Source organism: Conger conger, chromosome 10, assembly GCF_963514075.1.
Source record: "Conger conger chromosome 10, fConCon1.1, whole genome shotgun sequence".
NCBI lineage: Eukaryota > Metazoa > Chordata > Actinopteri > Anguilliformes > Congridae > Conger > Conger conger.
Window position 1 is genome coordinate 8,303,642 of NC_083769.1, and position 144,179 is coordinate 8,447,820.

A 144,179-nucleotide genomic window follows, 5' to 3' on the forward strand; every position below is an offset into this window, starting at 1 on the left:
TCAATAGTGCTGTATACAACTGTCTCAGTGTATTCATCATACACATGCTCAGGGTCCTCTTCATCCTGAGGGAGACATGTTGGAGCCAATAGAACACTTTTACACTTTTACGCTTTTACAATTAGTGTTTCTTTTAAGTTTGAGCAAATTTATAAGTACTTGCTCATAATATAGCCATCCACTGTATACAATACCTGTATAACCTAGTATTTAAGTGTGCCTGAACCAAATTTTTTTTCTTCCCAGTTGGTGGTTTGCCTTTTATAATCAGGCTCATAATTCTTTTCCCAGATTTTTCTGTCCCTTTTGATGCGTGCTTCTATATTTTTCTTCCCATTATAAATGTATGCATACAATAATAAGGGTTTAGAAATAACATGCTACTTACCAGTACACTGTCTACAGAGATGGACAAGCCCGCTGGATTTAAGGGAATAGAAAGACAGTAAACCAGGGTTAAATTATGCAATAGGTCCCTAATCCTTTATTAAAGCACTTGGTGGTGTGACCAGGCTTCTTTCAACAAACTGAAATACGGGGGTTGAATGTAATTTTTTTAACTTATTAACTGTCAGTGCAAGCACACAAGTTTCTGCCTAAGCACCCAGTGCTTGAGTAAAATGTCGGATGGTTTCGATCAGTAACGTTGTCCAAACTGTGTATGGCGGTTGGTCTTACCAAGTGACTTTGAAACTGATCTTCTGAGTATGGCTGCAAGAGCAGCCATAATTAGACACGCTAACACGCCCAGAGCTGCACCAACCACAACAAGGCTGTCTGCAACAGGAAGTTCAGGAAGTTCAATCTTTTTTGAATATCCATGACACATGCAGAAGCAATTCACACATTCAATTTTGCAAAAATATTTTTAGATTTTAGATTTAAGATAAATAACATTAAAAGGGCTTTGCCCATTTCAGTGCTATAATTTGGATTATTTCTGCAATGATTCTGCAATAATCCAATAATCTATGCCAAAGTATTTTTATCAGACATATTTAACCCTGTAATGTGCATCATCATTTGATTTGTCAGTGAGACTGTGGCAGTTTCCATTGAGTAATCTGTAAAAGAAGGCAGTAGTAGATCACTTATTGAATGTTACAATCAAGAAATGATGGATCCACATAGAGATGACACTTTTCAGTGTGTTGCGCTCAGCAGTGAACTGGGGTACTGAAGGCAGTCATGTATTCCTAACTCTAAAGTATCAGCACATATTACAATTACCAATCAGTGCCTCTTTTTGACTTATGCGCATAACTCATGGCTGTTATAGAGCGGATACAGTAGAATTATTATGGCATGCACATACAAAGAAAGAATGGAAAGGCGAGGTTTGGGTAAATTATACCTTTACTGACAGTCACTTTTACTTTGACCATCCAGTCCGTGCCCCATGTATCTATTCCACAGTAATAGATGCCTGCGTCCTGTAGACTCAGTTTTATGATGGTCAAACTGAAAAAGTGCCCGTGGGAATTGTCATTCAGGAGGAATCTTCCAGCGAGTTCACTGACATCCGACATATCACTTCTGATAAGAACATCCCTTCTCCCACATGGATGACGGCAGACATACTTTGGTAGATGCAGATAATCATCTGGATATGGACACTTGATGTTTAAATCTCCACCTTCAGTTCCATGTGCTCCAAGTTCATCGCCCATTGCTGTCCAGTGAACTTAATGCACCGGCAAAAACATAAACATAAAAAAAACAAAAGAAGTACAATTTTTTTTTACGATTTTAAAAGTTAATTCAGCTGTGTTATCAAACACAAAACAAACACAAAACATCTGGCCAAATGTTTTACAAATGCTTTATATGTTATGTCATTTTATTATGTACAGTAAATTCATACTGTGTTGGCTGCTACCTTGGCCAGGTGTGTTTTGAAAAAGTGATTCCGGATCTCAATGCAGCTTCCTGCTTAATAAATAATAAATCTAATAAATGTTTTCATCACACAATGAGTTCAGAAAGGTCAGAAATTACCGATATGAGTTTGCTAAACTGTGTTTGTGCAGAAATACATGAGCTCTTCTAATTAATCAGGAGTCAAACTGTCATAAAATATTGATTGAATCTAATGATTGTGTGTGTACAATACATGTACTTTCATGTAAGTATTAATAAAGTCACTGAACCAGTCATTTTCAGTGAAGCAAAATGATGTGTGGAAAATGTACTTTGCTGCAAAAACTATACACATTTCCTTAACAATCTCTTAAAATACAAAGTAGTACTTCAATAAAAAAACATATATAGGCTAAAAAAGAATTACAATTGGTTTCAGGTCAAGTTGATGAATGTAAAATACCTAGGACAATCACAAGCAATGCAAATCACATCATGGCAGCATGCAACACCAGCCTATAAAGCTACAAAGGGAGACGTTTCTGCAAAAGGGATATGCAGTTGCCATCATGCCTCATTCCTGCCCAGTGTCTGTTCCATTCTGGAAAAAACAAAAAACTTTGCTTGAGGAAAGGACTTACTTGCTAGGAGAGAGAGGATCTGCAGAGGGAATATCATCACAAACCCAGTTCAAACTGACATCACAGCAGGCTCGTTCAACATACTATAGATATGGCTCAAGAGAAGATCACACCTGCTGCACTAGGCGACTGTTTCTCACTCAGTCCAGTTTTCAGCCTTATGAAGAGATCACATTTACCGACCCTGTGAAAGCTCTGGTCACAACAGAAATGTGGGGTGGTTTAGGGAAGGAAACTACATAGACAATAGCACCGCAAATTTCCGTGACAGATACAAAAGGAGCCGCCACATCTAAGACTCAAGGGCCCGTGCCTCCCCTAAAATCTGATTGGCCACCCCAGTGCCACCCCGCACATAGCCAGCCTGCTTTTACCATGTTACCATTTTTACCAAGACTGTCTTTCCTGTTTTGCTGCCTTCCAAATGTGCATCAAAAGCGTGCATGTCAGAAGCACCAATCTGATTCACACGTTATTGGCTGTTACGACAGTAAATCTGTTTTTACGTAGACACCATCTTTTCCGCTTGCAATACTGCCAGATGTGCTGCAAAAAAGCTAGAATCACCGGGACATGACAGGACAGTTTGCAAGCTTGTATGGTGCAGTTTGTAGGCCTCTAAACTGTATTTTGCTCTTGTCAGTGTGACAGTTTGAAATATTGAATTGTAACATTATGGTTGAAATATCATTTGAATGTCATAGTGTTAAACTAGTTAGCTAGCTGACTAAATTGAAGACTACTGACTAGCTAGCCAACAAACCTTAGTCTCAACAAGAAATAAATTACTTGAATGCTGTTGTTTCTTTAATATATGGCCCCCTTGTGTACAACTAGTTAAGTCAAATTGCGAACTTATCTAGTTAGTTGAAATCATTTTTTTTACATAATATTGTATTGATGCAAGACAAAAAAAATCATTACTATAGTTTCCAAAAGCTCTTGTAAATGTTACATTGTGTTCTCTGTATTAACTCAGAAGAAGACTAACATGAAGTGACTTCATAAGTAACATGCTTCAGAGCTGGTGAGAATATGATTTTGGACAAAGCAACAATCTATATTATCATCATTTTAATGAATTTAATGAATCATTTTAATCATATGAAGTTAATTTGTTCGAGCACAAACCGCAAGTTCTTGAACAGGCTTAGTTACAGGTCAGAGCATTATTTATTGTAATAGATCATCATGATGGTAATTTACATTCTTGCTTTGTCCAAAATCATATTCTCACCAGCTCTGATACATGTTACTTATCCAGTCACTTCATGTTAGTCTTCTTCTCAGATTGAACCCAGGGTTTGTATCATGCATTTCTGTTTGGTGGTTTGCTCAGAGCTTTTTTCTGCTGAAAAGCCTTACCTTTTGTAAGTGAGCACAGAGAAGGGTCTTGATGACAAAAGAGGCTCATAGCATATTTATTTGTCACTGTTAATGTCATCCTTTACATTAGCTTATAAGTAGCCTATAGCCTATTCATTTATGTTTAGTCTTAGTAAACTAGTAATGCATAGTTTTTTTCACACGTTATTTATGTTTATTTATTCAAAATAAAAAATAAACATTAATAACCACCAAAAATGTTCTGCGTGTGCAAAGCCAGGAGATATGGTGGCCCCCCCAGACAACCCTTGGACCCCCCTTGGCCACCCCAGGAAAAAAAAATCCTAGAACCGCCCCTGCCGGTGGGAGCTGGTGGAGTGGCTGCCCGGGGAAGATCCAGGAGGGTGGCAGGGGGCTTCTGGGGGGGCTTCAGGGGGGGCTGGACGTGATTGCCCAGACTGGAGTGGAGGTTCCGGCCGGGTAGTGGGCCTTGGGGTCTTCCTCCTCGAAGCCCTCATCCTCCACATCCACATCCAGGTGGAGAATGTCGCAGCCTCGTCTGCATGGAGCATCAGGGTCCGAGCTGCTGTCCTGCGGCACCCTGCCTGTCTGCGAGTACAGGCACTCAACGCTCAAAGTGAGCCAATAAACAAACTCCATCAACGCTCGTGCCAAAATGCACGTCAAAGTTGACGCCAAGATAAGGCGCTATGCACTAGTGCACTCGCCAGGCTTGTGTTAGGGAAAAATGCCCTTTTTAACATTTCACAGGTGAGCATCGTTTGAATCAGACATAGTAAGACTTACATTACATTACATTACATTAATGGCATTTGGCAGACGCTCTTATCCAGAGCGACGTACAACAAAGTGCATACCCATAACCAGGGATAAGTGCGCTAGAGGCCCTAGAGGGAAGTACAATTTAAACTGCTACCTGCACAACAAAGATAAGGACGAGGGCCAATTTTTTATTTTTATTTTTTTATTATTATTATTATTATTATTTAAACAAACAAACAACACAAAAGTGTGAACAAACCCTTGAACTACCCAAACTAACAATACTGATACACAGAAAGTAAACACAACAACAACAACATGGAGCAGTCAGATGGTCCATGTTAGAATAGAGATCAAGCAGTGAGAGGTGGAGGTGGAGGTGGTCCGTGGAATGGCAGATGACGAGCACTCCTTCAGAGAGGTGGCCTTGTTTCTCATCTTAGAGGTGGGGGGTCCTGGTAGGTGTCTTTCATTGCAGTTCAGGATTTTTTCAACATGCAGCTTGTCTGTTCATTTCATTCACAAAATGGATCAAAACTGCCAAACCACTGCAGACATGTCTCAAAAGCACCAGCTGTTCTGCCCCCGCTTCAGTGTGTGTGTGGCGCGATTTAGCCTGCTACATCAGCTCGGCAGATAGCTAACAGTTTCCCCAAGATAAAGAATGAAGCAGCTTGGATTCTTTCCAAACTTTACTCAGGAAGCACTGTACAACTAGACAGATGAAGGAATACATCTTTCAGTTTTTTATACAGACGTTGTTCAAGAACAATATTGTATATTGTCTGTTTAAAACGTATAGCAACAAATGCGTTAGCTCCGGGCTAACTTATATCAGAAATTCCATTACGATACTAGCGGTTAGAATATATGCTCAAAATACACATTTCGAACGAACTTGGGTTCATTAACAAAGGTTTTCATTACTAGTATTCTTAATACTCAATGTCAAGATAACTGTATGAGTTCGTACTTACAGGCAAACGTGTTTTCTGGCCAACCGAATCAAAAGAGAAAAATATGTGACCGTTTACTTCACCATGTATCATCAAACTACCGCAAGACTGAAAGTACAAATTAAACAGTTACCTTAGGAGTCACCACTAGAGGTCTCCCTTTCCCCAGATAAACATCAGAACATCACACCAGCATACAGTGCTCTTGTGCTAACTGTGAAAAGTTAAAAGTATCAAAAGATTTTCAATTGTAAAAAAAAACCTGAAACAGACCCACAGTATGTTGTAATTATATATATATTTTATTACAGTATTCTGATTTTGTTCAATGATTCCACTCTCTTCTACTGTTTCCAATATTCCCTTTATTTAGAACCACAAGTACCGTAAGTATTTTTTCCTACTACAGTGAAGTATTGTAAAAACAACTAAACTGCTATCTTTTGTGTGGCCAATCTAAACAAATGTTCCTATAGTATTTCATGAAAAGTTAGGAATTTGAACCAATGAGTTGAGAAGTGGGAGGCACAGATGGTGCAGTGCCGCCTCACAGCAAGGAGGTCCTGGGCTCGAATCCCCGTCGGCCGGGGCCTCTCTGTGTGGAGTTTGCATGTTCTCCCCGTGTCTGCGTGGGTTTCCTCCAGGTACAGTGCATCCGGAAAGTATTCCCACATTCTATTCTAAAATGGAATAAATTCATTTTTTTCCTCAAAATTCTACACACAACACCCCATAATGACAACATGAAAGAAGTTTTTTTGAAATTTTTGCAAATTTATAAAAAATTAAAAACGAAGAAATTACATGTACATATGCAGGTGTGTGAGTGAATGGTGTGTGTGCCCTGCGATGGACTGGCGACCTGTCCAGGGTGTATTCCTGCCTTTCGCCCAATGTATGCTGGGATAGGCTCCAGCCCCCCTGTGACCCTGTTCAGGATAAGCGGGTTAAGATAATGGATGGATGGATGGATATGCAGGTGTGTGAGTGAATGGTGTGTGTGCCCTGCGATGGACTGGCGACCTGGATGGATGGATGGAGTTGAGAAGTACAAGATGTCTTCAAAGATATGAATGCACAATGCATGTTTTGAACAGGTGAACGGGTTGTGTTACTAGTGCTCACCATTTTGAGTGTTGAGCGTAACCTTGTGAGATTAGGGCTGAAGTGATTGTAAAAAACTGTAATCAGACCAGTATCAGTTCAACCTCTACTCCCAGAGTGATCCTATAGGGCGGAAGTTACAAGAGTGTATCACATAAAATCTCATTGGCTGACGAGATGTTTTCCAGATTCCACATTACATTAGATTGGCTAACAAGTGCTTATAAAATAACCATGCTTAAATAAACATAACTTTGTGCACGTCTCAATCTAAGTGAAAAACTTGTCTTGTATTCTTCCTGGTTAATGGCACCTGACCAATTTACTCCTGCTGTTCTCTCGAGAATGCTCCATGCCAACTCTCAGGAATTGGCAGGTGCCCAACAAAGAATTTCAAAAGATCTGAAAGTGTATTCTTCATGGTAAATGGTTGGCATTTATATAGTGCCTTTATCCAAAGCGTTGTGCAATTGACACTCACACACTGACAATTGGCTGCCATGCAAGGCGCCGACCAGCTCGTCAGGAGCATTTAGGGGTTAGGTGTCTTGCTCAGGGACACTTCGACACAGCCCGGGAGGGGGATCGAACTGGCAACCCTCCGAATGCCAGGCGACTGCTCTTACTGCCTGAGCCATGTCGCCCCATTCACAGGACGGGACAGGTGTGTGCAGTGGGTGGCGCTGTTGCCTCGCAGCAAGAAGATCCTGGGTTTGACTCCCAGCCCTGGCCTTTCTGTGCGGAGTTTGCGTGGTCTCCCCGTGTCCGTGTGGATTTACTCCAGTTTCCTCTCGCAGTCCAAGACGTGCAGGTTAGGTTAATTGGAGAGATTAAATAGGTAGGCTATTTGTGTTTGCAGTGTTTGAGTGAATGGTGTATGGATTGGTGGCCTGTCCAGGGTGTATTCTCACCCAACGCTTGCTTGGATAGGCTCCAGCCCCACCGCGCCCCACCCTCCACTGCAGGTTAGATGATGGATGGATGGATTTATACCTTCTGACCTCTTTGCGAGGCCGACCTCGGCGCTGTGACTGCTAGGGAAGTCACAGAGCTGCAGCTGGGCACAGGGCAGCAGCTGCACGGAGGCAGCGATGGAAGGATGGATGACGGGACGAGGCTACGAAGCCTGCATTACTGTTTTCCATCTCAACCAAACCTGCCATTCCCATTTGAAGGAGATCCGTCAGCTCCCAACCCCAGCTCCTCTTCGTATTGTACATAATTTCAACCAGCAGAGGGAGACAGATACTGTAATTGTAAAAAAGACATATAATTTGACGAGAGTAAAGCTGATATTGTCAGTGGAACAAATTAAACTAACAGGGCGGTTGACTTTAGCACGTGACAGAGGACAGACTTCACCTGCATGTTTCTGCCAGAGGGCAGCCAAAAGCCATGCTTACGAGATCACAAGCCTTCAGCGTCAGTGTGCTGGGTTTTCTTTTCACCTTTGTGCCAAAAGGGTTCTCCAGTGTCTGAGAGCGTTATTGTTCCTGCCCTGACATTAGCTCTGGTTATGAAAGTGTTCCTCTCATTATCTTGAGGGGAAGTGGAAACAATCGGGAAGCTTCGCAATAGGAAGGAGCTCCAAGCTCACGCCAGCCTGCCTGACCCCTCGGTCTCTTCCCCTGAAAGGCTTTTTTTTCCACTGAGGCTCTTAATGAATGGAGGCAAGTCTCTGGCGTGTCACTCAGTGAGGGCGACCAGGCCAGAACGTGGGGCCCCCGGCGGGCGAGGTTAGCGCAGAACAACAGCCACAGAGACACTCGTTGGGTGTGTGTTTGTGTCGCTTCAGGAATGTCGCTACGTCCCTTCCCTATTTTCCGGACCAGACTGCACCGAGAGACCGTCGGACTGTTTGACACTCAGCTCCTTTTCAATTATGACACCCACACCGGGCAAGCAATGAGTCAGTGAGTTCAATTTCGAAGTGAGTTCTAAAGACTGAGTTCGAAGATGACGAGAAAGCAATAAGGTCGGTGGTTAACCACAAGTTGAGTCATTGCTGAAATGGTCAGAGAAGATGCAGGGATGGAATTAATGAAGAAGATGGTTGCAACGTGATCACTGTTTTGAGAGGTAGTAAAAAATGGGTTCAGGCACACTTAAATACTAGGTTATATAGGTATTGGCAATGGATGGCTTTATTATGAGCTCAAACGTAAAAGAAACACTAATTGCTATGAATTTTTACCTTTGATACATTTTTAATCCAGAGGCAGTTCATCTCCCAGATTCCAGTCGAGAAGTTCTGGAGAGTTACTGGCTCTGCTGGTTTTTGAGTGAGGCCAGTGTAATTAACCGCTTTAAAAACTCAATTACCCATAAGCACTGACTAACAGAGCACCAGTACCATTTTTTTTTACATTTTTTACATTTACATTTACATTTTACATTTACAGAATTTAGGATCCCTGATACATTTTGATAGCAGTTATGCCGTCTTCTCAATTATGAGCAGGGCATACCACATACTCATACACCCCAGAATTAGACACTTTTAAAGGTACTAATTATAATTAATTAACATGACGTGGAACAGATCTGTTGTGAACGGTGCCCTAGACCGTGTAAAAGTGTTCTATTGGCTCCAACTTGTCTCCCTCAGGATGAAGAGGACCCTGAGCATGTGTATGATGAATACACTGAGACAGTTGTATACAGCACTATTGGTCTGCCCCAGGAGGATTCTGAGCAGGCGTACTGCACGGTGCAGTTCTCGGACCTTCCATCGAATGAGAATGACCTGTACTCACTGGTGATGTCTCATTGAGGGAAGATTGCCTCCCGGCCTGTGTATGTTAGTGTTTCAGGTGTTTCAGTCATTGAATGGCTAGAAGGTCCACATGTCTGGTGTCCAATACAAAATTGTGGTATGGACCCACCCAATTTTGTGGGTGGTCTGTGGCAAAACAATTCCTGGGCCTGGGTTGTCTGTGCTGAATTTTGTTAAAATGATTTTGGTTTAATTGCTCATTTTCTAAACAGCTGTATTATGTATGTGTTGGACCACAGTGAAATGATGAAAAGGCACATAGTCTGCTTGCGATCACTGAGACACTCCACTCTGCCAAAGCCAAATCCCTCTCCTCTGTCCTCATCTCCCTCGACCTGTCGGCCGCCTTCGATACAGTCAACCGTGAGACTCTGCTCTCATTGCTGACTGGGATGGGTGTCACAGGATCTGCACTGGCATGGTTTTCCTCCTACCTCCCTGGTCGCTCCTACCAGGTGACTTGGAGGGGCTCAGTCTCTGACCCTCACTCCCTACAAACTGGAGTCCTGCATGGTTCAGTTCTTGGTCCTCTCCTCTTCTCACTACACACCATGTCTCTTGGTTCTGTTATCTCTTCCCATGGCTTTTCTTACCATTCTTATGCTGACACCCAACTCTTTCTTTCCTCCCCCCCTATACCCAGGTCACCACACAGATCTCTGCCTGCTTGGCTGATATCTCTGCGTGGATGACTTCCCACCATCTGAAGCTTAACCTTGCCAAGACTGAGTTTCTCTCCAGTCTCCCAGCTTGTGCCATCAAGCCCCTCCAGCTGGTCCAGAATGCTGCAGCCCGCCTGATCACCAGTCAGCCCAGGTCGGCTCATGTCACCCCACTCCTCATTGGCCTCCACTGGCTTCCTATTGCCGTACGCATCCGATTCAAGGCCCTACTGTTGGCATTTCAGGCTGCTAAGGGGACTGCCCCACCATACATCCAATCCTTAATCACTCCCTACTCCCCAGCTAGATAACTCCGGTCTGCCAGCACTGGTCACCTTATGGTTCCCTCACTATGAGCAGCTGGCAGTCAAGCTGCACGTTCACGCCTGTTTTCCATTCTGGTTCCTCAGTGGTGGAATGACTTGCCTACCACTGTCAGGACAGCAGGATCCCTCCCCCTATTTCGACGCAGACTGAAAACACACCTTTTCAGACTGTACCTTAGTCCTCCCTCCTGATCCCCCCCCCCCTTTCCAATATGCCTTTTGTCTATCCCAAAAAAAGAAAAAGAAAAAAGCACTTACAATGACTGTGTATTTTACTAAGTTATGGATGTGATGCTTTAGCTTGTGTAAGAACCTATGCACTTGTAACTCACTTTGGATTAAAAGCGTCTGCCAAATGACTAAAATGTAAATGTAAATGTAAAGTTATTTCATCCATATCAATTGCATTTTTGGAAATTGAGCGAAGCCAATCGTCATTTGTTGTTGCAGCAGAATATTATTACATATACAATTATATACAATTTCTGTAGCCTATAGAATATGTTTTACATTATGTAATGTGAAATGTGCATATTATTTAGGCTACTGAACAGAAACATGAATAAAGACATTAATGGATTCATCAGGTGATTATGAATTGGCAAAAATACACTAAATGTGATTGGTGCTTAATTATGATTTTACCAATAGGGTATTTTATTTTTAAGAAAGACCTGAGTGATTCCATTTGAGTCGTAAATTAATGTGAAGAATGAATGAATGAAATATCATATTGGAATTGTTTTGGGTTTTGTAGAGGGAGATCAGTCTGTTATGTTTCTGAGTCTGTCTGTTAGTTTATTTGTTAAATTCTTGTAATTTATTATTTTTCATTATCATACCTGCCTTTCTGTTTATCATCCTTCACTGTTCATTGCATTTCGTCATTCCCTGTTATGTCTGTGTCATGATGTTTTCGAGGCATAGTCACCCCCTGTCTGCGTGCTGCACTATTCGGGTCGTTTCAGAGATTTCCGGGTGTCAACGATTCCTTCCCAGTCTCGCCTTTCCTTACTTCCTGCTTTTCTCGCTAGTTAATGTTGTATAGCACTATTCTTACTAACAACTACTAATTTCGATATTGTACAGTACTAATTATATGAATACACTGAATGAATAAACTAACAGTCACTTAATTTGGGTAGTTTAGATTTAATCGTGTTACTAACTCACTAACGTTATCTGTCTGCTCTGTAACTCTGCCTGTCTGTTCTATCACTGACTACTTGCTTAGTTTCAGCAAAGTGTTTGCACCTGTCTCTCACTATCACTACGTCTCCTAACTCTACACAATTGTCTTCTCCTTAATCCAGAGCCGCGTTTTTGTTTCCCCCTTATTGTTTCATTACCCCATTATGTTCTTGACCTGTTGTTTATTTGTTCAGCCCTCCTCACTCCCGTGCTCTGACTAGTATGTCACTTCCCCTCATGTATTTAAGCCCCAGTCTCTGCTTGATACCTTGTCAGAACGTTGATCAATTTTCATTGTCATTGTCACCAAGTTTGCCTTACCCTTCTGTTTTGTTTGCCTTTTGATTATTTGGTTATTTTGACTTTTTCCTCCGCCTTCATTGACTTCGTTTTTGCCTAGCCCTTTTTTGTACTTTTTGTACCATTCTTTTGCATCTCGATTCTGGCATTGTTTGAACTCTTATAAGCTGGCTTGAAATTGGACTGAATAAAGACAAAGGTTTTTGCATACTCCCTGGTCTGCGTCTGGGTCCTCTGAACGGTACCTCACACAGTCAGCCTCCACACCACAGCCAGTCAGGCCCCAGTCAGCCTCACAGACAGGCCCACAGAGAGCCTCCATGCAGTGCAGAGATTGAGGCAGAAGAAGCCCATGCCCTGATAAACAAATCATTTCAAATTCACACATCAGCTCCCTCTCTCCGAGTGAAGCTTACCAGAGCATTGTTGTCTCTTGACATGGACAGGGAAGAGTCCAAGGGCATAGGTTTGATTTTGACATTGGTAGGGACACAAATGGGGGAGGTTCGCAGGGGCTGTAACCCCCAGTGGAAGCTGAGGCATTTTGCATAGCCTTCTGCCCATCATCAGAGCCTTAATTTATAGATAATTATGGTGGCCAACACACTCATTAAGAGACACACAGACACAGGGGTGTAGCACATTAATTAATCCTTTACTCAAATTTGCCAGATGAATGGGACTTTTTAAGGCAGGTACTGTTTCCTATTCAAACCAATGATCTGTAAACATATATTTACATTAAAAATAAGATTGTTATTATAGTAAGACTAATAAAATGTTGAAGATTGGTGGGACTAATTATTGAGACTAATACAAAATTGAACGACATTTTTATTCAAAATACATTGGTGTCATGTTCCAGTTTATTCTCCTTCACTTGTCGCTGGCATCTACAAATACACCTTTGCCGTTCTCTCACTGCTTAACAATAAATCAATTTAAAATGCATTCATCATATTAAAATGCACCAGATGCCTCCAAATTGCCTCAGAAAAAAATGCCAGGGGACATCATCTGAACCCCCCTGGCCGGCTACTTTTTCTCTTTGGACTTACATTTCTGGGGAACACTGCGTTTCTGTCTGCAGAACTGCTGCTCACTGGATTTTATTAGTTTTTTGCACCATTGTTTGTAAACTCTAGAGACTAGTGTGCGTGAAAATCCCAGGAGATCAGCAGTTCCTGAGATACTCAAACTACCCTGTCTGCCACCAATAATCATTCCATGGTCAAAGTCACTTAGATCACATTTCTTCCCCATTCTGATGGTTGGTGTGAACATGACCCATATCTGCATGATTGTATGCATTGGCTGATAAGATAATCACATGAATAAGTTGTTGTAATAAAGTTAAAATGTTCCTAATAAAGTGTAGCTTCCTTTGAAGGCTATTCATGGACACATGATATAACCACACTGCTATACCACCATACCATACAATTTCATGGATGTAAATTCTAATATAGGTCATCTTGTAATTGTGTGTGATACTGTCATGTATTGTATATTTTGACTTATAAATTAAAAAGTACAAATAATATAACCTGTACATAGACCCTGCACTACCCCAATAAAAGACTGCAGTCAACAATATGCACTAAAACTAATAATACAACCTATCTGGACAAATGCAATCAAAGGAGCAAGCTACAGCTGTCATGCATCAGCTGCCTGTTTTGGCGTGTGCCATTTTAAGCTGTTGAGAAGCAGAACTTGATCCAACTGTGCCAACATCTCATTTGGTTCTCTCTCTCATTTGGTTTCACCAGTCACCTCTAGAGCATGCTATGTAGCGGTTTCACCATAAAAGCAGAAAATCTTTGGTGTGAGTGTATGGAAACTTTATTCCACGAAATTCAATGCAAGCTGGTTGGTCCTCTCATCCTCCCACTCACTGAATCATGCAAATGTCTGCTGCTCATCTACCCATTTACCCCTGAAAATGAGAGGCATTGTGTCAACCCTGTCAAAATAGGTTGACATCACATGGTTATGTAGAGCCAAATCTTTAGAAAGAATCTCTTGAAATGTCTTTATATTGTGTGTTTCTTAAGAACTTAGCTTAGCCTTACGTCCTACAGGCCACACAGTACTGTGGGAGGATCACAAACTATTTTATATCCTGAAGGACACAAGAAAGTCAGAAATAGCTATCAGCACATTAGAAAGGGTAGTAAACTGTTGTCAAGCTAAAATAATATCAACTAATGTGCTATCAGGTCCATAGAACAAACGACCCAGATGTGAGACCAAGGTGTAGAGTATATAATAAAAGTCTTTATTATAAAAATGCAGGTCAGACAGGCGGGGATAAGGCAGTTCGTAGTCCAGGCATGGGTGAAAACTCCAGCAAACGCGTATATCAGGAATAATCCAAAATATAATCGTTGGCACAGGCGAAGGGTCAATAACAGGCGGGCTAAACAGACAAAAATGGAATCCAGAAACAAAAACAGGTCGATACACTGCGGGTCAAAATAAAACAGTCGGGAGTAACTAAACACGGAAGTCGGGGACAAAATGGGTCGTAATAGAAATCAATCAGGTAACGCTGGAAAGTATGGAGTTGACCCATCACAATCTGGTGGGGAACTGGACAAACAACGGGGTTTAAATAACACAGGTAACGAGAGGGAATGGCAATCAGGTGTGGGAAACGATCAGGAAGTGTAACACAGGCGTAATGAATGAATGAAGTGAACGAACTAACGGTGTGCACAGAGATAACAAAAACACGGAAACGTGACGCACTTAGAATACAATACATAGAAAACACGAAACCTAACGTGCTAGTTTTGCTCAAGTGAATATGTGAAATAGGAAAGAACAAGCCAACAAAAAGTTTCACCATCATCAATGCCATTATTGCATCAGACATTCAACGCAATGATACTCTTCTGAAGATACATAACAGGTAAGTAAATTGTTTAGACAAAGACAAGTGATATGCTCAACAAAACAAAGCAAAGCAAAACATAGGCCACACTGTTCTACAGGAAAACTAGCTTGGACACTACAAGTTGCACACATACTGACATTTCTGAACAAGGCTATATTTACAACTGATATTGATGGAGTATTTGTCTTTGTTGTGTTCATGCTGCATGTGTATTTAGTCAATCTTTAGATTATTTACAATTATAAGTGAGTCAGAAGTGCAGTACTACAAAGTACACTACCTGATTGGTGGTAACTATACCAACCAGTATCATTCATCCAGTGCTGGTAACAGGCCAGACTTAACTCTCTAACTACTGGGCCTGTTGATGTGGCATCTTTGCAGACTGAACCACTCAAGGCCAAAATTGGTGATTATTTTTTAAATAAATGTCAAAATAATTTTACAGTGTTGAGTTCACTCTTGTTTGTCTGAACACACTGCTAAAAGTTCAAGAATGGTTAACACTTTTTCATGCAATCTCTATATCTACACTCAACAGCTCATAATGACAAAGTGAAAACCAGTTTTTTGACATTTTTGCAAATGTATTACAAATCAAAAACTGGAATCTCTCATTTACATAAGTATTCAGACCCTTTGCTGTGTCACTCTGAAGTGATGAGGTGTATCCATCCTCTTTGCTGTAGTTATACTTGTGATGTGTCTAAAACTTGAATGGAGTCCACCTGTGGCAAATTTAATTGATTGGCTATAGCTTAGAAAGGCACACACCTGTGTAGATAAGGTCCCACAATTCACACTGCATTTCAGGACAAAAGCAAGCCATGAAGTCTGAGGAGCTCTCTGTTGACCTCAATGATATAATTATCTGGCCAAACTGAGTAATTGGGCACGAAGGGCCTTGGTCAGGGAGGTGACCAAGATCCCAACGGTCACTCTAACAGAGCTTCAGAAGTCCTCTGCAGAGATGGGAGAACCTGCCGGAAGGACAACCATCTCAGAATTGAGGGAACCTCAGGCAACCTGAGTCTGGGGGGACAGTTGACCTTTCAACATGGCAAAGACCCAAAGCATTCAGCCACGACAACGCTGGAGTGGCTTCGAGACTAGTCTCTGACTGGCCTTGACTGGCCCAGCCAAAGCCCAGACTTAAACCCCATCCGTGGAGAGACCTGAAGATGGCAGTCTTGTAGAGACTTACCCAAGAGGACTTGAAGCCCCTTTCAGTCTTGCTGCCAAAGGGGTCTCTACAAAATACTGAATTAAGGGTCTGATTATTTATATAAATGAGAGACTTTCATTTTTGACAGCAAAAATTTCTAAAAACATGTTTCCACTTGGTGGCACGGATGGTGCAGTGGGTAGCACTGCCGCCTCACAGCAAGGAGGTCCTGGGTTCGAATCCCCGTTGGCCGGGGCCTCTCTGTGCGGAGTTTGCATGTTCTCCCCGTGTCTGCGTGGGTTTCCTCCGGGTACTCCGGTTTCCTCCCACAGTCCAAAGACATGCAGGTTAGGCCGATTGGAGAGTCTAAAAATTGCCCGTAGGCATGAGTGTGTGAGTGAATGATGCGTGTGCCCTGCGATGGACTGGCGACCTGTCCAGGGTGTATTCCTGCCTTTCGCCCAATGTATGCTGGGATAGGCTCCAGCCCCCCCTGCGACCCAGTTCAGGATAAGCAGGTTCAGATAATGGATGGATGTTTTCACTTTGTCATTATGGGTTATTGAGTATAGGTTGATGGGCAAAGCAATTTTATCCATTTAAAATGTAATCTACAACACAATAAAGTGTGCAAAAAGTGAAGGGGTCTGAATACTTTCTGAAATCATGTAGTTTTCTGAAGTCATCATCACAGTGTCTGTAACAAGCGTCTGACTGTATTTCTCAGGGGCACATGATAAGAACTATTCCATTTGTTTATTTTGTGCCAACTTCTGCTGTTACTTACCTAATTTGGTCAATTTATTTGATCAAACATTTTTGCTAAGTCATGAGCCTCAACTGTAGACTATGTGCCCTTTCATCATTTGACTGTGGTCCAACACATAAATAATACAGCTGAGCAATTAAACCAAAATCATTTTAACAAAATTCACTTTAGTTTTTCCATAACTTTCATCATCACCAGTGAGTACAGGTCATTCTCATTCGATGGAAGGTCCGAGAACTGCACCGTGCAGTACGCCTGCTCAGAACCCTCCTGGGGCAGACCAATAGTGCTGTATACAACTGCCTCAGTGTATTCATCATACACATGCTCAGGGTCCTCTTCATCCTGAGGGAGACATGTTGGAGCCAATAGAACACTTTTACACTTTTACGCTTTTACAATAAGTGTTTCTTTTACGTTTGAGCAAAAAGCACTTGCTCATAATATAGCCATCTACTGTATACAATACCTGTATAACCTAGTATTTAAGTGTGCCTCAACCCAATTATTTTCTTCCCAGTTGGTGGTTTGCCTTTTATAATCAGGCTCATAATTCTTTTCCCTGATTTTTCTGTCCCTTTTGATGTGTGCTTCTATATTTTTCTTCCCATTATGAATGTATGCGTTCAATAATAAGGGTTTAGAAATAAGATGCTACTTACCAGTACACTGTCTACAGAGATGGACAAGTCCGCTGGATTTAAGGGAATAGAAAGATAGTAAACCAGGGTTAAATTATGCAATAGGTCCCTAATCCTTTATTAAAGCACTTGGTGGTGTGACCAGGCTTCTTTCAACAAACTGAAATACGGGGGTTGAATGTAATTTTTTTAACTTATTAACTGTCAGCGCAAGCACACAAGTTTCTGCCTAAGCACCCAGTGCTTGAGCAAAATGTTGGATGGTTTTGATCAGTAACGTTGTCCAAACTGTGTATGGCGGTTGGTCTTACCAAGTGACTTTGAAACTGATCTTCTTCTGAGTATGGCCGCAAGAGCAGCCATAATTAGACACGCTAACACGCCCAGAGCTGCACCAACCACAACAAGGCTGTCTGCAACAGGAAGTTCAGGAAGTTCAATCTTTTTTGAATATCCATGACCCATGCAGAAGCAATTCACACATTAAATTTTGCAAAAAGATTTTTAGATTTTAGATTTAAGATGAATAACATTAAAAGGGCTTTGCCCATTTCAGTGCTATAATTTGGATTAATTCTGCAAAGATTCTGCAATAATCCAATAATCTATGCCAAAGTATTTTTATCAGACATATTTGACCTTGTAATGAATGCATTTCCCTTAAAAACCCATCATCATTTGATGCACTATAGTGCCAGTGCTTCAACTAGTCAACTAGTGCAGCATTCTACCCTGTACTGTGAAACCTTGAATGAATCTAAAACTCAGTTCAAAGGTTTAATTCCAATTACCGTTGTTTCCATCCAATGTCAGTGGGACTGTGGCAGTTTCCCTTGAGTAATCTGTAAAAGAAGGCAGTAGTAGATCACTTATTGAATGTTACAATCAAGAAATGATGGATCCACATAAAACTCGAGTGAAATTATTTTACTTCTCTCTAAAGCATAGATGGATAACATAGCTGTACCTTAGACCAGCATTTTAGTGAAATACTTTTTATTTAAAACAATATAACAGGAACGTCACCCCCCTGCTTACTTCCCTCCACTGGCTGCCTGTCATGGCTCGCATCAAATTCAAAACATTGGTGCTAGCCTTCCAAGCAGTTAAAGGGTCTTCCCCAGCTTATCTGCAAAAAATCATCAGACCCTACACCCCTGCCAGACCTCTTCGTTCAGCCTCCACAGGCCGCTTGGCACCTCCCCCTCTCAGAACCTCCACCTCACGCTCACGACTACTGTCTGTTCTGGCTCCACGGTGGTGGAACGAACTCCCCGTTGAGGTCAGAACTATAGAATCTCTCCCCACCTTCAAGCGCAAGCTGAAGACGCACCTCTTCAAGCAGTACCTCTCCCCATCCCTCCCTACCTCCCTGTGAACCTTAATTGTTGTCTCTGTGACTTGCTTTGTGTATCGGTATTTTTAGTTGGCTAGGTAAGCAGTGTTTGGATAGTTAACTTTGGTGACTTTTGCTCTGTTTGTTTGTTTGTTCAAAAAAAAAAAAAAAAAAAAAAAAAAAGCCCCATGTCCTTATCTTTGTTGTACAGGTAGCAGTTGAAATTGTACTTACCTCTAGGGTCTTTCAGCGAACTTATTCCTGGTTATGGGTATGCACTTTGTTGTACGTCGCTCTGGATAAGAGCGTCTGCCAAATGCCAATAATGTAATGTAATGTAAAAAAAGGACTCTCAACATGTGAAGGAATTTCAGTGTATTTGAAGAAGCACTGTGCCTTTTTAAATAATAGACTTACTATATACAGTACATATACCTATATTTCATATATTGTAAGGTATTACATTTCTGAAACTGACCAGTTTGGCCAGTACCCCAGATAGTGTCAAATGTCATGTGTGGGCTTAAATGATATATGTCCAAGAATATATCTGCAGCCAAATGAGCAGTTCGTAGTGCACAAGATCATCGCTATGACTTCCTAAAACTGCACTCATTTACAGTATACAGCTTATTTTGTTTCTTTATCAGTTCCTATTTTGGTTAAGATGTTTGCATGTTCAGATCTGAATGAAAGCCAAGCAAGAACGGCTGGCAAATGCATGGGGGACGCACCACTCACAAACTCACAAGTTGAGTTTTTGATATACATCTCTTGGTTTACTCTAAAATCACATGCACATTTTTGCATGTTTGTCACACTTAAATGTTTCAGATCGTCAAACAAATTTAAATATTAGTCAAAGACAACACAAGTAAACACACAATGCAGTTTTTAAATGAAGGTTAAAAAAATTCCAAACCTACATGGCCGTGTGACAAAGTGATTGCCCCCCCTGTTAAAACATAACTTAACTGTGATTTATCAAACCTGAGTTCAATTTCTCTAGCCACACCCAGGCCTGATTACTGCCACACCTGTTCTCAATCACGAAATCACTTAAATAGGACCTGCCTGACAAAGTGAAGTAGACCAAATGATCCTCAAAAGCTAGACATCATGCCGAGATCTAAAGAAATTCAGGAACAAATGAGAAAGAGAGTCATTGAGATCTATCAGTCTGGAAAAGGTTATAAAGCCATTTCTAAAGCGTTGGGACTCCAGCGAACCACAGTGAGAGCCATTATCCACAAATGGCGAAAACATGGAACAGTAGTGAACCTTCCCAGGAGTGGCCGACCGACCAAAATTACCCCAAGAGTGCAGCGACGACTCATCCAAGAGGTCACAAAAGACCCCACAACAACATCCAAAGAACTGCAGGCCTCACTTGCCTCAGTTAAGGTCAGTGTTCATCACTCCACCATAAGAAAGAGACTGGGCAAAAATGGCCTGCATGGCAGAGTTCCAAGACGAAAACCACTGCTGAGCAAAAAGAACATTAAGGCTCGTCTCAATTTTGCCAGAAAACATCTTGATGTTCCCCAAGACTTTTGGGAAAATACTCTGTGATCTGACAAGACAAAAGTTGAACTTTTTGGAAAGTGTGTGTCCCATTACATCTGGCGTAAAAGTAACACCGCATTTCAGAAAAAGAACATCATACCAACAGTAAAATATGGTGGTGGTAGGGTGATGGTCTGGGGCTGTTTTGCTGCTTCAGGACCTGGAAGACTTGCTGTGATAAATGGAACCATGAATTCTGCTCCTGAAGGAGAATGTCCGGCCATCTGTTCGTGACCTTATGCTGAAACGAACTTGGGTTCTGCAGCAGGACAATGATCCAAAACACACCAGCAAGTCCACCTCTGAATGGCTGAAGAAAAACAAAATGAAGACTTTGGAGTGGCCTAGTCAAAGTCCTGACCTGAATCCTATTGAGATGCTGTGGCATGACCTTAAAAGGCGGTTCATGCTCGAAAACCCTCCAATGTGGCTGAATTACAACAATTCTGCAAAAATGAGTGGGCCAAAATTCCTCCACAGCGCTGTAAGAGACTCATTGCAAGTTATCGCAAACGCTTGATTGCAGTTGTTGCTGCTAAGGGTGGCCCAACCAGTTATTAGGTTTAGGGGGCAATCACTTTTTCACACAGGGCCATGTAGGTTTGGATTTTTTTTTCTCCCTTAATAATAAAAACCTTCATTTAAAAACTGCATTTTGGGTTTACTTGTGTTGTCTTTGACTAATATTTAAATTTGTTCTGAAATATTTAAGTGTGACAAACGTGCAAAAAAAATAAGAAATCAGGAAGGGGGCAAACACTTTTTCACACCACTGTATATGTATTTAATAGATTCAGGCTATCTAGAGTTTATCCTGTTGAAATTCAACTCTTAACTCTTATTCATCCATGAATAATACAGGATTAATAGAGATCATGAAGAGACTAAATGATTAGTATCATAGAATGCTAGGTGTGTGTGTGTACATGCATTGAGAGAGAGAGAGAGTGAGAGGGAGAGAGAGGGAGAGAGAGGGAAAGGGAAAGGGAGAGGGAGGGAGAGGTAGAGAGGGAGACGGGAGAGGGAGAGAGAGAGGGATATGGGAGAGAGGGAGAGGGGAGAGAGAGAGAGAGAGAGAGAGAGAGAGAGGGGGAGGCTATTCTCACAGGGAGGTGTGGAGAAAGGGACTCTCCATTCTTGCTCAGCACTGAAGGCAGTTCTGGTCGGTCTGACGGAGCTGCTGTGTGGTGAACCCCCGCCACTCTGAACAGCAGAGGGGGGCAGTGTGGTTTCAGGAACCGTTGCTGCACAAGCATAAAAACATGCATCAACCTCCTGACCACAGGGCGTCAACCAAAGCAGTTATTATTATAATATGTATCCAGATAAGTGCTCAAATGTTTACTCAAAATGAGGTGACACTTTTCAGTGTGTTGTGCTCAGCAATGAAGTGGTGTACTGAAAGCAGTCGTATATTCCTAACTCTAAAGTATCAGCACATATTACAATTACCAATCAGCGCCTCTTTTTGACTTATGCGCATAACTCATGGCTGTTATAGAGCGGATACAGTCAAATTATTGTGGCATGCACAAAGAAAGAAAGAAAGAATAGAAAGGCAAGGTTTGGGTAAGTTATACCTTTACTGACAGTCACATTTACTTTGACCATCCAGTCTGTGCCCCATGTTTCTATTCCACAGTAATAGAGGCCTGCGTCCTGTAGACTCAGTTTTATCATGGTGAAACTGAAAAAGCGCCCGTCGGAATTGTCATTCAGGAGGAATCTTCCAGCGCGTTCACTGACAGCCGACGTGATAAGAACATCCCATCTCCCACATGGATGACGGCAGACATACTTTGGTAGATGCAGATAACCATCTGGATATGGACACTTGATGTTTAACTCTTCACCTTCAGTTCCATGTGCTTCAAGTACATCGCCCATTGCTGTCCAGTGAACTTAATGCACCGGCAAAAACATAAACATGAAATAAAATTTGAAAGTACAATTTTTTTTTAAAGATTTTAAAAGTTAATTCAGCTGTGTTATCAAACACAAAACTAACACAAAAAATCTGGCCAAAAGTTTTACAAATGCTTTATATGTTATATGTATTGTATTATGTACAGTAAATTGATACTGTATTGGCTGCTACCTTGGCCAGGTCTGTTTTGAAAAAGAGAGTCCGGATCTCAATGCAGCTTCCTGCTTAATAAATAATAAATTCAATAAATGTACGTTTTCATCACAAAATGAGTTCAGAAAGGTCAGAAATTACCGATATGAGTTTGCTAAACTGTGTTTTTGCAGAAATACATGAACTCTTCCAATTAATCAGGAGTCAAACTGTCGTAAAAATATTGATTGAATCTAATGATTGTGTACATTACATGTACTTTCATGTAAGTATTAATAAAGTCACTGAACCATTAGTCATTTTCAGTGAAGCAAAATTATGTGTGGAAAATGTATTTTCAAAAACTATACACATTTCCTTAACAATCTCTTAAAATACAAAGTAAAACTTCAATAAAAAAACATATATAGGCTAAAAAATTATTACAATTTGTTTCAGGTCAATTTGATGAATGTCAAATACCTAAGACAATCACAAGCAATGCAAATCACATCATGGCAGCATGCAACACCAGCCTATGAAGCTACAAAGGGAGACGTTTCTGCCCAGTGTCTGTTCCATCCTCTAAAGTACCTTAGGGATTCTGGAAAAAACAAAAACTTGAGGAAATACAAAAGACAAGGACTTACTTGCTAGGAGAGAGAGGATCTGCAGAAGGTATCTCATCACAAACCCAGTTCAAACTGACATCACAGCAGGCTCGTTCAACACACTATAGATATGACTCAAGAGAAGATCACACCTGCTGCACTAGCTGACCGTTTCTCACTCAGTCCAGTTTTCAGCCTTATGAAGAGATCATATTTACCGACCCTGTGAAAGCTCTTGTCACGACAGAAATGTGGGCTGGTTTAGGGAAGGAAACTACACAGACAATAGCACCGCAAATTTCCATGACGGATACAAAAGGAGCGGCCACATCCAAGACTCAAGGGCCCGTGCCTCCCCTAAAATCTGATTGGCCACCCCAGTGCCACCCCGCACATAGCCAGCCTGCTTTCATCATGTTACCATTTTTACCAAGACCGTCTTTCCTGTTTTGCTGCCTTCCAAATGTGCATCAAAAGCGTGCATGTCAGAAGCACCAATCTGATTCACACGTTATTGGCTGTTACGACAGTAAATCTGTTTTTACGAAGACACCATCTTTTCCACTTGCAATAATGCCAGATGGGCTGCAAAAAAGCTAGAATCACCAGGACATGACAGGACAGCTTGCAAGCTTGTATGGTGCAGTTTGTAGGCCTCTAAACTGTATTTTGCTCTTGTCAGTGTGACAGTTTGAAATATTGAATATTTTGAATTGTAACATTACGGTTGAAATATCATTTGAATGTCATAGTGTTAAACTAGTTAGCTAGCTGACTAAATTGAAGACTACTGACTAGCTAGCTAACAAACCTTAGTCTCAACAAGAAATAAATTACTTGAATGCTGTTGTTTCTTTAATATATGGCCCCCTTGTGTACAACTAGTTAAATCAAATTGCAAACTTATCTAGTTAGTTGAAAGAATATGTTTTTACATAATAATATTGTATTGATGCAAGACAAAAAAATCATTCCTATAGTTTCCAAAAGCTCTTGTAAATGTTGCATTGTGTTCTCTGTATTAACTCAGAAGAAGACTGTTTGGTGGTTTGCTCAGAGCATTTGTCTGCTGAAAAGCCTTACCTTTTGTAAGTGAGCACAGAGAAGGGTCTTGATGACAAAAGAGGCTCATAGCATATTTATTTGTTATTGTTTATGTCATCCTGTACATTAGCTTATCAGTAGCCCATAGCCTATTCATTTATTCATTTAGTCTTAGTAGACTCGTAATGCATAGTGTTTTTTTGTAGTTTTTTTTCACACGTTATTTATGTTTTTTTTTTATTTCAAGATAAAAAATAAACATAAATAACCACAAAAAAGAGAATGTCGCAGCCTCGTCTGCATGGAGCATCAGGGTCCGAGCTGCTGTCCTGCGGCACCCTGCCTGTCTGCGAGTACAGGCACTCAACGCTCAAAGTGAGCCAATAAACAAACTCCATCAACACTCGTGCCAAAATGCACGTCAAAGTTGACGCCAACATAAGGAGCTATGCACTAGTGCACTCGCCAGGCTTGTGTTAGGGAAAAATGCCCTTTTTAACATTTCACAGGTGAGCATCGTTTGAATCAGACATAGTAAGACTTATATACAGTTTTCAGTACACGGACCCAGAAGAGGGGGCTTTATCAAAACAAAAAGACGTGATGCTTGCCATGAACATTCGTATTTTGTCTTCTGATGACCCCTTGTTGACCTTGCTGTAAGACCGGAATGAGCTAGCTATCCCCGTGGCAGAGACATTAAGGTCAAAGGCCGTCTGTCTGCTGGGAGAGAGACAGAGAAAGACTCCTAGTAAGCACTCAATTCAGAAAGTGGTCTAATAGAAATAAAGATTATAATAAGGTTATTTTTTTAATATTGTGATTGTCTTTATGTAAACACACATTGTCAATTAAGAATCAATTCAGGAAATTACCCTTACACTTGTTGTAAGCCTTAACCTGACTCTGGCCAAGCGCCCTTTGGCTGAGCTGGTTAAGGGAGTGCTGCAGGTGGCCACTGTAGGAGAGCGGGGGGGGGTTGGGGGGGCGGGTCACCTGCACGTTTTGTTATGGAATGCAGGCGGGTGAGGGGCATACCTGGGACAGACCGGTGGAGGTGGAGGTGGAATGACTCTGAATTGAAGAAGTTGAACCCCACACATTGTGATAGGCAGCTGACTGCTCCATGTTGTCGCTATGTTGTTGCAGGTTTATACACATCCTTACTCCTGCTCTTAACACGGTGTAAAATCAGTCATCAGTCATCTGCTCAAAAGTGCGTGTCACAAAAAGGTTGAAAACCCCTATGAGAGAAGATGGGGATGCAATATTACATGAAGTGATAATGTGGTAAAATTGATCCTGTTCCAACGTAATTGGTGTCAATCGATTTATGTATCCTAAAACATACATGATCTAAACATGTAATATTGTTACAAGTAATCTGTTTCGATGAAGCTACTTTACTGTTTACTGAGACGCCAAGGTGGCACCCCCCAGCTCATCGGCGTGGACCGGGACTGCTGCTCCTCATTTGGCTCATTTTGGGTCAAAGACAGCTGCCTGGTTCCATGAGTGCGACAAGCTGCTGGTCAGGGTGGACGTGTTACACCTCATGCACCAGATTATTGGTAGCACTCTGTACCTAGTTATGTTGCCCTCCAGAGGGTATTTTTTTCATTTTTTGGTCGGATGTGAAATAGGTCGGATGTTGTCCTGCTAGTGCCTGCACAGGGCAGACTAGCAGTTGTGGTCTTTCTAAAAGTGGAGCCACTCTAAGCCATAAAAGGTGGCATGCATTTTTTCTCTCAAAAAATAAGTAGGCCTAAATGATCTCATTGACTCGCTAGTTTATTTTGTAAGTGGCCGCTTCCCTGGGTTCTCTTTGGATATGATTCATGTGGTTCATATGATTCTGACCTACTTACTGTTGCCATATTATTGAGTTTGTGCTGAAAACAAAGATATGAAACACTTTGGAAAATATTGTCTTTCCATCCAAAACAATGCATCTAACTATCAATGTATCCAACTACTAAACAGTAAAAGTAAGTGTAATATTACTCCTAAAGCACAGTTTTATGGAAACTGATTACCGTTACAACATTCCATGTTTAGATCATGACCTTTGTCATGGTCATTTCCACATTATCATTGAATGTAGTAATATTGCATCACTATCCTTTGTCACAGGGCTTTTCAACCTTTTTTCACACGTACTGTTGAGCTGGTGGTCAAATGACTGGTGATTGATTTTACAGTGTTAAGAGTAGGATCCACCTGCAACATCACAGCAACAACATGGAGCAGTCAGATGGTCCATGTTAGAATAGAGATCAAGCAGTGAGAGGAGGAGGTGGAGGAGGTCAATGGAATGGCAGATGACAACTACTCCTTCAGAGAGGTGGCCTTGTTTCTCATCTTAGAGGTGGGGGGGGGGGTTGTCCTGGTAGAGGGCCGCGTCTTTCACTGCAGTTCAGGATTTTTTCAACATGCAGCTTGTCTGTTCATTTCATTCACAAAATGGATCAAAACTGCCAAACCACTGCAAACATGTCTCAAAATCACCAGCATACAGTGCTCTTGTGCTAACTGTGAAAAGTAAAAAGTATCAAAAAATTTGCAATTGTAAAAAAAACCTGAAACAGACCCACAGTATGTTGTAATTATATATATATTTTATTACAGTATTCTGATTTTGTTCAATGATTCTACTCTCTTCTACTGTTTCCACTATTCCCTTTATTTAGAACCACAAAAAGGACCGTATTGAAACATGTATCAAGTATTTTTTCCTACTAGAGTGAAGTATTGTAAAAACAACTGAACTGCTATCTTTTGTGTGGGCAATCTAAACAAATGTTCCTATAGTATTTCATGAAAAGTTAGGAATTTGAACCAATGAGTTGAGAAGTGGGCGGCATGGATGGTGCAGTGGGTAGCACTGCTGCCTCACAGCAAGGAGGTGCTGGGTTTGAATCACCGTTGGCCGGGGCCTCTCTGTGTGGCATATTCTCCCCGTGTCTGCATGGGTTTCCTCCAGGTACAGTGCATCCGGAAAGTGTTCACAGCGCTTCACTTTTCCCACATTTTGTTATGTTACAGCCTTATTCTAAAATGGAATAAATTCATTTTTTTCCTCAACATTCTACACAGAACACCCCATAATGACAACATGAAAGAAGTTTTTTAGAAATTTTTGCTAATTTATTAAAAATAAAAAAATAAGAAATTACATGTACATATGCAGGTGTGTAAGTGAATGGTGTGTGTGCCCTGCGATGGACTGGCGACCTGTCCAGGGTGTATTCCTGCCTTTCGCCCAATGTATGGTGGGATAGGCTCCAGCCCCCCTGCGACCCTGTTCAGGATAAGCGGGTTAAGATAATGGATGGATGGATGGATGGTGTTGAGAAGTGCAAGATGTCTTCAAAGATATGAATGCACAATGCATGTTTTGAACAGGTGAACGGGCTGTGTTACAAGTGCTTACCATTTTGAGTGTTGAGCGCAAGCTTGTGAGATTAGCGCCAAAGTGATTGTAAAAAACTGTAAGCAGACCAGTATCAGTTCAAAGCCCCATTCACAGGATGGGACAAGTGGGCGCAGTGGGTGGCGCTGTTGCCTCGCAGCAAAAAGATTCTGGGTTTGACTCCCAGCCTTGGCCTTTCTGTGTGGAGTTTGCGTGGTCTCCCCGTGTCCGTGTGGATTTAGGCTATTTGTGTTTGCAGTGTTTGAGTGAATGGTGTTTGTCTGTCCAGGGTGTATTCTCACCCAACGCTTGCTTGGATAGGCTCCAGCCCCACCGCGCCCCACCCTCCACTGCAGGTTAGATGATGGATGGATGGATTTATACCTTCTGACCTCTTTGCGAGGCCGACCTCGGCGCTGTGACTGCTAGGGAAGTCACAGAGCTGCAGCTGGGCACAGGGCAGCAGCTGCACGGAGGCAGAGATGGAAAGATGGATGACGGGATGAGGCTACAAAGCCTGCATTACTGTATTGTACATAATTTCGACCAGCAGAGGGAGACAGATACCGTAATTGGAAGAGACTCAAGAAAGACTTATAATTTGACAAGAGTAATGCTGATATTGTCAGTGGAACAAATTAAACTAACAGGGCGGTTGACTTTAGCACGTGACAGATGACAGACTTCACCTGCATGTTTCTGCCAGAGGGCAGCCAAAAGCCATGCTCACGAGATCACAAGCCTTCAGTGTGCCGGGTTTATTTTTCACCTTTGTGCCAAAGGGGATCTCCAGTGTCTGAGAGCGTTATTGTTCCTGCCCTGACATTAGCTCTGGTTATGAAAGTGTTCCTCTCTGTCTGGTTTGAGGGGAAGTGGAAACAATCGGGAAGCTTCGCAATAGGAAAGAGCTCCAAGCTCACGCCAGCCTGCCTGACCCCTCGGTCTCTTCCCCTGAAAGGCTTTTTTTTCCACTGAGGCTCTTAATGAATGGAGGCAAGTCTCTGGTGTGTCACTCAGTGAGGGCGACCAGGCCAGAACGTGGGGCCCCCGGCGGGCGAGGTTAGCGCAGAACAACAGCCACAGAGACACTCGTTGGGTGTGTGTTTGTGTCGCTTCAGGAATGTCGCTACGTCCCTTCCCTATTTTCCGGACCAGACTGCACCGAGAGACCGTCGGACTGTTTGACACTCAGCTCCTTTTCAATTATGACACCCACACCGGGCAAGCAATGAGTCAGTGAGTTCAATTTCGAAGTGAGTTCTAAAGACTGAGTTTGAAGATGACGAGAAAGCAATAAGGTCGGTGGTTAACCACACGTTGAGTCATTGCTGAAATGGTCAGAGAAGATGCAGGGATGGAATTAATGAAGAAGATGGTTGCAACGTGAGCACTGTTTTGAGAGGTAGTAAAAAATGGGTTCAGGCACACTTAAATACTAGGTTATATAGGTATTGGCAATGGATGGCTTTATTATGAGCTCAAATGTAAAAGAAATGATGAAAAGGCACATAGTCTGCTTGCGATCACTGAGGCACTCCACTCTGCCAAAGCCAAATCCCTCTCCTCTGCTCTCTGCTTTCATTGCTGACTGGGATGGGTGTCACAGGGTCTGCACTGGCATGGTATTCCTCCTACCTCTCTGGTCGCTCCTACCAGGTGACTTGGAGGGGCTCAGTCTCTGACCCTCACCCCCAACAATCCCGCAGGGTTCAGTTCTTGGTCCTCTCCTCTTCTCTCTATACAGTCCCGGCCAAAAATTTTGTCGCATGAGTGGACAAAAGTGACAATTGCTAATTACCCAACTCTTAATTAGCTAATACAGTTAGGCAACAACACAAATGAATCATAAGTGTCTAAAGTTTATTTAGACACTAGCAAAACAAAAATTTCATAGATGCTTATAAGGTTTATTGCTTGATAATGATGAACAAGCCAGGTTCTACCTGGACAAAAGTCAATCAAATTATAATCAATACATTTTATCTTTCTCAAAAAGTAAATAAAATACCAAATGAAAAATCAGTCTACAATTTCATCATGGACTATAAGTTAAGAAATTAATATCTTGTACGGGTTCCTTTGGCCTGCAGAACAGTTGCCATCCGGTTTGGCAGAGAGTCGTAGAGCTTGTTGATGAAGTCGTCGGGGATGGCATGGAAGGCCACCTTGCAGGCATCCCAAAGCTCGTCCAAGTTCTTTGGCTTGGTCCTCCAAGCTTCCTCCTTCATTCTTCCCAAGATATGCTCAATAATATTCATATCTGGAGACTGTGCTGGCCATCCCTGAAGGACCTTGATCTTCTTCCCCCAGCTCCATCCTGTTGAAAAATCTGACCCCTTTTGTAGTTGGGAATGTACTGGAAGGCAAGAATCTGTTGATATTTGGCACTGTCAATGTTACCATCCACCTTACAGATCTCCCTGGCACCTCAGTATTGATCTGATTTGACTGTCTTCTGGGTGAACTGACGATTCCGTCAGGCTTTGGGCCTTGGCGTACGCAACATGGTTTCTTAGCTGTCTCTTGTTTAGCACTGGTTTCTTTGGAGCAATACGACCGTGGAGACCAAGCAAGCAAGCAAGAATCCGACGTACAGTTCTTGAAGAAACAGGTGTTGCTGGCGTCCACTCCTCCTGGAGCTGTGAGGCGGTTGACATGGGGCTGGCTTTTGACAGTCGGACCAACAAGCTGTCGTCTCGAGCAGTTGTCTTGCGCAGTTTGCCCGACCTGGGTCTTTCATGGACGTCGCCAGTCTCTTGGTAGCGCTTGCGAATCCTCTCCACCTGCCGTTTAGACACATTGAAGATGTCTGCAACTTCAGCAGGAGACTTTGACTTGAGATTCTTGATGATCAGCACTTTGGTTTCTGGTTTGATCTTGGGCATGTTGACAGAAGCAATGTTGAGCATGAACTTGATGGCTTAAAGTGTCAAATTTCTGCTCTTATAGCCCAAAGTTACCTACAGCTGACTAATCAAGCCCCTTGTCCCTTATTCACCGTGGCCTAGAAATTGGAGTTGGCCATTGCGACAAAACTGGCCTGTTGATCATTATCAAGCTGTAACATTTAGTAACAATTTTGAAATGTCATTTTGCTAGCTTCTAATAAATTTTAGACACTTATGATTAATTTGTGTTGTTTCCTAACTTTATTAGCTAATTAAGAGTTGGTTAATGAGCAATTGTCACTTTTGTCCACTCATGCGACAAAACCTTTGGCCGGGACTGTACACCATGTCTCTTGGTTCTGTTATCTCTTCCCATGGCTTTTCTTACCATTCTTATGCCGACACCCAACTCTTTCTTTCCTTCCCCCCCAATACCCACCACACAGATCTCTGCCTGCTTGGCTAATATCTCTGCGTGGATGACTTCTGGCTTTCTGTTTATCATCCATCACTGTTCATTGCATTTCGTCATCCCCTGTTATGTCTGTGCCAGGATGTTATCGAGCCATAGTCACCCCCTGTCTGCGTGCTGCACTATTCGGGTCGTTTTGAAGATTTCCAGGTTTCGACGATTCCTTCCCAGTCTCGCATTTCCTTACTTTCTGCTTTTCTCGCTAGTTAATGTTGTATAGCACTATTCTTACTAACAACTACTTATTTTGATATTGTACAGTACTAATTATATGAATACACTTACTGTCTGTCTAACTAAAAAACTAAGTCACTTAATTTGGGTTGTTTAGATTTAATCGTGTTACTAACTCACTAACGTTATCTCCCGTTTTCAAGTCTGCTCTGTACTCTCTACTCCGCCTGTCTGTTCTATCACTGACTACTTGCTTAGTTTCAGCGAAGTGTTCGCACCTGTCTCTCACCATCACTACGTCTCCTAACTCTACACAATTGTCTACTCCTTAATCCGGAGCCACGTTTTCGTTTCCCCCTTGTTATTGTTTCATTACCCCATTATGTCAGAACGTTGATCAATTTTCATTACCATCGACATCAAGTTTGCCTTACCCTTCTGTTTTGTTTGCCTTTTGATTATTTGGTTATTTTGACTTTTTCCTTCCGCCTTCATTGACTTCGTTTTTGCCACGCCCTTTTTGTACTTCAGCCTGTGATTTTCAGATTATAGACTCCTGCTTTGTTTTTTGACCATTCTTTTGCATCTCGATTCTGGCATTGTTTGAACTCTTATTACCTGGCTTGAAATTGGACTGAATAAAGACAAAGGTTTTTGCATACTCTCTGGTCTGCGTCTGGGTCCTCTGAACGGTACCTCACACAGTCAGCCTCCACACCACAGCCAGTCAGGCCCCAGTCAGCCTCACAGACAGGCCCACAGAGAGCCTCCATGCAGTGCAGAGATTGAGGCAGAAGAAGCCCATGCCCTGATAAACAAATCACTTCCAATTCACACATCAGTTCCCTCTCTCCAAGAGAAGCTTAGCAGAGCATTGTTGTCTCTTGACATGGACGGGGAAGAGTCCAAGGGCATAGGTTTGATTTTGACATTGGTAGGGACACAAATAGGGGAGGTAACCCCCACTGGAAGCTGAGGTGTTTTGCATTGACGATAGCCTTCTGCCCATCATTTCATGTCATCTAGAGCCTTAATTTATAGATAATTATGGTGGCCAACACACTCATTAAGAGACACACAGATACAAGGGTGTAGCACATGTAGTAATGAATCTTTTACTCAAATGTGCCGGATGAATGGGACTTTGAAGAGCACATTTTAAGGCAGGTACTATTTCCTATTCAAACCAATGATCTGTAAACATATATTTACATTCAAAATCCATCCATCCATCCATCCATTATCTGAACCCGCTTATCCTGAACAGGGTCGCAGGGGGGCTGGAGCCTATCCCAGCATACATTGGGCGAAAGGCAGGAATACACCCTGGACAGGTCGCCAGTCCATCGCAGGGCACACACACCATTCACTCACACACTCATACCTACGGGCAATTTAGACTCTCCAATCAGTATAACCTGCATGTCTTGCATTATTGTAAGACTAATAAAATGTTGAAGATTGGTGGGATTAATTATTGTGACTAATACAAAATTGAACAACAAATTTTTATTCAAAATACATTGCCGTCATGTTCCAGTTTATTCTCCTTCACTTGTCTACAAATACACCTTTGCCGTTCTCTCAAGTTACATGCAAAAACAAGGACAAAGGTTTTTCTCCTTTGTCTGGATATATGTATGTGCAGAGCGCAACAAATGTACGCCCCCTTTGAATATTAATATTCCCAATGATCAATATTCAAAGACAATCCACCACTCTTCTCCTTACTACAGATTGTTTATTCATATCTCCCCCCTTCAAGGTACTGTCTATGCAGATACATGTTCTCCAAACATTCCAGCATGGTGTATACGCAGGGGCCTGTGCAATTAACTGCGCATCTGAGAAATCTATCTTATCTTGTTTTAACTCCCTATTTCCAGGAAGATAATCCCCATGGTAGCTTCCGTCATGAGGTCTTATGTTTTTGGTTCTGCAGGCTCTCAGGCACCAAGACAAGATAATCCAGAACACACAGTTAATGGCCGTGGCCTTGGAGGCCCATGGTACAGACAGGGGGAGACATCTCCACTCACACAGTTATAGAAAATAATATTCATTAGCTTTAATTCAAAGCAAGTTATGGTACTTTAACAATTATGTATGATCTGGATCACTCCAGCATAAGCAACTAATAATAGGATAAGCAATTAATAATAAAATAATCCCATGAATATTGTGGCACCCCTGCTCCTGAATGTTGTGCCACGTGGGTGGAGAACCCTGGAGGGGCCCGTGCAGGTCAACCGCGCAGACGTCACGCATTGGGAGAGGTGTGCGAAGGGGTATATCTGCCTAGAGAGGTGATGGGATCAGCACCTTGGAGAGAGATCCCTCTACCTGCGGTCCAGGACCCCGGCCGGCGCACGTGAGTGAGCAGAGGGGAAAATCACTGACTCAGCTGCAGCCTCTTTTCCTAATGAGCAGGGAATGGGATTTAAGGCGCGGTCGAGGCTGCAGCCAGGCTCAGTTGGTGCCATTCCTGAGCGTGTGAGAGTGTGGAAGGCAGAGAGAGGAAGGACCTGCAACGCCCGGCCATACTGAACCTGAGGAAGACCCCACCTTCACGGACGGCAACACCGAAGACCTGGAAACGGACGCCGGTCACGTGAGCCAGATAAATTCCCTTCCTATTCACCCCCTGTCTTTGTGTTTCCCGCCAGCCCTGACGCGGCCGAAGAGGGGAGGAGGGAGGAAGCCCTGGAAAATACCCCGGTCTGGGAAGAACCTTCGTTTATTTTTTGCCTAAACGGCCCTTTGATTTCTCCAGTTTTCCCCTACCCTTGCCCTGAGGGGGGGCGCTATCACCGATACCCCGAAAAAAAAAACACAGAAAAAATAAATAAATAATCTGCTATCTCCTGTGTTGGTTCCTAGCTGTGCCCACTCTCTGCACCTCAGGATCCACCCCGAGGCACCACAATATATAATTTCAACAACAGATCCATTTCAGGTTCATAAGTTCATAATTACTGAATTAGCTCAGTCATATCTTGATCTGACATTTGTAAAAGCACCAGCTACAGCCCCAGCCTGCAGGTGCATCCTAAAGATCCGTACAGGAATGAACCAGTGTAGTTTATAGTATAGAGCGCTCAGGAAACTAAGGTAACTGGTTCCAACAAATACCAGCACACAGACCGGTCCTCCAGGACCCAGAGTTGTGCACCTCACACCGAAGGACTCTAAACAGAGTAAGAACAGGGTAAACCACTAGTGTCCAACTCCAGTCCTTGGGTGCCACAGTGTCTGCTGGTTTAACTGCAGTCCTGGAGGGCCGCAGTGTCTGCTGGTTTAACTCCAGTCTTGGAGGGCCGCAGTGTCTGCTGGTTTAACTCCAGTCCTGGAGGGCCGCAGTGTCTGCTGGTTTAACTGCAGTCCTGGAGGGCTGCAGTGTCTGCTGGTTTAACTCCAGTCCTGGAGGGCCGCAGTGTCTGCTGGTTTAACTGCAGTCCTGGAGGGCCGCAGTGTCTGCTGGTTTAACTGCAGTCCTGGAGGGCCGCAGTGTCTGCTGGTTTAACTGCAGTCCTGGAGGGCCGCAGTGTCTGCTGGTTTAACTCCAGTCCTGGAGGGCCGCAGTGTCTGCTGGTTTAACTGCAGTCCTGGAGGGCCGCAGTGTCTGCTGGTTTAACTGCAGTCCTGGAGGGCCGCAGTGTCTGCTGGTTTAACTGCAGTCCTGGAGGGCCGCAGTGTCTGCTGGTTTAACTCCAGTCCTGGAGGGCCGCAGTGTCTGCTGGTTTAACTCCAGTCCTGGAGGGCCGCAGTGTCTGCTGGTTTAACTGCAGTCCTGGAGGGCCGCAGTGTCTGCTGGTTTAACTCCAGTCCTTGGGTGCCACAGTGTCTGCTGGTTTAACTGCAGTCCTGGAGGGCCGCAGTGTCTGCTGGTTTAACTCCAGTCCTGGAGGGCCGCAGTGTCTGCTGGTTTAACTCCAGTCCTGGAGGGCCGCAGTGTCTGCTGGTTGTCGGGTTGTTGTGGCGTGACATTGGTTCAGGCTGTAAGAGCAGGTGGGCGCAGGTTTGTTTTCTAACCCAGCACAATAAGTCCCCTGCATAAGTCCCCTGCAGGCCTTAATAAAAAAATTTTTATATAAAAAAAGGTTAATTCGTTGAATCAGTGGTCGTAGTGCGAGGCTAAAACAAAAACCTGCAGCCACAACCGCTGTTTTCTGCTTTATATTGTGAATTGTGTTGTGATGTATATAAATTGAAATGCATTTGTTATTTAGCTGATACTTTCATCCAAAGTGTCTTGCCATTGATTCGACTACTACTACTAATGTAGTGTAATTCAGGCTTAGTGGTGTGAGTCATGATCTGTGTCGGCTCACGTAAAGGTCCACAGTGTAATATCAGTGGCTAATATAATACGAAAAAGTCAAAGCTATGGTATAATAGTATAGAATTATTCTGCTAATAAAAATAACAATAAAAATCATTTCAAAGGAAAAATAAATATTGAAAATAAGTATCGGCCGACACTAGTTCTGTGCTCGTCTTCGTCTTGTTTTTAATAACAGACGTTTTGGAGTCCTTTTTATGAGCTGATCACCTTGGAAATGAACTCATAACTCACTTGTCCGGACATCAAAATTAACAGTTAGCTAGCGTTTTGCCAAATGCATAACTACCTCAGATGTACTCGACATTGCCACAGCGGGCAAACTGCAAGGGGAACAAAGGCTCTGTATCATAGACTTCAGTGGAATAAGCAAAGCTGTTGCCCTGCTAACCAAGACGCCAGTGCAAGACTTGAAATACTACAAGTCCCACAATCCCCCGTGGTACTCGGTTGCCGTCCGGGAAGTGGCCGAACGGTCTGTGGAAATGACGCGGCGTGCCTTTATGAGCACAGAGCAGGGTGTAAGGTGGGCGTGTTCTCCGCAGATGGGCCCGTTGCCATGGTGGGCTCGGCGGCGATGGGCGGAATCCTGCTGGCGCTGATCGAGGGTGCAGGCATCCTGCTCACCAGATTCGCCTCCTCACAGTTCCCCACCGGTGAGTGTGTTTCTCCTTTTGCACCATTCTTTGCAAACTCTAGAGACTAGTGTGTGTGTGAAAATCCCAGGAGAACAGCAGTTTCTGACATACTCAAACCCCCCTGTCTGCCACCAACAATCATTCCACGGTCAAAGTCACTGAGATCACATTTTTACCCCATTCTGATGGTTGATGTGAACATTAACTAAGCTCCTGACCCATATCTACATGACTGTTTGCATTGCACTGCTGCCACACAATTGGCTGATTAGGTAATGGCATTAATAAGTAGGTGTGATAAAGTAAAAATGTTCCTAATAAAGTGCTTGGTGAGTGTAGCTTTCCTCTTTTTTCCTGAGTTTGAAAGTGTGTGAGCGTGCAGTGAGTGTGCAGTGTGCAGCGTGCAGACACAGAGTCCAGCTGTCAGTGTTGTGACTAGCGGCCGTTGTCACCTCTCTTTCAGGGGCCCAGTTTGCAGAGGAGCCCGCCCCGATGCCGGCCCCCCCCTTCGGAGAATACAGTCAGTATCAGTGAGGGAGGGGCCGCCCTCACCCACCCCTAGGCCTTTTAAAATATCTCCACAGATCTGACTCGAAAGAAAATTCTGGAACTTCTTCAGAAGGAACTCTGCAGTGCATCCCAACTTCAAGGATTTCATTTTTTTACTGATTGTTTTTTTTTTTTTTTCCTGAACCATCATTGCCATCTGCCTGTTAAAAAGCCTCACCTGTTGCATGTTCCCCACGATCAGTGTGTGAATGTTGGTGGTCAGCACCGGAATGGAAATGTCGTCAGGGCCCATGCAGTTGGGTGGCATAGAGGGGGTTATATTGGGATTTAGGAGACAATGGAACTCTAGTCTTTAACATGCTTCAGTGTCCTGGTGGGATTATTTCAGCTGTCAGCAGGCTGACTTCCGCTTTTACGTATTCTGGAAACGTACGGCTAACCGTTTTTTTAAATCGGGGTTTCAGTTGACGTGCCCCATTTCTGTGGCACTTTTCTGTTGATTCAATTTGACATACTGAGGGAGGAGCATTAGTGCACTAAAAAAATCTTTTAGCTGGGCAATCAATCCAGCATCCCAAATGTTGAAAATATTAATACAAAACAGGTCAAACACCATGAAGTACAGTGCTGAGGGAGTATTATCTTTTATTTGAGTTTAAATTACATTTTTGACAGCTGGAAAGAGGTTATGTTTAGTACCTTGCATAAGGGTGCGATGGCAGGGCTTTGCATGCGAAGCAAATGTATGACCTCCCTGTTTTTGAGGGCCACTGTTAGTCAGGGCTCTTGTCATTGGCCTAACGCCCCCCCCTCCACCTTCACCACCACCACCTCACCTCCCCACATTCAGCGCCGGTGGTAACAAGACCCAATTCTCTATCTGTTTTGCCACATACTCACTTCCTCATTGCAAACAAATTCACATCATTTGATTGTAAAATCACTTGAAATACTCTGAAACGGTGACTTCCGTTTTCAGATCACTTGGTGTCAAACAATTCCAGGATCTGAAATGGGTCTTGGATGTGGCAGCTCCTTTTTTATCCGTCACGGAAATTTGCGGTGCTATTGTCTGTGTAGTTTCCTCCCCTAAACCAGCCCACATTTCTGTTGTGACCAGAGCTTTCACAGGGTCGGTAAATGTGATTTCTTCATAAGGCTGAAAACTGGACTGAGTGAGAAGCGGTCGCCTAGTGCAGCAGGTGTGATCTTCTCTTGAGTCATATCTATAGTGTGTTGAACGAGCCTGCTGTGATGTCAGTTTGAACTGGGTTTCTGATGAGATACCCTCTGCAGATCCTCTCTCTCCTAGCAAGTAAGTCCTTGTCTTTTGTATTTCCTCAAGCAAAGTTTTTGTTTTTTCCAGAATCCCTAAGGTACTTTAGAGGATGGAACAGACACTGGGCAGAAACGTCTCCCTTTGTAGCTTCATAGGCTGGTGTTGCATGCTGCCATGATGTGATTTGCATTGCTTTTGATTGTCTTAGGTATTTGACATTCATCAAATAGACCTGAAACCAATTGTAATTCTTTTTAAGCCTATATATTTTAAGAGATTTTTAAGGGAATGTATATAGTTTTTGCAGCAAAGTACATTTTCTGCACCTAATTTTGCTTCACTGAAAATGACTAATGGTTCAGCGACTTTATTAATACTTACATGAAAGTACATGTAATGTACACAATCATTAGTTTCAATCAATATTTTTATGACAGTTTGACGTTGAGTTCATGTATTTCTGCACAAACACAGTTTAGCAAACTCATATCGGTAATTTCTGGCCCTCCTGAAATCATTTTGTGATGAAAATTTCAAACACGTACATTTATTTTACTTATTATTTATTCAGCAGGAAGCTGCATTGAGATCCGGAATCTCTTTTTCAAAACAGACCTGGCGAAGGTAGCAGCCAACACAGTATAAATTTACAGTACATAATAAAATTACATGTAACATATAAAGCATTTGTAAAACTTTTGGCCAGATTTTTCGTGTTAGTTTTGTGTTTGATAACGCAGCTGAATTAACTTTTAAAATCTGAAAAAAGAAATTGTACTTTTTTGTTTATGTTTTTGCCGGTGCATTAAGTTCACTGGACAGCAATGGGCGATGTACTTGAAGCACATGGAACTGAAGGTGGAGATTTACACATCAGGTGTCCATATCCAGATGATTATCTGCATCTACCAAAGTATGTCTGCCGTCATCCATGTGGGAGAAGGGATGTTCTTATCAGAAGTGATACGTCGGCTGTCAGTGAACGCGCTGGAAGATTCCTCCTGCATGACAATTCCCTCTGGCGTTTTTTCACTGTGACCATGATAAAACTGAGTCTACAGGACACAGGCCTCTATTACTGTGGAATAGAAACATGGGGCAGAGACTGGAAGGTCAAAGTAACAGTGACTGTCAGTAAAGGTATAACTTACCCAAACCTTGCCTTTCCATTCTTTCTTTGTATGTGCATGCCACAATAATTCTACTGTATCCGCTCTATAACAGCCATGAGTTATGTGCATAAGTCAAAAAGAGGCGCTGATTGGTAATTGTAATATGTGCTGATACTTTAGAGTTAGGAATACATGACTGCCTTCAGTACCCCAGTTCATTGCTGAGCACAACGCACTGAAAAGTGTCATCTCATTTTGAGTAAACATTTGAGCGCTTATCTGGATACATATTAAAATAATAACTGCTTTGGTTGACACCCTGTGGTCGGGAGATTGATGCATGTTTTTATGCTTGTGCAGCAACGGTTCCTGCAGCCACACTGCTCCCCTCTGCTGTTCAGAGTGGCGGGGGTTCACCACACAGCAGCTCCGTCAGACCGACCGGAACTGCCTTCAGTGCTGAGCAAGAATGGAGAGTCCCTTTCTCCACACCTCCCTGTGAGAATGCCCTCTCCCTCTCTCTCTCCCTCTCTCTCTGTCTCCCTCTCTCCCTCTCTCCCCTCTCCCTCTCCCGCTCTCTCTCCCTCTCCCTCTCTCTCCCTCTCTCTCTATGCATATACACACGCATATGCACACAGACACCTAGCATTCTATGATACTAATCATTTAGTCTTTTCCTGATTTCTATTAATCCTGTATTATTCATGGATGAACGGGAAACCACTACCAATAGCCTACATGCATTTAAGAGTTGAATTTCAGCAGGATAAACTCTAGATAGCCTGAATCTATTAAATACATATACATATGCAGACAACTCCTCCCATATGTGGCAGTATGGCACAATGTTTGCATCTGCGTCATGATCAAAAAATGTGCATGTGATTTTAGAGTAACCCGAGAGATATATATCAAAAACTCAACTCGTGAGTTTGTGAGCGGTGCGTCCCCCATGCATTTGCCAGCCGTTCTTGCTTGCCTTTCATTCAGATCTGAACATGCAAACATCTTAACCAAAAGAACCAAAATAAGCCGTATACTGTAAATGAGTGCAGTTTTAGGAAGTCATAGCTATGATCTTGCACAAACCTGCTCATTTGGCTGCAGATATATTCTTGGACATATATCATTTAAGCCCACACATGACATTTGACACTATCTGGGGTACTGGTCAAACTGGTTAGTTTCAGAAATGTAATACCTTACAGTATATGAAATATAGGCATATGTACTGTATATAGTAAGTCTATTATTTAAAAAGGCACAGTGCTTCTTCAAATACACTGAAATTCCTTCATATGTTGAGAGTCCTTTTCTGTTATATTTTTTAAATAAAAAGTATTTCACTAAAATGCAGGTCTAAGATACAGCTATGTTATGCTTTAGAGAGAAGTAAAATAATTTCACTCGAGTTTTATGTGGATCCATCATTTCTTGATTGTAACATTCAATAAGTGATCTTCTACTGCCTTCTTTTACAGATTACTCAATGGAAACTGCCACAGTCCGACTGATATTGGATGGAAACAACGGTAATTGGAATTAAACCTTTGAATTGAGTTTTAGATTCATTCAAGGTTTCACAGTAGAGGGTAGAATGCTGCACTAGCAGAAGCACCGGCACTATAGTGCATCAAATGATGATGGGTTTTTAAGGGAAATGCATTCATTACAGGGTCAAATATGTCTGATAAAAAATACTTTGGCATAGATTATTGGATTATTGCAGAATCATTGCAGAAATAATCCAAATTATAGCACTGAAATGGGCAAAGCCCTTTTAATGTTATTCATCTTAAATCTAAAATCTAAAAATCTTTTTGCAAAATTGAATGTGTGAATTGCTTCTGCATGTGTCATGGACCTTCAAAAAAGATTGAACTTCCTGAACTCCTGCTTTCTGTTAGGTGTTGCAGACAGCCTTGTTGTGGTTGGTGCAGCTCTGGGTGTGTTGACGTGTCTAATTATGGCTGCTCTTGCGGTCCTTCTCAGAACAAGATCAGTTTCAAAATCACTTGGTAAGACCAACCACCATACACAGTTTGGAAAACGTTACTGATCAAAACCATCCAACATTTTACTCATCACTGGGTGCTTAGGCAGAAACTTGTGTACTTGCGCTGACAGTTAATAAGTTAAAAAAATTACATTCAAGCCCCGTATTTCAGTTTGTTGAAAGAAGCCTGGTCATACCACCAAGTGCTTTAATAAAGGATTAGGGACCTATTGCATCATTTAAACCTGGTTTTCTATACCCTTAAATCCAGCGGACTTGTCTGTCTCTGTGGACAATGTACAGGTAAGTAGCATCTTATTTCTAAACCCTTATTATTGTACGCATACATTCATAATGAGAAGAAAAATATAGAAGCACGCATCAAAATGAACGGAAAAATCAGGGAAAAGAATTATGAGCCTGATTATAAAAGGCAAACCACCAACTGGAAAGAAAAAAAACTGGGTTCAGGCACACTTAAATACTAGGCTATATAGGTATTGGCAATGGATGGCTTTATTATGAGCTCAAACGTAAAAGAAACACTAATTGCTATGAATTTTTACCTTTGATACATTTTTAATCCAGAGGCAGTTCATCTCCCAGATTCCAGTCAAGACGTTCTGGAGAGTTACTGGCTCTGCTGGTTTTTGAGTGAGGCCAGTGAAATTAACCGCTTTAAAAACTCAATTACCCATAAGTACTGAATAACAGAGCACCAGTACCAGAATTTAGGATCCCTGATACATTTTGATAGCAGTTATGCCATCTTCTCAATTATGAGCAGGGCATACCACATCCTCATACACCCCAGAATTAGACACTTTTCAAGGTACTAATTATAATTAATTAACATGACGTGGAACAGATCTGTTATGAACAGTGCCCTAGACCGTGTAAAAGTGTTCTATTGGCTCCAACTTGTCTCCCTCAGGATGAAGAGGACCCTGAGCATCTGTATGATGAATACAATGACACAGTTGTTTACAGCACTATTGGTCTGCCCCAGGAGGATTCTGAGCAGGCGTACTGCATGGTGCAGTTCTCAGACCTTCCATCAAATGAGAATGACCTGTACTCACTGGTGATGTCTCATTGAGGGAAGATTGCCTCCCGGCCTGTTTATGTTAGTGTTTCAGGTGTTTCAGTCGTTGAATGGCTAGAAGGTCCACATGTCTGGTGTCCAATACAAAATTGGGGTACGGACCCACCCAATTTTGTGGGTGGTCTGTGGCAAAACAATTCCTGGGCCTGGGTTGTCTGTGCTGAATTTTGTTAAAATGATTTTGGTTTAATTGCTCATTTTCTAAACAGCTGTATTATGTATGTGTTGGACCACAGTGAAATGATGAAAAGGCACATAGTCTGCTTGCGATCACTGAGGCACTCCACTCTGCCAAAGCCAAATCCCTCTCCTCTGCTCTCTGCTCTCATTGCTGACTGGGATGGGTGTCACAGGGTCTGGACTGGCATGGTTTTCCTCCTACCTCTCTGGTCGCTCCTACCAGGTGACTTGGAGGGGCTCAGTCTCTGACCCTCACCCCCAACAGTCCCGCAGGGTTCAGTTTTTGGTCCTCTCCTCTTCTCTCTATACAGTCCCGGCCAAAAGTTTTGTCGCATGAGTGGACAAAAGTGACAATTGCTAATTACCCAACTCTTAATTAGCTAATACAGTTAGGCAGCAACACAAATTAATCATTAGTGTCTAAAGTTTATTTAGACACTAGCAAAACTAAAATTTCATAGATGTTCATAAGGTTTATTGCTTGATAATGATGAACAAGCCAGGTTCTACCTGGACAAAAGTCTTGTCGCAAATCAAATTATAATCAATACATTTTATCTTTCTCAAAAAGTAAATAAAATACCAAATGAAAAATCAGTCTAGTATTTCATCATGGACTATAAGTTAAGAAATTAATATCTTGTACGGGTTCCTTTGGCCTGCAGAACAGTTGACATCCGGTTTGGCAGAGAGTCGTAGAGCTTGTTGATGAAGTCGTCGGGGATTGCATGGAAGTCCACCTTGCAGGCATCCCAAAGCTCCTCCAAGTTGTTTGGCTTGGTCCTCCAAGCTTCCTCCTTCATTCTTCCCAAGATATTCTCAATAATATTCATATCTGGATACTGTGCTGGCCATCCCTGAAGGACCTTGATCTTCTTCCCCCAGCTCCATCCTGTTGAAAGAGCTGACCCCTTTTGTAGTTGGGAATGTACTGGAAGGCAAGAACCTGTTGATATTTGGCACCGTCAATGTTACCATCCACCTTACAGATCTCCCTGGCACCTCCGTATTGATCTTTCCACCTCCAAATTTGACTGTCTTCTGGGTGAACTGACGATTCATCTGAAAAATCAATTTTTCGCCACTTTTCTGCTGTCCAACCTTCCGTCAGGCTGTGGGCCTTGGCGTACGCAACACGGTTTCTTAGCTGTCATTTAGTAACAATTTTGAAATGTAATTTTGCTAGCTTCTAATAAATTTTAGACACTTATGATTAATTTGTGTTGTTTCCTAACTTTATTAGCTAATTAAGAGTTGGGTAATGAGCAATTGTCACTTTTGTCCACTCATGCGACAAAACTTTTGGCCGGGACTGTACACCATGTCTCTTGGTTCTGTTATCTCTTCCCCTGGCTTTTCTTACCATTCTTATGCCGACACCCAACTCTTTCTTTCCTTCCCCCCCAATACCCACCACACAGATCTCTGCCTGCTTGGCTAATATCTCTGCGTGGATGACTTCTGGCTTTCTGTTTATCATCCATCACTGTTCATTGCATTTCGTCATCCCCTGTTATGTCTGTGTCAGGATGTTATCGAGCCATAGTCACCCCTGTCTGCGTGCTGCACTATTCGGGTCGTTTCGAAGATTTCCAGGTTTCGATGATTCCTTCCCAGTCTCGCATTTCCTTACTTTCTGCTTTTCTCGCTAGTTAATGTTGTATAGCACTATTCTTACTAACAACTACTAATTTTGATATTGTACAGTACTAATTATATGAATACATTTACTGTCTGTCTAACTAATAAACTAACAGTCACTTAATTTGGATTGTTTAGATTTAATCGTGTTACTAACTCACTAACGTTATCTCTCGTTTTCAAGTCTGCTCTGTAACTCCGCCTGTCTGTTCTATCACTGACTACTTGCTTAGTTTCAGCGAAGTGTTCGCACCTGTCTCTCACTATCACTACGTCTCCTAACTCTACACAATTGTCTACTCCTTAATCCGGAGCCACGTTTTCGTTTCCCCCTTGTTATTGTTTCATTACCCCATTATGTTCTTGATTTGTTCAGCCCTCCTCACTCCCGTGCTCCGACAAGTATGTCTCTTCCCCTCATGTATTTAAGCCCCAGTCTCTGCTTGATACCTTGTCAGAACGTTGATCAATTTTCATTGCCATTGACACCAAGTTTGCCTTACCCTTCTGTTTTGTTTGCCTTTTGATTATTTGGTTATTTTTATTTTTCCTTCCGCCTTCATTGACTTCGTTTTTGCCTAGCCCTTTTTGTACTTCAGCCTGTGATTTTCAGATTATAGACTCCTGCTTTGTTTTTTGACCATTCTTTTGCATCTCGATTCTGGCATTGTTTGAACTCTTATTACCTGGCTTGAAATTGGACTGAATAAAGACAAAGGTTTTTGCATACTCCCTGGTCTGCGTCTGGGTCCTCTGAACGGTACCTCACACAGTCAGCCTCCACACCACAGCCAGTCAGGCCCCAGTCAGCCTCACAGACAGGCCCACAGAGAGCCTCCATGCAGTGCAGAGATTGAGGCAGAAAAAGCCCATTCCCTGATAAACAAATCACTTCCAATTCACACATCAGTTCCCTCTCTCCGAGTGAAGCTTAGCAGAGCATTGTTGTCTCTTGATTGGGAAGAGTCCAAAGGCATAGGTTTGATTTTGACATTGGTAGGGACACAAATGGGGGAGGTAACCCCCACTGGAAGCTGAGGTGTTTTGCATTGACGATAGCCTTCTGCCCATCATTGCATGTCATCTAGAGCCTTTATTTATAGATAATTATGGTGGCCAACACACTCAGACACAATGGTGTAGCACATGTAGTAATGAATCTTTTACTCAAATATGCCAGATGAATGGGACTTTGAAGAGCACATTTTAAGGCAGGTACTGTTTCCTATTCAAACCAATGATCTGTAAACATATATTTACATTCAAAATCCATCCATCCATTCTCTGAACCCGCTTATCCTGAACAGGGTCGCAGGGGGGCTGGAGCCTATCCCAGCATACATTGGGCGAAAGGCAGGAATACACCCTGGACAGGTCGCCAGTCCATCGCAGGGCACACACCATTCACTCACACACTCATACCTATGGGCAATTTAGACTCTCCAATCAGCCTAACCTGCATGTCTTGCATTATTGTAAGACTAATAAAATGTTGAAGATTGGTGGGATTAATTATTGTGACTAATATAAAATTGAACGACAAATTTTTATTCAAAATACATTGCCGTCATGTTCCAGTTTATTCTCCTTCACTTGTCTACAAATACACCTTTGCCGTTCTCTCACTGCTTAACAATAAATAAATTTAAAATGCATTCATCATATTAAAATGCACCAGATGCCTCCAAATTGCATCAGAAAAAAATGCCAGGGGACATCATCTGAACCCCCCTGGCCGGCTACTTTTTCTCTTTGGCCAACTACTTACATTTCTGGGGAACACTGCAAACTCTAGAGACTAGTGAGCATGAAAATCCCTGGAGATCAGCAGTTCCTGAGATACTCAAACTACCCTGTCTGCCATGAATAATCATTCCATGGTCAAAGTCACTTAGATCACATTTCTTCCCCATTCTGATGGTTGATGTGAACATGACCCGTATCTGTTTTGTTATGTTACAGCCTTACTCCAAAATGGAATAAATTCATTTTTTTCCTCAAAATTCTACACACAACACCCCATAATGACAACATGAAAGAAGTTTTTTTGAATTTTTTGCACATTTATTAAAAATAAAAAATCTAAGAAATCACATGTACATAAGTATTCACAGCCTTTGCCATGAAGCTCAAAATTGAGCTCAGGTGCATCCTGTTTCCACTGATCAACCTTGAGATGTTTCTACAGCTTAATTAGAGTCCACCTGTGGTAAATTCAGTTGATTGGACATGATTTGGAAAGGCACACACCTGTCTATATAAGGTCCCACAGTTGACAGTGCATGTCGGAGCACAAACCAAGCATGAAGTCAAAGGAATTGTCTGTAGACCTCCGAGACAGGATTGTCTCGAGGCACAAATCTGGGGAAGGGTACAGAAATATTTCTGCTGCTTTGAAGGTCCCAATGAGCACAGTGGCCTCCATCATCCGTAAATGGAAGAAGTTCGGAACCACCAGGACTCTGCCTAGAGCTGGCCGCCCGTCTAAACTGAGCAATCGGGGGAGAAGGGCCTTAGTCAGGGAGGTGACCAAGAACCCGATGGTCACTCTGTCAGAGCTCCAGCGTTCCTCTGTGGAGAGAGGAGAACCTTCCAGAAGGACAACCATCTCTGCAGCAATCCACCAATCAGGCCTGTATGGTAGAGTGGCCAGACGGAAGCCACTCCTTAGTAAAAGGCACATGGCAGCCCACCTGGAGTTTGCCAAAAGGCACCTGAAGGAATGAGAAACAAAATTCTCTGGTCTGATGAGACAAAGATTGAACTCTTTGGCGTGAATGCCAAGCGTCATGTTTGGAGGAAACCAGGCACCGCTCATCACCTGGCCAATACCATCCCTACAGTGAAGCATGGTGGTGGCAGCATCATGCTGTGGGGATGTTTTTCAGCGGCAGGAACTGGGAGACTAGTCAGGGTTGAGGGAAAGATGAATGCAGCAATGTACAGAGACATCCTGGATGAAAACCTGCTCCAGAGCGCTCTTGACCTCAGACTGGGGCGATGGTTCATCTTTCAGCAGGACAACGACCCTAAGCACACAGCCAAGATATCAAAGGAGTGGCTTCAGGACAACTCTGTGAATGTCCTTGAGTGGCCCAGCCAGAGCCCAGACTTGAATCCCATTGAACATCTCTGGAGAGATCTGAAAATGGCTGTGCACCGATGCTCCCCATCCAACCTGATGGAGCTTGAGAGGTGCTGCAAAGAGGAATGGGCATTAAAAAATGTGGGAAAAGTGAAGCGCTGTGAATACTTTCCGGATGCACTGTATAGCTGACACCCCCCCCCCCCCCCCAGGGGTGCACAACAAGGGCCGATCCTGTGGTGGGAATTTAAATTTATTCCTGTAAGAAAACACTCAAGAGACAGAGACAGTAAATAAAATCCAATCTTTACTATTCGCATAGGGTCCACGCCCCTTTTGAATATTAATATTCCCAATGATCAATATTCAAAGACAATCCACCACTCTTCTCCTTACTACAGATTGTTTATTCATATCTCCCCCCTTCAAGGTACTGTCTATGCAGATACATGTTCTCCAAACATTCCAGCATGGTGTATACACAGGGGCCTGTGCAATTAACTGCGCGTCTGAGAAATCTATTTTATCTTGTTTTAACTCCCTATTTCCAGGAAGATAATCCCCATGGTAGCTTCCATCATGAGGTCTTTTGTTTTTGGTTCTGTCTTGTCTTGGTCTCAGGCACCAAGACAAGATAATCCAGAACACACAGTTAATGGCCGTGGCCTTGGAGGCCCATGGTACAGACAGGGAGAGACATCTCCACTCACACAGTTACAGAAAATAATATTCATTAGCACAAAGCAAGTTATGGTACTTTAACAATTATGTATTATCTGGATCACTCCAGCATAAGCAACTAATAATAGGATAAGCAATTAATAATAAAATAATCACATGAATATATAATTTCAACAACATTTCCCTTCTCTTTTTAATTGATTATCCGCTAACATGCCACTCCTCTCGATTTTTGGCATGTGCTTCATTCACAGGAAAATACTTAATTGTTGAAACAGGTCATTTAATTCTATCACATGTTGGTATGGTCTCTCCGACGTGTCAGACGGAGCGGTCACTTCATTGACGTCCTGTCACATAAACATCTGATATTGTAGGTTAGCACTCAACATTTTTGATATCAATCCTTTAATTATGGGAACCCCACAGCAGCTGCAGAAGAACAGTACTGCGAATCCTGCTACTATGAGGGTCAGTACAGATGTTATTGCTGCTTTCCACCCCCCAGAAATGAGCCACTGACACCAGGAGTTATCATATACATAGTCGTTTTGTTGTGCATCCGACAGATCTTCTAAGCGCTGCAAAGCCTGATCTATTTCTCCGCTTTTCTCATCATTTGCTGGTATGTAAGTGCAACACGAGGCTCCCACGATATGACACACTCCCCCCTGCGCCGCCATCAACAGGTCTAGCACCATCCGATTTTGCAGTGTTATTAGCCGTAAAGCAGTCAACTGTCACTGTATGCTTCTAGTTATGTTGCTGGTCTCATTTATAAGTGTACTTAAACGGTAATTCACAGTCTCCAAACGTAGCATTATCTTCCCCACCCCTGTCCAAGGAAATACGGTGAGGGCTACCTTCTGTCCGGTTGTCCACAATTTTGCCTCATCTGGGACGTTGGTGCCCCAGATAGAATCATGAGGCGCACTGGCGTCTCGACTCCCCCGCGTGGTCTCACAATGTACGTGTGATCTCTCAATTGTATATAAACACATGCCCCTCCCCAGTTCGGTGGTAATGCCACGATGTCCACACAACCAATACCAACTGTCCACGGCTCTCGTCCCATTCCAATGCGGTGCCGATGGGTTACATAGCGTGCCATTTGGACTGTTCTCTTTACCGGTGGAAAAGGACAGTTCGGTTACGAGCGGATATCCACAGAAAATCAGTAATTTCCCCTGACACCCCTGGGTTACCTCCCACAAATTCAGTGCCATTTCCCTTGACACAAAACTTCTGCCCCGATTTATACTGGACTACCATGAGTGGAATGTTAGAAGTCATATTCCCCAATTTCAGATATCCATCTTTATCGGTACAATATTTTAAACCAGAATCCGTTATCAGGTCGAGTGGGGGTGTACTGGGATCCATTGATGTTAATGTACTACGAGCAGTGGATACCGCAATAGCGCACTTTACTGTATCATTCACACTTCGCGTGGGCGCTGCGACTTGTATCACCTCTAGCCTGGGTGTAGATATAGAGGCCGGCAATTGTGTGCACACATAACATTCAGTGCGGTTTGCAGAATGTGCTGATCTATTTGCATATCTCCACCATGACTTAGTAGCATATTGTCGTGAGCCACGGACCCCTTGCCGAGCTCAGACCTCACGTTCCCACGAGCAGTACCCCATGAGGAGGTGTCTCGGGGACGAACTCTCTTTTCCTTTAAGTACTCCGAATGTCCTGGAGCCCTGGTAAGTTCTACTGAACTTCCAGCCCAGTCTCGAAGTGAAGGGGGTGATGCAAATCTGGTATACGACTTCCTGTATTCACTGTATTCCTCTAAAAGAACCCTTATCACATATGATTATAGTAAGATATACTTTATTATAATCAATCAAAAGAATAGAGTTATACAGCTGACAGGTTAAACATCATCTTTCCGTTTGCTAATCACATACAAGTTTCATATACCCCTTTAGCTCTTTCTAATTTACCTTTCCACCAGATGTTAAATTCAAGGTACACCCCTCAAATACCCATCCTCTTTGGCCTTAGCCTTATCCTATAGCTCCCCCTTCTGGACGTTAAAATAAACTATTCCTAGAATATTATGTTCATCTAAACTCTAAAAACTTCTCTACATTTTTCTACCTTATATAGTATCTTAATGAAAAATAAAAGACATAAAAATAAAAGGAAACTTATAACGTTGCGTTGCTCTCTCTTCAACAGCCCATAGATATCTTCAACAGCGAAATCCTAAGAGGGTTTTTTCTTCTCTCTTCTTTTTTCTTATTTTTTCCTGCTTTTTAACGTCTTAAAGCTCACTCCTTATATATCCTTAACTTGTATAAAAGTGTCCCTTTTTTTGATAAGAAATGTCCCCAGTATACCGAGTGGAAAGACATTTATCTCTTATGCAACTTTTTTAATGAACATATTCATCACTGTTATTTGTCTCCCTGTCTAATCTCTCCTTGGACTCTCTCCAAACTTTGACATTATACAAGCCAGCAGTAAGTGCCTTCCACCATCTCAATACACTCTTCCGGTGCTCTTTTTTGTGGCACCTTAAGGGATCTACAAAGGACATCCAGCTAATAGCCAAGTGTAATTCATCACTTAACTCCTCCACTGTTAGTCCTTTGAATCTATCCGATAAATTATTCGTGCTATAATCAGGAAGGCCCTTAAAGTCTCTTAATCTTCTTTCGGTATTGACATCCCTTCCGTTTTCCTTATCTTTCCTACATTTTTCCATCTCCTCATACTCTTTGATCTCCCAATCATCTACATTGTTTTCCTCATCTTTTTGCTTTAGCCAGGCATTGTGCTCCTCCCCTGTAGGGTTGGGGTATTCCCCAACTGCTCGCTCAGCATGTTGAATCTCCTCCAAGGTCATGCTGGAACTCATTCTGTGCATGGCCTCAGTCAGAACTTTAACCTTGCTCCTTAGTACTCTAAATCTAAGTCCCCCGACTTCAGACTCCTCTGCTGACAATTATGGCTGCTCATTAGCTCTGAACCGCATATTTTTCCTCTTACGGGCGTTCTTGCTACCACCTCATTGGCGTGTGCGAGGGGTTAACAATGCATTCCTGCCTAACCCATCTCCCGTCAATCTCTCATCAGGGGGGCCTAGGGCTGAGTCCTCGACAATATATGTGTGCAGGATTTCCTGATTCAGCTAGGTAATCATTCGCCTCCAGATATCTTCTAGCCTTAGGCGAGGTTGGCATATGACCTTGCACTTACCATGCATGTCCCTAAGATCAACAGAAACAGGGAGGAGAGAGGCATCTCTGGGAACCGGTCTGGAGTCTCTACTGACTTGGAGTGTAAATAAGTTCTTCACCAGGTTTGAGACGGACGAGCTCTCTATGCCACGCCCCCCTTTGTAGCTGGACTCCCTCCAAGTCTATCCGGACCCTTTAATAATATTGAGATGCACCTACACACCAGCAACTGGAGGTGATACTACCTTACAGTGTGACTGATGTATCCACGTCTCTCTCTCCTGGATTCTCACTGCAGTAGGTGTGGTCAGGAGCACTTGACATGGACCCTTCCACATCGGTTCACTCCACTTTTTCTTTTTACCGACACTTTGCACCAGGATCCAATCTCCAGGCTTAATCTCGCCTGGTGGCAGCTCCGCTGGCAATCTGGGAGGAAGCACATTTCGAATCTCACTCTTATTAGGAACCTAGGCGGGTCAAGACTTCATTCCTAAATTCTGGCCCATTATCACTATATAATGCCTTTGGAATACCCCACCTAGGAATGATTTCTCTACTCAGACATTTTGCTACTGTGATTGCATCTATAGATGTGGCTGGGAAAGCTTTTACCCATTTAGAGAATGTATAAGATGTATAAAGTCCTTCACACCCCGTGTATTATAACTTTGCCATGTTGGGCATTTCTTAGAAAAGTTTTTTAAGTAAGTGGTGAGTCCAATGGTATAGTAACTTTGATCTATTACCCCTCTCATCCCTTCTCTTGATACATGGCACTGCCCATGTACCAAATGAGCAGCAATATGGAACCACCCCACAAAAACGGCTAAGGAAAATAAAGCAACCCTTAAAAAACCAGGGCGAATAACCCAACCAAAATGAGTGCTAAAAGGCGAGCGCTGCAAGGCGATCCCAAAATAACAACCTAGTATAAAAGACTAGGTAAGCAAAATAAAGAACCTTGAGTCGCAGCTCAGGAAAACGCACAAACTACATACCGGGGGCAACGTCCCTCACCCACAGGTTTACACGAGCCGAAAACCAGAGAAAACCAAAAGAACCTATAGGAAGGCGTTCGCAGTGTACACCACACTAGCGAGCAGAACACCTTCCTTACCTTATTTTCTTTTAAATTAATCGAAAACCCAAACCAGCACAATACCTGACTCCTATAATCACTGAGTCTACCGTGTGCTTTACCAGTGTGGTGACAGAGCGAACAGTGACACCAAACCCACGATGGCGTCTGAGGCTGCCATAGGGACGGCATATATCAAATCTAACAGTGGCTGCACAATCTGTGCATAGTCAGGAATCCAGCTCCGGCAGAAATTTACAGTACCCAAAAGTGACATCATGTCCTTTTTAGTTCTAGGTTTCGGCATCTGGGCTATTGCCAGTTGTCGCTCAGGCAATATAGTCTTTCCAGTTTTTGAAATGTTATGGCCCAAACATTGAACTGTTTCCTGCCACAGTTGCAATTTGCTTTTGTTTACCTTGTGACCTTGTGAAGCAAAAAATTTCAAACATGCCAAAGTATCTATTTTACATTGTTCCACCGTACGCAAGCAAATTAATATATCATCTACCTGTATTTAATTTGGCTCCCTTGAGGGGGAGTAAATTTCGCTATGTTTGCCTCCATTGCTTGCGTAAATATCGCTGGTGATTCCACATATCCCTGCGGACAACGCGTATATGTATATGTCTTTCGCTGAAGGAAAAGAAAGCATTTGAAAGGTCAATCACAGAAAAATCTGCAGATTGCGGTCACATATCATTTAAAATAGTATTGGGGTCCGGTGTGACAGGAGCCCTTGGAATTACCGCTGCATTTACTGCTTGTAAATCCTGCACTAATCTCCATTCTCCGTTCGCTTTACGGACTGGAAAAAGAGGCGTATTACAATGGAGAATTTGGGCAAGACACAATTACACCTTTATCAAATAATTCACGTATAACACGTCACTCAGCAGTTCCTCTTGTTCTAGAGTGAGGCATATTTTTTCTCACATCGGATTACTTTAATCGACTTCCCCCATAAGACGGACCCGTGTGCCGCGCAAATTCCATTGTAGTGGTATTGCAGTAATTCTTAGTTCAGGCGAGTACATTGTTATCGGAGAATCACAGCTCCCAGTTCTGTGCCCTCTGCGCAGAACGTACAACTGCTCCCATATCTTTCCAGTGCTTAGACGGAGCTTTCCCTAGTGAAATAAGGGGCGGTGCCCCACTCCGATATCCACAGTGATCGTCTGGCGACAACTGTAATGATACCACTGCTAACTCATCGGTGTAATAAATCCATAGAGCTGTTGCGGAAGTCGGGGTACCCAATTAAAATTTGGATTCGTATCTCGGAGCCGCTCAGCTTCTTCATGCGAATGAAGTGCTGCTTCCTAACCAAACTTTTTTAACAACTTTTTGTCATCACCTGCCCGCCTCATTATATCACGCATAAGTTTATTGGTATGGGCAGGCTTCAGCAGTCCACTAAAACCAAATTCCTTTACCCAAAATGATTCCCATTTCCCCGAACCATTATGCCGACACTCCACACTCTCCCCAGTCATAGTCAAAGTCACGTCATCTGTCCCACAACAGTCTTTACAACAGTTACAACAACACTCCCCTTTACTGTATATATTTATTTTTAGTTTTACTCTCTCTGTCTCACATAAACACAAGCCGAATTCAGGGATACCGTCACTCACCCGCCTGCTCCTCTGCTCTTTTGGAGAAACTCCCGACTGGCCTCCTACTTAGCCCAATGAGCATTGACTCGCTCCGGGGAGGTCTTTAGCTATATCGTCTCGCAGACGACCCGTGCACGGTTTGCAGTCAGCGCTGATTCTCCAGGGAGTGCAGGTGAGATATTGGTATCCCGGGCGAGCCCCCAATGTGGTGGGAATTTTAATTTATTCCTGTAAGAAAACACTCAGAGACAGAGACAGTAAATAAAATCCAATCTTTACTATGCGCATAGGGTCCAAGTTACATGCAAAAACAAGGACAAAGGTTTTTCTCCTTTGTCTGGATATATGTATGTGCAGAGCGCAACAAATGTACGCCCCCTTTGAATATTAATATTCCCAATGATCAATATTCAAAGACAATCCACCACTCTTCTCCTTACTACAGATTGTTTATTCATAGCTCCCCCCTTGAAGGTACTGTCTATGCAGATACATGTTCTTAAAACATTCCAGCTTGATACGCAGGGGCCTGTGCAATTAACTGCGCTTTCTGAGAAATCTATCTTATCTTGTTTTAACTCCCTATTTCCAGGAAGATAATCCCCATGGTAGCTTCCATCATGAGGTCTTATGTTTTTGGTTCTGCAGGCTCTCAGGCACCAAGACAAGATAATCCAGAACCCACAGTTAATGGCCGTGGTCTTAGAGGCCCATGGTACAGACAGGGAGAGGCATCTCCACTCACACAGTTACAGAAAATAATGTTCATTAGCTTTAATTTGAAGCAAGTAATGGTACTTTAACAATTATGTTATGTATATTACGCAGGTTTGTGTTCTAACCCAGCACAATAAGTCCCCTGCATCTATTTACCGAGGCCTTAATAAAAAAATATAGATTAAAAAAAGTTAATTAGTTGAATCAGTGGTCGTAGTGCGAGGCTAAAACAAAAATCTGCAGCCACAACTGCTGTTTTCTGCTTTATATTGTGAATTGTGTTGTGACGTAAATAAATTGAAACGCATTTGTTATTTAGCTGATACTTTTTTGATATTTTTTAGGCCTTTTTTCAGCTTTATTGGACAGTATATAGTATAGGGAGACAGGAAGAATGGGAGCGAGAGAGAGGGGAAGACATGCGACAAATGTCAGACGGTCGGATTCGAACCGCCGACATCACGGCTCGCAATGAGCATACGGTCAGCGCTCTACAGGTTGCGCCACCGAGACACCCTAGTGGATACTTTCATCCAAAGCGTCTTACCATTGATTCGACTAAGCGGGTGACAATCCCCTGTGTGGATCTGATCATGGCTACACTTGAACCACCAACCTTCGGGGGTTCCAGTCATATACCCTTGGCACTAGGCTCCAGGCTGCTATATCGTTCTGTTCTTTTGCACCACGATGTTTAGCTTCCATGATCAGCTGGAGCATAGACGGCCGAGACGGGTTGGGTTGGGGCGGAGGAGGAGTTTTTTTGACCGGTCGCTGCCCCCCCAGGCAGCTTCGCGATGTGGGGAGGCCTGTTCTCCCTGATCGACTGCAGGCTGGTGAAGGTGCGCGGGAAGGAGGACCCCTGGAACTCCATCACCAGCGGAGCCATGACCGGCGCCATCCTCGCTGCCAGAAGTGAGTCCCGTTCCCGCGGAAACCCACAGGGCGGGGCAGCGCTTGTCTGTGTTCGATTGTCATGCGCGCAGACACTCTAAAAATGTTTAAAGGTACCAGATGTAATTTTGGACTTCTCACGGTCGAGAGAGATATTGCAGCAACAAACACCCTCAAACTACAACACTGTTTATCCCTCCGCCTTCTCTGTGAATGCGCTGACGTTGAAACGCCTGTGGCATTTGGCTGTAATTGGCTGTGGCAATTAGAACCAATTTTCAACCAACAAGCTTGAATTATTGTACAGTTATACAATGTTTTGGTACAGAGTGTCGGCCCGTCAACTGTATATTTTGAAACCCGAATTTAAGGACTATAAACACAGGCAGAGGGCGAGTCAACATGTCAGTGAGCCTTTTTCAATGGTAGGAAGGGATTTACAATAGTCTTGTAACAATGTTTTAACACAAAAATCTTGTACCTTTAACCCTTTCAGTCCCGTATGGCACTCAAGCGTAACTACAGTAAAAGCCCAAACTGCCATCTGGCACTCTCAAACTTATACCTTTCCAAACAATCAAAATGACTGCTATACTGTTGTTTTGAGCCCCTATTAAGACCATTCAAGCTTGACTTTCTCCATTTTCCCAGCCACAGCTGAAGCCCACTTGGTATTTGGGTGGAGCCACTACATATTGGGCTTGGGGCTGAAAGAGCTGGCTCATAGTTTGTTAAATTGGACATTTTGATAATGATTATCTGCAGCAGCTTGCGATTCCACATGCGTGTGTCCTTGGTGATTCACTGTGGGCAGATATGAGTGAAATACAGTTTATGTGTAGAGCGGTTTTGGAACAATTTAATTGGCTGGAACAAAATGGGGTTTATCACCCTGGCTGTAGGCTCTGTTTGTAGGTACCTGTTTTCTTAGAGGGGAGGTTTGTGCTTTGCCTCACAGACTTCAATGGAAACCTATTTTACATCCTGACCAGGCCTTGTTTGATGAGACACAGCTAAATGTGTCCGTGTGCCTTGTAGCAGCTGGGCTCCAGCTAAAGTGGGTCCCCACTGTACTCCAGCGCTGATCTTTGAACTCCCCTCTTGGGTCGATTAGACGTCGCGATAGCCCTTCCCCTTAGCCAGGGCTATATTTAGCGTGTATTTGCACACGCACTCAAGAACTAAACCACAAGCTTCCAGAAAGATTGGATGCACAGTGTGTGTACGTTTTCTTTTGTTCACTTGTGTGCAGTTTCCAGGGTGAAAATAATGCACACATTAGTATTTATAATAATAATAATAATAATAATAATAATAATAATAATATTAATACTAGAAATAATAATAATAATAATACAGGTCTATTATAGAGAGGAACCAAGGGAAACCAAACATGCCCTAGACTAATGTCTCGGTGTCAGGAGTTGTAGTAATGTAGTGTAATTCAGGCTTAGTGGTGTGAGTCATGATCTGTGTCGGCTCACGTAAAGGTCCACAGTGTAATGTCAGTGGCTAATATAATGCGAAGAAGTCAAAGCTATGGTATAATAGTATAGAATTATTCTGCTAAGAAAAAATAACAATAAAAATCATTTCAAAGGAAAAATAAATATTGAAAATAAGTATCGGCCAACACTAGTTCCGTTTTCGTCTTTGTCTTGTTTTTAATAACGGACGTTTTGGAGTCCTTTTTATGAGCTGATCACCTTGGAAACGAACTCATAACTCACTTGTCCGGACATCAAAATTAATAGTTAGCTTGCGTTTTGCCAAATGCATAACTACCTCAGATGTACTCGACATTGCCACAGCGGGCAAACTGCAAGGGGAACAAAGGCTCTGTATCATAGACTTCAGTTGAATAAGCAAAGCTGTTGCCCTGGTAACCAAGACGCCAGTGCAAGACTTTAAATACTACAAGTCCCACAATCCCCCGTGGTACTCGGTTTCCGTCCGGGAAGTGGCCGAACGGTCTGTGGAAATGACGCGGCGTGCCTTTAAGAGCGCAGAGCAGGGTGTAAGGTGGGCGTGTTCTCCGCAGATGGGCCCATTGCCATGGTGGGCTCGGCGGCGATGGGCGGAATCCTGCTGGCGCTGATCGAGGGTGCAGGCATCCTGCTCACCAGATTCGCCTCCTCACAGTTCCCCACCGGTGAGTGTGTTTCTCCTTTTGCACCATTCTTTGCAAACTCTAGAGACTAGTGTGTGTGTGAAAATCCCAGGAGATCAGCAGTTTCTGACATACTCAAACCCCCCTGTCTGCCACCAACAATCATTCCATGGTCAAAGTCACTGAGATCACATTTTTACCCCATTCTGATGGTTGATGTGAACATTAACTAAGCTCCTGACCCATATCTACATGCACTGCTGCCACACAATTGGCTGATTAGGTAATGGCATTAATAAGTAGGTGTGATAAAGTAAAAATGTTCCTAATAAAGTGCTTGGTGAGTGTAGCTTTCCTCTTTGGCTAACCGTTTTTTTCCTGAAAGTGTGTGAGCGTGCAGTGAGTGTGCAGTGTGCAGCGTGCAGACACAGAGTCCAGCTGTCAGTGTTGTGACTAGCGGCCGTTGTCACCTCTCTTTCAGGGGCCCAGTTTGCAGAGGAGCCCGCCCCGATGCCGGCCCCCCCCTTCGGAGAATACAGTCAGTATCAGTGAGGGAGGGGCCGCCCTCACCCACCCCTAGGCCTTTTAAAATATCTCCACAGATCTGACTCGAAAGAAAATTCTGGAACTTCTTCAGAAGGAACTCTGCAGTGCATCCCAACTTCAAGGATTTCATTTTTTTACTGATTGTTTTTTTTTTTTTTTCCTGAACCATCATTGCCATCTGCCTGTTAAAAAGCCTCACCTGTTGCATGTTCCCCACGATCAGTGTGTGAATGTTGGTGGTCAGCACCGGAATGGAAATGTCGTCAGGGCCCATGCAGTTGGGTGGCATAGAGGGGGTTATATTGGGATTTAGGAGACAATGGAACTCTAGTCTTTAACATGCTTCAGTGTCCTGGTGGGATTATTTCAGCTGTCAGCAGGCTGACTTCCGCTTTTACGTATTCTGGAAACGTACGGCTAACCGTTTTTTTAAATCGGGGTTTCAGTTGACGTGCCCCATTTCTGTGGCACTTTTCTGTTGATTCAATTTGACATACTGAGGGAGGAGCATTAGTGCACTAAAAAAATCTTTTAGCTGGGCAATCAATCCAGCATCCCAAATGTTGAAAATATTAATACAAAACAGGTCAAACACCATGAAGTACAGTGCTGAGGGAGTATTATCTTTTATTTGAGTTTAAATTACATTTTTGACAGCTGGAAAGAGGTTATGTTTAGTACCTTGCATAAGGGTGCGATGGCAGGGCTTTGCATGCGAAGCAAATGTATGACCTCCCTGTTTTTGAGGGCCACTGTTAGTCAGGGCTCTTGTCATTGGCCTAACGCCCCCCCCTCCACCTTCACCACCACCACCTCACCTCCCCACATTCAGCGCCGGTGGTAACAAGACCCAATTCTCTATCTGTTTTGCCACATACTCACTTCCTCATTGCAAACAAATTCACATCATTTGATTGTAAAATCACTTGAAATACTCTGAAACGGTGACTTCCGTTTTCAGATCACTTGGTGTCAAACAATTCCAGGATCTGAAATGGGTCTTGGATGTGGCAGCTCCTTTTTTATCCGTCACGGAAATTTGCGGTGCTATTGTCTGTGTAGTTTCCTCCCCTAAACCAGCCCACATTTCTGTTGTGACCAGAGCTTTCACAGGGTCGGTAAATGTGATTTCTTCATAAGGCTGAAAACTGGACTGAGTGAGAAGCGGTCGCCTAGTGCAGCAGGTGTGATCTTCTCTTGAGTCATATCTATAGTGTGTTGAACGAGCCTGCTGTGATGTCAGTTTGAACTGGGTTTCTGATGAGATACCCTCTGCAGATCCTCTCTCTCCTAGCAAGTAAGTCCTTGTCTTTTGTATTTCCTCAAGCAAAGTTTTTGTTTTTTCCAGAATCCCTAAGGTACTTTAGAGGATGGAACAGACACTGGGCAGAAACGTCTCCCTTTGTAGCTTCATAGGCTGGTGTTGCATGCTGCCATGATGTGATTTGCATTGCTTTTGATTGTCTTAGGTATTTGACATTCATCAAATAGACCTGAAACCAATTGTAATTCTTTTTAAGCCTATATATTTTAAGAGATTTTTAAGGGAATGTATATAGTTTTTGCAGCAAAGTACATTTTCTGCACCTAATTTTGCTTCACTGAAAATGACTAATGGTTCAGCGACTTTATTAATACTTACATGAAAGTACATGTAATGTACACAATCATTAGTTTCAATCAATATTTTTATGACAGTTTGACGTTGAGTTCATGTATTTCTGCACAAACACAGTTTAGCAAACTCATATCGGTAATTTCTGGCCCTCCTGAAATCATTTTGTGATGAAAATTTCAAACACGTACATTTATTTTACTTATTATTTATTCAGCAGGAAGCTGCATTGAGATCCGGAATCTCTTTTTCAAAACAGACCTGGCGAAGGTAGCAGCCAACACAGTATAAATTTACAGTACATAATAAAATTACATGTAACATATAAAGCATTTGTAAAACTTTTGGCCAGATTTTTCGTGTTAGTTTTGTGTTTGATAACGCAGCTGAATTAACTTTTAAAATCTGAAAAAAGAAATTGTACTTTTTTGTTTATGTTTTTGCCGGTGCATTAAGTTCACTGGACAGCAATGGGCGATGTACTTGAAGCACATGGAACTGAAGGTGGAGATTTACACATCAGGTGTCCATATCCAGATGATTATCTGCATCTACCAAAGTATGTCTGCCGTCATCCATGTGGGAGAAGGGATGTTCTTATCAGAAGTGATACGTCGGCTGTCAGTGAACGCGCTGGAAGATTCCTCCTGCATGACAATTCCCTCTGGCGTTTTTTCACTGTGACCATGATAAAACTGAGTCTACAGGACACAGGCCTCTATTACTGTGGAATAGAAACATGGGGCAGAGACTGGAAGGTCAAAGTAACAGTGACTGTCAGTAAAGGTATAACTTACCCAAACCTTGCCTTTCCATTCTTTCTTTGTATGTGCATGCCACAATAATTCTACTGTATCCGCTCTATAACAGCCATGAGTTATGTGCATAAGTCAAAAAGAGGCGCTGATTGGTAATTGTAATATGTGCTGATACTTTAGAGTTAGGAATACATGACTGCCTTCAGTACCCCAGTTCATTGCTGAGCACAACGCACTGAAAAGTGTCATCTCATTTTGAGTAAACATTTGAGCGCTTATCTGGATACATATTAAAATAATAACTGCTTTGGTTGACACCCTGTGGTCGGGAGATTGATGCATGTTTTTATGCTTGTGCAGCAACGGTTCCTGCAGCCACACTGCTCCCCTCTGCTGTTCAGAGTGGCGGGGGTTCACCACACAGCAGCTCCGTCAGACCGACCGGAACTGCCTTCAGTGCTGAGCAAGAATGGAGAGTCCCTTTCTCCACACCTCCCTGTGAGAATGCCCTCTCCCTCTCTCTCTCCCTCTCTCTCTGTCTCCCTCTCTCCCTCTCTCCCCTCTCCCTCTCCCGCTCTCTCTCCCTCTCCCTCTCTCTCCCTCTCTCTCTATGCATATACACACGCATATGCACACAGACACCTAGCATTCTATGATACTAATCATTTAGTCTTTTCCTGATTTCTATTAATCCTGTATTATTCATGGATGAACGGGAAACCACTACCAATAGCCTACATGCATTTAAGAGTTGAATTTCAGCAGGATAAACTCTAGATAGCCTGAATCTATTAAATACATATACATATGCAGACAACTCCTCCCATATGTGGCAGTATGGCACAATGTTTGCATCTGCGTCATGATCAAAAAATGTGCATGTGATTTTAGAGTAACCCGAGAGATATATATCAAAAACTCAACTCGTGAGTTTGTGAGCGGTGCGTCCCCCATGCATTTGCCAGCCGTTCTTGCTTGCCTTTCATTCAGATCTGAACATGCAAACATCTTAACCAAAAGAACCAAAATAAGCCGTATACTGTAAATGAGTGCAGTTTTAGGAAGTCATAGCTATGATCTTGCACAAACCTGCTCATTTGGCTGCAGATATATTCTTGGACATATATCATTTAAGCCCACACATGACATTTGACACTATCTGGGGTACTGGTCAAACTGGTTAGTTTCAGAAATGTAATACCTTACAGTATATGAAATATAGGCATATGTACTGTATATAGTAAGTCTATTATTTAAAAAGGCACAGTGCTTCTTCAAATACACTGAAATTCCTTCATATGTTGAGAGTCCTTTTCTGTTATATTTTTTAAATAAAAAGTATTTCACTAAAATGCAGGTCTAAGATACAGCTATGTTATGCTTTAGAGAGAAGTAAAATAATTTCACTCGAGTTTTATGTGGATCCATCATTTCTTGATTGTAACATTCAATAAGTGATCTTCTACTGCCTTCTTTTACAGATTACTCAATGGAAACTGCCACAGTCCGACTGATATTGGATGGAAACAACGGTAATTGGAATTAAACCTTTGAATTGAGTTTTAGATTCATTCAAGGTTTCACAGTAGAGGGTAGAATGCTGCACTAGCAGAAGCACCGGCACTATAGTGCATCAAATGATGATGGGTTTTTAAGGGAAATGCATTCATTACAGGGTCAAATATGTCTGATAAAAAATACTTTGGCATAGATTATTGGATTATTGCAGAATCATTGCAGAAATAATCCAAATTATAGCACTGAAATGGGCAAAGCCCTTTTAATGTTATTCATCTTAAATCTAAAATCTAAAAATCTTTTTGCAAAATTGAATGTGTGAATTGCTTCTGCATGTGTCATGGACCTTCAAAAAAGATTGAACTTCCTGAACTCCTGCTTTCTGTTAGGTGTTGCAGACAGCCTTGTTGTGGTTGGTGCAGCTCTGGGTGTGTTGACGTGTCTAATTATGGCTGCTCTTGCGGTCCTTCTCAGAACAAGATCAGTTTCAAAATCACTTGGTAAGACCAACCACCATACACAGTTTGGAAAACGTTACTGATCAAAACCATCCAACATTTTACTCATCACTGGGTGCTTAGGCAGAAACTTGTGTACTTGCGCTGACAGTTAATAAGTTAAAAAAATTACATTCAAGCCCCGTATTTCAGTTTGTTGAAAGAAGCCTGGTCATACCACCAAGTGCTTTAATAAAGGATTAGGGACCTATTGCATCATTTAAACCTGGTTTTCTATACCCTTAAATCCAGCGGACTTGTCTGTCTCTGTGGACAATGTACAGGTAAGTAGCATCTTATTTCTAAACCCTTATTATTGTACGCATACATTCATAATGAGAAGAAAAATATAGAAGCACGCATCAAAATGAACGGAAAAATCAGGGAAAAGAATTATGAGCCTGATTATAAAAGGCAAACCACCAACTGGAAAGAAAAAAAACTGGGTTCAGGCACACTTAAATACTAGGCTATATAGGTATTGGCAATGGATGGCTTTATTATGAGCTCAAACGTAAAAGAAACACTAATTGCTATGAATTTTTACCTTTGATACATTTTTAATCCAGAGGCAGTTCATCTCCCAGATTCCAGTCAAGACGTTCTGGAGAGTTACTGGCTCTGCTGGTTTTTGAGTGAGGCCAGTGAAATTAACCGCTTTAAAAACTCAATTACCCATAAGTACTGAATAACAGAGCACCAGTACCAGAATTTAGGATCCCTGATACATTTTGATAGCAGTTATGCCATCTTCTCAATTATGAGCAGGGCATACCACATCCTCATACACCCCAGAATTAGACACTTTTCAAGGTACTAATTATAATTAATTAACATGACGTGGAACAGATCTGTTATGAACAGTGCCCTAGACCGTGTAAAAGTGTTCTATTGGCTCCAACTTGTCTCCCTCAGGATGAAGAGGACCCTGAGCATCTGTATGATGAATACAATGACACAGTTGTTTACAGCACTATTGGTCTGCCCCAGGAGGATTCTGAGCAGGCGTACTGCATGGTGCAGTTCTCAGACCTTCCATCAAATGAGAATGACCTGTACTCACTGGTGATGTCTCATTGAGGGAAGATTGCCTCCCGGCCTGTTTATGTTAGTGTTTCAGGTGTTTCAGTCGTTGAATGGCTAGAAGGTCCACATGTCTGGTGTCCAATACAAAATTGGGGTACGGACCCACCCAATTTTGTGGGTGGTCTGTGGCAAAACAATTCCTGGGCCTGGGTTGTCTGTGCTGAATTTTGTTAAAATGATTTTGGTTTAATTGCTCATTTTCTAAACAGCTGTATTATGTATGTGTTGGACCACAGTGAAATGATGAAAAGGCACATAGTCTGCTTGCGATCACTGAGGCACTCCACTCTGCCAAAGCCAAATCCCTCTCCTCTGCTCTCTGCTCTCATTGCTGACTGGGATGGGTGTCACAGGGTCTGGACTGGCATGGTTTTCCTCCTACCTCTCTGGTCGCTCCTACCAGGTGACTTGGAGGGGCTCAGTCTCTGACCCTCACCCCCAACAGTCCCGCAGGGTTCAGTTTTTGGTCCTCTCCTCTTCTCTCTATACAGTCCCGGCCAAAAGTTTTGTCGCATGAGTGGACAAAAGTGACAATTGCTAATTACCCAACTCTTAATTAGCTAATACAGTTAGGCAGCAACACAAATTAATCATTAGTGTCTAAAGTTTATTTAGACACTAGCAAAACTAAAATTTCATAGATGTTCATAAGGTTTATTGCTTGATAATGATGAACAAGCCAGGTTCTACCTGGACAAAAGTCTTGTCGCAAATCAAATTATAATCAATACATTTTATCTTTCTCAAAAAGTAAATAAAATACCAAATGAAAAATCAGTCTAGTATTTCATCATGGACTATAAGTTAAGAAATTAATATCTTGTACGGGTTCCTTTGGCCTGCAGAACAGTTGACATCCGGTTTGGCAGAGAGTCGTAGAGCTTGTTGATGAAGTCGTCGGGGATTGCATGGAAGTCCACCTTGCAGGCATCCCAAAGCTCCTCCAAGTTGTTTGGCTTGGTCCTCCAAGCTTCCTCCTTCATTCTTCCCAAGATATTCTCAATAATATTCATATCTGGATACTGTGCTGGCCATCCCTGAAGGACCTTGATCTTCTTCCCCCAGCTCCATCCTGTTGAAAGAGCTGACCCCTTTTGTAGTTGGGAATGTACTGGAAGGCAAGAACCTGTTGATATTTGGCACCGTCAATGTTACCATCCACCTTACAGATCTCCCTGGCACCTCCGTATTGATCTTTCCACCTCCAAATTTGACTGTCTTCTGGGTGAACTGACGATTCATCTGAAAAATCAATTTTTCGCCACTTTTCTGCTGTCCAACCTTCCGTCAGGCTGTGGGCCTTGGCGTACGCAACACGGTTTCTTAGCTGTCATTTAGTAACAATTTTGAAATGTAATTTTGCTAGCTTCTAATAAATTTTAGACACTTATGATTAATTTGTGTTGTTTCCTAACTTTATTAGCTAATTAAGAGTTGGGTAATGAGCAATTGTCACTTTTGTCCACTCATGCGACAAAACTTTTGGCCGGGACTGTACACCATGTCTCTTGGTTCTGTTATCTCTTCCCCTGGCTTTTCTTACCATTCTTATGCCGACACCCAACTCTTTCTTTCCTTCCCCCCCAATACCCACCACACAGATCTCTGCCTGCTTGGCTAATATCTCTGCGTGGATGACTTCTGGCTTTCTGTTTATCATCCATCACTGTTCATTGCATTTCGTCATCCCCTGTTATGTCTGTGTCAGGATGTTATCGAGCCATAGTCACCCCTGTCTGCGTGCTGCACTATTCGGGTCGTTTCGAAGATTTCCAGGTTTCGATGATTCCTTCCCAGTCTCGCATTTCCTTACTTTCTGCTTTTCTCGCTAGTTAATGTTGTATAGCACTATTCTTACTAACAACTACTAATTTTGATATTGTACAGTACTAATTATATGAATACATTTACTGTCTGTCTAACTAATAAACTAACAGTCACTTAATTTGGATTGTTTAGATTTAATCGTGTTACTAACTCACTAACGTTATCTCTCGTTTTCAAGTCTGCTCTGTAACTCCGCCTGTCTGTTCTATCACTGACTACTTGCTTAGTTTCAGCGAAGTGTTCGCACCTGTCTCTCACTATCACTACGTCTCCTAACTCTACACAATTGTCTACTCCTTAATCCGGAGCCACGTTTTCGTTTCCCCCTTGTTATTGTTTCATTACCCCATTATGTTCTTGATTTGTTCAGCCCTCCTCACTCCCGTGCTCCGACAAGTATGTCTCTTCCCCTCATGTATTTAAGCCCCAGTCTCTGCTTGATACCTTGTCAGAACGTTGATCAATTTTCATTGCCATTGACACCAAGTTTGCCTTACCCTTCTGTTTTGTTTGCCTTTTGATTATTTGGTTATTTTTATTTTTCCTTCCGCCTTCATTGACTTCGTTTTTGCCTAGCCCTTTTTGTACTTCAGCCTGTGATTTTCAGATTATAGACTCCTGCTTTGTTTTTTGACCATTCTTTTGCATCTCGATTCTGGCATTGTTTGAACTCTTATTACCTGGCTTGAAATTGGACTGAATAAAGACAAAGGTTTTTGCATACTCCCTGGTCTGCGTCTGGGTCCTCTGAACGGTACCTCACACAGTCAGCCTCCACACCACAGCCAGTCAGGCCCCAGTCAGCCTCACAGACAGGCCCACAGAGAGCCTCCATGCAGTGCAGAGATTGAGGCAGAAAAAGCCCATTCCCTGATAAACAAATCACTTCCAATTCACACATCAGTTCCCTCTCTCCGAGTGAAGCTTAGCAGAGCATTGTTGTCTCTTGATTGGGAAGAGTCCAAAGGCATAGGTTTGATTTTGACATTGGTAGGGACACAAATGGGGGAGGTAACCCCCACTGGAAGCTGAGGTGTTTTGCATTGACGATAGCCTTCTGCCCATCATTGCATGTCATCTAGAGCCTTTATTTATAGATAATTATGGTGGCCAACACACTCAGACACAATGGTGTAGCACATGTAGTAATGAATCTTTTACTCAAATATGCCAGATGAATGGGACTTTGAAGAGCACATTTTAAGGCAGGTACTGTTTCCTATTCAAACCAATGATCTGTAAACATATATTTACATTCAAAATCCATCCATCCATTCTCTGAACCCGCTTATCCTGAACAGGGTCGCAGGGGGGCTGGAGCCTATCCCAGCATACATTGGGCGAAAGGCAGGAATACACCCTGGACAGGTCGCCAGTCCATCGCAGGGCACACACCATTCACTCACACACTCATACCTATGGGCAATTTAGACTCTCCAATCAGCCTAACCTGCATGTCTTGCATTATTGTAAGACTAATAAAATGTTGAAGATTGGTGGGATTAATTATTGTGACTAATATAAAATTGAACGACAAATTTTTATTCAAAATACATTGCCGTCATGTTCCAGTTTATTCTCCTTCACTTGTCTACAAATACACCTTTGCCGTTCTCTCACTGCTTAACAATAAATAAATTTAAAATGCATTCATCATATTAAAATGCACCAGATGCCTCCAAATTGCATCAGAAAAAAATGCCAGGGGACATCATCTGAACCCCCCTGGCCGGCTACTTTTTCTCTTTGGCCAACTACTTACATTTCTGGGGAACACTGCAAACTCTAGAGACTAGTGAGCATGAAAATCCCTGGAGATCAGCAGTTCCTGAGATACTCAAACTACCCTGTCTGCCATGAATAATCATTCCATGGTCAAAGTCACTTAGATCACATTTCTTCCCCATTCTGATGGTTGATGTGAACATGACCCGTATCTGTTTTGTTATGTTACAGCCTTACTCCAAAATGGAATAAATTCATTTTTTTCCTCAAAATTCTACACACAACACCCCATAATGACAACATGAAAGAAGTTTTTTTGAATTTTTTGCACATTTATTAAAAATAAAAAATCTAAGAAATCACATGTACATAAGTATTCACAGCCTTTGCCATGAAGCTCAAAATTGAGCTCAGGTGCATCCTGTTTCCACTGATCAACCTTGAGATGTTTCTACAGCTTAATTAGAGTCCACCTGTGGTAAATTCAGTTGATTGGACATGATTTGGAAAGGCACACACCTGTCTATATAAGGTCCCACAGTTGACAGTGCATGTCGGAGCACAAACCAAGCATGAAGTCAAAGGAATTGTCTGTAGACCTCCGAGACAGGATTGTCTCGAGGCACAAATCTGGGGAAGGGTACAGAAATATTTCTGCTGCTTTGAAGGTCCCAATGAGCACAGTGGCCTCCATCATCCGTAAATGGAAGAAGTTCGGAACCACCAGGACTCTGCCTAGAGCTGGCCGCCCGTCTAAACTGAGCAATCGGGGGAGAAGGGCCTTAGTCAGGGAGGTGACCAAGAACCCGATGGTCACTCTGTCAGAGCTCCAGCGTTCCTCTGTGGAGAGAGGAGAACCTTCCAGAAGGACAACCATCTCTGCAGCAATCCACCAATCAGGCCTGTATGGTAGAGTGGCCAGACGGAAGCCACTCCTTAGTAAAAGGCACATGGCAGCCCACCTGGAGTTTGCCAAAAGGCACCTGAAGGAATGAGAAACAAAATTCTCTGGTCTGATGAGACAAAGATTGAACTCTTTGGCGTGAATGCCAAGCGTCATGTTTGGAGGAAACCAGGCACCGCTCATCACCTGGCCAATACCATCCCTACAGTGAAGCATGGTGGTGGCAGCATCATGCTGTGGGGATGTTTTTCAGCGGCAGGAACTGGGAGACTAGTCAGGGTTGAGGGAAAGATGAATGCAGCAATGTACAGAGACATCCTGGATGAAAACCTGCTCCAGAGCGCTCTTGACCTCAGACTGGGGCGATGGTTCATCTTTCAGCAGGACAACGACCCTAAGCACACAGCCAAGATATCAAAGGAGTGGCTTCAGGACAACTCTGTGAATGTCCTTGAGTGGCCCAGCCAGAGCCCAGACTTGAATCCCATTGAACATCTCTGGAGAGATCTGAAAATGGCTGTGCACCGATGCTCCCCATCCAACCTGATGGAGCTTGAGAGGTGCTGCAAAGAGGAATGGGCATTAAAAAATGTGGGAAAAGTGAAGCGCTGTGAATACTTTCCGGATGCACTGTATAGCTGACACCCCCCCCCCCCCCCCAGGGGTGCACAACAAGGGCCGATCCTGTGGTGGGAATTTAAATTTATTCCTGTAAGAAAACACTCAAGAGACAGAGACAGTAAATAAAATCCAATCTTTACTATTCGCATAGGGTCCACGCCCCTTTTGAATATTAATATTCCCAATGATCAATATTCAAAGACAATCCACCACTCTTCTCCTTACTACAGATTGTTTATTCATATCTCCCCCCTTCAAGGTACTGTCTATGCAGATACATGTTCTCCAAACATTCCAGCATGGTGTATACACAGGGGCCTGTGCAATTAACTGCGCGTCTGAGAAATCTATTTTATCTTGTTTTAACTCCCTATTTCCAGGAAGATAATCCCCATGGTAGCTTCCATCATGAGGTCTTTTGTTTTTGGTTCTGTCTTGTCTTGGTCTCAGGCACCAAGACAAGATAATCCAGAACACACAGTTAATGGCCGTGGCCTTGGAGGCCCATGGTACAGACAGGGAGAGACATCTCCACTCACACAGTTACAGAAAATAATATTCATTAGCACAAAGCAAGTTATGGTACTTTAACAATTATGTATTATCTGGATCACTCCAGCATAAGCAACTAATAATAGGATAAGCAATTAATAATAAAATAATCACATGAATATATAATTTCAACAACATTTCCCTTCTCTTTTTAATTGATTATCCGCTAACATGCCACTCCTCTCGATTTTTGGCATGTGCTTCATTCACAGGAAAATACTTAATTGTTGAAACAGGTCATTTAATTCTATCACATGTTGGTATGGTCTCTCCGACGTGTCAGACGGAGCGGTCACTTCATTGACGTCCTGTCACATAAACATCTGATATTGTAGGTTAGCACTCAACATTTTTGATATCAATCCTTTAATTATGGGAACCCCACAGCAGCTGCAGAAGAACAGTACTGCGAATCCTGCTACTATGAGGGTCAGTACAGATGTTATTGCTGCTTTCCACCCCCCAGAAATGAGCCACTGACACCAGGAGTTATCATATACATAGTCGTTTTGTTGTGCATCCGACAGATCTTCTAAGCGCTGCAAAGCCTGATCTATTTCTCCGCTTTTCTCATCATTTGCTGGTATGTAAGTGCAACACGAGGCTCCCACGATATGACACACTCCCCCCTGCGCCGCCATCAACAGGTCTAGCACCATCCGATTTTGCAGTGTTATTAGCCGTAAAGCAGTCAACTGTCACTGTATGCTTCTAGTTATGTTGCTGGTCTCATTTATAAGTGTACTTAAACGGTAATTCACAGTCTCCAAACGTAGCATTATCTTCCCCACCCCTGTCCAAGGAAATACGGTGAGGGCTACCTTCTGTCCGGTTGTCCACAATTTTGCCTCATCTGGGACGTTGGTGCCCCAGATAGAATCATGAGGCGCACTGGCGTCTCGACTCCCCCGCGTGGTCTCACAATGTACGTGTGATCTCTCAATTGTATATAAACACATGCCCCTCCCCAGTTCGGTGGTAATGCCACGATGTCCACACAACCAATACCAACTGTCCACGGCTCTCGTCCCATTCCAATGCGGTGCCGATGGGTTACATAGCGTGCCATTTGGACTGTTCTCTTTACCGGTGGAAAAGGACAGTTCGGTTACGAGCGGATATCCACAGAAAATCAGTAATTTCCCCTGACACCCCTGGGTTACCTCCCACAAATTCAGTGCCATTTCCCTTGACACAAAACTTCTGCCCCGATTTATACTGGACTACCATGAGTGGAATGTTAGAAGTCATATTCCCCAATTTCAGATATCCATCTTTATCGGTACAATATTTTAAACCAGAATCCGTTATCAGGTCGAGTGGGGGTGTACTGGGATCCATTGATGTTAATGTACTACGAGCAGTGGATACCGCAATAGCGCACTTTACTGTATCATTCACACTTCGCGTGGGCGCTGCGACTTGTATCACCTCTAGCCTGGGTGTAGATATAGAGGCCGGCAATTGTGTGCACACATAACATTCAGTGCGGTTTGCAGAATGTGCTGATCTATTTGCATATCTCCACCATGACTTAGTAGCATATTGTCGTGAGCCACGGACCCCTTGCCGAGCTCAGACCTCACGTTCCCACGAGCAGTACCCCATGAGGAGGTGTCTCGGGGACGAACTCTCTTTTCCTTTAAGTACTCCGAATGTCCTGGAGCCCTGGTAAGTTCTACTGAACTTCCAGCCCAGTCTCGAAGTGAAGGGGGTGATGCAAATCTGGTATACGACTTCCTGTATTCACTGTATTCCTCTAAAAGAACCCTTATCACATATGATTATAGTAAGATATACTTTATTATAATCAATCAAAAGAATAGAGTTATACAGCTGACAGGTTAAACATCATCTTTCCGTTTGCTAATCACATACAAGTTTCATATACCCCTTTAGCTCTTTCTAATTTACCTTTCCACCAGATGTTAAATTCAAGGTACACCCCTCAAATACCCATCCTCTTTGGCCTTAGCCTTATCCTATAGCTCCCCCTTCTGGACGTTAAAATAAACTATTCCTAGAATATTATGTTCATCTAAACTCTAAAAACTTCTCTACATTTTTCTACCTTATATAGTATCTTAATGAAAAATAAAAGACATAAAAATAAAAGGAAACTTATAACGTTGCGTTGCTCTCTCTTCAACAGCCCATAGATATCTTCAACAGCGAAATCCTAAGAGGGTTTTTTCTTCTCTCTTCTTTTTTCTTATTTTTTCCTGCTTTTTAACGTCTTAAAGCTCACTCCTTATATATCCTTAACTTGTATAAAAGTGTCCCTTTTTTTGATAAGAAATGTCCCCAGTATACCGAGTGGAAAGACATTTATCTCTTATGCAACTTTTTTAATGAACATATTCATCACTGTTATTTGTCTCCCTGTCTAATCTCTCCTTGGACTCTCTCCAAACTTTGACATTATACAAGCCAGCAGTAAGTGCCTTCCACCATCTCAATACACTCTTCCGGTGCTCTTTTTTGTGGCACCTTAAGGGATCTACAAAGGACATCCAGCTAATAGCCAAGTGTAATTCATCACTTAACTCCTCCACTGTTAGTCCTTTGAATCTATCCGATAAATTATTCGTGCTATAATCAGGAAGGCCCTTAAAGTCTCTTAATCTTCTTTCGGTATTGACATCCCTTCCGTTTTCCTTATCTTTCCTACATTTTTCCATCTCCTCATACTCTTTGATCTCCCAATCATCTACATTGTTTTCCTCATCTTTTTGCTTTAGCCAGGCATTGTGCTCCTCCCCTGTAGGGTTGGGGTATTCCCCAACTGCTCGCTCAGCATGTTGAATCTCCTCCAAGGTCATGCTGGAACTCATTCTGTGCATGGCCTCAGTCAGAACTTTAACCTTGCTCCTTAGTACTCTAAATCTAAGTCCCCCGACTTCAGACTCCTCTGCTGACAATTATGGCTGCTCATTAGCTCTGAACCGCATATTTTTCCTCTTACGGGCGTTCTTGCTACCACCTCATTGGCGTGTGCGAGGGGTTAACAATGCATTCCTGCCTAACCCATCTCCCGTCAATCTCTCATCAGGGGGGCCTAGGGCTGAGTCCTCGACAATATATGTGTGCAGGATTTCCTGATTCAGCTAGGTAATCATTCGCCTCCAGATATCTTCTAGCCTTAGGCGAGGTTGGCATATGACCTTGCACTTACCATGCATGTCCCTAAGATCAACAGAAACAGGGAGGAGAGAGGCATCTCTGGGAACCGGTCTGGAGTCTCTACTGACTTGGAGTGTAAATAAGTTCTTCACCAGGTTTGAGACGGACGAGCTCTCTATGCCACGCCCCCCTTTGTAGCTGGACTCCCTCCAAGTCTATCCGGACCCTTTAATAATATTGAGATGCACCTACACACCAGCAACTGGAGGTGATACTACCTTACAGTGTGACTGATGTATCCACGTCTCTCTCTCCTGGATTCTCACTGCAGTAGGTGTGGTCAGGAGCACTTGACATGGACCCTTCCACATCGGTTCACTCCACTTTTTCTTTTTACCGACACTTTGCACCAGGATCCAATCTCCAGGCTTAATCTCGCCTGGTGGCAGCTCCGCTGGCAATCTGGGAGGAAGCACATTTCGAATCTCACTCTTATTAGGAACCTAGGCGGGTCAAGACTTCATTCCTAAATTCTGGCCCATTATCACTATATAATGCCTTTGGAATACCCCACCTAGGAATGATTTCTCTACTCAGACATTTTGCTACTGTGATTGCATCTATAGATGTGGCTGGGAAAGCTTTTACCCATTTAGAGAATGTATAAGATGTATAAAGTCCTTCACACCCCGTGTATTATAACTTTGCCATGTTGGGCATTTCTTAGAAAAGTTTTTTAAGTAAGTGGTGAGTCCAATGGTATAGTAACTTTGATCTATTACCCCTCTCATCCCTTCTCTTGATACATGGCACTGCCCATGTACCAAATGAGCAGCAATATGGAACCACCCCACAAAAACGGCTAAGGAAAATAAAGCAACCCTTAAAAAACCAGGGCGAATAACCCAACCAAAATGAGTGCTAAAAGGCGAGCGCTGCAAGGCGATCCCAAAATAACAACCTAGTATAAAAGACTAGGTAAGCAAAATAAAGAACCTTGAGTCGCAGCTCAGGAAAACGCACAAACTACATACCGGGGGCAACGTCCCTCACCCACAGGTTTACACGAGCCGAAAACCAGAGAAAACCAAAAGAACCTATAGGAAGGCGTTCGCAGTGTACACCACACTAGCGAGCAGAACACCTTCCTTACCTTATTTTCTTTTAAATTAATCGAAAACCCAAACCAGCACAATACCTGACTCCTATAATCACTGAGTCTACCGTGTGCTTTACCAGTGTGGTGACAGAGCGAACAGTGACACCAAACCCACGATGGCGTCTGAGGCTGCCATAGGGACGGCATATATCAAATCTAACAGTGGCTGCACAATCTGTGCATAGTCAGGAATCCAGCTCCGGCAGAAATTTACAGTACCCAAAAGTGACATCATGTCCTTTTTAGTTCTAGGTTTCGGCATCTGGGCTATTGCCAGTTGTCGCTCAGGCAATATAGTCTTTCCAGTTTTTGAAATGTTATGGCCCAAACATTGAACTGTTTCCTGCCACAGTTGCAATTTGCTTTTGTTTACCTTGTGACCTTGTGAAGCAAAAAATTTCAAACATGCCAAAGTATCTATTTTACATTGTTCCACCGTACGCAAGCAAATTAATATATCATCTACCTGTATTTAATTTGGCTCCCTTGAGGGGGAGTAAATTTCGCTATGTTTGCCTCCATTGCTTGCGTAAATATCGCTGGTGATTCCACATATCCCTGCGGACAACGCGTATATGTATATGTCTTTCGCTGAAGGAAAAGAAAGCATTTGAAAGGTCAATCACAGAAAAATCTGCAGATTGCGGTCACATATCATTTAAAATAGTATTGGGGTCCGGTGTGACAGGAGCCCTTGGAATTACCGCTGCATTTACTGCTTGTAAATCCTGCACTAATCTCCATTCTCCGTTCGCTTTACGGACTGGAAAAAGAGGCGTATTACAATGGAGAATTTGGGCAAGACACAATTACACCTTTATCAAATAATTCACGTATAACACGTCACTCAGCAGTTCCTCTTGTTCTAGAGTGAGGCATATTTTTTCTCACATCGGATTACTTTAATCGACTTCCCCCATAAGACGGACCCGTGTGCCGCGCAAATTCCATTGTAGTGGTATTGCAGTAATTCTTAGTTCAGGCGAGTACATTGTTATCGGAGAATCACAGCTCCCAGTTCTGTGCCCTCTGCGCAGAACGTACAACTGCTCCCATATCTTTCCAGTGCTTAGACGGAGCTTTCCCTAGTGAAATAAGGGGCGGTGCCCCACTCCGATATCCACAGTGATCGTCTGGCGACAACTGTAATGATACCACTGCTAACTCATCGGTGTAATAAATCCATAGAGCTGTTGCGGAAGTCGGGGTACCCAATTAAAATTTGGATTCGTATCTCGGAGCCGCTCAGCTTCTTCATGCGAATGAAGTGCTGCTTCCTAACCAAACTTTTTTAACAACTTTTTGTCATCACCTGCCCGCCTCATTATATCACGCATAAGTTTATTGGTATGGGCAGGCTTCAGCAGTCCACTAAAACCAAATTCCTTTACCCAAAATGATTCCCATTTCCCCGAACCATTATGCCGACACTCCACACTCTCCCCAGTCATAGTCAAAGTCACGTCATCTGTCCCACAACAGTCTTTACAACAGTTACAACAACACTCCCCTTTACTGTATATATTTATTTTTAGTTTTACTCTCTCTGTCTCACATAAACACAAGCCGAATTCAGGGATACCGTCACTCACCCGCCTGCTCCTCTGCTCTTTTGGAGAAACTCCCGACTGGCCTCCTACTTAGCCCAATGAGCATTGACTCGCTCCGGGGAGGTCTTTAGCTATATCGTCTCGCAGACGACCCGTGCACGGTTTGCAGTCAGCGCTGATTCTCCAGGGAGTGCAGGTGAGATATTGGTATCCCGGGCGAGCCCCCAATGTGGTGGGAATTTTAATTTATTCCTGTAAGAAAACACTCAGAGACAGAGACAGTAAATAAAATCCAATCTTTACTATGCGCATAGGGTCCAAGTTACATGCAAAAACAAGGACAAAGGTTTTTCTCCTTTGTCTGGATATATGTATGTGCAGAGCGCAACAAATGTACGCCCCCTTTGAATATTAATATTCCCAATGATCAATATTCAAAGACAATCCACCACTCTTCTCCTTACTACAGATTGTTTATTCATAGCTCCCCCCTTGAAGGTACTGTCTATGCAGATACATGTTCTTAAAACATTCCAGCTTGATACGCAGGGGCCTGTGCAATTAACTGCGCTTTCTGAGAAATCTATCTTATCTTGTTTTAACTCCCTATTTCCAGGAAGATAATCCCCATGGTAGCTTCCATCATGAGGTCTTATGTTTTTGGTTCTGCAGGCTCTCAGGCACCAAGACAAGATAATCCAGAACCCACAGTTAATGGCCGTGGTCTTAGAGGCCCATGGTACAGACAGGGAGAGGCATCTCCACTCACACAGTTACAGAAAATAATGTTCATTAGCTTTAATTTGAAGCAAGTAATGGTACTTTAACAATTATGTTATGTATATTACGCAGGTTTGTGTTCTAACCCAGCACAATAAGTCCCCTGCATCTATTTACCGAGGCCTTAATAAAAAAATATAGATTAAAAAAAGTTAATTAGTTGAATCAGTGGTCGTAGTGCGAGGCTAAAACAAAAATCTGCAGCCACAACTGCTGTTTTCTGCTTTATATTGTGAATTGTGTTGTGACGTAAATAAATTGAAACGCATTTGTTATTTAGCTGATACTTTTTTGATATTTTTTAGGCCTTTTTTCAGCTTTATTGGACAGTATATAGTATAGGGAGACAGGAAGAATGGGAGCGAGAGAGAGGGGAAGACATGCGACAAATGTCAGACGGTCGGATTCGAACCGCCGACATCACGGCTCGCAATGAGCATACGGTCAGCGCTCTACAGGTTGCGCCACCGAGACACCCTAGTGGATACTTTCATCCAAAGCGTCTTACCATTGATTCGACTAAGCGGGTGACAATCCCCTGTGTGGATCTGATCATGGCTACACTTGAACCACCAACCTTCGGGGGTTCCAGTCATATACCCTTGGCACTAGGCTCCAGGCTGCTATATCGTTCTGTTCTTTTGCACCACGATGTTTAGCTTCCATGATCAGCTGGAGCATAGACGGCCGAGACGGGTTGGGTTGGGGCGGAGGAGGAGTTTTTTTGACCGGTCGCTGCCCCCCCAGGCAGCTTCGCGATGTGGGGAGGCCTGTTCTCCCTGATCGACTGCAGGCTGGTGAAGGTGCGCGGGAAGGAGGACCCCTGGAACTCCATCACCAGCGGAGCCATGACCGGCGCCATCCTCGCTGCCAGAAGTGAGTCCCGTTCCCGCGGAAACCCACAGGGCGGGGCAGCGCTTGTCTGTGTTCGATTGTCATGCGCGCAGACACTCTAAAAATGTTTAAAGGTACCAGATGTAATTTTGGACTTCTCACGGTCGAGAGAGATATTGCAGCAACAAACACCCTCAAACTACAACACTGTTTATCCCTCCGCCTTCTCTGTGAATGCGCTGACGTTGAAACGCCTGTGGCATTTGGCTGTAATTGGCTGTGGCAATTAGAACCAATTTTCAACCAACAAGCTTGAATTATTGTACAGTTATACAATGTTTTGGTACAGAGTGTCGGCCCGTCAACTGTATATTTTGAAACCCGAATTTAAGGACTATAAACACAGGCAGAGGGCGAGTCAACATGTCAGTGAGCCTTTTTCAATGGTAGGAAGGGATTTACAATAGTCTTGTAACAATGTTTTAACACAAAAATCTTGTACCTTTAACCCTTTCAGTCCCGTATGGCACTCAAGCGTAACTACAGTAAAAGCCCAAACTGCCATCTGGCACTCTCAAACTTATACCTTTCCAAACAATCAAAATGACTGCTATACTGTTGTTTTGAGCCCCTATTAAGACCATTCAAGCTTGACTTTCTCCATTTTCCCAGCCACAGCTGAAGCCCACTTGGTATTTGGGTGGAGCCACTACATATTGGGCTTGGGGCTGAAAGAGCTGGCTCATAGTTTGTTAAATTGGACATTTTGATAATGATTATCTGCAGCAGCTTGCGATTCCACATGCGTGTGTCCTTGGTGATTCACTGTGGGCAGATATGAGTGAAATACAGTTTATGTGTAGAGCGGTTTTGGAACAATTTAATTGGCTGGAACAAAATGGGGTTTATCACCCTGGCTGTAGGCTCTGTTTGTAGGTACCTGTTTTCTTAGAGGGGAGGTTTGTGCTTTGCCTCACAGACTTCAATGGAAACCTATTTTACATCCTGACCAGGCCTTGTTTGATGAGACACAGCTAAATGTGTCCGTGTGCCTTGTAGCAGCTGGGCTCCAGCTAAAGTGGGTCCCCACTGTACTCCAGCGCTGATCTTTGAACTCCCCTCTTGGGTCGATTAGACGTCGCGATAGCCCTTCCCCTTAGCCAGGGCTATATTTAGCGTGTATTTGCACACGCACTCAAGAACTAAACCACAAGCTTCCAGAAAGATTGGATGCACAGTGTGTGTACGTTTTCTTTTGTTCACTTGTGTGCAGTTTCCAGGGTGAAAATAATGCACACATTAGTATTTATAATAATAATAATAATAATAATAATAATAATAATAATATTAATACTAGAAATAATAATAATAATAATACAGGTCTATTATAGAGAGGAACCAAGGGAAACCAAACATGCCCTAGACTAATGTCTCGGTGTCAGGAGTTGTAGTAATGTAGTGTAATTCAGGCTTAGTGGTGTGAGTCATGATCTGTGTCGGCTCACGTAAAGGTCCACAGTGTAATGTCAGTGGCTAATATAATGCGAAGAAGTCAAAGCTATGGTATAATAGTATAGAATTATTCTGCTAAGAAAAAATAACAATAAAAATCATTTCAAAGGAAAAATAAATATTGAAAATAAGTATCGGCCAACACTAGTTCCGTTTTCGTCTTTGTCTTGTTTTTAATAACGGACGTTTTGGAGTCCTTTTTATGAGCTGATCACCTTGGAAACGAACTCATAACTCACTTGTCCGGACATCAAAATTAATAGTTAGCTTGCGTTTTGCCAAATGCATAACTACCTCAGATGTACTCGACATTGCCACAGCGGGCAAACTGCAAGGGGAACAAAGGCTCTGTATCATAGACTTCAGTTGAATAAGCAAAGCTGTTGCCCTGGTAACCAAGACGCCAGTGCAAGACTTTAAATACTACAAGTCCCACAATCCCCCGTGGTACTCGGTTTCCGTCCGGGAAGTGGCCGAACGGTCTGTGGAAATGACGCGGCGTGCCTTTAAGAGCGCAGAGCAGGGTGTAAGGTGGGCGTGTTCTCCGCAGATGGGCCCATTGCCATGGTGGGCTCGGCGGCGATGGGCGGAATCCTGCTGGCGCTGATCGAGGGTGCAGGCATCCTGCTCACCAGATTCGCCTCCTCACAGTTCCCCACCGGTGAGTGTGTTTCTCCTTTTGCACCATTCTTTGCAAACTCTAGAGACTAGTGTGTGTGTGAAAATCCCAGGAGATCAGCAGTTTCTGACATACTCAAACCCCCCTGTCTGCCACCAACAATCATTCCATGGTCAAAGTCACTGAGATCACATTTTTACCCCATTCTGATGGTTGATGTGAACATTAACTAAGCTCCTGACCCATATCTACATGCACTGCTGCCACACAATTGGCTGATTAGGTAATGGCATTAATAAGTAGGTGTGATAAAGTAAAAATGTTCCTAATAAAGTGCTTGGTGAGTGTAGCTTTCCTCTTTGGCTAACCGTTTTTTTCCTGAAAGTGTGTGAGCGTGCAGTGAGTGTGCAGTGTGCAGCGTGCAGACACAGAGTCCAGCTGTCAGTGTTGTGACTAGCGGCCGTTGTCACCTCTCTTTCAGGGGCCCAGTTTGCAGAGGAGCCCGCCCCGATGCCGGCCCCCCCCTTCGGAGAATACAGGCAGTATCAGTGAGGGAGGGGCCGCCCTCACCCACCCCTAGGCTTTTTAAAATACCTCCACAGATCTGACTCGAAAGAAAATTCTGGAACTTCTTCAGAAGGAACTCTGCAGTGCATCCCAACTTCAAGGATTTCATTTTTTTACTGATTGTTTTTTTTTTTTTTCTGAACCATCATTGCCATCTGCCTGTTAAAAAGCCTCACCTGTTGCATGTTCCCCACGATCAGTGTGTGAATGTTGGTGGTCAGCACCGGAATGGAAATGTCGTCAGGGCCCATGCAGTTGGGTGGCATAGAGGGGGTTATATTGGGATTTAGGAGACAATGGAACTCAAGTCTTTAACATGCTTCAGTGTCCTGGTGGGATTATTTCAGCAGTCAGCAGGCTGACTTCCGCTTTTACGTATTCTGGAAACGTACGGCTAACCGTTTTTTTAAATCGGTAGCTGTGCGAGATGGCTTTGGAGTTCCGTTGCGTCCTCCCTGCTCAATATCACCATTGTACACAGAGATGTGCGGCCCACTTAGATTCCCCGGAGGTCTGCTTACAAGGTAGCCTGTTGACTAGTAGCACACCTGAGTCACATGACTTGGTCCTGACCAGTGGACAAGCTGGAGAGGTAAACTAGCCTCACACCGATAGGGACTCCAGAGCCTAGCTGGCCTTAACCCCATGGCACACCCACCTTCTGCTAATGTGTGTAAATATTGTGTGCGTGTGTGTGTGTGTGTGAGAGAGAGAGAGAAAGCTGTTCACGGAGGTTCAGTTTGTACAGCAATGGAGAGCTGCCACGTCAACACCTGTACTGCACGTTCCCCCTGACCGTGACCCTGGACCCCAACACCCCGCCGTGAAGAAAGCAGACCGCTCCAGATCATTTATTTATTCTCGTCTCCGTTACTCTCTGTAACGGAGGCCGTCCGTTGGGTGCACTGTGAGGACCGTGAATGACCCCAGGACTGTGATCGTGCGCAGGGATGGATCAGTACGACTGAGGACCGCGGCAGTGTACAGCGCAGACCTGCAGTACGAGCTATTTTAGTTTTGTGATAGCATAGTTAACTCGCTCTCGCGCTTTAGTAATGTTCCCTGACTTTCACTCACTGATCTGGTCATGTTGTTAGCAAGGCTGGCAGACCGGCTCAGGCTAGCTAGCCGCACTTTGTGGTTGACCATCTCATACCCAGCTAGACCAGCTCATACCCAGCTTATGACCAACTTGACCAGCTCAATTTTTAAGGCAATTTTCAAGATTTTATAGTAGGGTAAAGTCACTCATCTTTTTATATTTTAAATTAACTTGCAAAGATTACTTTCCGTTACTTGACTCAGCAGGTGTTTCCATAGCATTTCATAATGACTAACGTAGTATTTTGATTCCATATTTCCACTTTTTCCTCCAAACGTAGGACTTCCAGGTTTTAGTTGACGTGCCCCATTTCTGTGGCACTTTTCTTGATTCAATTTGACATACTGAGGGAGGAGCATTAGTGCACTAAAAAAAATCTTTTAGCGGCGCAATCAATCCAGCATCTCAAATGTTGAAAATATTAATACATAACACGTCAAACACCATGAAGTACAATGCTGAGGGAGTATTATCTTCTATTTGAGTTTAAATGACATTTTTGACAGCTGGAAAGAGGTTCTGTTTAGTACCTTGCATAAGGGTGCTATGGTGGGGCTTTGCACGCAAAGCAAATATACGACCTCTCGCCGTTTTTGAGGGCCACTGTTAGTCAGGGCTCTTGTCATTGGTCTAACGCCCCCCCCTCCACCTTCACCACCACCTCACCTCCCCACATTCAGCGCCGGGGGTTACAAGACCCAATTCTCTATCCATTTTGCCACGTAGTCACTTCCTCAATGCAAACAATTTCACATCATTTGATTGTAAAATCACTTGAAATACTCTGAAACGGTGACTTCCGTTTTCAGATCACTTGGGTGTCAAACAATTCCAAGATCTGAAATGGGTCTTGGATGTGGCGGCTCCTTTTGTATCCGTCACGGAAATTTGCGGTGCTATTGTCTGTGTAGTTTCCTCCCATACACCAGCTCATATTTCTGTCGTGATAAGAGCTTTTACAGGGTCGGTAAATGTGATTTCTTCATAAGGCCGAAAACTGGACTGAGTGAGAAGCGGTCGCCTAGTGCAGCAGGTGTGATCTTCTCTTGAGTCATATCTATAGTGTGTTGAACGAGCCTGCTGTGATGTCAGTTTGAACTGGGGTTGTGATGAGATACCTTCTGCAGATCCTCTCTCTCCTAGCAAGTAAGTCCTTGTCTTTTGTCTTTCCTCTGCATATCCCTTTTGCAGAAACGTCTCCCTTTGTAGCTTCATAGGCTGGTGTTGCATGCTGCCATGATGTGATTTGCATTTCTTTTGATTATCTTAGGTATTTCACATTCATCAAATTGACCTGAAACCAATTGTAATTCTTTTTAAGCCTATATATTTTAAGAGATTGTTAAGGAAATGTGTATAGTTTTTGCAGCAAAGTACATTTTCCGCACATCATTTTGCTTCACTGAAAATGACTAATGGTTCAGTGACTTTATTAATACTTACATGAAAGTACATGTAATGTACACAATCATTAGATTCAATCAATATTTTTACGACAGTTTGACGTTGGAAGAGTTCATATATTCCTGCACAAACACAGTTTAGCAAACTCATATTTTACTTATTATTTATTCAGCAGGAAGCTGCATTGAGATCCGCACTCTCTTTTTCAAAACTGACCTGGCCAAGGTAGCAGCCAACACAGTATAAATTTACTGTACATAATAAAATTACATATAACATATAAACCATTTGTAAAACCTTTGGCCAGATTTTTTGTGTTAGTTTTGTGTTTGATTATGCAGCTGAATTAAATTTTAAAATCTTTAAAAATTGTTTTACTTTTTTGTTTATGTTTTTGCCTGTGCATTAAGTTCACTGGACATCAATGGGCGATTTACTTGGAGCACATGGAACTGAAGGTGGAGATTTACACATCAGGTGTCCATATCCAGATGGTTATCTGCATGTACCAAAGTATGTCTGCCGTCATCCATGTGGGAGATGGGATGTTCTTATCACGTCGGCTGTCAGTGAACGCGCTGGAAGATTCCTCCTGAATGATAATTCCCACGGGCGCTTTTTCAGTTTGACCATCATAAAACTGAGTCTACAGGACGCAGGCCTCTATTACTGTGGAATAGAAACATGGGGCAGAGACTGGATGGTCGAAGTAAAAGTGACTGTCAGTAATGGTATAACTTACCCAAACCTTGCCTTTCCATTCTTTCTTTCTTTGTGCATGCAACAATAATTCGACTGTATCCGCTCTATAACAGCCATGAGTTATGCGCATAAGTCAAAAAGAGGCGCTGATTGGTAGTTGTAATATGTGCTGATACTTTAGAGTTAGGAATATACGACTGCTTTCAGTACAACACTTCATTGCTGAGCACAACACACTGAAAAGTGTCACCTCATTTCGCTCTATAACAGCCATGAGTTTTGTGCATAAGTCAAAAAGAGGCGCTGATTGGTAGTTGTAATATGTGCTGATACTTTAGAGTTAGGAATATACGACTGCCTTCAGTACACCACTTCATTGCTGAGCACAACACACTGAAAAGTGTCACCTCATTTTGAGTAAACATTTGAGCGCTTATCTGGATACATATTATAATAATAACTGCTTTGGTTGACACCCTGTGGTCAGGAGGTTGATGCATGTTTTTATGCTTGTGCAGCAATGGTTCCTGCAGCCACACTGCCCCCCTCTGCTGTTCAAAGTGGCGGGGGTTCACCACACAGCAGCTCCGTCAGACCGACGGGAACTGCCTTCAGTGCTGAGCAAGAATGGAGAGTCCCTTTCTCCACACCTCCCTGTGAGAATGCCTTCTCACTCTCCCTCTCTCCCTCTCTCCCCTCTCCCTCTCCCTCTCACTCTCACTCTCCCTCTCTCATCTCCCATCTCCCTCTCTCTCTACCTCTCTGTCTCCCTCTCTCCCGTCTCCCTCTCTCTCTCTCCCCTCTCCCTCTCCGTCTCACTCTCCCTCTCTCTCTACGCATGTACACACACATATGCACACAGCCGTTCTTGCTTGCCTTTCATTCAGATCTGAACATGCAAACATCTTAACCAAAATAGGAACTGATAAAGAACCAAAATAAGCCGTATACTGTAAATGAGTGCAGTTTTAGGAAGTCATAGCGATGATCTTGTGCACTACGAACTGCTCATTTGGCTGCAGATATATTCTTGGACATATATCATTTAAGCTCACACATGACATTTGACACTATCTGGGGTACTGGTCAAACTGGTTAGTTTCAGAAATGTAACACATTACAGTATATGAAATATAGGTATATGTACTGTATATAGTAAGTCTATCATTTAAAAAGGCGCAGTGCTTCTTCAAATACACTGAAATTCCTTCACGTGTTGAGAGTCCTTTTCTGTTATATTTTTTAAATAAAAAGTTTAAACATTCCTGTTTAAAACACTCAACAAATTTGGCTTTGGAGAATCCTTTATTCACTGGATAAAAATATTATATAATTCACCAATGGCCACAGTTTCTACTAACGGACTAACATCACAGAGTTTCACACTGAACAGAGGGACCAGGCAAGGATGCCGACTCTCACCAGCTTTATTCGCCTTGTTTATTGAACCACTAGCTGCTGCAATACGTCAAAATGATCAAATAAAGGGAATCCATACCCCCGCTACACACCACAAAATCAGCCTTTACGCAGACGACATATTGCTCTACCTACAAGACCCATCAAACTCCCTGCATGAGTCTCATTCACTCATTCTCTCAAATTTCCGACTATGCTATAAATCTGACAAAATCAACCATTTTACCCATAAATAGTGCCGTCTGGAATGCTACATCTCAGAACTCTCCCCTCACCTCCACTAGCAAATATCAAATATCAAATATCTGGGTATAAATATTTCCACCAAGCTGTCAGAGTTGTTCCTCCTTAATTTCATTCCGTTAATAAATACAATTGAAGATGATTTAAACCGTTGGACAAACTTACCACTATCTCTAATTGGCAGAATAGCAACTGTAAAAATGACCATACTACCAAAAATTAACTACCTCTTCAGAATGATTCCAACCCAGCCCACCACAAAATGGTTTAGTTCATTAAACACCATAACAACTAAATTCTATTGGAAAAATAAAACGCCCCGGATCAAACTTTCTACCTTACAGAAACTCAAAACTCAAGGAGGACTGGAAGCCCCAAACTTTTATCAATACTATTGGGCAAACCAGCTAAACTACATCACAAACTGGATTCATCCCAACCAACAGGACAACCCATGGATAGAAATAGAACAATCAGAATGTAAAGAAATGTCCATCTCTGATCTACCATTCCTCAGTGCCTCTATAAAACGCCACAACTGCTTCAAAAACACTGTCATTTCAACAACTCTGAATGCCTGGTGGAAAATTAACAAAATCTTAAAATTCACAATGACCCCATGCAAATACACTCCAATATAGCACAATCCTGACTTCTTGATTAACAAAACACCACTCTCCTTCACCTCATGGAAACAAAAAGGTATCACACATCTTCAACACATCTTTCAGGATGGCACCTTCATCACCTTCCAGGATTTGGTCCATAAGTATAATATTGGGAAAGAGCAATACCTCCAGTACTTTCAATTAAAATCTTTTTTTAAATATAAAATGAAAATAATGAACAACTACTTACAACCACCTGGATGAAATTAATAAAATAATCAATACCAAAAAAATGATCTCCAAATTCCATCCATTATCTTAACCTGCTTATCCTGAACAGGGTCGCAGGGGGGCTGGAGCCTATCCCAGCATACATTGGGCGAAAGGCAGGAATACACCCTGGACAGGTCGCCAGTCCATCGAAGGGCACACACACCATTCACTCACACACTCATACCTATGGGCAATTTAGACTCTCCAATCAGCCTAACATGCATGTCTTTGGACTGTGGGAGGAAACCCACGCAGACACGGGGAGAACATGCAAACTCCACACAGAGAGGCCCCGGCCGACGGGGATTGAAACCCAGGACCTCCTTGCTGTGAGGCGGCAGTGCTACCCACTGCACCATCCGTGCCGCCTATCTCCAAATTATACAAACTAATATCAACCACAGACCTAACAATATCCCTCCCCATCCAAGCCTGGGAAAAAGACTTATCACTCAGCTACAATTCAGACTTCTGGACTCAAATCTGTAGGAACACCTTCACGATGACCACCAATACTAACCTGCAACTAATACAACACAAGGTCATTCACAGAACTCATATCACTCACCAAAAGATATTTAAAATGGGATTTGTGGACTCAGACACTTGCACTCACTGCTCTTTGAATACCCCAGATAATTACTTCCACTCGACCTGGCTCTGCCCACCAACTCACCACTTCTGGAAACAAGTCATAAACCAAATATCTCTCATTATGAGCAGTAGCATTCCACTCTGTCCATCCCTCTGTCTACTAGGAGACCTCTCAACAATCAACCCACCAAATCAAAATACCAAACCTATACTCATACTAGCTATCGTCAAGAAAACCATCCTCTTAAACTGGAAAACAAGACACAAAATAAACATAACACATTGGTCTAATCTACTCAAAGAACACATATCCATGGAACTAATTTCACACCAGCGCCAAAGCTCACACATGGCAAACATTTGGGGTCCTTTCATAAAATCAAAAAAAAAAAAAAAAAAAAAAAAAAGTATTTCACTGAAATGCAGGTCTAAGGTACAGCTATGTTATCCATCTATATTGTAGAGAGAAGTAAAATAATTTCACAAGAGTTTTATGTTAATCCATCATTTCTTGATCGTAACAGTGATCTACTACTGCCTTCTTTTACAGATCAATCAATGAAAACTGCCACAGTCCCATTGACATTGGATGGAAACAACGGTAATTGGAATTAAACCTTTGAACTGAGTTTTAGATTAATTCAAGGTTTCACAGTACATGGTAGAATGCTGCACTAGTAGAAGCACTGGCACTATAGTGCATCAAATGATGATGGGTTTTTAAGGGAAATGCATTCATTACAAGGTCAAATATGTCTGATAAAAAATACTTTGGCATAGATTATTGGATTATTGCAGCATCATTGCAGAAATAATCCAAATTATAGCACTGAAATGGACAAAGTATCTCAAAGTATTTTTGCAAAATGACAAACTACTGCTTTCTGTTGGTGTTGCAGACAGCCTTGTTGTGGTTGGTGCAGCTCTGGGTGTGTTGGCGTGTCTAATTATGGCTGCTCTTGCGGTCCTTCTCAGAACAAGATCAGTTTCAAAATCACTTGGTAAGACCAACCACCATACACAGTTTGGAAAACGTTACTTATCAAAACCATCCGACATTTTACTCAAGCACTGGGTGCTTAGGCAGAAACTTGTGTGCTTGCACTGACAGTTAATAAGTTTAAAAAATTACATTCAAGCCCTGTATTTCAGTTTGTTGAAAGAAGCCTGGTCATACCACCAAGTGCTTTAATAAAGGATTAGGGACCTATTACATAATTTAACCCTGGTTTACTGTCTTTCTATACCCTTAAATCCAGCGGACTTGTCCGTCTCTGTGGACAATGTACAGGTAAGTAGCATCTTATTTCTAAACCCTTATTATTGTACGCATACATTCATCATGAGAAGAAAAATATAGAAGCATGCATCAAAATGGACAGAAAAATCAGGGAAAAGAATTATAAGCCTGATTATAAAAGGCAAACCACCAACTGGGAAAAAAAAAATTGGGTTGAGGCACACTTAAAAACTAGGTGATATAGCTATTGGCAATGGATGGCTTTATTATGAGCTCAAACGTAAAAGAAACACTAATTGCTTTGAATTTTTACCTTTGATACATTTTTAGTCCAGAGGCAGTTCATCTCCCAGATTCCAGTCGAGACATTCGAGTTACTGGCTCTGCTGGTTTTTGAGTGAGGCCAGTGTAATTAACCGCTTTAAAATTACCCATAAGCACTGAATAACAGAGCACCAGTACCATTTTTTTTACATTTTTTACATTTATATTTACATTTTACATTTACAGAATTTAGGATCCCTGATACATTTTGATAGCAGTTATGCCGTCTTCTCAATTATGAGCAGGGCATACCACATACTCATACACCCCAGAATTAGACACTTTTCAAGGTACTAATTATAATTAATTAACATGACGTGGAACAGATCTGTTATGAACGGTGCCCTAGACTGTGTGAAAGTGTTCTATTGGCTCCAACTTGTCTCCTTCAGGATGAAGAGAACCCTGAGCATGTGTATGATGAATACACTGACACAGTTGTATACAGCACTATTGATCTGCCCCAGGAGGATTCTGAGCAGGCGTACTGCACGGTGCAGTTCTCGGACCTTCCATCGAATGAGAATGACCTGTACTCACTGGTGATGTCTCATTGAGGGAAGATTGCCTCCCGGCCTGTGTATGTTAGTGTTTCAGGTGTTTCAGTCGTTGAATGGCTAGAAGGTCCACATGTCTGGTGTCCAATACAAAATTGAGGTATGGACCCACCCAATTTTGTGGGTGGTCTGTAGCAAAACAATTCCTGGGCCTGGGTTGTCTGTGCTGAATTTTGTTAAAATGATTTTGGTTTAATTGCTCATTTTCTAAACAGCTGTATTATGTATGTGTTGGACCACAGTGAAATGATGAAAAGGCACATAGTCTGCTTGCGATCACTGAGGCACTCCACTCTGCCAAAGCCAAATCCCTCTCCTCTGTCCTCATCTTCCTCGACCTGTCGGCCGCCTTCGATACAGTCAACCATGAGATTCTGCTCTCATCGCTTACTGGGATGGGTGTCACAGGATCTGCACTGGCATGGTTTTCCTCCTACCTCCCTGGTCGCTCCTACCAGGTGACTTGGAGGGGCTCAGTCTCTGTCCCTCACCCCCAACAGTCCCGCAGGGTTCAGTTCTTGGTCCTCTCCTCTTCTCTCTATACACCATGTCTCATGTCTCTTGGTTCTGTTATCTCTTCCCATGGCTTTTCTTACCATTCTTATGCCGACACCCAACTCTTTCTTTCCTTCCCCCCCAATACCCAGGTCACCACACAGATCTCTGCCTGCTTGGCTGATATCTCTGCGTGGATGACTTCCCACCATCTGAAGCTTAACCTTGCCAAGACTGAGCTTCTCTACATCCCTGCTAAGTCCTCTCCGACGATTGACCTCTCACTGATTGTTGAGGACTTTGTGGTATCCTCCTCCCATACGGCCAAGAATCTTGGGGTGACTCTTGATAACTGCCTCACCCTGGCTCCACATGTATCCTCCACTGCCAGAACCTACAGGTTCTTCCTCTACAATATTTGCCGTATCCGTCATCTCCTGACGGAGAAAGCCAGCCAGCTCCTAGTCCAGGCGCTTGTCATTTCCCGCCTGGATTATTGCAACTCCCTCCTAGCCAGTCTCCCAGCTTGGGCCATCAAGCCCCTCCAGCTTGTCCAGAATGCTGCAGCCCGCCTGATCACCAGTCAGCCCAGGTCGGCTCATGTCACCCCACTCCTCATTGGCCTCCACTGGCTTCCTATTGCCGTACGCATCCGATTCAAGGCCCTACTGTTGGCATTTCAGGCTGCTAAGGGGACTGCCCCACCTTACATCCAATCCTTAATCACTCCCTACTCCCCAGCTAGATAACTCAGGTCTGCCAGCTCTGGTCACCTTATGGTTCCCTCACTACGAGCACCTGGCAGTCAAGCTGCACGTTCACGCCTGTTTTCTGTTCTGGTTCCTCAGTGGCGGAATGACTTGCCTACCACTGTCAGGACAGCAGGATCCCTCCCCCTATTTCGACACAGACTGAAAACACACCTTTTCAAACTGTACCTTAGTCCTCCCACCTGATCCCCCCCCCTCCCTTTCCAATATGCCTTTTGTCTATCCCAAAAAAATAATAATAATAAAAGCACTTACAATGACTGTGTATTTTACTAGTTATGGATGTGATGCTTTAGCTCGTGTAAGAACCTATGCACTTGTAACTCACTTTGGATTAAAAGCGTCTGCCAAATGACTACAATATAAATGTAAATGTAAAGTTATTTCATCCATATCGATTGCATTTTTGGTAATTGAGCGAAGCCAATCGTCATTTGTTGTTGCAGCAGAAAATGTCTTATATACAATTTCTGTAGCCTATAGAATATGTTTTACATTATGTAATGTGAAATGTGCATATTATTTAGGCTACTGAACAGAAACATGAATAAAGACATTAATGGATTCATCAGGTGATTATGAATTGGCAAAAATACACTAAATTTGATTGGTGCTTAATTATGATTTTACCAATAGGGTATTTTATTTTTAAGAAAGACCTGAGTGATTCCATTTGAGTCGTAAATTAATGTGAAGAATGAATGAATGAAATATCATATTGGAATTGTTTTTGGTTTTGTAGCGGGAGATCAGTCTGTTATGTTTCTGAGTCTGTCTGTTAGTTTATTTGTTAAATTCTTGTAATTTATTATTTTTCATTATCATACCTGCCTTTCTGTTTATCATCCATCATTGTTCATTGCATTTCGTCATCCCCTGTTATGTCTGTGCCAGGATGTTTTCGAGGCATAGTCACCCCCTGTCTGCGTGCTGCACTATTCGGGTCGTTTCGGAGATTTCTGGGTGTCAACGATTCCTTCCCAGTCTCGCCTTTCCTTACTTCCTGCTTTTTTCGCTAGTTAATGTTGTATAGCACTATTCTTACTAACAACTACTAATTTTGATATTGTACTGTACTAATTATATGAATACACTGAATGAATAAATTAACAGTCACTTATTTTGGGTAGTTTAGATTTAATCGTGTTACTAACTCACTAACGTTATCTGTCTGCTCTGTAACTCCGCCTGTCTATTCACTGTCACTGACTACTTGCTTAGTTTCAGCAAAGTGTTCGCACCTGTCTCTCACTATCACTACGTCTCCTAACTCTACGCAATTGTCTTCTCCTTAATCCGGAGCCACGTTTTTGTTTCCCCCTTGTTATTGTTTCATTACCCCATTATGTTCTTGACCTGTTTATTTGTTCAGCCCTCCTCACTCCCGTGCTCCGACTAGTATGTCACTTCCCCTCATGTATTTAAGCCCCAGTCTCTGCTTGATACTTTGTCAGAACATTGATCAGTTTTCATTGCCATTGACACCAAGTTTGCCTTACCCTTCTGTTTTGTTTGCCTTTTGATTATTTGGTTATTTTGACTTTTTCCTTCCACCTTCATTGACATTGTTTTTGCCTAGCCCTTTTTGTACTTTTTGTACCATTCTTTTGAATCTCGATTCTGGCATTGTTTGAACTCTGATTACCTGGCTTGAAATTGGACTGAATAAAGACAAAGGTTTTTGCATACTCCCTGGTCTGCGTCTGGGTCCTCTGAACGGTACCTCACACAGTCAGCCTCCACACCACAGCCAGTCAGGCCCCAGTCAGCCTCACAGACAGGCCCACAGAGAGCCTCCATGCAGTGCAGAGATTGAGGCAGAAGGAGCCCATGCCCTGATAAACAAATCATTTCAAATTCACACATTAGTTCCCTCTCTCCGAGAGAAGCTTAGCAGAGCATTGTTGTCTCTTGACTGGGAAGAGTCCAAAGGCATAGGTTTGATTTTGACATTGGTAGGGACACAAATGGAGGATTTGGCATCTACAAATACACCTTAGCCGTTCTCTCACTGCTTAAGAATGAATCAATTTAAAATGCATTCAACATATTCAAATGCACCAGATGCCTCCAAATTACATCAGAAAAAAAATGCCAGGGGACATCATCTGAACCCCCACGGTCAGCTACTTTTTCTCTTTGGTCTACTACTTACATTTCTGGGGAACACTGCGTTTCTGTCTGCGGAACTGCTGTCTAGAGACTAGTGTGCGTGAAAATCCCAGGAGATCAGCAGTTCCTGAGATACTCAAACTCTGTCTGCCACGAATAATCATTCCATGGTCAAAGTCACTTAGATCACATTTCTTCCCCATTCTGATGGTTGATGTGAACATGACCCGTATTTGCATGATTGTATGCATTGCCCTGCTGCCACACAATTGGCTGATAAGATAATCGCATGAATAAGTAGGTGTAATAAAGTTATAAAATGTTCCTAATAAAGTCATTCATAGATATGATATAACCACGCTGCTATACCACCACACCATACAATTTCACGGATGTAAATTCTAATATAGGCAATCTTGTAATTGTGTGTGATACTGTCATGTATTGTATATTTTGACTTAAGATAAATTAAGAAGTAGAAATAATATAACCCGTACATAGACCCTGCACTACCCCAATAAAAGACTGCAGTCAACAATATGCACTAAAACTAATAATACAACCTATCTGGACAAATGCAATCAAAGGAGCAAGCTACAGCTGTCATGCATCAGCTGCCTGTTTTGGCGTGCGCCATTTTAAGATGTTGTAAGATGTTGGATGCAGAACTTGATCCAACTGTGCCAACATCTCATTTGGTTCTCTCTCTCATTTGGTTTCACCAGTCACCTGTAGAGCATGCTATGTTGCGGTTTCACCATAAAAGCAGAAGATCTTTGGTGTGAGTGTATGGAAACTTTATTCCACGAAAATCAATGCAAGCTGGTTGGTCCTCTCATCCTCCCACTCACTGAATCATGCAAATGTCTGCTGCTCATCTACCCATTTAACCCTGAAAATGAGAGGCATTGTATCAACCCTGTCAAAATAGGTTGACATCACATGGTTATGTGGAGCCAAATCTTGAGAAAGAATCTCTTGAAATGTCTTTATATTGTGTGTTTCTTAAGAACTTAGCTTAGCCATACGTCCTACAGGCCACACAGTACTGTGGGAGGGTCAGGAACTATTTTATATCCTGAAGGACACAAGAAAGTCAGAAATAGCTATCAGCACATTAGAAAGGGTAGTAAACTGTTGTCAAGCTAAAATAATATCAACTAATGTGCTATCAGGTCCATAGAACAAACAACCCAGATGTGAGACCAAGGTGTAGAGTTTATAATAAAAAATTTTATTATAAAAATGCAGGTCAGACAGGCGGGGATAAGGCAGTTCGTAGTCCAGGCATGGGTAAAAACTCCAGCAAACGCGTATATCAGGGATAATCCAAAATGTAATCGTTGGCACAGGCGAAGGGTCAATAACAGGTGGGCTAAACAGACAGAAATGGAATCCAGAAACGAAAACAGGTCGATACACTGCGGGTCAAAATAAAACAGTCGGGAGTAACTAAACACGGATGTCGGGGACGAAATGGGTCGTAACAGAAATCAATCAGGTAACGCTGGAAAGTATGGAGTTGACCCATCACAATATGGTGGGGAACTGGACAAACAACGGGGTTTAAATAACACAGTAAACGCAGAGGGAATGGCAATCAGGTGTGGGAAACAATCAGGAAGTGTAACACAGGCGAAACGAATGAATGAAGTGAACAAACTAAAAAGGCGGCTACAGTGTGCACAGAGATAACAAAAACACGGAAACGCGACGCACTTAGAATACACTACATAGAAAACACGAAACCTAACATGTGCTCGTTTTGCTCAAGTGAATATGTGAAATAGGAAAGAACAACCAATAAAATGTTTCATCATCATCAATGCCATTATTGCATCAGACATTCAACGCAATGATACTCTTCTGAAGATACATAACAGGTTAGTAAATTGTTTAGACAAAGAGAAGTGATATGCTCAACAAAACAATACATGTAACAAAGCAAAACATAGGCCACACTGTTTTACTGGAAAACTAGTTTGGAACACTACAAGTTGCACACATACTGACATTTCTGAACAAGGCTATATTTACAGCTGATATTGACTGAGTATATGTCTTTGTTTTGTTCATGCTGCATGTGTATTTAGTCAATCTTTAGTTGGCCAGATTATTTACAATTATAAGTGAATCAGAAGTGCAGTACTACGAAGTACACTACCTGATTGGTGGTAACTATACCAACCAGTATCATTCATCCAGTACTGGTCACAGCCCAGACTTAAATCTCTAACTACTGGGCCTGTTGATGTGGCATCTTTGCAGACTGAACCACTCAAGACCAAAATTGGTGATTATTTTTTAAATAAATGTCAAAATAATTTTACAGTGTTGAGTTCACTCTTGTTTGTCTGAACACACTGCTAAAAGTTCAAGAATGGTTAACACTTTTTCATGCAATCTCTACATCTACACTTAATAGCCCATAATAACAAAGTGAAAACCAGTTTTTTGACATTTTTGCAAATGTATTAAAAATCAAAAACTGAAATCTCTCATTTACATAAGTATTCAGACCCTTTGCTGTGTCACTCTAAAGTGATGAGGTGTATCCATCCTCTTTGCTGTAGTTATACTTGTGATGTGTCTAGAACTTGATTGGAGTCCATCTGTGGCAAATTTAATTGATTGGCTATAGCTTAGAAAGGCACACACCTGTGTAGATAAGGTCCCACAATTCACACTGCATTTCAGGACAAAAACCAAGCCATGAAGTCTGAGGAGCTCTCTGTTGATCTCAATGATATAATTATCTGGCCAAACTGAGTAATCGGGCACGAAGGGCCTTGGTCAGGGAGGTGACCAAGATCCCAACGGTCACTCTAACAGAGCTTCAGAAGTCCTCTGCAGAGATGGGAGAACCTGCCGGAAGGACAACCATCTCAGAATTGAGGGAACCTCAGGCAACCTGAGTCTGGGGGGACAGTTGACCTTTCAACATGGCAAAGACCCAAAGCATTCAGCCACGACAACGCTGGAGTGGCTTCGAGACTAGTCTCTGACTGGCCTTGACTGGCCCAGCCAAAGCCCAGACTTAAACCCCATCCGTGGAGAGACCTGAAGATGGCAGTCTTGTAGAGACTTACCCAAGAGGACTTGAAGCCCCTTTCAGTCTTGCTGCCAAAGGGGTCTCTACAAAATACTGAATTAAGGGTCTGATTATTTATATAAATGAGAGATTTTCATTTTTGATAGCAGAAATTTCAAAAAACATGTTTTCACTTTGTCATTATGGGTTATTGAGTATAGGTTGATGGGCAAAGCAATTTTATCCATTTAAAATGTAATCTACAACACAATAAAGTGTGCAAAAAAGTGAAGGGGTCTGAATACTTTCTGAAATCATGTAGTTTTCTGAAGTCATCATCACAGTGTCTGTAACAAGCGTCTGACTGTATTTCTCAGGGGCACATGATAAGAGCTATTCCATTTGTTTATTTTTTGCCAACTTCTGCTGTTACTTACCTAATTTGGTCAATTTATTTGATCAAACATTTTTGCTAAGTCATGAGCCTCAACTGTAGACTATGTGCCCTTTCATCATTTGACTGTGGTCCAACACATACATAATACAGCTGAGCAATTAAACCAAAATCATTTTAACAAAATTCACTGTAGTTTTTCCATAACTTTCATCATCACCAGTGAGTACAGGTCATTCTCATTCGATGGAAGGTCCGAGAACTGCACCGTGCAGTACACCTGCTCAGAACCCTCCTGGGGCAGACCAATAGTGCTGTATACAACTGTCTCAGTGTATTCATCATACACATGCTCAGGGTCCTCTTCATCCTGAGGGAGACATGTTGGAGCCAATAGAACACTTTTACACTTTTACGCTTTTACAATAAGTGTTTCTTTTACGTTTGAGCAAACTTGCTCATAATATAGCCATCTACTGTATACAATACCTGTATAACCTAGTATTTAAGTGTGCCTGAACCCAATTTTTTTTCTTCCCAGTTGGTGGTTTGCCTTTTATAATCAGGCTCATAATTCTTTTCCCAGATTTTTCTGTCCCTTTTGATGCGTGCTTCTATATTTTTCTTCCCATTATGAATGTATGCGTTCAATAATAAGGGTTTAGAAATAAGATGCTACTTACCAGTACACTGTCTACAGAGATGGACAAGTCCGCTGGATTTAAGGGTATAGAAAGACAGTAAACCAGGGTTAAATTATGCAATAGGTCCCTAATCCTTTATTAAAGCACTTGGTGGTATGACCAGGCTTCTTTCAACAAACTGAAATACGGGACTTGAATGTAATTTTTTTTACTTATTAACTGTCAGCGCAAGCACACAGGTTTCTGCCTAAACACCCAGTGCTTGAGTAAAATGTCGGATGGTTTTGATCAATAACGTTGTCCAAACTGTGTATGGTGGTTGGTCTTACCAAGTGACTTTGAAACTGATGTTCTTCTGAGTATGGCCGCAAGAGCAGCCATAATTAGACACGCTAACACACCCAGAGCTGCACCAACAACAACAAGGCTGTCTGCAACATCTAACAGAAAGCAGTAGTTCAGGAAGTTCAATCTTTTTTGAATATCCATGACACATGCAGAAGCAATTCACACATTAAATTTTGCAAAAATATTTTTAGATTTTAGATTTAAGATGAATAACATTAAAAGGGCTTTGCACATTTCAATGCCATAATTTGGATTATTTCTGCAATGATGCTGCAATAATCCAATAATCTATGCCAAAGTATTTTTTATCAGACATATTTGACCCTGTAATGAATGCATTTCCCTTAAAAACCCATCATCATTTGATGCACTATAGTGCCAGTGCTTCTACTAGTGCAGCATTCTACCCTGTACTGTGAAACCTTGAATTCATCTAAAACGCAATTAAAAGGTTTAATTCCAATTACCATTGTTTCCATCCAGATATATCAAAGTCAGTGGGACTGTGGCAGTTTCCATTGATTGATCTGTAAATGAAGGCAATAGTAGATCACTTATTGAATGTCACAATCAAGAAATTATGGATCCACATAAAACTCGAGTGAAATTATTTTACTTCTCTCTAAAGCATAGATGGATAACGTAGCTGTACCTTAGACCTGCATTTTCGTAAAATACTTTTTATTTAAAATATATAACAGAAAAGGACTCTCAACATGTGAAGGAATTTCAGTGTATTTGAAGAAGCACTGTGCCTTTTTAAATGATAGACTTACTATATACAGTACATATACCTATATTTCATATACTGTAATGTGTTACATTTCTGAAACTAACCAGTTTGACCAGTACCCCAGATAGTGTCAAATGTCATGTGTGAGCTTAAATGATATATGTCCAAGAATATATCTGCAGCCAAATGAGCAGTTCGTAGTGAACAAGATCATCGCTATGACTTCCTAAAACTGCACTCATTTACAGTATACGGCTTATTTTGGTTCTTTATCAGTTCCTATTTTGGTTAAGATGTTTGCATGTTCAGATCTGAATGAAAGGCAAGCAAGAACAGCTGGCAATTGCACGGGGGACGCACCACTCACAAACTCACGAGTTTAGTTTTTGATATATATCTCTCGGGTTACTCTAAAATCACATGCACATTATTTTATCATGACACAGATGCAAACATTGTGCCATACTGCCACATATGGGAGGAGTTGTCTGCATATGTATATGTATTTAATACATTCAGGCTATCTAGAGTTTATCCTGTTAAAATTCAACTCTTAAATGCATGTAGACTATTGGTAGTGGTTTCCAGTGCATCCATGAATAATACAGGATTAATAGAGATCATGAAGAGACTAAATGATTCGTATCATAGAATGCTAGGTGTCTGTGTGCATATGTGTGTGTACATGCATTGAGAGAGAGAGAGAGAGAGTGATAGGGAGAGAGAGGGAGAGAGAGGGAAAGGGAAAGGGAGAGGGGAGAGAGACAGAGAGAGAGAGAGAGGGAGGGAGAGGGAGAGGTAGAGAGAGAGAAGGAGACAGGAGAGGGAGAGGGGAGAGAGGGAGACGGGAGAGAGAGAGGGAGAGAAAGAGAGAGAGAAAGAGAGGGAGAGGGCATTCTCACAGGGAGGTGTGGCGAAAGGGACTCTCCATTCTTGCTCAACACTGAAGGCAGTTCTGGTCGGTCTGACGGAGCTGCTGTTTGGTGAACCCCCGCCACTCAGAACAGCAGAGGGGGGCAGTGTGGCTGGAGGAACCGTTGCTGCACAAGCATAAAAACATGCATCAATCCCCTGACCACAGGGTGTCAACCAAAGCAGTTATTATAATATGTATCCAGATAAGCGCTCAAATGTTTACTCAAAATGAGGCGACACTTTTCAGTGTGTTGTGCTCAGCAATGAAGTGGGGTACTGAAGGCAGTCGTATATTCCTAACTCTAAAGTATCAGCACATATTACAATTACCAATCAGCGCCTCTTTTTGACGTATGTGCATAACTCATGGCTGTTATAGAGCAGATACAGTAGAATTATTATGGCATGCACATACAAAGAAAGAATGGAAAGGCGAGGTTTGGGTAAGTTATACCGTTACTGACAGTCACTTTTACTTTGACCATCCAGTCTGTGCCCCATGTATCTATTCCACAGTAATAGAGGCCTGCGTCCTGTAGACTCAGTTTTATGATGGTGAAACCGAGAAAGCGCCCGTGGGAATTATCATTCAGGAGGAATCTTCCAGCGCGTTCACTGACAGCCGACGTGATAAGAACATCCCATCTCCCACATGGATGACGGCAGACATACTTTGGGAGATGCAGATAACCATCTGGATATGGACACTTGATGTTTAAATCTCCACCTTCAGTTCCATGTGCTTCAAGTACATGGCCCATTGCTGTCCAGTGAACTTAATCCACCGGCAAAAACATAAACATGAAATAAAATTTGAAAGTACAATTTTTTTTAAAGATTTTAAAAGTTAATTCAGCTGTGTTATCAAACACAAAACTAACATAAAAAATCTGGCCAAAAGTTTTACAAATGCTTTATATGTTATATGTATTGTATTATGTACAGTAAATTGATACTGTGTTGGCTGCTACCTTGGCCAGGTCTGTTTTGAAAAAGAGAGTCCGGATCTCAATGCAGCTTCCTGCTTAATAAATAATAAATTAAATAAATGTACATTTTCATCACAAAATGAGTTCAGAAAGGTCAGAAATTACTGATATGAGTTTGCTAAACTGTGTTTGTGCAGAAATACATGAACTCTTCCAATTAATCAGGAGTCAAAATGTCGTAAAAATATTGATTGAATCTAATGATTGTGTACATGACACGTACTTTCATGTAAGTATTAAGAAAGTCACTGAACCATTAGTCATTTTCAGTGAAGCAAAATTATGTGTGGAAAATGTACTTTGCTGCAAAAACTATACACATTCCCGTAACAATCTCTTAAAATACAAAGTAAAACTTCAATAAAAAAACATATATAGGCTAAAAAATAATTACCATTGGTTTCAGGTCAATTTGATTAATGTCAAATACCAATCACAAGCAATGCAAATCACATCATGGCAGCATGCAACACCAGCCTATGAAGCTACAAAGGGAGACGTTTCTGCAAAAGGGATATGCAGTGTTACCGTCATGTCTCATTCCTGCCCAGTGTCTGTTCCATCCTCTAAAGTACCTAAGGGATTCTGGAAAAAACAAAAACTTTGCTTGAGGAAATACAAAAGACAAGGACTTACTTGCTAGGAGAGAGAGGATCTGCAGAGGGTATCTCATCACAACCCCAGTTCAAACTGACATCACAGCAGGCTCGTTCAACACACTATAGATATGACTCAAGAGAAGATCACACCTGCTGCACTAGGCGACCGCTTCTCACTCAGTCCAGTTTTCAGCCTTATGAAGAGATCCTTATGAAAGCTCTGGTCACAACAGAAATGTGGGCTGGTTTAGGGAAGGAAACTACACAGACAATAGCACCGCAAATTTCCGTGACGGATACAAAAGGAGCGGCCACATCCAAGACTCAAGGGCCCGTGCCTCCCCTAAAATCTGATTGGCCACCTCAGTGCCACCCCGCACATAGCCAGCCTGCTTTTACCATGTTACCATTTTTACCAAGACTGTCTTTCCTGTTTTGCTGCCTTCCAAATGTGCATCAAAAGCGCACATGTCAGAAGCACCAATCTGATTCACACGTTATTGGCTGTTATGACAGTAAATTTGTTTTTATGAAGACACCATCTTTTCCGCTTGCAATACTGCCAGATGTGCTGCAAAAAAGCTAGAATCACCAGGACATGACAGGACAGCTTGCAAGCTTGTATGGTGCAGTTTGTAGGCCAACTGTATTTTGCTCTTGTCAGTGTGACAGTTTGAAATATTAAATATTTTGAATTGTAACGTTATGGTTGAAATATCATTTGAATGTCATAGTGTTAAACTAGTTAGTTAGCTGACTAAATTGAAGACTACTGACTAGCTAGCTAGCAAACCTTAGTCTCAACAAGAAATAAATGACTTGAATGCTGTTGTTTCTTTAATATATGGCCCCCTTGTGTACAACTAGTTAAATCAGCTAAATATATAAAGCCAAATTGCAAACTTATCTAGTTAGTTGAAAGAATGTTTTTACATAATAATATTGTATTAATGCAAGACAAAAAATCATTCCTATAGTTTCCAAAAGCTCTTATAAATGTTACATTGTGTTCTCTTTATTAACTAAAGAAGACTAACATGAAGTGACTGGATAAGAAACATGCATCAGAGCTGGTGAGAATATGATTTTGGACAAAGCAACAATGTATATTATCATCATATGATTCTGACCTACTTACTGTTGCCATATTATTGAGTTTGTGCTGAAAACAAAGATATGAAACACTTTGGAAAATATCATCATTAATTTAATGAATCATATGAAGTTAATTTGTTAGAGCACAAACCGCAAATTCTTGAACAGGCTTAGTTACGGGTCAGAGCGTTATTTATTGTAATAGATCATCATGATGATAATACACATTCTTGCTTTGTCCAAAATCATATTCTCACCAGCTCTGATGCATATGTTACTTATCCAGTCACTTCATGTTAGTCTTCTTCTCAGATTGAACCCAGGGTTTGTATAATGCATTTCTGTGTGGTGGTTTGCTCAGAGCATTTGTCTTACCTTTTGTAAGTGAGCACAGAGAAGGGTCTTGATGACAAAAGAGGCTCATAGCATATTTATTTGTTATTGTTCATGTCATCCTTTACATTAGCTTATCAGTAGCCTATAGCCTATTCATTTATGTTTAGTCTTAGTAGACTAGTAATGCATAGTGTTTTTTTGTAGTTTCTTTCGCACGTGAAACAGTAAAAAATAAAAAATAAACATAAATAACCACAAAAAAATGTTTTGCGTAAAGCCAGGAGATATGGTGGCCACCCCCAGACAACCCTTGGACCCCCCTTGGCCACCCCAGTAAAGAAAATCCTAGAACCGCCCCTGCCGGTGGGAGCTGGGGGGGGCTTCTGGGAGGGCTTCTGGGGGGGCTTCTGGGGGGGCTTCTGGGTGGGCTTCTGGGGAGGCTTCAGGGGGGGCTTCTGGGGGGGCTGGACGTGATTGCCCAGACTGGAGTGGAGGTTCCGGCCGGGTAGTGGGCCTTGGGGTCTTCCTCCTCGAAGCCCTCATCCTCCACATCCAGATCCAGGTGGAGAATGTCGCAGCCTCGTCTGCATGGAGCATCAGGGTCCGAGCTGCTGTCCTGCGGCACCCTGCCCGTCTGCGAGTACAGGCACTCAACGCTCAAAGTGAGCCAATAAACAAACTCCATCAACGCTCGTGCCAAAATGCACGTCAAAGTTGACGCCAACATAAGGCGCTATGCACTAATGCAGTCGCCAGGCTTGTGTCAGGGAAAAATGCTTTTTAACATTTCACAGGTGAGCATCGTTTGAATCAGACATAGTAAGACTTATATACAGTTTTCAGTACACGGACCCAGAAGAGGGGGCTTTATCAAAACAAAAAGACGTGATGCTTGCCATGAACATTCATCAGTATTTTGTCTTCTGATGACCCCTTGTTGACCTTGCTGTAAGACCGGAATGAGCTCGCTATCCCCTTCTCGGCGAGGCAGAGACATTAAGGTCAAAGGCCGTCTGTCTGCTGGGAGAGAGACAGAGAAAGACTCCTAGTAAGCACGGTTAGGTTATTTTTTTATATTGTGATTGTCTTTATGTAAACACACATTGTCAATTAAGAATCAATTCAGGAAATTACCCTTACACTTGTTGTAATCCTTAACCTGACTCTGGCCAAGCGCCCTTTGGCTGAGCTGGTTAAGGGAGTGCTGCAGGTGGCCGCTGTAGGAGAGCGGGGGGGGGGGGGGGGGGGTCACCTGCACATTTTGTTATGGAATGCAGGCGGGTGAGGGGCATACCTGGGATGGACCGGTCGAGGTGGAGGTGGAATGACTCCGAATTGAAGAAGTTGAACCCCGCACATTGTGATAGGCAGCTGACTGTTCCATGTTGTTGCTATGTTGTTGCAGGTTTATACACATCCTTACTCCTGCTCTTAACACGGTGTAAAATCAGTCATCAGTCATCAGTCATCTGACCACCAGCTCAAACGTGCGTGTCACAAAAAGGTTGAAAACCCCTATTAGAGAAGATGGGGATGCAATATTACATTCAGTGATAATGTGGTAAAATTGATCCTATTCCAACATAATTGGTGTCAATCCATTTATGTGTCCTAAAACATGCATGATCCCCCCCAGCTCATCGGCGTGGACCGAGACTGCTGCTCCTCATTTGGCGGGTCAAAGACAGCTGCCTGGTTCCATGAGTGGGACAAGCTGCTGGTCAGGGCGGACGTGTGACACCTCATGCACCAGATTATTGGTAGCACTCTGTACCTAGTTATGTTGCCCTCCAGAGGGTATTTTTTTCATGAGCCTACTTTTGTCATTTTTTGGTCGGATGTGAAATAGGTCGGATGTCGCCCTGCTAGTGCCAGCACAGGGGTCATGTATCGACCAGCAGTTGTGGTCTTTCTAAAAGTGGAGCCACTCTAAGCCATAAAAGGTGGCATTCATTTTTTCTCTCAAAAAATAAGTAGGCCTAAATGATCTCATCGACTCGCTAGTTTATTTTGTAAGTGGCCGCTTCCCTGGGTTCTCTTTGGATATGATTCATGTGGTTCATATGATTCTGACCTACTTACTGTTGCCATATTATTGAGTTTGTGCTGAAAACAAAGATATGAAACACTGGAAAATATTGTCTTTCCATCCAAAACAATGCATCTAACTATCAATGTATCCAACTACTAAACATTAAAAGTAAGTGTAATATTACTCCTAAAGCATAGTTTTATGGAAACTGATTACCGTTACAACATTCCATGTTTAGATCATGACCTTTGTCATGGTCATTTCCACATTATCATTGAATGTAGTAATATTGCATCACTATCCTTTGTCACAGGGCTTTTCAACCTTTTTTCACACGTACTGTTGAGCTGGTGGTCAAATGACTGGTGATTGATTTTACAGTGTTAAGAGTAGGATCCACCTGCAACATCACAGCAACAACATGGAGCAGTCAGATGGTCCATGTTAGAATAGAGATCAAGCAGTGAGAGGAGGAGGTGGAGGAGGTCAATGGAATGGCAGATGACAACTACTCCTTCAGAGAGGTGGCCTTGTTTCTCATCTTAGAGGTGGGGGGGGGGGGGGGTTGTCCTGGTAGAGGGCCGCGTCTTTCACTGCAGTTCAGGATTTTTTCAACATGCAGCTTGTCTGTTCATTTCATTCACAAAATGGATCAAAACTGCCAAACCACTGCAAACATGTCTCAAAATCACCAGCATACAGTGCTCTTGTGCTAACTGTGAAAAGTAAAAAGTATCAAAAAATTTGTAATTGTAAAAAAAACCTGAAACAGACCCACAGTATGTTGTAATTATATATATATATTTTATTACAGTATTCTCATTTTGTTCAATGATTCTACTCTCTTCTACTGTTTCCACTATTCCCTTTATTTAGAACCACAAAAAGGACCGTATTGAAACATGTATCAAGTATTTTTTCCTACTAGAGTGAAGTATTGTAAAAACAACTAAACTGCTATCTTTTGTGTGGGCAATCTAAACAAATGTTCTTATAGTATTTCATGAAAAGTTAGGAATTTGAACCAATGAGTTGAGAAGTGGGCGGCATGGATGATGCAGTGGGTAGCACTGCCGCCTCACAGCAAGGAGGTCCTGGGTTTGAATCCCCGTTGGCCGGGGCCTCTCTGTGTGGAGTTTGCATATTCTCCCTGTGTCTGCATGGGTTTCCTCCAGGTACAGTGCATCCGGAAAGTATTCACAGCGCTTCACTTTTCCCACATTTTGTTATGTTACAGCCTTATTCTAAAATGGAATAAATTAATTTTTTTCCTCAAAATTCTACACACAACACCCCATAATGACAACATGAAAGAAGTTTTTTAGAAATTTTTGCAAATTATTAAAAATAAAAAAATAAGAAATTACATGTACATATGCAGGTGTGTAAGTGAATGGTGTGTGTGCCCTGCGATGGACTGGCGACCTGTCCAGGGTGTATTCCTGCCTTTCGCCCAATGTATGCTGGGATAGGCTCCAGCCCCCCTGCGACCCTGTTCAGGATAAGCGGGTTAAGATAAGGGATGGATGGATGGATGGAGTTGAGAAGTGCATGATGTCTTCAAAGATATGAATGCACAATGCATGTTTTGAACAGGTGAACGGGCTGTGTTACAAGTGCTTACCATTTTAAGTGTTGAGCACAAACTTGTGAGATTAGCGCCAAAGTGATTGTAAAAAAACTGTAAGCAGACCAGTATCAGTTCAACATCTACTCCCAGAGTGATCCTATAGGGCGGAAGTTACAAGAGTGTATCACATATAATCTCATTGGCTGAAGAGAAGTTTCCCAGATTCCATGTTACATTAGATTGGCTAACAAGTGCTTATAAAATAACCATGCTTAAATAAACATAACTTTGTGCACTTCTCAATCAAAATGCAAAACTTGTCTTGTATTCTTCCTGGTTAATGGCACCTGACCAATTTACTCCTGCTGTTCTCTCTGGAATGCTCCATTCCAACTCTCAGGAATTGGCAGGTGCACAACAAAGAATTTCAAAAGATCTGAAAGTGTATTCTTCATGGTAAATGGTTGGCATTTAAATAGTGCCTTTATCCAAAGCGCTGTGCAATTGACCAGCTCGTCAGGAGCATTTAGGGGTTAGGTGTCTTGCTCAGGGACACTTCGACACAGCCCGGGCGGGGGATAGAACCGGCAACCCTCCGACTGCCAGACGACTGCTCTTACTGCCTGAGCCATGTCGCCCCATTCACAGGAAGGGACAGGTGGGTGCAGTGGGTGGCGCTGTTGCCTCGCAGCAAAAAGATTCTGGGTTTGACTCCCAGCCTTGGCCTTTCTGTGTGGAGTTTGCGTGGTCTCCCCGTGTCCGTGTGGATTTAGGCTATTTGTGTTTGCAGTGTTTGAGTGAATGGTGTTTGTCTGTCCAGGGTGTATTCTCACCCAAAGCTTGCTTGGATAGGCTCCAACCCCACCACGCCCCACCCTCCACTGCAGGTTAGATGATGGATGGATGGATTTATACCTTCTGACCTCTTTGTGAGGCCGACCTTGGCGCTGTGACTGCTAGGGAAATCACAGAGCTGCAGCTGGGCACAGGGCAGCAGCTGCACGGAGGCAGCGATGGAAGGATGGATGACGGGACGAGGCTACGAAGCCTGCATTACTGTTTTCCATCTCAACCAAACCTGCCATTCCCATTTGAAGGAGATCTGTCAGCTCCCAACCCCAGCTCCTCTTCGTATTGTACATAATTTCAACCAGCAGAGGGAGACAGATACTGTAATTGTAAAAAAGACATATAATTTGACGAGAGTAAAGCTGATATTGTCAGTGGAACAAATTAAACTAACAGGGCGGTTGACTTTAGCACGTGACAGAGGACAGACTTCACCTGCATGTTTCTGCCAGGGCAGCCAAAAGCCATGCTCACGAGATCACAAACCTTCAGCGTCAGTGTGCTGGGTTTTCTTTTCACCTTTGTGCCAAAGGGGATCTCCAGTGTCTGAGAGTGTTATTGTTCCTGCCCTGACATTAGCTCTGGTTATGAAAGTGTTCCTCTCTGTCTGTTTTGAGGGGAAGTGGAAACAATCGGGAAGCTTCGCAATAGGAAGGAGCTCCAAGCTCACGCGAGCCTGCCTGACCCCTCGGTCTCTTCCCTTGAAAGGCTTTTTTTTCGCACTGAGGCTCTTAATGAATGGAGGCAAGTCTCTGGCGTGTCACTCAGTGAGGGCGACCAGGCCAGAACGTGGGGCCCCCGGCGGGCGAGGTTAGCGCAGAACAACAGCCACAGAGACACTCGTTGGGTGTGTGTTTGTGTCGCTTCAGGAATGTCGCTACGTCCCTTCCCTATTTTCCGGACCAGACTGCACCGAGAGACCGTCGGACTGTTTGACACTCAGCTCCTTTTCAATTATGACACCCACACCGGGCAAGCAATGAGTCAGTGAGTTCAATTTCGAAGTGAGTTCTAAAGACTGAGTTCGAAGATGACGAGAAAGCAATAAGGTCGGTGGTTAACCACACGTTGAGTCATTGCTGAAATGGTCAGAGAAGATGCAGGGATGGAATTAATGAAGAAGATGGTTGCAACGTGAGCACTGTTTTGAGACGTAGTAAAAAATGGGTTCAGGCACACTTAAATACTAGGTTATATAGGTATTGGCAATGGATGGCTTTATTATGAGCTCAAATGTAAAAGAAATAATGAAAAGGCACATAGTCTGCTTGCGATCACTGAGGCACTCCACTCCAAAGCCAAATCCCTCTCCTCTGCTCTCTGCTTTCATTGCTGACTGGGATGGTAAGTAAGTGCATCATTCTGACCAGGTGTTTAGTATCGCTGCGGGTTTTCCTCTTGACGCGGTAACGTTGATTTTTTTAAATTGCTCATTTGAACAGCAAGGGCTTGAGCCAGGTTGTTTGTCTATTACCTGTTAATCACTTCTACTGGTTGCATACCTGTAGAGTGATTGAACATTTGTCTTAAGTAACTTAAATAGCTGTGGAATTTATCAGTAGATTAGCTTTGATTTGGTATTGCTTGTGAGCAATTGTAGGCCATTTAAATAGGCGTGTCAGAGCGACGCTAGCGTCGCTCCGTCCCAGTTTGTGATGTTATGTTTCTCCCCATCCCAGTCTGCTCTCTCCCTCGAAGACCCCCCCTGCGACGTGGGCCTCCACGGCGTCGGAACCCCTCAAACCTCAGCTATCCCCCGCTGACCCCCTGTGAGGACTTTGCTGTCACAGGGGGACTATGGAACTGCCAGTCTGCCACTCGGAAGGCTGACTTCATCCCTGCGTATGCCTCCCTCCAGTCCCTACAATTCCTTGCCCTAACTGAGACCTGGATCACACCTGACAACACCGCCACTCCCGCTGCCCTCTCATCCTCCTTCTCCTTCTCGCACACTCCCCGGCCTTCCGGCCGTGGCGGTGGTACTGGTCTTTTAATTTCCCCCTCGTGGAAATTCTCTGTTCTCCCCCTCTCTGACCTGTCCATATCCACTTTTGAATTCCATTCTGTTGCAGTATCCTACCCTACTAACCTTTTCATTGCAGTTATCTACCGTCGTCCAGGGCCCCTGGGAAACTTCCTTGATGAGCTAGACACCCTTCTCAGCTCCTTCCCTGAGGATGGCACCCCACTGATTCTCCTTGGAGACTTCAACATCCACCTAGAAGCCTCCCAGTCTGCCGCCTTCCTACCGCTAATCCACTCCTTCGGCCTCTCCCTGCAACACTCTCCTCCAACCCACAAGGCGGGCAATGTCCTAGACCTTGTCTTTGTAAGGAACTGCTCATGCTCCGATTTCACGGTTACCCCTCTGCATACATCTGATCACCACTTCATCTCATTCTCCCTCCCTCTTCCTCCCCATCCTCCTCCCCCTCCTCCCACCCACACTTCCTCAGCCCGCCGTAACCTCCGCTCCCTCTCACCCTCTTCCTTTGCCAGCACCGTCACCGCCTCACTCCCCCCTCTCGAATCCTTCTCCAAACTCCCCGCTGACTCTGCATCTGCCACCCTCCTTTCATCTCTCTCCTCCGCCTTTGACTCTCTCTGTCCCCCTGTCTCAAAGCCACCTCGCACATCCCCTCCCAGTCCTTGGATATCTGACACCCTCCGTAACTCCAGGGCCAGCCTCCGCGCAGCGGAGAGGAAGTGGGGGAAATCCAGAGACGTTTCCGACCGCATGACTTACCAGTCTCTCCTGGCGGCATTCTCTTCCGATGTCACTGCCGCCAAAGCAAAATACTATCAAACGCAAATTCAGAACTCTGCTTCTAACCCCCGGAAACTTTTCTCCATTTTCTCCTCTCTCCTCAACGCACCGCCTCCTCCTCCTCAGTCCTCCTTCGCTGCTGATGACTTTGCTGATTTCTTCGATGAGAAGGTCGCAGTCATCCGCAGATCCTTTACAACCGCCGCCCCCCTCACTGTGCCCTTCCCCCCCTCTAGGCCCATCCCTTCCTTTTCCACTTTCTCCCCCCTTACAGACTCTGATGTTTCTCAACTCCTGCTCTGCCACCGCCCTACAACCTGTGCCCTTGACCCTATCCCCTCTTCTCTTCTCCAAACTATCACACCTGACATTCTCCCATTTGTCACCTCCCTTGTCAACTCCTCCCTGTCTTCCGGCTGTTTTCCGGCATCCTCCAAGAGGGCCCACATCACTCCGCTGCTAAAAAAGCCTACCCTGGATCCCTCCATCATCCAGAACTACCGCCCGGTATCTCTTCTTCCTTTCCTTTCTAAAACTATAGAACGAGCCGCTTCTACTCAACTTTCTTCCTTCTTTTCTAACAACAACCTGCTAGACCCCCATCAGTCTGGCTTCAGATCGGGCCACTCGACAGAGACTGCGCTCCTCTCCGTCAGTGAGTCACTTCATGCCGCACGAGCAGCCTCCCTCTCCTCTGTCCTCATTCTTCTAGATCTCTCTGCTGCCTTCGACACTGTGGATCACTCCATCCTCCTGTCTGCCCTGTCAGCAACGGGCATCTGTGGCACAGCCCTGGACTGGATTGAGTCCTACCTCTCTGGTCGCTCCTTCCAGGTTGCCTGGGCTGGTTCGGTATCGACACCTCGGCCCCTCGCCACAGGAGTTCCCCAGGGCTCAGTCCTTGGCCCGCTTCTTTTTTCTCTCTACACTCGCTCCCTTGGCCCTGTGATCACTGCACATGGGCTATCCTACCACTGCTAGGCGGACGATACCCAACTCTTCGTCTCGTTCCCGCCGTCTGATACGCAGGTTTCAGCCCGTATCTCTGCTTGCCTGAGGGACATCCAGAGCTGGATGGACAACCACCATCTAAAGCTCAACCCAGGTAAAACTGAAATGATATTCATCCCTGCTAATACCTCTCCCCATCTGGATCTCTCCATTTCCCTCGGGGATACCACACTCACGCCGTCACCCAGTGCAAGGAACCTCGGCGTGGTGATGGACAGCAGACTGTCCCTTTCCGAGAACATTGCGGCGGTGACCCGGTCTTGCAGGTTCTTCCTATACAACATACGGAGAATCCGCCCCTTTCTCACCCCCTACTCGACCCAGCTCCTGGTCCAAGCGATGGTTCTGTCCCGCCTGGACTACTGCAATTCCCTCTTGGCTGGCCTCCCAGCGTCCGCCATCAGACCCCTCCAACTCATCCAGAATGCAGCAGCTCGTCTGGTCTTCAACCTTCCCAAATACTCACATGTCACCCCCCTGCTTACTTCCCTCCACTGGCTGCCTGTCATGGCTCGCATCAAATTCAAAACATTGGTGCTAGCCTTCCAAGCAGTTAAAGGGTCTTCCCCAGCTTATCTGCAAAAAATCATCAGACCCTACACCCCTGCCAGACCTCTTCGTTCAGCCTCCACAGGCCGCTTGGCACCTCCCCCTCTCAGAACCTCCACCTCACGCTCACGACTACTGTCTGTTCTGGCTCCACGGTGGTGGAACGAACTCCCCGTTGAGGTCAGAACTATAGAATCTCTCCCCACCTTCAAGCGCAAGCTGAAGACACACCTCTTCAAACAGCACCTCTCCCCATCCCTCCCTACCTCCCTGTGAACCTTAATTGTTGTCTCTGTGACTTGTGTATCGGTATTTTAGTTGGCTAGGTAAGCAGTGTTTGGATAGTTAACTTTGGTGACTTTTGCTCTGTTTGTTTGTTTGTTCAAAAAAAATGGCCCTTGTCCTTATCTTTGTTGTACAGGTAGCAGTTGAAATTGTACTTACCTCTAGGGTCTTTCAGCGAACTTATCCCTGGTTGTGGGTATGCACTTTGTTGTACGTCGCTCTGGATAAGAGCGTCTGCCAAATGCCAATAATGTAATGTAATGTAATGGATGGGTGTCACAGGGTCTGCACTGGCATGGTTTTCCTCCTACCTCTCTGGTCGCTCCTACCAGGTGACTTGGAGGGGCTCAGTCTCTGACCCTCACCCCCAACAGTCCCGCAGGGTTCAGTTCTTGGTCCTCTCCTCTTCTCTCTATACAGTCCCGGCCAAAAGTTTTGTCGCATGAGTGGACAAAAGTGACAATTGCTAATTACCCAACTCTTAATTAGCTAATACAGTTAGGCAACAACACAAATTAATCATAAGTGTCTAAAGTTTATTTAGACACTAGGAAAACTAAAATTTCATACATGCTTATAAGGTTTATTGCTTGATAATGATGAACAAGCCAGGTTCTACCTGGACAGAAGTCTTGTCGCAAATCAAATTATAATCAATACATTTTATCTTTCTCAAAAAGTAAATAAAATACCAAATGAAAAATCAGTCTAGAATTTCATCATGGACTATAAGTTAAGAAATTAATATCTTGTACGGGTTCCTTTGGCCTGCAGAACAGTTGCCATCCGGTTTGGCAGAGAGTCGTAGAGCTTGTTGATGAAGTCGTCGGGGATGGCATGGAAGGCCACCTTGCAGGCATCCCAAAGCTCCTCCAAGTTCTTTGGCTTGGTCCTCCAAGCTTCCTCCTTCATTCTTCCCAGGATATGCTCAATAATATTCATATCTGGAGACTGTGCTGGCCATCCCTGAAGGACCTTGATCTTCTTCCCCCAGCTCCATTACAGACACCTTACAGATCTCCCTGGCACCTCCGTATTGATCTGATTTGACTGTCTTCTGGGTGAACTGACGATTCATCTGAAAAATCAATTTTTCGCCACTTTTCTGCTGTCCAACCTTCCGTCAGGCTTTGGGCCTTGGCGTATGCAACACGGTTTCTTAGCTGTCTCTCGTTTAGCACTGGTTTCTTTGCAGCAATACGACCGTGGAGACCAAGCAAGCAAGCAAGAATCCGATGTACAGTTCTTGAAGAAACAGGTGTTGCTGGCGTCCACTCCTCCTGGAGCTGTGAGGCGGTTGACATGGGGCTGGCTTTTGACAGTCGGACCAGCAAGCTGTCGTCTCGAGCAGTTGTCTTGCGCAGTTTGCCCGACCTGGGTCTTTCATGGACGTCGCCAGTCTCTTGGTAGCGCTTGCGAATCCTCTCCACCTGCCGTTTAGACACATTGAAGATGTCTGCAACTTCAGCAGGAGACTTGGACTTGAGATTCTTGATGATCAGCACTTTGGTTTCTGGTTTGATCTTGGGCATGTTGACAGAAGCAATGTTGAGCATGAACTTGATGGCTTAAAGTGTCAAATTTCTGCTCTTATAGCTCAAAGTTACCTACAGCTGACTAATCAAGCCCCTTGTTTGTTTCTTCCTTATTCACCGTGGCCTAGAAATTGGAGTTGGCCATTGCGACAAAACTGGCCTGTTGATCATTATCAAGCTGTAACATTTAGTAACAATTTTGAAATGTCATTTTGCTAGCTTCTAATAAATTTTAGACACTTATGATTCATTTGTGTTGTTTCCTAACTTTATTAGCTAATTAAGAGTTTGATAATGAGCAATTGTCACTTTTGTCCACTCATGCGACAAAACTTTTGGCGGGACTGTACACCATGTCTCTTGGTTCTGTTATCTCTTCCCATGGCTTTTCTTACCATTCTTATGCCGACACCCAACTCTTTCTTTCCTTCCCCCCCAATACCCACTACACAGATCTCTGCCTGCTTGGCTAATATCTCTGCGTGGATGACTTCTGGCTTTCTGTTTATCATCCATCACTGTTCATTGCATTTCGTCATCCCCTGTTATGTCTGTGTCAGGATGTTATCGAGCCATAGTCACCCCCTGTCTGCGTGCTGCACTATTCGGGTCGTTTAGAAGATTTCCAGGTTTCGACGATTCCTTCCCAGTCTCGCATTTCCTTACTTTCTGCTTTTCTCGCGAGTTAATGTTGTATAGCACTATTCTTACTAACAACTACTAATTTTGATATTGTACAGTACTAATTATATGAATACACTTACTGTCTAACTAATAAACTAAGTCACTTAATTTGGGTTGTTTAGATTTAATCGTGTTACTAACTCACTAACGTTATCTCCCGTTTTCAAGTCTGCTCCGTAACTCCGCCTGTCTGTTCTATCACTGACTACTTGCTTAGTTTCAGCGAACAGAGTAAGAACAGAGTAAGAACAGGGTAAACCACTAGTGTCCAACTCCAGTCCTTGGGTGCCACAGTGTCTGCTGGTTTAACTGCAGTCCTGGAGGGCCGCAGTGTCTGCTGGTTTAACTCCAGTCCTGGAGGGCCGCAGTGTCTGCTGGTTTAATTCCAGTCCTGGAGGGCCGCAGTGTCTGCTGGTTTAACTGCAGTCCTGGAGGGCCGCAGTGTCTGCTGGTTGTCGGGTTGTTGTGGGGTGACATTGGTTCAGGCGGTAAGAGCAGGTGGGCGCAGGTTTGTTTTCTAACCCAGCACAATAAGTCCCCTGCATCTACTTACCGAGGCCTTAATAAAAAAATATATATTAAAAAAAGTTAATTAGTTGAATCAGTGGTCGTAGTGCGAGGCTAAAACAAAAACCTGCAGCCACAACTGCTGTTTTCTGCTTTATATTGTGAATTGTGTTGTGATGTATATAAATTGAAATGCATTTGTTATTTAGCTGATACTTTCATCCAAAGTGTCTTACCATTGATTCGACTACTACTACTACTGTGTGTAATTCAGGCTTAGTGGTGTGAGTCATGATCTGTGTCGGCTCACGTAAAGGTCCACAGTGTAATATCAGCGGCTAATATAATGCGAAAAAGTCAAAGCTATGGTATAATAGTATAGGATTATTCTGCTAATAAAAATAACAATAAAAATCATTTCAAAGGAAAAATAAATATTGAAAATAAGTATCGGCCAACACTAGTTCCGTGTTCGTCTTCGTCCTGTTTTTAATAACGGACGTTTTGGAGTCCTTTTTATGAGCTGATCACCTTGGAAACGAACTCATAACTAACTTGTCCGGACATCAAAATTAATAGTTAGCTAGCGTTTGGCCAAATGCATAACTACCTCAGATGTACTTGACATTGCCACAGCGGGCAAACTGCAAGGGGAACAAAGGCTCTGTATCATAGACTTCAGTGGAATAAGCAAAGCTGTTGCCCTGGTAACCAAGACGCCAGTGCAAGACTTTAAATACTACAAGTCCAACAATCCCCCGTGGTACTCGGTTGCCGTCCGGGAAGTGGCCGAACGGTCTGTGGAAATGAAGCGGCGTGCCTTTAAGAGCGCAGAGCAGGGTGTAAGGTGGGCGTGTTCTCCGCAGATGGGCCCGTTGCCATGGTGGGCTCGGCGGCGATGGGCGGAATCCTGCTGGCGCTGATCGAGGGTGCAGGCATCCTGCTCACCAGATTCGCCTCCTCACAGTTCCCCACCGGTGAGTGTGTTTCTCCTTTTGCACCATTCTTTGCAAACTCTAGAGACTAGTGTGTGTGTGAAAATCCCAGGAGAACAGCAGTTTCTGACATACTCAAACCCCCCTGTCTGCCACCAACAATCATTCCACGGTAAAAGTCCCAAGATCACATTTTTACCCCATTCTGATGGTTGATGTGAACATTAACTAAGCTCCTGACCCATATCTACATGACTGTTTGCATTGCACTGCTGCCACACAATTGGCTGATTAGGTAATGGCATTAATAAGTAGGTGTGATAAAGTAAAAATGTTCCTAATAAAGTGCTTGGTGAGTGTAGCTTTCCTCTTTTTTCCTGAGTTTGAAAGTGTGTGAGCGTGCAGTGAGTGTGCAGTGTGCAGCGTGCAGACACAGAGTCCAGCTGTCAGTGTTGTGACTAGCGGCCGTTGTCACCTCTCTTTCAGGGGCCCAGTTTGCAGAGGAGCCCGCCCCGATGCCGGCCCCCCCCTTCGGAGAATACAGGCAGTATCAGTGAGGGAGGGGCCGCCCTCACCCACCCCTAGGCTTTTTAAAATACCTCCACAGATCTGACTCGAAAGAAAATTCTGGAACTTCTTCAGAAGGAACTCTGCAGTGCATCCCAACTTCAAGGATTTCATTTTTTTACTGATTGTTTTTTTTTTTTTTCTGAACCATCATTGCCATCTGCCTGTTAAAAAGCCTCACCTGTTGCATGTTCCCCACGATCAGTGTGTGAATGTTGGTGGTCAGCACCGGAATGGAAATGTCGTCAGGGCCCATGCAGTTGGGTGGCATAGAGGGGGTTATATTGGGATTTAGGAGACAATGGAACTCTAGTCTTTAACATGCTTCAGTGTCCTGGTGGGATTATTTCAGCTGTCAGCAGGCTGACTTCCGCTTTTACGTATTCTGGAAACGTACGGCTAACCGTTTTTTTAAATCGGTAGCTGTGCGAGATGGCTTTGGAGTTCCGTTGCGTCCTCCCTGCTCAATATCACCATTGTACACAGAGATGTGCGGCCCACTTAGATTCCCCGGAGGTCCGCTTACAAGGTAGCCTGTTGACTAGTAGCACACCTGAGTCACATGACTTGGTCCTGACCAGTGGACAGGCTGGAGAGGTAAACTAGTCTCACTCCGATTGGGACTCCAGAGCCTAGCTGGCCTAACCCCATGGCACACCCACCTTCTGCTAATGTGTGTAAATATTGTGTGTGTGTGTGTGTGTGTGTGTGTGTGTGTGTGAGAGAGAGAAAAGGCTGTTCACGGAGGTTCAGTTGGAGAGCTGCCACGTCAACACCTGTACTGCACGTTCCCCCTGACCGTGACCCTGGACCCCAACACCCCGTTGTGAAGAAAGCAGACCGCTCCAGATCATTTATTTATTCTCGTCTCCGTTACTCTCTGTAACGGAGGCCGTCCGTTGGGTGCACTGCGAGGACCGTGAATGACACCAGGACTGTGATCGTGCGCAGGGATGGATCAGTACGACTGAGGACCGCGGCAGTGTACAGCGCAGACCTGCAGTACGAGCTCGGCCGCGACGGGGCTGCTTTCACTGTCGGTTCATGCCACACACAAGATCTGTATGACAGATTGGACAACATTAACAATAAAGTCAAACGAGAGGCACGATGATTCCCTTGCTCTGTTGTGCGTTATTTACGTTTGTGCATTTAGCAGGCGCTCTTATCCTGAGTGGCTTTCGCAGTTGAAGGTTTTTGTATGCAGTCGACTTGCATATGTGCATATTTATTGAAGAAATTCAGGCACAGTGCCTCGATTAAGGGTACGTCACCCAGACCTGGGTCGAATATGCTGAGTTTGTCTGCTCTATTGGAACCTATGAAATACTCTCTAAAAGTACAAACCCTGCTGTCTGGTGCTCTTGGTTGGCTCAACTGTACCAGACAAGATCTAGTTCTAGTTCTAATCTACTTCTCTTGCCATCATATTACCCTATCCCCGACAGTGCGATGTCATATGAAGAGAGTGCTTTAATGTACTACTAGTAATGTACATCAATAACCCCCATGCAATGTTAAATGGTGTCTTGGCAATGTTTGTACTTGTTTATTGTGGCACAATGTGATTATGGTATATGCACTCAGTGGAAGGGAGATTGGCACACCAGAGGAGGGCTAGCCTTTGGAAAATGGCTCATGTTAAAAACAGAACTTGATAAAATCTTGCTCAAAATCTTTGGTTATAGAAAAAACTACTGCATGCACACAGTTGACCAAACTGAAACGCCCACAGCCACTTTCCCCTTTGTGTATTAATTTAGGTTATGGTGTTTTTATGGTTCTAGATCTGTTCTTTGGGCTAGTTATGGATATAGTCTGTGGATTTAGCACTTGTATTATAGTTCTGTGATAGCATAGTTAACTCGCTGTAGCGCTTTAGTAATGTTCCCTGACTTTCACTCACTGGTCTGGGCATGTTGTTAGCAAGGCTGGCAGACCGGCTCAGGCTAGCTAGCAGCACTTTGTGGTTGACCATCTCATACCCAGCTAGACCAGCTCATACCCAGCTTATGACCAACTTGACCAGCTCAATTTTCAAGGCAATTTTCAAGATTTTATAGTCGGGTAAAGTCACTCATCTTTTTATATTTTAAATTAACTTGCAAAGATTACTTTCCGTTACTTGACTCAGCAGGTGTTTCCATAGCATTTCATAATGACTAACGTAGTATTTTGATTCCATATTTCCACTTTTTCCTCCAAACGTAGGACTTCCAGGTTTTAGTTGACGTGCCCCATTTCTGTGGCACTTTTCTGTTGATTCAATTTGACATACTGAGGGAGGAGCATTAGTGCACTAAAAAAAATCTGCTTTTAGCTGGGCAATCAATCCAGCATCTCAAATGTTGAAAATATGAATACGTAACACGTCAAACACCATGAAGTACAATGCTGAGGGAGTATTATCTTTTAGTTTAAATTACATTTTTGACAGCTGGAAAGAGGTTATGTTTAGTACCTTGCATAAGGGTGCTATGGCGGGGCTTTGCACGCAAAGCAAATATATGACCTCTCCCCGTTTTTTGAGGGCCACTGTTAGTCAGGGCTCTTGTCATTGGCCTAACGCCCCCCCCTCCACCTTCACCACCACCTCACCTCCCCCCATTCAGCGCCGGTGGTTACAAGACCCAATTCTCTATCCATTTTGCCACGTAGTCACTTCCTCAATGCAAACAAATTCACATCATTTGATTGTAAAATAGGCGGCACGGATGGTGCAGTGGGTAGCACTGCTGCCTCACAGCAAGGAGGTCCTGGGTTCTAATCCCTGTCGGCCGGGGCCTCTCTGTGCGGAGTTTGCATGTTCTCCCCGTGTCTGCGTGGGTTTCCTCCGGGTACTCCGGTTTCCTCCCACAGTCCAAAGACATGCAGGTTAGGCTGATTGGAGAGTCTAAATTGGCCATAGGTATGAGTGTGTGAGTGAATGGTGTGTGTGCCCTGCGATGGACTGGCGACCTGTCCAGGGTGTATTCCTGCCTTTCGCCCAATGTATGCTGGGATAGGCTCCAGCCTCCCTGCGACCCTGTTCAGGATAAGCGGGTTAAGATAATGGATGGATGGATGGATGATTGTAAAATCACTTGAAATACTCTGAAACGGTGACTTCCGTTTTCAGATCACTTGGTGTCAAACAATTCCAGGATCTGAAATGAGTCTTGGATGTGGCGGCTCCTTTTGTATCCGTCACGGAAATATGCGGTGCTATTGTCTGTGTAGTTTCCTTCCCTAAACCAGCCCACATTTCTGTCGTGATAAGAGCTTTCATACGGTCGGTAAATGTGATCTCTTCATGAGGCTGAAAACTGGACTGAGTGAGAAACAGTCGCCTAGTGCAGCAGGTGTGATCTTCTCTTGAGTCATATCTATAGTATGTTGAACGAGCCTGCTGTGATGTCAGTTTGAACTGGGTTTGTGATGAGATACCCTCTGCAGATCCTCTCTCTCCTAGCAAGTAAGTCCTTGTCTTTTGTATTTTCTCAAGCAAAGTTTTTGTTTTTTCCAGAATGGAACAGACACTGGGCAGGAATGAGGCATGATGGCAACTGTATATCCCTTTTGCAGAAACATCTCCCTTTGTAGCTTCATAGGCTGGTGTTGCATGCTGCCATGATGTGATTTGTATTGCTTGTGATTGTCCTAGGTATTTTACATTCATCAAATTGACCTGAAACCAATTGTAATAATTTTTTAGCCTATATATCTTTTTTATTGAAGTACTACTTCGTATTTTAAGAGATTGTTAAGGAAATGTTTATAGTTTTTGCAGCAAAGTACATTTTCCATACATCATTTTGCTTCACTGAAAATGACTGGTTCAGTGACTTTATTAATACTTACATGAAAGTACATGTAATGTACACAATTATTAGATTCAATCAATATTTTATGACAGTTTGACTCCTGATTAATTCGAAGAGTTCATGTATTTCTGCACAAACACGGTTTAGCAAACTCATATCGGTAATTTCTGACCTTTCTGAACTCATTTTGTGATGAAAACGTACATTTATTTTATTTATTATTCACTCTTTTTCAAAACAGACCTGGCCAAGGTAGCAGCCAACACGGTATCAATTTACTGTACATAATACAATACATATAACATATAAAGCATTTGTAAAACTTTTTGCCTGATTTTTCGTGTTTTGTGTTTGATAACACAGCTGAATTAACTTTTTAAATCTTTTTTAAAATGTTTTACTTTTTAAAAATTTTTTATGTTTATGTTTTTGCCGGTGCATTAAGTTCACTGGACAGCAATGGCTGATGTACTTGAAGCACATGGAACTGAAGGTGGAGATTTACACATCAAGTGTCCATATCCAGATGGTTATCAGCATCGAGCAAAGTATGTCTGCCGTCATCCATGTTGGAAAATGGATGTTCTTATCAGAAGTGATGTGTCGGATGTCAATGAACGCGCTGGAAGATTCCTCCTGAATGACAATTCCCTCTGGTGTTTTTTCACTGTGACCATCATAAAACTGAGACTACAGGACGGAGGCCTCTATTACTGTGGAATAGAAACATGGGGCAGAGACTGGATGGTCAAAGTAAAAGTGACTGTCAGTAACGGTATAACTTACCCAAACCTTGCCTTTCCATTCTTTCTTTGTTTGTGCATGCCACAATAATTCTCCTGTATCCGCTCTATAACAGCCATGAGTTATCCGCATAAGTCAAAAAGAGGCGCTGATTGGTAATTGTAATATGTGCTGATACTTTAGAGTTAGGAATATACGACTGCCTTCAGTACCCCACTTCATTGCTGAGCACAACACACTGAAAAGTGTCACCTCATTTTGAGTAAACATTTGAGCGCTTATCTGGATACATATTAAAATAATAACTGCTTTGGTTGACACCCTGTGGTCAGGAGATTGATGCATGTTTTTATGCTTGTGCAGCAACGGTTCCTGCAGCCACACTGCCCCCCTCTGCTGTTCAAACTGGCGGGGGTTCACCACACAGCAGCTCCGTCAGACCGACCGGAACTGCCTTCAGTGCTGAGCAAGAATGGAGAGTCCCTTTCTCCACACCTCCCTGTGAGAATGCCCTCTGCCTCTCTCTCTCCCTCTCTCTCTGTCTCCCTCTCTCCCTCTCTCCCTCTCCCGCTCCCTCTCTCTCTCTCCCTCTCTCTCCCTCTCTCTCCTTCTCTCTCTACGCATGTACACACGCATATGCACACAGACACCTAGCATTCTATGATACTAATCATTTAGTCTTTTCATGATCTCTATTAATCCTGTATTAATCATGGATGCACGGGAAACCACTACCAATAGCCTACATGCATTTAAGAGTTGAATTTCAACAGGATAAACTCTAGATAGCCTGAATGTATTAAATACATATACATATGCAGACAGCTCCTCCCATATGTGGCAGTATGGCACAATGTTTGCATCTGCGTCATGATAAAATAATGTGCATGTGATTTTAGAGTAACCCGAGAGATATATATCAAAAACTCAACTCGTGAGTTTGTGAGCGGTGCGTCCCCCATGCATTTGCCAGCTGTTCTTGCTTGCCTTTCATTCAGATCTGAACATGCAAACATCTTAACCAAAATAGGAACTGATAAAGAACCAAAATAAGCTGTATACTGTAAATGAGTGCAGTTTTAGGAAGTCATAGCTATGATCTTGCACAAACCTGCTCATTTGGCTGCAGATATATTCTTGGACATATATCATTTAGCCCACACATGACATTTGACACTATCTGGGGTACTGGTCAAACTGGTTAGTTTCAGAAATGTAATACCTTACAGTATATGAAATATAGGTATATGTACTGTATATAGTATATAGTAGTCTTTTGAATTTCATGCGGTTTCTGTTACTCTGCTGTGCAAACTGTTTATTATTGTTGTTTATCGCCCCCCGGGTCCTCTGGGGAACTTTTTGGATGAGATGGACATCCTCCTCAGCTCCTCACCTGTCAATGACACCCCCCTGATCCTCCTGGGTGACTTCAACCTCAACTCAGAGTCCACCCAGTCTACCTTTCTCTCCCTCCTCTCTTCTTTTGACCTTACCCTCACTCTTTCCCCTCCCACCCACAAAGCAGGCAACCTTCTTGACCTCATCTTCACAAGGAGCTGCACAACAACCAACCTCTCTGTAACACCACTCCATATATCTGACCACTCCTTCATCTCTTTCTCTCTTCCACTCTCCTCTAACACCCATCCATCTCTCCCACCATCCACTGTCACCTGTCGACGGAACCTACGCCACCTGTCTTCCTCCACCCTCTCATCTACAATCCTCTCCTCCTTACCATCTGCGGAGTCTTTCTCTCGACTGTCTCCCGATGATGCGGCTACAACTCTCATGTCCTCCCTCTCATCTTCCTTTGATTCTCTGTGTCCCCTCACCAACAAACTAGCTTGGGCCTCCCCCCCCAGTCCTTGGCTTTCTGATGCTCTACGAGCTGTCCGAACCGAACTGCGGGCGGCGGAGAGAAAATGGAAAAGGTCTTGTCTCCCCAGTGATATGGCTTCCTTCCATGCCCTCTTATCATCTTTCCATTCCTCTGTCTCTCTAGCTAAATCTTCCTTCTTTCACTCGAAAATTAACGCGGCCGCCTCTAATCCCCGCAAACTGTTTTCAACTTTCTCCTCTCTTCTGGCCCCCCCTCCCCCCCCACCCCCCTCATCACTCACACCTGATGACTTTGTCTCCTTCTTTGAAAAGAAGGTCGATGCTATTCGCAATTCCTTCTCCCAACCCTCCACCCCTGCTGACCCTCCTACCCTCCCCAACTCCCTAACCTCCTTTTCTCCCCTCTCTGACGCCGACACACTGAAACTCCTTACTTCCCACTGCCCAACCACCTGTCCTCTTGACCCCTTCCCCTCTCCCCTCCTACAATCTATATCTGATGACATTCTCCCTTTTCTCTCCTCTCTAATCAACACCTCCCTCTCTTCCGGCACCATGCCCTCTTCCCTGAAGAGGGCCAGAGTCACTCCCCTGCTCAAAAAACCTACTCTTGACCCCTCTGCCCTGAACAACTACCGGCCTGTCTCTCTTCTTCCCTTTCTCGCTAAAACTCTGGAACGGGCGGTCTGCTCCCAACTGTCCGCTTATCTTCGCCAGAACAATCTCCATGACCCCAACCAGTCTGGCTTCAAGAGTGGCCACTCCACTGAAACCGCCCTGCTCGCGGTCACTGAGGCACTCCACTCTGCTAAAGCAAAATCCCTCTCCTCTGTCCTCATCTTCCTCGACCTGTCAGCCGCCTTCGATACAGTCAACCATGAGATTCTGCTCTCATCGCTGTCTGGGATGGGTGTCACAGGTTCTGCACTCGCTTGGTTTTCCTCCTACCTCTCTGGTCGCTCCTACCAGGTGACTTGGAGGGGCGCAGTCTCCGACCCTCACCCCCTACAAACTGGAGTCCCGCAGGGCTCGGTTCTTGGGCCTCTCCTCTTCTCGCTATACACCATGTCTCTTGGTTCTGTTATCTCTTCCCACGGCTTTTCTTATCATTCCTACGCTGATGACACCCAACTCTTCATTTCCTTCCCCCCCGACACCCAAATCACCACACGGATCTCTGCCTGCTTGGCTGATATCTCTGCGTGGATGACTTCCCATCACCTGAAGCTCAACCTTGCCAAAACTGAGCTTCTCTACATCCCTGCTAAGTCCTCTCCGTCAGTCGACCTCTCATTGACTGTTGAGGACTTTGTAGTTTCCTCCTCCCGTACGGCAAAGAATCTTGGGGTGACTCTTGATAACTGCCTCACCCTGGCTCCGCAAGTATCCTCCACTGCCAGAACCTGCAGGTTCTTTCTGTATAATATTTGCCGTATCCGTCATCTCCTGACTGAGAAAGCCACCCAGCTCCTAGTCCAGGCGCTCGTCATTTCCCGCCTGGATTACTGCAACTCCCTCCTAGCCGGTCTCCCAGCATGTGCCATCAAGCCCCTCCAGCTGGTCCAGAATGCTGCAGCCCGCCTGATCACCAGTCAGCCCAGGTCGGCTCATGTCACTCCGCTTCTCATTGGCCTCCACTGGCTTCCTATTGCCGCACGCATCCGTTTCAAGGCCCTACTGTTGGCATTTCAGGCTGCTAAGGGGACTGCCCCACCTTACATACAATCCCTGATCACTCCCTACTCCCCAGCTAGACCACTCCGGTCTGCCAGCTCTGGTCGCCTTACGGTTCCCTCTCTACGTGCACCTGGCGGTCGAGCTGCACGTTCACGCCTGTTTTCCGTTCTGGTTCCTCAGTGGTGGAATGACTTGTCTACCACTGTCAGAACAGCAGAATCCCTCCCCCTATTTCGACGCAGACTCAAAACCCACCTTTTCAAACTCTACCTTAGTCCTCCCTCCTGATTTCCCCTGCCCCTCCTTTCTGATATCCCTATCCTTGTCTAACCCCCCCCCCCCCCCCAAAAAAAAAAAAAAAAAAAAAATGCACTTCTGATGACAACTATGTTTAGAACAGCATTTCCTGTGTATTTTGCTAGTTTCTGGATGTGATGCTCTGACTTATGGTAGAACCTATGCACTTGGCGTCTGCCAAATGACTAAAATGTAAATGTAAAATATAGTAAGTCTATCATTTAAAAAGGCACAGTGCTTCTTCAAATACACTGAAATTCCTTCACATGTCGAGAGTCCTTTTGCGTTATATTTTTTAAATAAAAAGTATTTCACTAAAATGCAGGTCTAAGGTACAGCAATGTTATCCATCTATGCTTTAGAGAGAAGTAAAATAATTTCACTCGAGTTTTATGTGGATCCATCATTTCTTGATTGTAATTCAATAAGTGATCTACTACTGCCTTCTTTTACAGATCACTCAATGGAAACTGCCACAGTCCCACTGACATTGGATGGAAACAACGGTAATTGGAATTAAACCTTTGAACTGAGTTTTAGATGAATTCAAGGTTTCACAATACAGTGTAGAATGCTGCACTAGTTGAAGCACCGGCACTATAGTGCATCAAATGAAGATGGGTTTTTAAGGGAAATGCATTCATTACAGGGGCAAATATGTCTGATAAAAAATACTTTGACATAGATTATTGGATTATTGCAGAATCATTGCAGAAATAATCCAAATTCTAGCACTGAAATGGGCAAAGCCCTTCTAATGTTATTAATCTTAAATCTATAATCTAAAAATCTTTCTGCAAAATTGAATGTGTGAATTGCTTCTGCATGTGTCATGGATCTTCAAAAAAGATTGAACTTCCTGAACTCCTGCTTTCTGTTAGGTGTTGCAGACAGCCTTGTTGTGGTTGGTGCAGCTCTGGGTGTGTTGGCGTGTCTAATTATGGCTGCTCTTGCGGTCCTTCTCAGAACAAGATCAGTTTCAAAATCACTTGGTAAGACCAACCACCATACACAGTTTGGAAAACGTTACTGATCAAAACCATCCGACATTTTACTCAAGCACTGGGTACTTAGGCAGAAACTTGTGTGCTTGCGCTGACAGTTAATAAGTTTAAAAAATTACATTCAAGCCCCGTATTTCAGTTTGTTGAAAGAAGCCTGGTCATTCCACCAAGTGCTTTAATAAAGGATTAGGGACCTATTGCATCATTTAACCCTGGTTTTCTATACCCTTAAATCCAGCGGACTTGTCCGTCTCTGTGGACAATGTACAGGTAAGTAGCATCTTATTTCTAAACCCTTTTTATTGTACGCATACATTCATAATGAGGAGAACAATATAGAAGCATGCATCAAAATGAACAGAAAAATCAAAAATTATGAACCTGATTATAAAAGGCAAACCACCAACTGGAAAGAAAAATAATTGGGTTCAGGCATACTTAAATACTAGGTTATATAGCTATTGGCAATGGATGGCTTTATTCTGAGCTCAAACGTAAAAGAAACACTAATTGCGATTAATTTTTACCTTTGATACATTTTTAATCTGCTGGTTTTTGAGTGAGGTCAGTGTAATTAACCGCTTTAAAAACTCAATTACCCATAAGCACTGAATAACAGAGCACCAGTACCAGAATGTAGGATCCCTGATACATTTTGATAGCAGTTATGCCATCTTCTCAATTATGAGCAGGGCATACCACATACTCATACACCCCAGAATTAGACACTTTTCAAGGTACTAATTATTATTAATTAACATGACTTGGAACAGATCTGTTTTGAACGGTGCCCTAGACCTTGTAAAAGTGTTCTATTGGCTCCAACTTGTCTCCCTCAGGATGAAGAGGACCCTGAGCATGTGTATGATGAATACACTGACACAGTTGTATACAGCACTATTGATTTGCCCCAGGAGGATTCTGGGCAGGCGTACTGCACGGTGCAGTTCTCGGACCTTCCATCGAATGAGAATGACCTGTACTCACTGGTGATGTCTCATTGAGGGAAGATTGCCTCCCGGGCCTGTGTAGGTTAGTGTTTCAGGTGTTTCAGTCGTTGAATGGCTAGAAGGTCCACATGTCTGGACAAAATTGGGGTATGGACCCACCCAATTTTGTGAGTGGTCTGTGGCAAAACAATTCTTGGGCCTGGGTCGTCTGTGCTGAATTTTGTTAAAATTATTTTGGTTTAATTGCTGTATTAACAGCTGTATTATGTATGTGTTGGACCACAGTGAAATAATGAAAAGGCACATAGTCTGCTTGCGATCACTGAGGCACTCCACTCTGCCAAAGCCAAATCCCAACCCTCTGTCCTCATCTTCCTTGACCTGTCGCCCGCCTTCGATACAGTCAACCGTGAGACTCTGCTCTCATTGCTGACTGGGATGGGTGTCACAGGATCTGCACTGGCATGGTTTTCCTCCTACCTCCCTGGTCACTCCTACCAGGTGACTTGGAGGGGCTCAGTCTCTGACCCTCACCCCCAACGAACTAGTCCCGCAGAGTTCAGTTCTTGGTCCTCTCCTCTTCCCTCTATACACCATGTCTCTTGGTTCTGTTATCTCTTCCCATGGCTTTTCTTATCATTCTTATGCTGACACTTTCTTTCCTTCCCCCCCAATACCCAGGTCACCACACAGATCTCTGCCTGCTTGGCTGATATCTCTGCGTGGATGACTTCCCACCATCTGAAGCTTAACCTTGCCAAGACTGAGTTTCTCTACATCCCTGCTAAGTCCTCTCCGACGATTGACCTCTCACTGATTGTTGAGGACTTTGTGGTATCCTCCTCCCATACGGCCAAGAATCTTGGGGCGACTCTTGATAATTGCCTCACCCTGGCTCCACATGTATCCTCCACTGCCAGAACCTACAGGTTCTTCCTCTACAATATTTGCCGTATCCGTCATCTCCTGACGGAGAAAGCCAGCCAGCTCCAAGTCCAGGCGCTTGTCATTTCCCGCCTGGATTATTGCAACTCCCTCCTAGCCAGTCTCCCAGCGTGTGCCATCAAGCCCCTCCAGCTGGTCCAGAATGCTGCAGCCCGCCTGATCACCAGTCAGCCCAGGTCGGCTCATGTCACCCCACTCCTCATTGGCCTCCACTGGCTTCCTATTGCCGTACGCATCCGATTCAAGGCCCTACTGTTGGCATTTCAGGCTGCTAAGGGGACTGCCCCACCTTACATCCAATCCTTAATCACTGCCTACTCCCCAGCTAGATAACTCAGGTCTGCCAGATCTGGTCACCTTATGGTTCCCTCACTACGAGCACCTGGCAGTCAAGCTGCACGTTTACGCCTGTTTTCCGTTCTGGTTCCTCAGTGGTGGAATGACTTGCCTACCACTGTCAGGACAGCAGGATCCCTCCCCCTATTTCGACGCAGACTAAAAACACACCTTTTCAAACTGTACCTTAGTCCTCCCTCCTGATCCCCCCCCCCCCCCCCCCTTACACTTACAATGACTGTGTATTTCACTAGTTATGGATGTGATGCTTTAGCTTGTGTAAGAACCTATGCACTTGTACGTCACTTTGGATTAAAAGCGTCTGCCAAATGACTAAAATGTAAATGTAAAGTTATTTCATCCATATCAATTGCATTTTTGGTAATTGAGTGAAGCCAATCGTCATTTGTTGTTGCAGCAGAAAATGTCTTATATACAATTTCTGTAGCCTATAGAATATATTTTACATTATGTAATGTGAAATGTGCATATTATTTAGGCTACTGAACAGAAACATGAATAAAGACATTAATGGATTCATCAGGTGATTATGAATTGGCAAAAATACACTAAATTTGATTGTATTGTGTCAACGATTCCTTCCCAGTCTTAATTATGTGCTTAATTATGATTTTACCAATAGGGTATTTTATTTTTAAGAAAGACCTGAGTGATTCCATTTGAGTCCTAAATTAATGTGAAGAATGAATGAATGAAATATCATATTGGAATTGTTTTTGGTTTTGTAGAGGGAGATCAGTCTGTTATGTTTCTGAGTCTGTCTGTTAGTTTATTTGTTAAATTCTTGTAGTTTATTATTTTTCATTATCATACCTGGCTTTCTGTTTATCATCCATCATTGTTCATTGCATTTCGTCATCCCCTGTTATGTCTGTGCCAGGATGTTTTCGAGGCATAGTCACCCCCTGTCTGCGTGCTGCACTATTCGGGTCGTTTCGGAGATTTCCGGGTGTCAACGATTCCTTCCCAGTCTCACATTTCCTTACTTCCTGCTTTTCTCGCTAGTTAATGTTGTACAGCACTATTCTTACTAACAACTACTAATTTCAATATTGTACAGTACTAATTATATGAATACACTGAATGAATAAACTAGCAGTCGCTTAATTTGGGTCGTTTAGATTTAATCGTGTTACTAACTCACTAACGTTATCTGTCTGCTCTGTAACTCCGCCTGTCTGTTCACTGTCACTGACTACTTGCTTAGTTTCAGCAAAGTGTTCGCACCTGTCTCTCACTATCACTGTGTCTCCTAACTCTACGCAATTGTCTTCTCCTTAATCCGGAGCCGCGTTTTTGTTTCCCCCTTGTTATTGTTTCATTACTCCATTATGTTCTTGACCTGTTGTTTATTTGTTCAGCCCTCCTCACTCCCGTGCTCCGACTAGTATGTCACTTCCCCTCATGTATTTAAGCCCCAGTCTCTGCTTGATACCTTGTCAGAACATTGATCAATTTTCATTGCCATTGACACTAAGTTTGCCTTACCCTTCTGTTTTGTTTGCCTTTTGATTATTTGGTTATTTTGACTTTTTCCTTCCACCTTCATTGACATTGTTTTTGCCTAGCCCTTTTTGTACTTTTTGTACCATTCTTTTGCATCTCGATTCTGGCATTGTTTGAACTCTGATTACCTGGCTTGAAATTGGACTGAATAAAGACAAAGGTTTTTGCATACTCCCTGGTCTGCGTCTGGGTCCTCTGAACAGTACCTCACACAGTCAGCCTCCACACCACAGCCAGTCAGGCCCCAGTCAGCCTCACAGACAGGCCCACAGAGAGCCTCCATGCAGTGCAGAGATTGAGGCAGAAGAAGCCCATGCCCTGATAAACAAATTACTTCAAATTCACACATCAGTTCCCTCTCTCTGAGAGAAGCTTAGCAGAGCATTGTTGTCTCTTTAGTGGGAAGAGTCCAAGGGCATAGGTTTGATTTTGACATTGGTAGGGACACAAATGGGGGATTTGGCTTCTACAAATACACCTTTGCCGTTCTCTTACTGCTTAAGAATAAATCAATTTAAAATGCATTCAACATATTAAAATGCACCAGATGCCTCCAAATTACATCAGAAAAAAAATGCCAGGGGACATCATCTGAACCCCCTTGGTCGGCTACTTTTTCTCTTTGGTCTACTACTTACATTTCTGGGGGACACTGCGTTTCTGTCTGCGGAACTGCTGTCTAGAGACTAGTGTGCGTGAAAATCCCAGGAGATCAGCAGTTCCTGAAATACTCAAACTCTGGCTGCCACGAATAATCATTCCATGGTCAAAGTCACTTAGATCACATTTCTTCCCCATTCTGATGGTTGATGTGAACATGACCCGTATTTGCATGATTGTATGCATTGCCCTGCTGCCACACAATTGGCTGATAAGATAATTGCATGAATAAGTAGGTGTAATAAAGTTATAAAATGTTCCTAATAAAGTGTAGCTTTTTTTGAAGGCTATTCATAGATATGATATAACCACGCTGCTATACCACCATACCATGCAATTTCATGGATGTAAATTCTAATATAGGTCATCTTGTAATTGTGTGTGATACTGTCATGTATTGTATATTTTGACTTATAAATTAAGAAGTACAAATAATATAACCCGTACATAGACCCTGCACTGTGTTTTGGCGTGTGCCATTTTAAGCTGTTGAGAAGCAGAACTTGATCCAACTGTGCCAACAGTTCTCTCATCTGGTTCTCTCTCTCATTTGGTTTCACCAGTCACCTCTAGAGCATGCTATGTAGCGGCTTCACCATAAAAGCAGAAGATCTTTGGTGTGAGTGTATGGAAACTTTATTCCACGAAAAAATCAATGCAAGCTGGTTGGTCCTCTCATCCTCCCACTCACTGAATCATGCAAATGTCTGCTGCTCATCTACCCATTTAACCCTGAAAATGAGAGGCATTGTGTCAACCCTGTCAAAATAGGTTGACATCACATGGTTATGTGGAGCCAAATCTTTAAAAAGAATCTCTTGAAATGTCTTTATATTGTGTGTTTCTTAAGAACTTAGCTTAGCCTTACGTCCTACAGGCCACAGAGTACTGTGGGAGGATCAGGAACTATTTTATATCCTGAAGGACACAAGAAAGTCAGAAATAGCTATCAGCACATTAGAAAGGGTAGTAAACTGTTGTCAAGCTAAAATAATATCAACTAATGTGCTATCAGGTCCATAGAACAAACAACCCAGATGTGACACCAAGGTGTAGAGTATATAATAAAAGTCTTTATTATAAAAATGCAGGTCAGACAGGCGAGGATAAGGCAGTTCGTAGTCCAGGCATGGGTAAAAACTCAAACGCGTATATCAGGGATAATCCAAAATGTAATCGTTGGCACAGGCGAAGGGTCAATAACAGGCGGGCTAAACAGACAGAAATAGAATCCAGAAACGAAAACAGGTCGATACACTGCGGGTCAAAATAAAACAGTCGGGAGGAACTAAACACGGAAGTCGGGGACGAAATGGGACATAACAGAAATCAATCAGGTAACGCTGGAAAGTATGGAGTTGACCCATCACAATCTGGTGGGGAACTGGACAAACAACGGGGTTTAAATAACACAGGTAACGAGAGGGAATGGCAATCAGGTGTGGGAAACAATCAGGAAGTGTAACACAAGCGAAACGAATGAATGAAGTGAACAAACTAACAAGGCGGCTACAGTGTGCACAGAGATAACAAAAACACGGAAACGTGACGCACTTAGAATACAATGCATAGAAAACACGAAACCTAACATGTGCTCGTTTTGCTCAAGTGAATATGTGAAATAGGAAAGAACAAGCCAATAAAATGTTTCATCATCATCAATGCCATTATTGCATCAGACATTCAACGCAATGATACTCTTCTGAAGATACATAACAGGTAAGTAAATTGTTTAGACAAAGAGAAGTGATATGCTCAACAAAACAATACATGTAACAAAGCAAAACATAGGCCACACTGTTCTACAGGAAAACTAGTTTGGAACACTACAAGTTGCACACATACTGACATTTCTGAACAAGGCTGTATTTACAGCTGATATTGACTGAGTATATGTCTTTGTTTTGTTCATGCTGCATGTGTATTTAGTCAATCTTTAGATTATTTACAATTATAAGTGAGTCAGAAGTGCAGTACTACAAAGTACACTACCTGATTGGTGGTAACTATACCAACCAGTATCATTCATCCAGTACTGGTCACAGCCCAGACTTAAATCTCTAACTACTGGGCCTGTCGATGTGGCATCTTTGCAGACTGAACCACTCAAGACCAAAATTAGTGATTATTTTTTAAATAAATGTCAAAATAATTTTACAGTGTTGAGTTCACTCTTGTTTGTCTGAACACGCTGCTAAAAGTTCAAGAATGCTTAACACTTTTTCATGCAATCTCTACATCTACACTCAATAGCCCATAATGACAAAGTGAAAACCAGTTTTTTGACATTCTCTCATTTACATAAGTATTCAGACCCTTTGCTGTGTCACTCTAAACTCAGGTATATCCATCCTCTTTGCTGTAGTTATACTCGTGATGTGTCTAGAACTTGATTAGAGTCCACCTGTGGCAAATTTAATTGATTGGCTATAGCTTAGAAAGGCACACACCTGTGTAGATAAGGTCCCACAATTCACACTGCATTTCAGGACAAAAACCAAGCCATGAAGTCTGAGGAGCTCTCTGTTGACCTCAATGATATAATTATCTGGCCAAACTGAGTAATCGGGCACGAAGGGCCTTGGTCAGGGAGGTGACCAAGATCCCAACGGTCACTCTAACAGAGCTTCAGAAGTCCTCTGCAGAGATGGGAGAACCTGCCGGAAGGACAACCGTCTCAGCAGCACTCCATCAGTCAGGTCTTTATGGTAGAGTGGCTAGATGGAAGCCATTCTTAGTAAAAGGCATATGACAGCCCATTTGGAGTTTGCCATTATAGGACTCATGAGAACAAAGATTCTCTGGTCTGATGAGACAATAATTGAACTCTTTGGGCAGAACACCAAGCACTATGTCCGGCGAACACCAGGCACTGCTCATCACCTGGCTAATGCCATCCATTACATTACATTACATTACATGGCATTTAGCAGACGCTCTTATCCAGAGCGACGTACAACAAAGTGCAAATCAAACACAAGAACAAGTGCAAAGAGGACCTGAGAGGACAGTACAGTTCCCAGTCCTAGTGTAAATATATAGAAAATCAGAACCCTTGGAGAGTACAATCAACTTTCAAACTAGCATACCACAGTTGGCAGCTAGAATACAACAATACAACAGCAAATAAAAAAAACAATACCTCTACAAGTAACAATATCTATACATAAGTGCCATTACAGTCTAAGGCTAATCATGGTGGTGAGTTAGGGAGGGAAAGGTGTAGCCTGAAGAGATGAGTCTTCAGTCTGCGCTTGAAGGAGGTCAGAGACTCTGCCGTTCTGACATCCACCGGGAGGTCATTCCACCACCGTGGGACCAGGACAGACAGCAGTCGTGAGCGTGAAGTGCAGGTGTGGCGAGGGGGAGGCACCAGACGGCACGAAGTGGCAGAACGGAGGGGTCTTGTTGGTGTATAGGTCTTGATAAGGGATTGAATATATACAGGGGCTGATCCTTTAACTGCCTGGTATGCGAGCGCCAAAGTTTTAAATTTGATGCAAGCCATAACAGGCAACCAGTGGAGGTTGCTGAGCAGGGGGGTGACATGTGAATGTCTGGGAACATTGAATACCAGACAGCTGCAGCATTCTGGATCAGTTGTAGGGGTCTGATGGCAGATGCTGGAAGGCCAGCCAGCAGAGAATTGCAATAGTCCAGGCGGGACAGGACCATTGCTTGTACAAGAAGCTGAGTGGAGTAGGTAGTGAGAAAGGGCATCCCTACAGTGAAGCATGGTGGTGGCAGCATTATGCTTTTGGGGTGCTTCTCAGTGGCAGGGACAGGGAGACTGGTCCGAATTGAGGGAACCTCAGGCAACCTGAGTCTGGGGGGACAGTTGACCTTTCAACATGGCAAAGACCCAAAGCATTCAGCCACGACAACGCTGGAGTGGCTTCGAGACTAGTCTCTGACTGGCCTTGACTGGCCCAGCCAAAGCCCAGACTTAAACCCCATCCGTGGAGAGACCTGAAGATGGCAGTCTTGTAGAGACTTACCCAAGAGGACTTGAAGCCCCTTTCAGTCTTGCTGCCAAAGGGGTCTCTACAAAATACTGAATTAAGGGTCTGATTATTTATATAAATGAGAGATTTTCATTTTTCTCACAGCAAGGAGGTCCTGGGTTCGAATCCCCGTTGGCCGGGGCCTCTCTGTGCGGAGTTTGCATGTTCTCCCCGTGTCTGCGTGGGTTTCCTCCCACAGTCCAAAGACATGCAGGTTAGGCCGATTGGAGAGTCTAAAAATTGCCCGTATGCATGAGTGTGTGAGTGAATGATGCGTGTGCCCTGCGATGGACTGGCGACCTGTCCAGGGTGTATTCCTGCCTTTCGCCCAATGTATGCTGGGATAGGCTCCAGCCCCCCCTGCGACCCAGTTCAGGATAAGCAGGTTCAGATAATGGATGGATGGATGGATGGATGGATGTTTTCACTTTGTCATTATGGGTTATTGAGTATAGGTTGATGGGCAAAGCAATTTTATCCATTTAAAATGTAATCTACAACACAATAAAGTGTGCAAAAAGTGAAGGGGTCTGAATACTTTCTGAAATCATGTAGTTTTCTGAAGTCATCATCACAGTGTCTGTAACAAGCGTCTGACTGTATTTCTCAGGGGCACATGATAAGAACTATTCCATTTGTTTATTTTGTGCCAACTTCTGCTGTTAATGACCTAATTTGGTCAATTTATTTGATCAAACATTTTTGCTAAGTCATGAGCCTCAAATGTAGACTATGTGCCCTTTCATCATTTGACTGTGGTCCAACACATACATAATACAGCCGTTTAGAAAATGAGCAATTAAACCAAAATCATTTTAATTAAATTCACTGTAGTTTTTCCATAACTTTCATCATCACCAGTGAGTACAGGTCATTCTCATTCGATGGAAGGTCTGAGAGCTGCACCGTGCAGTAAGCCTGCTCCTGGGGCAGATCAATAGTGCTGTATACAACTGTCTCAGTGTATTCATCATACACATGCTCAGGGTCCTCTTCATCCTGAGGGAGACATGTTGGAGCCAATAGAACACTTTTACACTTTTACGCTTTTACAATTAGTGTTTCTTTTAAGTTTGAGCAAATTTATAAGTACTTGCTCATAATATAGCCATCCACTGTATACAATACCTGTATAACCTAGTATTTAAGTGTGCCTGAACCCAATTTTTTTTCTTCCCAGTTGGTGGTTTGCCTTTTATAATCAGGCTCATAATTCTTTTCCCAGATTTTTCTGTCCCTTTTGATGCGTGCTTCTATATTTTTCTTCCCATTATAAATGTATGCATACAATAATAAGGGTTTAGAAATAACATGCTACTTACCAATACACTGTCTACAGAGATGGACAAGCCCGCTGGATTTAAGGGAATAGAAAGACAGTAAACCAGGGTTAAATTATGCAATAGGTCCCTAATCCTTTATTAAAGCACTTGGTGGTGTGACCAGGCTTCTTTCAACAAACTGAAATACGGGGGTTGAATGTAATTTTTTTAACTTATTAACTGTCAGTGCAAGCACACAAGTTTCTGCCTAAGCACCCAGTGCTTGAGTAAAATGTCGGATGGTTTCGATCAGTAACGTTGTCCAAACTGTGTATGGCGGTTGGTCTTACCAAGTGACTTTGAAACTGATCTTCTGAGTATGGCTGCAAGAGCAGCCATAATTAGACACGCTAACACGCCCAGAGCTGCACCAACCACAACAAGGCTGTCTGCAACAGGAAGTTCAGGAAGTTCAATCTTTTTTGAATATCCATGACACATGCAGAAGCAATTCACACATTAAATTTTGCAAAAATATTTTTAGATTTTAGATTTAAGATAAATAACATTAAAAGGGCTTTGCCCATTTCAGTGCTATAATTTGGATTATTTCTGCAATGATTCTGCAATAATCCAATAATCTATGCCAAAGTATTTTTATCAGACATATTTAACCCTGTAATGTGCATCATCATTTGATTTGTCAGTGAGACTGTGGCAGTTTCCATTGAGTAATCTGTAAAAGAAGGCAGTAGTAGATCACTTATTGAATGTTACAATCAAGAAATGATGGATCCACATAGAGATGACACTTTTCAGTGTGTTGCGCTCAGCAGTGAACTGGGGTACTGAAGGCAGTCATGTATTCCTAACTCTAAAGTATCAGCACATATTACAATTACCAATCAGCGCCTCTTTTTGACTTATGCGCATAACTCATGGCTGTTATAGAGCGGATACAGTAGAATTATTATGGCATGCACATACAAAGAAAGAATGGAAAGGCGAGGTTTGGGTAAATTATACCTTTACTGACAGTCACTTTTACTTTGACCATCCAGTCCGTGCCCCATGTATCTATTCCACAGTAATAGATGCCTGCGTCCTGTAGACTCAGTTTTATGATGGTCAAACTGAAAAAGTGCCCGTGGGAATTGTCATTCAGGAGGAATCTTCCAGCGAGTTCACTGACATCCGACATATCACTTCTGATAAGAACATCCCTTCTCCCACATGGATGACGGCAGACATACTTTGGTAGATGCAGATAATCATCTGGATATGGACACTTGATGTTTAAATCTCCACCTTCAGTTCCATGTGCTCCAAGTTCATCGCCCATTGCTGTCCAGTGAACTTAATGCACCGGCAAAAACATAAACATAAAAAAAACAAAAAAAGTACAATTTTTTTTTACGATTTTAAAAGTTCATTCAGCTGTGTTATCAAACACAAAACAAACACAAAACATCTGGCCAAATGTTTTACAAATGCTTTATATGTTATGTCATTTTATTATGTACAGTAAATTCATACTGTGTTGGCTGCTACCTTGGCCAGGTGTGTTTTGAAAAAGTGATTCCGGATCTCAATGCAGCTTCCTGCTTAATAAATAATAAATCTAATAAATGTTTTCATCACACAATGAGTTCAGAAAGGTCAGAAATTACCGATATGAGTTTGCTAAACTGTGTTTGTGCAGAAATACATGAGCTCTTCCAATTAATCAGGAGTCAAACTGTCATAAAATATTGATTGAATCTAATGATTGTGTGTGTACAATACATGTACTTTCATGTAAGTATTAATAAAGTCACTGAACCAGTCATTTTCAGTGAAGCAAAATGATGTGTGGAAAATGTACTTTGCTGCAAAAACTATACACATTTCCTTAACAATCTCTTAAAATACAAAGTAGTACTTCAATAAAAAAACATATATAGGCTAAAAAAGAATTACAATTGGTTTCAGGTCAAGTTGATGAATGTAAAATACCTAGGACAATCACAAGCAATGCAAATCACATCATGGCAGCATGCAACACCAGCCTATAAAGCTACAAAGGGAGACGTTTCTGCAAAAGGGATATACAGTTGCCATCATGCCTCATTCCTGCCCAGTGTCTGTTCCATTCTGGAAAAAACAAAAAACTTTGCTTGAGGAAAGGACTTACTTGCTAGGAGAGAGAGGATCTGCAGAGGGAATATCATCACAAACCCAGTTCAAACTGACATCACAGCAGGCTCGTTCAACATACTATAGATATGGCTCAAGAGAAGATCACACCTGCTGCACTAGGCGACTGTTTCTCACTCAGTCCAGTTTTCAGCCTTATGAAGAGATCACATTTACCGACCCTGTGAAAGCTCTGGTCACAACAGAAATGTGGGGTGGTTTAGGGAAGGAAACTACATAGACAATAGCACCGCAAATTTCCGTGACAGATACAAAAGGAGCCGCCACATCTAAGACTCAAGGGCCCGTGCCTCCCCTAAAATCTGATTGGCCACCCCAGTGCCACCCCGCACATAGCCAGCCTGCTTTTACCATGTTACCATTTTTACCAAGACTGTCTTTCCTGTTTTGCTGCCTTCCAAATGTGCATCAAAAGCGTGCATGTCAGAAGCACCAATCTGATTCACACGTTATTGGCTGTTACGACAGTAAATCTGTTTTTACGTAGACACCATCTTTTCCGCTTGCAATACTGCCAGATGTGCTGCAAAAAAGCTAGAATCACCGGGACATGACAGGACAGTTTGCAAGCTTGTATGGTGCAGTTTGTAGGCCTCTAAACTGTATTTTGCTCTTGTCAGTGTGACAGTTTGAAATATTGAATTGTAACATTATGGTTGAAATATCATTTGAATGTCATAGTGTTAAACTAGTTAGCTAGCTGACTAAATTGAAGACTACTGACTAGCTAGCCAACAAACCTTAGTCTCAACAAGAAATAAATTACTTGAATGCTGTTGTTTCTTTAATATATGGCCCCCTTGTGTACAACTAGTTAAGTCAAATTGCGAACTTATCTAGTTAGTTGAAATCATTTTTTTTACATAATATTGTATTGATGCAAGACAAAAAAAATCATTACTATAGTTTCCAAAAGCTCTTGTAAATGTTACATTGTGTTCTCTGTATTAACTCAGAAGAAGACTAACATGAAGTGACTTCATAAGTAACATGCTTCAGAGCTGGTGAGAATATGATTTTGGACAAAGCAACAATCTATATTATCATCATTTTAATGAATTTAATGAATCATTTTAATCATATGAAGTTAATTTGTTCGAGCACAAACCGCAAGTTCTTGAACAGGCTTAGTTACAGGTCAGAGCATTATTTATTGTAATAGATCATCATGATGGTAATTTACATTCTTGCTTTGTCCAAAATCATATTCTCACCAGCTCTGATACATGTTACTTATCCAGTCACTTCATGTTAGTCTTCTTCTCAGATTGAACCCAGGGTTTGTATCATGCATTTCTGTTTGGTGGTTTGCTCAGAGCTTTTTTCTGCTGAAAAGCCTTACCTTTTGTAAGTGAGCACAGAGAAGGGTCTTGATGACAAAAGAGGCTCATAGCATATTTATTTGTCACTGTTAATGTCATCCTTTACATTAGCTTATAAGTAGCCTATAGCCTATTCATTTATGTTTAGTCTTAGTAAACTAGTAATGCATAGTTTTTTTCACACGTTATTTATGTTTATTTATTCAAAATAAAAAATAAACATTAATAACCACCAAAAATGTTCTGCGTGTGCAAAGCCAGGAGATATGGTGGCCCCCCCAGACAACCCTTGGACCCCCCTTGGCCACCCCAGGAAAAAAAAATCCTAGAACCGCCCCTGCCGGTGGGAGCTGGTGGAGTGGCTGCCCGGGGAAGATCCAGGAGGGTGGCGGGGGGCTTCTGGGGGGGCTTCAGGGGGGGCTGGACGTGATTGCCCAGACTGGAGTGGAGGTTCCGGCCGGGTAGTGGGCCTTGGGGTCATCCTCCTCGAAGCCCTCATCCTCCACATCCAGATCCAGGTGGAGAATGTCGCAGCCTCGTCTGCATGGAGCATCAGGGTCCGAGCTGCTGTCCTGCGGCACCCTGCCTGTCTGCGAGTACAGGCACTCAACGCTCAAAGTGAGCTAATAAACAAACTCCATCAACGCTCGTGCCAAAATGCACATCAAAGTTGACGCCAACATAAGGAGCTATGCACTAGTGCACTCGCCAGGCTTGTGTTAGGGAAAAATGCCCTTTTTAACATTTCACAGGTGAGCATCGTTTGAATCAGACATAGTAAGACTTACATTACATTACATTACATTAATGGCATTTGGCAGACGCTCTTATCCAGAGCGACGTACAACAAAGTGCATACCCATAACCAGGGATAAGTGCGCTAGAGGCCCTAGAGGGAAGTACAATTTAAACTGCTACCTGCACAACAAAGATAAGGACGAGGGCCAATTTTTTATTTTTATTTTTTTATTATTATTATTATTATTATTTAAACAAACAAACAACACAAAAGTGTGAACAAACCCTTGAACTACCCAAACTAACAATACTGATACACAGAAAGTAAACACAACAACAACAACATGGAGCAGTCAGATGGTCCATGTTAGAATAGAGATCAAGCAGTGAGAGGTGGAGGTGGAGGTGGTCCGTGGAATGGCAGATGACGAGCACTCCTTCAGAGAGGTGGCCTTGTTTCTCATCTTAGAGGTGGGGGGTCCTGGTAGGTGTCTTTCATTGCAGTTCAGGATTTTTTCAACATGCAGCTTGTCTGTTCATTTCATTCACAAAATGGATCAAAACTGCCAAACCACTGCAGACATGTCTCAAAAGCACCAGCTGTTCTGCCCCCGCTTCAGTGTGTGTGTGGCGCGATTTAGCCTGCTACATCAGCTCGGCAGATAGCTAACAGTTTCCCCAAGATAAAGAATGAAGCAGCTTGGATTCTTTCCAAACTTTACTCAGGAAGCACTGTACAACTAGACAGATGAAGGAATACATCTTTCAGTTTTTTATACAGACGTTGTTCAAGAACAATATTGTATATTGTCTGTTTAAAACGTATAGCAACAAATGCGTTAGCTCCGGGCTAACTTATATCAGAAATTCCATTACGATACTAGCGGTTAGAATATATGCTCAAAATACACATTTCGAACGAACTTGGGTTCATTAACAAAGGTTTTCATTACTAGTATTCTTAATACTCAATGTCAAGATAACTGTATGAGTTCGTACTTACAGGCAAACGTGTTTTCTGGCCAACCGAATCAAAAGAGAAAAATATGTGACCGTTTACTTCACCATGTATCATCAAACTACCGCAAGACTGAAAGTACAAATTAAACAGTTACCTTAGGAGTCACCACTAGAGGTCTCCCTTTCCCCAGATAAACATCAGAACATCACACCAGCATACAGTGCTCTTGTGCTAACTGTGAAAAGTTAAAAGTATCAAAAGATTTTCAATTGTAAAAAAAAACCTGAAACAGACCCACAGTATGTTGTAATTATATATATATTTTATTACAGTATTCTGATTTTGTTCAATGATTCTACTCTCTTCTACTGTTTCCAATATTCCCTTTATTTAGAACCACAAGTACCGTAAGTATTTTTTCCTACTACAGTGAAGTATTGTAAAAACAACTAAACTGCTATCTTTTGTGTGGCCAATCTAAACAAATGTTCCTATAGTATTTCATGAAAAGTTAGGAATTTGAACCAATGAGTTGAGAAGTGGGAGGCACAGATGGTGCAGTGCCGCCTCACAGCAAGGAGGTCCTGGGCTCGAATCCCCGTCGGCCGGGGCCTCTCTGTGTGGAGTTTGCATGTTCTCCCCGTGTCTGCGTGGGTTTCCTCCAGGTACAGTGCATCCGGAAAGTATTCCCACATTCTATTCTAAAATGGAATAAATTCATTTTTTTCCTCAAAATTCTACACACAACACCCCATAATGACAACATGAAAGAAGTTTTTTTGAAATTTTTGCAAATTTATAAAAAATTAAAAACGAAGAAATTACATGTACATATGCAGGTGTGTGAGTGAATGGTGTGTGTGCCCTGCGATGGACTGGCGACCTGTCCAGGGTGTATTCCTGCCTTTCGCCCAATGTATGCTGGGATAGGCTCCAGCCCCCCTGTGACCCTGTTCAGGATAAGCGGGTTAAGATAATGGATGGATGGATGGATATGCAGGTGTGTGAGTGAATGGTGTGTGTGCCCTGCGATGGACTGGCGACCTGGATGGATGGATGGAGTTGAGAAGTACAAGATGTCTTCAAAGATATGAATGCACAATGCATGTTTTGAACAGGTGAACGGGTTGTGTTACTAGTGCTCACCATTTTGAGTGTTGAGCGTAACCTTGTGAGATTAGGGCTGAAGTGATTGTAAAAAACTGTAATCAGACCAGTATCAGTTCAACCTCTACTCCCAGAGTGATCCTATAGGGCGGAAGTTACAAGAGTGTATCACATAAAATCTCATTGGCTGACGAGATGTTTTCCAGATTCCACATTACATTAGATTGGCTAACAAGTGCTTATAAAATAACCATGCTTAAATAAACATAACTTTGTGCACGTCTCAATCTAAGTGAAAAACTTGTCTTGTATTCTTCCTGGTTAATGGCACCTGACCAATTTACTCCTGCTGTTCTCTCGAGAATGCTCCATGCCAACTCTCAGGAATTGGCAGGTGCCCAACAAAGAATTTCAAAAGATCTGAAAGTGTATTCTTCATGGTAAATGGTTGGCATTTATATAGTGCCTTTATCCAAAGCGTTGTGCAATTGACACTCACACACTGACAATTGGCTGCCATGCAAGGCGCCGACCAGCTCGTCAGGAGCATTTAGGGGTTAGGTGTCTTGCTCAGGGACACTTCGACACAGCCCGGGAGGGGGATCGAACTGGCAACCCTCCGAATGCCAGGCGACTGCTCTTACTGCCTGAGCCATGTCGCCCCATTCACAGGATGGGACAGGTGTGTGCAGTGGGTGGCGCTGTTGCCTCGCAGCAAGAAGATCCTGGGTTTGACTCCCAGCCCTGGCCTTTCTGTGCGGAGTTTGCGTGGTCTCCCCGTGTCCGTGTGGATTTACTCCAGTTTCCTCTCGCAGTCCAAGACGTGCAGGTTAGGTTAATTGGAGAGATTAAATAGGTAGGCTATTTGTGTTTGCAGTGTTTGAGTGAATGGTGTATGGATTGGTGGCCTGTCCAGGGTGTATTCTCACCCAACGCTTGCTTGGATAGGCTCCAGCCCCACCACGCCCCACCCTCCACTGCAGGTTAGATGATGGATGGATGGATTTATACCTTCTGACCTCTTTGTGAGGCCGACCTCGGCGCTGTGACTGCTAGGGAAGTCACAGAGCTGCAGCTGGGCACAGGGCAGCAGCTGCACGGAGGCAGCGATGGAAGGATGGATGACGGGACGAGGCTACGAAGCCTGCATTACTGTTTTCCATCTCAACCAAACCTGCCATTCCCATTTGAAGGAGATCCGTCAGCTCCCAACCCCAGCTCCTCTTCGTATTGTACATAATTTCAACCAGCAGAGGGAGACAGATACTGTAATTGTAAAAAAGACATAATTTGACGAGAGTAAAGCTGATATTGTCAGTGGAACAAATTAAACTAACAGGGCGGTTGACTTTAGCACGTGACAGAGGACAGACTTCACCTGCATGTTTCTGCCAGAGGGCAGCCAAAAGCCATGCTTACGAGATCACAAGCCTTCAGCGTCAGTGTGCTGGGTTTTCTTTTCACCTTTGTGCCAAAAGGGTTCTCCAGTGTCTGAGAGCGTTATTGTTCCTGCCCTGACATTAGCTCTGGTTATGAAAGTGTTCCTCTCATTATCTTGAGGGGAAGTGGAAACAATCGGGAAGCTTCGCAATAGGAAGGAGCTCCAAGCTCACGCCAGCCTGCCTGACCCCTCGGTCTCTTCCCCTGAAAGGCTTTTTTTTCCACTGAGGCTCTTAATGAATGGAGGCAAGTCTCTGGCGTGTCACTCAGTGAGGGCGACCAGGCCAGAACGTGGGGCCCCCGGCGGGCGAGGTTAGCGCAGAACAACAGCCACAGAGACACTCGTTCATGGGTGTGTGTTTGTGTCGCTTCAAGAATGTCGCTACGTCCCTTCCCTATTTTCCGGACCAGACTGCACCGAGAGACCGTCGGACTGTTTGACACTCAGCTCCTTTTCAATTATGACACCCACACCGGGCAAGCAATGAGTCAGTGAGTTCAATTTCGAAGTGAGTTCTAAAGACTGAGTTCGAAGATGACGAGAAAGCAATAAGGTCGGTGGTTAACCACACGTTGAGTCATTGCTGAAATGGTCAGAGAAGATGCAGGGATGGAATTAATGAAGAAGATGGTTGCAACGTGAGCACTGTTTTGAGAGGGAGTAAAAAATGGGTTCAGGCACACTTAAATACTAGGTTATATAGGTATTGGCAATGGATGGCTTTATTATGAGCTCAAACGTAAAAGAAACACTAATTGCTATGAATTTTTACCTTTGATACATTTTTAATCCAGAGGCAGTTCATCTCCCAGATTCCAGTCGAGAAGTTCTGGAGAGTTACTGGCTCTGCTGGTTTTTGAGTGAGGCCAGTGTAATTAACCGCTTTAAAAACTCAATTACCCATAAGCACTGACTAACAGAGCACCAGTACCATTTTTTTTTACATTTTTTACATTTACATTTACATTTTACATTTACAGAATTTAGGATCCCTGATACATTTTGATAGCAGTTATGCCGTCTTCTCAATTATGAGCAGGGCATACCACATACTCATACACCCCAGAATTAGACACTTTTAAAGGTACTAATTATAATTAATTAACATGACGTGGAACAGATCTGTTGTGAACGGTGCCCTAGACCGTGTAAAAGTGTTCTATTGGCTCCAACTTGTCTCCCTCAGGATGAAGAGGACCCTGAGCATGTGTATGATGAATACACTGAGACAGTTGTATACAGCACTATTGGTCTGCCCCAGGAGGATTCTGAGCAGGCGTACTGCACGGTGCAGTTCTCGAACCTTCCATCGAATGAGAATGACCTGTACTCACTGGTGATGTCTCATTGAGGGAAGATTGCCTCCCGGCCTGTGTATGTTAGTGTTTCAGGTGTTTCAGTCATTGAATGGCTAGAAGGTCCACATGTCTGGTGTCCAATACAAAATTGGGGTATGGACCCACCCAATTTTGTGGGTGGTCTGTGGCAAAACAATTCCTGGGCCTGGGTTGTCTGTGCTGAATTTTGTTAAAATTATTTTGGTTTAATTGCTCATTTTCTAAACAGCTGTATTATGTATGTGTTGGACCACAGTGAAATGATGAAAAGGCACATAGTCTGCTTGCGATCACTGAGACACTCCACTCTGCCAAAGCCAAATCCCTCTCCTCTGTCCTCATCTCCCTCGACCTGTCGGCCGCCTTCGATACAGTCAACCGTGAGACTCTGCTCTCATTGCTGACTGGGATGGGTGTCACAGGATCTGCACTGGCATGGTTTTCCTCCTACCTCCCTGGTCGCTCCTACCAGGTGACTTGGAGGGGCTCAGTCTCTGACCCTCACTCCCTACAAACTGGAGTCCCGCATGGTTCAGTTCTTGGTCCTCTCCTCTTCTCACTACACACCATGTCTCTTGGTTCTGTTATCTCTTCCTATGGCTTTTCTTACCATTCTTATGCTGACACCCAACTCTTTCTTTCCTCCCCCCCTATACCCAGGTCACCACACAGATCTCTGCCTGCTTGGCTGATATCTCTGCGTGGATGACTTCCCACCATCTGAAGCTTAACCTTGCCAAGACTGAGTTTCTCTCCAGTCTCCCAGCTTGTGCCATCAAGCCCCTCCAGCTGGTCCAGAATGCTGCAGCCCGCCTGATCACCAGTCAGCCCAGGTCGGCTCATGTCACCCCACTCCTCATTGGCCTCCACTGGCTTCCTATTGCCGTACGCATCCGATTCAAGGCCCTACTGTTGGCATTTCAGGCTGCTAAGGGGACTGCCCCACCATACATCCAATCCTTAATCACTCCCTACTCCCCAGCTAGATAACTCCGGTCTGCCAGCACTGGTCACCTTATGGTTCCCTCACTATGAGCAGCTGGCAGTCAAGCTGCACGTTCACGCCTGTTTTCCATTCTGGTTCCTCAGTGGTGGAATGACTTGCCTACCACTGTCAGGACAGCAGGATCCCTCCCCCTATTTCGACGCAGACTGAAAACACACCTTTTCAGACTGTACCTTAGTCCTCCCTCCTGATCCCCCCCCCCCTTTCCAATATGCCTTTTGTCTATCCCAAAAAAAGAAAAAGAAAAAAGCACTTACAATGACTGTGTATTTTACTAAGTTATGGATGTGATGCTTTAGCTTGTGTAAGAACCTATGCACTTGTAACTCACTTTGGATTAAAAGCGTCTGCCAAATGACTAAAATGTAAATGTAAATGTAAAGTTATTTCATCCATATCAATTGCATTTTTGGAAATTGAGCGAAGCCAATCGTCATTTGTTGTTGCAGCAGAATATTATTACATATACAATTATATACAATTTCTGTAGCCTATAGAATATGTTTTACATTATGTAATGTGAAATGTGCATATTATTTAGGCTACTGAACAGAAACATGAATAAAGACATTAATGGATTCATCAGGTGATTATGAATTGGCAAAAATACACTAAATGTGATTGGTGCTTAATTATGATTTTACCAATAGGGTATTTTATTTTTAAGAAAGACCTGAGTGATTCCATTTGAGTCGTAAATTAATGTGAAGAATGAATGAATGAAATATCATATTGGAATTGTTTTTGGTTTTGTAGAGGGAGATCAGTCTGTTATGTTTCTGAGTCTGTCTGTTAGTTTATTTGTTAAATTCTTGTAATTTATTATTTTTCATTATCATACCTGCCTTTCTGTTTATCATCCTTCACTGTTCATTGCATTTCGTCATTCCCTGTTATGTCTGTGTCATGATGTTTTCGAGGCATAGTCACCCCCTGTCTGCGTGCTGCACTATTCGGGTCGTTTCAGAGATTTCCGGGTGTCAACGATTCCTTCCCAGTCTCGCCTTTCCTTACTTCCTGCTTTTCTCGCTAGTTAATGTTGTATAGCACTATTCTTACTAACAACTACTAATTTTGATATTGTACAGTACTAATTATATGAATACACTGAATGAATAAACTAACAGTCACTTAATTTGGGTAGTTTAGATTTAATCGTGTTACTAACTCACTAACGTTATCTGTCTGCTCTGTAACTCTGCCTGTCTGTTCTATCACTGACTACTTGCTTAGTTTCAGCAAAGTGTTTGCACCTGTCTCTCACTATCACTACGTCTCCTAACTCTACACAATTGTCTTCTCCTTAATCCAGAGCCGCGTTTTTGTTTCCCCCTTATTGTTTCATTACCCCATTATGTTCTTGACCTGTTGTTTATTTGTTCAGCCCTCCTCACTCCCGTGCTCTGACTAGTATGTCACTTCCCCTCATGTATTTAAGCCCCAGTCTCTGCTTGATACCTTGTCAGAACGTTGATCAATTTTCATTGTCATTGTCACCAAGTTTGCCTTACCCTTCTGTTTTGTTTGCCTTTTGATTATTTGGTTATTTTGACTTTTTCCTTCCGCCTTCATTGACTTCGTTTTTGCCTAGCCCTTTTTTGTACTTTTTGTACCATTCTTTTGCATCTCGATTCTGGCATTGTTTGAACTCTTATAAGCTGGCTTGAAATTGGACTGAATAAAGACAAAGGTTTTTGCCTACTGCCTGGTCTGCGTCTGGGTTTTCTGAACAGTACCTCACACAGTCAGCCTCACAGACAGGCCCACAGAGAGCCTCCTTGCAGTGCAGAGATTGAGGCAGAAGAAGCCCATGCCCTGATAAACAAATCATTTCAAATTCACACATCAGTTCCC

General features: G+C 43.1%; 2 protein-coding genes and 4 long non-coding RNA genes across 6 annotated transcripts; 4 read left to right on the forward strand and 2 right to left on the reverse strand.

Annotated features, from left to right (window-relative positions):
- Positions 1-16,989: 16,989 nt before the first annotated feature.
- Positions 16,990-17,823, reverse strand: LOC133138292 (uncharacterized). The gene is made up of 3 exons (XR_009709708.1): positions 17,714-17,823; positions 17,424-17,455; positions 16,990-17,106 (listed from the first exon to the last, which is right to left on the reverse strand). It is a non-coding gene; the product is annotated as an uncharacterized LOC133138292 (long non-coding RNA).
- Positions 17,824-21,411: 3,588 nt separating this feature from the next.
- Positions 21,412-23,347, reverse strand: LOC133138194 (uncharacterized). The gene is made up of 3 exons (XR_009709687.1): positions 23,014-23,347; positions 21,885-22,205; positions 21,412-21,548 (listed from the first exon to the last, which is right to left on the reverse strand). It is a non-coding gene; the product is annotated as an uncharacterized LOC133138194 (long non-coding RNA).
- Positions 23,348-33,441: 10,094 nt separating this feature from the next.
- LOC133138238 (uncharacterized) lies at positions 33,442-36,465 on the forward strand. Its single transcript, XR_009709699.1, has 3 exons — positions 33,442-33,575; positions 35,852-35,962; positions 36,408-36,465. It is a non-coding gene; the product is annotated as an uncharacterized LOC133138238 (long non-coding RNA).
- A 17,656-nt stretch (positions 36,466-54,121) lies between these two features.
- Positions 54,122-57,704, forward strand: LOC133138630 (mitochondrial import inner membrane translocase subunit Tim17-A-like). Its single transcript, XM_061257544.1, has 4 exons — positions 54,122-54,146; positions 54,935-55,063; positions 57,084-57,194; positions 57,634-57,704. Exons 1-4 carry the CDS (start codon positions 54,122-54,124, stop codon positions 57,702-57,704), a joined length of 336 nt encoding a protein of 111 aa, XP_061113528.1.
- A 17,643-nt stretch (positions 57,705-75,347) lies between these two features.
- Positions 75,348-79,242, forward strand: LOC133138631 (mitochondrial import inner membrane translocase subunit Tim17-A-like). The gene is made up of 4 exons (XM_061257545.1): positions 75,348-75,372; positions 76,161-76,289; positions 78,310-78,420; positions 78,860-79,242. Exons 1-4 carry the CDS (start codon positions 75,348-75,350, stop codon positions 78,928-78,930), a joined length of 336 nt encoding a protein of 111 aa, XP_061113529.1. The 3' UTR covers positions 78,931-79,242.
- A 3,434-nt stretch (positions 79,243-82,676) lies between these two features.
- LOC133138176 (uncharacterized) lies at positions 82,677-86,354 on the forward strand. The gene is made up of 3 exons (XR_009709684.1): positions 82,677-82,809; positions 85,841-85,891; positions 86,190-86,354. It is a non-coding gene; the product is annotated as an uncharacterized LOC133138176 (long non-coding RNA).
- The last annotated feature ends 57,825 nt before the right edge of the window (positions 86,355-144,179 follow it).

Bases quoted from the DNA above. Each gene is read 5' to 3' on its own strand.
- LOC133138630 (XM_061257544.1), top strand. From the start codon at position 54,122: ATGGCCGTGGTCTTAGAGGCCCATG. The intron at 54,147-54,934 runs GTACAGACAGGG...CTGCCCCCCCAG, and splicing joins CGTGGTCTTAGAGGCCCATG to GCAGCTTCGCGATGTGGGGA. The intron at 55,064-57,083 runs GTGAGTCCCGTT...TGTTCTCCGCAG, and splicing joins CGCCATCCTCGCTGCCAGAA to ATGGGCCCATTGCCATGGTG.
- LOC133138631 (XM_061257545.1), top strand. From the start codon at position 75,348: ATGGCCGTGGTCTTAGAGGCCCATG. The intron at 75,373-76,160 runs GTACAGACAGGG...CTGCCCCCCCAG, and splicing joins CGTGGTCTTAGAGGCCCATG to GCAGCTTCGCGATGTGGGGA. The intron at 76,290-78,309 runs GTGAGTCCCGTT...TGTTCTCCGCAG, and splicing joins CGCCATCCTCGCTGCCAGAA to ATGGGCCCATTGCCATGGTG.